Raw genomic sequence first — 144179 nt, forward strand, 5'->3', positions numbered from 1 at the left:
ATCTCAGGAACTACCGGTTCAAACTGAAAAATTATTTTTGTGTTGGATAGCCCTTTGGTCGTGGAGTGCTATAGGCTATATATCATCACGCTATACCAAATGGGAGCGGAGCAGTAATAGCTAATCTCAGGAACTACCGGTTCAAATTGAAAAATTCTTTTTGTGTTAAATAGCCCTTTGGTCATGGAGTGCTATAGGCTATATATCATCACGCTATACCCAATGGGAGCGGAGCAGTGGTAGCTAATCTCAGGAACTACCGGTTCGAACTGAAAAATTATTTTTGTGTTGAATAGCCCTTTATTTGTGGAGTGCTATAGGCTATATATCATCACGCTATGACTAATAGGAGCGGAGCAGTAATGGCTAATCTCAGGAACAACCGGTTTGAACTGAAAAATATTTTTGTGTTGGATAGACCTTTGTTCCTGGAGTGCTATAGGCTATATATCATCACGCTATGACCGATAGGAGCGTAGCAGTAATGAAACATGTTGCAAAAACGGGGAAAATGTATTAATTAGTTTTTAGAGCATCCGCTGCGTGCGCTGCGTAAAGGGTTAAAGTAATTCAACAATAATGTATGACGGGATTGTTCTTCTTAAAGAGTTCTACAAAAATATATTATAAACCAAAGTCCCCCGCTGCATCTGTCTGCCTGAACGTGTTAAACTCAAAAACTATCCAACGTATTAAGATGACATTTGGTATGGAGACAGTTTGAGACCCTGGGAAGAACATAGGCTCCCAGGAAATTATACAGCGTGACTTTTATAATGGAAAACTTTAGCCCGAAAAACTTTATAACGCGGGCGGAGTCGCGGGCAAAAGCTAATATATTATAAATGCAAAAGTTTGTGAGGTTGGATGTATGTACATGTGTTTGAAGAACAAACAAAAAACCACTGAAAGGATTTGGATGAAACTTTACAGTAATATTGGTTATACATCAGAACAACTCATAGGCTACAATTTATAATGATTTTGTGTAATTTGGTCATAATATAAGTAATAGTAGTCATAATATACATATCAAGTAAGTCAGAAAATCTTATCTATCTTGGCATAAGCTGCCCAAATCATTGGAGTTAGACAAAGATGTTGTACCATAGGATTGTTTGTCTTAAATAGTTCTAAATGGAAGTCTGCGACAGCATATATATACCTTTTATGTGGATGCAATTATGACCAAAATAGTGAGCCATAAATATAATTAAATTGAATATGTTTTTTAGTGGGACTTTTATTCCGGAAAATCCTTCATGCGGTTAAAGCCGCGAGCAAAAGCTAGTTCTTTATTAAATATTCATATATATTTAACACTACCCACATATATCAGGATCATAGTTGTTGAGTAAACCCTAGCCTTGACCGACACAATTGCGCAGTAGGTACACCAGAACATGAAATATATAAATAACTTTGAGGTACTGGCCTGTCTATTTCATTCTAATATATAATTTTACATTTGTTACACTGGCTGTAATATAATGCTAATTGAAACATGGTGTCTGTAACACACCACAGCTGAGTACCAGATAAATATTGTATGAGAAACAAACTCTTGCTTATGATATGAGAAATCTAACATGTAACAAATTTTGAACACCATAAACCCACATATTATGTGCTGAATGCAAGTTATATCTTTGCTTTCACAGAGGCAAATGGAAATGGAGTATATTGTGCTGTCTCCCTAGTGTCCTGTGATTTACCTTGTTACAAATACATTCTCTGATATTATGTGTATAACAAAATCCATGGGTTTCTTGTTACCTTGTCATATGTGAGTCGTCTAAACATGGACATCCTGCCAGCTGCCACCGAGCGCTCTTTAATTTTATCTGACACCTTGGAACCGACCCACAGAGAGTCAGCACTTGCTTGCAGCATAGTCAATGGGGTCACTCCACGCAGGTTGGGTACATCCAGACTTGCATCACCCTGAGTACAACAGTGACATTACTAATGTGTATAATGTACAGGACACAGGTGGATACAGTAAGTGAGTTAGTATGTGAGACAGAGGTGTAGACTCACATAGAGTATGAGCGTGGAGATGGCGGTGGTGTTGCGCGCGAGGATGGCCCAGTGCAGCGCGGTGTTGCCATGCGCTCGGTCTGTCGGGTGCGGCGCCGCGCCCAACGTCAGCAGCAGTCTTGTGGGGTCCACAGCCGACACCTTCCAGCAGGACCACATGAGCGCCGTCATGCCGCCCGCGTCCGGCGCGTCCACAGGCACACCGCGCGCCACCAGGTACGCCACCACAGCCGTGTGCCCGAACTGTGCAGCCAAATGGAGACAAGCACAGCCCTCCGCATCACGCAGCGACGGGTCGGCGCCGGCGCGCACCAGCAGCACAGTGGCGTCCAGGTGGCCTTGCCGCGTGGCCCAATGCAGCGGCGTCGACTGTAGCTCGCCTCCGATAGCATCCACGTGCGCGCCCTTCGCCAACAAATACTGGATGATCTCGCGGCGGTTGTTGATAGCCGCCCAGTGCAACAGTGTGACCGTTTCGCCATCAGGACGATTCACGTCCCAACCGGCTTCGACCAGTTCCTTGACACGCGTAAACGCGCCATACTGCGTTGCCTTAACAATATCAAAGCCACTATAGTCGCGCTCGAGGGGCGGCGGCGGCGGATCCCGAGGCGCCGGTGGATCGCGCTCCGTTTGGGCAGTGCCGCATTGGCCAGTAGCGGCAGCGCCGCATGTGCTGTCATACATCGCTCAAACTGTGGGCTCGTCTTTCTTCATTGTAAAATCCACGATCATGAAAAATATTTGTCCTAGATCTTTTAACTTCGTCTTTGAAAATATCATCCGACCATGCACTGACAGATTGAGTCGCAGATCCAAACACGATTTATTGACATTCTTATTCGACCACAGATATTTATTTTTTATTTCATTCCATGGGCCACAGATAATAATAGCCATAGACATCTTTTGTAATTAGTCCTCAAGAAATGGGCGAAGAACAATAAACATGCTGCCAAATCGTAACTAACATTTGTGGGCGAAGCGTCGAATAAAAAAAAAACATTAGAAATATGTATACATTTATGATTACGATTATACGCAGATTTTCAGAGACAAAATAAAAAATAGAGTTTTGACAATAGGGTACTTGACTTATTTTTTTATATCTTTTAAAAAATATGTAGGTACGTAGTATATAAATTCTAAAACAAAAAATCTAAAATCCACAAGTTATAAGAAATTCTGTAGTAGGGGTAAGTGTCAAAAACAGAAAACAGATGAAATACTTGTATTGACGTCAGCGGGCATTACGATTCATGCGAAGGAAAGAGATGGAGCGATATCTCCACTCCAGCACGTCACCATATTTGAAATTTGAATTACCGCCTCATTTCTGATCGAATTTTAATGCTGTTTTCATGCATTTGGTGTGAAGACCAAGCACACGAGAATTGCCTCGGGGGGGAATAATGTCCTTTAAGGCGCCATCAAATAAGTCGCGCGGCTGCTGCCCAGTATTTCACTACATATATTCGTTTCTATACGTAATGACAAGTTTTTAGAATTAGATCTGCTAGCGTAGATCGCCAGCAATTCAAGTACTCAATATTGTTAGACTTCGATCGATCTACACTGAAAAGCTAAAGTATAAGTATATGATGCAGATTTGTTGTCAAGGTGGGCAGGGTGTATCGTAGCGCACGTATAATATACAGGGAAATTTTGACATTGCGTTACTAAATAAAACCACATACTATCTTCACCTTTGCTGACATTGTGTCAAAAATCATCCACTAATAACGAATATTTATAGCAAAACTTCTGGTTTAAGTTTTATGATTTTCTGATCATTTTGTAGTTTAGTATAAATATGTTGTATATGCGAGTGTATTTCTGACTGAGTCATGGAGTTAATAGACTGTGCCTAGTGTAGAATGTTTTGCTAAATCTGACTGTGTCATTTGAAACCTACACTATTTTTATTTTAGTTTTACATGTACGGCTTAAGTATGTAACTTATTGTAAAGTGTTATTTCTAAGTAGATAAGTATGTGGTTAAATTTAGTTACTCCAATTTACTGAAATCACAAAAACGTCTCTTGAATTGGCATTTTTTAAAATACTCCCTCAAAAATAAAAATAAATTAACTACGGAATCCTTGCTTTCGAAGACAAAAATGTTTTTTCAGTAGATTTTTCATCAATTGTAATATACTTACTTTTGAGTTTATATCGCCAGTGATCTCAATAATCGTTTTTCTTTTACCTTGAAGCTCCAAGTTAACGGTGTTTAATGAGGTGTTTAAATGCGTTATGACGTATGCCAAAAATGATAAATGAATCAACCATATCCATTTTTAACCGACTTCAAAAAAAGGAGGAGGTCCTCAATTCCACTTTTTTATAATTGTTAAATCAGAACGTTTGACTGGGTGAACCGATTTTAACGATTCTTTTTTTATTCGAAAGCTGATACTTCCTGTGTGGTCACATATAAATGTCATTGTTGTTGGACCCTTGACATCGGAGATACATCAGAAAACTCTTAAAATTATGGCGTCAACGTATACTTACTGATTTTTTCTAACACAAAAAATGTATACAGCCTTTAAAAACCACTAAAAAAAAATTTAACGTTAGGTACGTAAGTATATAATGATTACCAATTTTGGAGTCTGTGCCTAATAAAAAATAAACATTAGTCATATAAATTGCTAGTAAAGCTAGATAAATACATACAAATGTACGAAAACAATGTTTAATTTTTACTAGGCACCAACTCCAAAATTGGAAACAAGTATATAGGTAATAAAAAAATATTTTTTGGTTTTTAATGGTTTTTAAAGCGGTATAATTTTTTATTTTTCACCATCCGAGTGTTACCACCTCTTTCGTTCAGAAAAACTATTATTTCGAGCAATAATTCTTGAATCTTTCTAGGAATTTTCCGCGACTAAAGCACCTAACGTCCGTGTGAAGAACTAATTCAGTGTGTTGCAGATTCATTATCTTCTAACTGCAATTTAAGGAGCTGTCGTAGCAAGCCACGGGCTCGGCTGGAATTCATATTTGTTTTGCAATGCCCATCATCATCTCCATATCTACAACTTTGGTGTCAGTTTTGGCTAGAGCTTATGTATATACGTGCACGGCTCCGCGACCGCACTGCACCTGCTAGGGGAGTAGAGTAGTCGGGCCTGATAGAATGTCGACTGACAAAAGATGATTACTCTGTAATTATGTGTATGTAATGATTAAATGGACATTAATTTATTTGTTGATTATTTATAACGCTGCAGAATACTACATATTACGTAATCTTTTATTAATACGAAACGGCCCTTCCTTTTTATTTATTATCATCAACCTGGACGAATAATGTCGAGAAACATGACAACGTAATATATTTAATTTTTAATACGAACAATTTAGCCTGCTCAACGCTCGTCATTACTACCTCAAGTGGTAATTAAAACAAAATGCCCGCAGCTACTATTTGTCCACTTCGTAGCATCAATAATTTCAGTGTACGTATTTACGTACGTAAATTTCCTCAATATAGGTGCTCCATCTCTTTCTCATTATAATAGCTAAGATTGTAATTTAAACGGTTAAGCTTTGCTCTAAGAAAATATTATTGCTTTTAATTTAGGAGCAGTTCTAATATTGGAATTTTCTAAAATTATAAAAGTTACTGCCATTGCAATAGGGGAAGTAGTTTTTTTTATTGACCTATTTACAAAACTTAATAATTTGAATCGCTTTTTGTAAAGATACCAAAATGCTAATTAAAACATATTATAGCCTTTCACCATTCCATATGATAACATTTTACAGGACATCACAGAGTAGCTTGTACAAGTAGTACTGCATTTCACTAGATTCTTTTCGTAAAATTTATTTTATCGACGTATAGTCCAGCTCCAGCGCAGTTGACGTGCGATGGTGCGCTGCGCGTGCGGCTCGCGTGCGGCTCGCGTGCGGTCGCTCTAGGCAGCCGTCAGCCGGAACTCTACCACACCCTGAGGAAAATTTTATTAAGCAAAGCATTTGGGAATCAGGTTTGCCACCAGTAAAAGGAAAGTGACAAGAAATAGTCTCTTAAAGCTTTCAGTTTATTAGTTAAACAAATATCACTTTTATTTACAACCAAAGCAATCACAAATTATAATTAAAACTAATCGTAATCACCTAAAACTACTTAACAGATCGAGGTTAGTACGGGGCGCGGGGCGCGGGGCGGCGGGGGCGCGCGTCACGCCGTGCCCAGCGGCTGCGTCACCACCGGCGAGCGCCGCCGCGGCGACGCCTCCTCCGCCTCGCCGCCCGCCGGCTCCGACAGCCGCAGCGCCACCTCCAGGTCGCGCAGCACCTGCAGCACCAAACACACCGGTCACCGGACGCCGCACACGACTGCACACATCACAGTTATGGTGACCGGCGACGGCCGGCGAGTGTCACCTCGGTCTCCTTGTGGTCGAGCAGCGAGAACCGGCGGTCGAGCGCAGTTAGGTGCGCGAACGTGAGGTGCAGATGGGCGTGCAGTCGCAGCAGCGCTAGCTCGCGGAAGTGCGCCGCGTACATGTGCGCCACCACGTGGAACAGCAGCCGCACCACGCGCCGCACCACGCTCTCGAACTGCGGCGGGAACTCGTTCGCTGAAACACGGTACGGTAACCATATTAAGGACATCATTTTTCATTGTTCTAACATATTATTAATTTTAAAAATTGTACAACCAAGTTGTAAGTACCTATATATTTGCCTCCGGCACACGACTACAGATTCCTGTTGTGTTTTGCTTCATCGGTCGATTTCTATGTATAAGCCCAAACTACCCATGTCCCTAATACTTCCTTTGAGGCCGGCAGTATATCCATGATTCTGTTGTGTATTAACTATGCACAGTGGAATCGCTCAATGTTTAGTGATTCACTAGTTGCTGGGTTGTATTGTTTCCCAGGACACTATTTGACGAACGATTTAATTCCACTCATGTGGTATTGACGCATATTTTTTATTTCACCTTCAAAGGTCCGTAATACACCTATAGAATAACGGAAGAGTAAATAAGCAAATCAGAACATTAACTGCGCGCACTCACCGTACTTAGTGGGGAAAACTGTCTCGTCATTGACGGTCTTCTGCGTGTAGGTCATAACATAGTCAACGTACTGCGGCGCGGCCACGCGGGACTTCTTGCCACGCTCGTCGTACCACGCATACGTGCGCCCGCCGGGGCCCGTCATGTCGGGACAGGACGCCGCCGTGCAGAACTCCGACACGGTGCCGTACAGCAGGTTCACGTGGTCGAACAGCGCCAGAGCTGTGCCGGACACACATTGCGTTACATCTCGATCAAGAGTTCAATACCCCCCACTCACAAAATTAGAGTATACTGTAACCAAATGAATACTAACTAACTTATAACTATCACTCAGGTCTGCGTTTAATTAGTAGTCTATAGCACTCGTGAATAACCTAAGTTCCTATTAGTAATACACTTTAGAATCGGGAAGTACCGAGCAGTGGTTCCAGACTACCTTGTGTAAATGTTGAGTATGGCCCATGATGCACACATCTGTTCCTTTGGCGCGCCACGCGACTGCAGTGGCACATGCCAGGCACGCTTATAAAATATACTATCTCTACAAGGATAATCGACACACACAGTACGTGTGTTTTGTGTAGCAGTAAACTTTGAAGGAAGGGAAGAATTAATAAAGCACATTTTATCGATTCCCACATCTAATAATTACAATTTATTAACGAAATGCGGTGGAATCTATATCTTTATACATATATTAATACGTGAAAAAAAAATTTACCCCTTTTTGAGCACTTTGCGCGCACAAGGATTGTGACATTTGGTATAATTAAAATTCACATAGAGAAGGAGAGTGCAACTGATAACATTTCTGTATAACATATGTTACAAATATATTACACAGATTTTCCGTAACTGTACTCTGTACTCTGAACATTATCTATTTTTGCGATACAATTTGGGTCACGCGAGGAATAAGTAATAAATCGTATCGTAAAAAAATACTTTTAACATTTTTGTCTTTTTCCTCAGATGTTCGTTGGCGTATCATGGATTCAAAATATAATAATATAAAGTTACTTCACAATATAAAGCTCTATTTTGTGTGATACAGTGTTTAATTCATTTCTTATTACATATCTTTTGTGACCTATATTATAATTGCAAATGTTTGAAAGAAGGGTAATGGTAATGATTTTATTGGTCACGGACACAACATACAGAAGTATTAAATAAAACAAAGCACACTTTAAAATTATAAACCATAATGCAACTAGATAAGTTTATATACGTAGGTAGTTTACGTAATATGGATGTTCGTTAGGAGTAAATGCAGAAGCAGCTGAATGGATTTGGATGAAATTCGGAACACGGACTGTCCATGTCCAACATGAACACGAAGGCTACTTATTATCCTGATAATTTGCTCTTATGAAGAATGATGGATATATAATAATAGTGTTTTAGGAACTTTTGTAGCTAAAAGGCTTTTCACGCAGGCAGAGCCGCCAGCAACACCTAGTTTAATATAAGATCAAAAACCCATATTAGAAACATTTTCAAAAGCAAATGCTCTCTACTTTTGGTGAATCTGGGTGAGGGTTGAGTGATTCCTGTGTGGATTTTTGAGATGAGAAAGAAACGGTAGCTACTTTAGCGCTGTAACTACATAAGTTTTTTTTAGATTACTTTTTTTTTAAATGTTAGGGACTTAGGACCACTATTTTTTTAAATATTAAGGTTCTGTATTCACAGAACCTGAAAAAGACATGGGCGATTTATATAAAAACCTTTTTATTGCTTTAAATAAGAATAATAAAAGTCTATGGGAACATTAGAGGTTTGGTTTCTTTTAAGTCCAGAAATCACTAAAAACTTTCTCCATGTATGTTGTAAAAATACATCCCCAAATTCGTAATATAAGATACTTAACACAACTTTGTATTCATGATCGATTAATCTACGAAAATAAGGCGTATATTTCGAACTAAAGAACAAAAATGTCCGAGCTGGATTCGCGCAACACGGATTCCGTAGTTTCTTTTCGTTTTAAATATATATATATATATATATATATATATATATATATATATATATATATATATTTATGGTTTTCAGTATTTTTCCTTTACATGTGCTGTAGGAGATGTTGTACTTTGTATTTTATGAAAAAAAAGTACGTTAAAATCGTTTATTAAGCATGATTTGGTTCCTCCGGGATTGTTCGTATGATTTTTTGCCAGTTTGAAAACGGTAGCCAGTAATGGTATGTATGGAAATGGCAGTAAGTAGTCAATAAGCCTAATGCTTAATTCTATGCATTTATTTCATTTTTATTAACCAGTCCATGCACGTCAGCATTGACGGAGAGTTTAAATTTTGTGATGAAGAATACCGACGAGCGAGACGAAAGGAAATTAATAGTCTCTGAATTCGATAATTCTATTTGTCAAGTGTAATGAAAAATAAGTTTATAAGTAAAATAATAAATAGAATTAATTTGTATCTATTTTATTCCGATACCATGTAATTTTTTTCTACTTTTAATTTGCCAATGTACTTTATTTGCCCAAAATAACGTAGCAACCCTTAACATTTCGTAATGTATTTTACTACTTAGTATAAGAAAACTAAAATAATGCATGTTTCATATATAAGAAAATTAAATAATGCATCAAACCATTTTGTTGAAACATTGTTTCGTGTTGGTCGAAACTAGATGGAAATCGTCTACGCATATCTTCACTGCGAAACGAGTTTTTGTGTAGTGTTGACGACGAACCACGAACAGTAAGACCCAGCTTGAGCTAACGAAACAATAGTGCACATGGGACCCGTGAGGCCTGAACACAAGAAAACACAAGCGCGATCCTGTCAAGGATCGGAAAATCATTATTATCGCTGGAATATTTGTAATATCGCGTCGATGGGAGGTTGACGACTCGAGTTTGTTCTATTTGTTTTTAAATACAGGCGGAGCGGGCCGCGCGCGCCACCGACTGCGAAACCGGTTCCCCAACAACTGCTAATCATAACGAAATAGAAAGTATTACGAGACTTAAGGTCGCACTATCTCATTTCGCTCGCTTACGTACTCCATGTCGTATATATTATACAGTAAAACAGTTTCGGTGTTGCTGCAGTGTGACCAACCTTAAATCAGAGATCCTGCCTCGCTTAGGCAAGAAAAGTGACAAATCCTGCCAAACTCTTAATAGACATCATTGTAAAGAAATTTCTTTAGTTGGCTGCAATGAAACTCAGTCGCCATATTCACTAACTCCTTGTTTTATATGTAAAAATAGAGACTACATGTTGAACTCAGTGTCCGTTATTGACATTTTAAATTTCCTGATTTTTCTTTCCTCGATAGTGCACCCTGTTTCATTTATAGACTATACTACCAAATCTGGCATCTTGTATTGCTATACTGCCAGATTTCTAAAACTTCAACCAATCCTGCCAGGGAGTACAATAAAGGGCTGAATTTGTGAAAAAGGCAGGATCTTGCCACATATGGTCACACTGAGTTGCTCGCACTCCGTCCGCGTGTAAAGCCTTTCCCGTTACAGAAATCCCTAAAACACTGTACGTCTCCAGCGCCATCCTTTTCAAAATTCATACAAGGCGTAACTGAGCTAGTACACATAACGCCTTTATCCCCAAAGCGGTAGGCAGAGGTGAAACCATTTTGCCTTTGTGTTCCGTCTCATGACTTGATAGGAGGCGAACCTATCGCCATATAGTGCACAAATCGCAAATTCCAGTCTAATATTGATCAGAAAAATCACTTTACCAATATCACTCTGCCCGACCTCGGATTGGACCCGGGACCTTAAAGCTGTTCTGAACCGCGCACGCAATAAAACTGCACTATCGAGGTAGTATAAAAATTATGATTAAATTATTCCCTTATTTCTCATACGAGGAAATTAGCGAGATAAAAAGTAGCGCATGTATTAATCCAAGACATGTTTACCCGTGCATCAATTTCATCCAATTACGTATTTTTTTCAGCGTTTACTTTTAACAAACATAGATTGTTACAACCTTTCCTTTATTTCTAACATTAGTTAAAGATAAGATATTAACCGGGGATGTTTTAGTTATATTATTTGGAATATAGAACAATATATTTCGAGCCTACCACTGCAAGTACTTTGATGTATGTTTAAATATACTTACTATGAGAGGCGAGCCACTCGTTGTAGTCTAACCCGTGCGGCAGCTCGACCAGCTGGCGCATGTCGAGCTCGGGCAGCTTGCGTTCCAGCAGCGCTTCCTGCAGGTACAGCTTGGGGTCGCCGGCCGGCTCGCCTTCGCGCTCCTTGCGACGCGCCTTCCTGTAACAACACATCACACCACTCTCACAAACTGTCTTCACATTGCAAACTAATAACAACCGACTCGATATATAGCCACTCACGTAAGTAGCAGAACAAATTAAAACTTTAAATCGCCTGTACGCTCCTGCGTTCTAAACAACATGTATAAAATCTTCACAAAAAGAATATAAGAGATTCACTTTACTTCAAACAAAGAATAAAATATATGTCTAAATGTATGTCTAAAATACATTGTTCTTTAAGCCGAAATGCAACACTACTATGTGATGTGAAATGCCTGTAGTACAGTCAAGCACAAATAAATTAACAAATTAAATATTTAAAATATTACCCCACATCTTATCTTAATCTATACTAATATTATAAAGAGAAAAACTCTGTGAATTTATTTGTTTGAAGGTTTATAGGGGCTAATGTTTGAAACTCCCCCCCGAGGCAATTCTAGTGCGCTGGGTCTTACATCGAATACACGCCCATGCACGGTGGGAAATATGTCGCGGCCCTAGATACACAGTTAAGTGTGTATAGTACATGGTTGCCACTTCACATTGAGGCCTATAAGGACTCGCAAACAGTTCCTAGCCTTTTCCCCTCCTCCCATCCTAAGAGGTTTCCTTATTCTTCCGCCACACTCCCTTTCCAGCTATCCTAATCCTAGCTAAAGTCGCTAAGCCGAAGGAATACAGTATCCCATTCACGGGTTTCCTCCGGTATTGAATGTAGTCCGATATCAAAAAAATCTTTGAAACTACTGAACCGATTTTGAAAATTCTCCCGTGGGTAATACATGCAAGTTTTTTTTATTAGATGGCGCTATGGATCGCTACAGCGATTTAGGGAGCTTGAAGCTACGAGCAATACCTCTGTACACGCAAGTTTAACATTTTTTATTTTTTCGAAAATATTTTAGCGAAGAAAACGAATTTGCTTCGCAGTCACCATAACATGTAATTAGTTTAAAGTATGAATTTCTTTGAATGCACTTTTATGACACAATGTACACAAGCAAAACATAGGATTCATGGAAGGAGTTCGACTTAATCGATAACAAAAGAGTTAATAAACGGAACAAACGGTTATTACCCGTTCTTACATTACGATATTATTTGGTAGTACAAACGGACAGTGTGCTAAACACGCAAGTTATTATAAATTATTAAAATACGACCAATGTTATTAATTACGTGTCCCATTGTGTCATTATTTTTATATTATAAATAAACAGCAAATTATTTTTGCGGAGACGGTAAAACGTTTCGTTTGTCACTATGCGAGCGTAAAATAGACCTAACATCTGCATTCGCAACATCCCTGGCGCAGAGTACGCGGGTGCGCGGGGCGCAGCGCTCCTGGAAGGCTGGTTGGTTCAGGGCACTTATGATCACGGTTTCTAAAGAGAATGTTTTTATACTTCTTTTACTTTTTATTGTAAAACGCGGAATATACTGATACATTCAGAACAAAACTTAATCGATATTTTAAGTATCTAATTCGTTTGTTTCGCGTCCAACTCTTCAGCTACTCTATACGCCGATATAGGTACGGATCTGAGGTATGGATATACATTCGTTTTTGTCTTGCATATTTACATATCTTGGTAAGCGGCGATAGTTTAGTTGGGTGTGGAACGGACTGCCGAGACGAATGTCCGCAAGTTCAAATCCCAAGGGCCACACACCTCTGACTTTTCTAAAAAAAAAAATCATGTGTGTATTCTTTGTGAATTTATCGTTCGCTTTAACGGTGAAGGAAAACTTCGTGAGGAAACCTGCACATCTGAGAAGTTCTCTATAGAAATTTCGAAGGTGTGTGAAGTCTACCAATCCGCACTAGGCCAGCGTGGTGGACTAAGGCTTAAACCCTCTGCTGAGCACGGGCCTCCTCTACTAGAGGAGGCCCGTGCTCGTGCCCGTGCCCGTGCAGTGGGCAAGTATATAATACAGGGCTGATATTATTATTATTATTTATTTACATATCTTGACTGCATTTACAAAATACGTCACCTCTTTGTCCTACTCGCTGTCCACAAAAATATCATCCATTTACATTACGGATCTGTTGTTAACGGTTAAGTTCGTTTATAGGAATCGGACAAGACATAACACCGATATCAGACCACCTATGTTAAATAAACCAGCATCTGCCTTCACAGTGGAGTCGCTCCCAATGTAGGAAACAGTATGATTAGCTTAATAGAACATTATACGTGTTGAGATTAAATAATGAGATAAGGAGAGGGCGCGGCGCGTGGAAGTGCAAGTAAGTAGGTGATATTTATGAGTGTAATGCTGGGGTCTTGAGCAAAGTTAGTGAATGCGACCATTAACGCCAGTAAAGAAGGGTTATCCGTGACGAGTCGCGACACGGTTCACACGCTGCGCTGCCGCTGCGACCGCTTATTGGGACACTGGTGGCGTTTGCGACCACCGCACTGCACACGAGCTGTATTCACTACTCTTTCCCTACATGTTAAATGTATTCAACGTATTTAGAGCGCGAAGGTTACGTATCGTCGGTTATGTGGAATGTGCGCGCTCGTGTTAACGTTAACGATACTAACTTCCCGAGGATGGTGTCCACGAGTATCGAGAGCCACAGCACGAGCACCTCCAAGCACCGGTCCATGCCGGAGCGTCACCGCGTTCGCGCCGACTCACGGTCGCGCCGCGCGTCCATGGCTCGTGACCGCAATGATCAATACCACAATCTGTATGCGCAGTACGCACCGTGCGAGCTTACTCATCGGGAAATCATCGACCTATTGCACTGCCAAAATGGGCAATCACCGCCAACGACCACAATAGGCGAATGAGTGCCGTTATCGTACATATAAGCGGGCCCTTAATAACTGCAAGGTGGAGATTGGAGATATCAAGCGCAACTGTAACAAGTAACAGCACAGGAGCGCCAGACCGGAGCAATGCAAACCGCAGCGCACAACACTGGATCGGACACAAACGTTACAGACGTCACACACGCGCACACACGTATATGAGGGCACGAGCAACACTAACAATCACGAAACGTACAAATGCGGCCACATATCAACGACAACCGATAGTCAGGGGCGCCCGCGCGGGGCGCGAGACGGGCGAACCTCACCTGAACGGGACGGCCGAGTACAGGTACGACGGCAAAGAGAACAGCACACCAAGGACTACCGCGTGACACATCACAGCGACGACTGAGCGGCGCGGGCGCGTGCGCCGCGCACTGCGCACTTCCCCTCCCCACACCCGCACTCCTCTCGTATGGTCCCTTTCGCACTCGTCCGCTGCGAGGCGACAATAAAGCAGTTTGTTGCCCACGCAAAGTACGATGTTCCGAAAGTCGAACAAATCAATAAGGTCGCAGATTTGATACCTACCCGAGGTATTCGCGAAGCGGCTGCTGCCATCGTGCACGCATCTGTCACGCGGTCGCGTTTATAAACATGAACGGTGTTGCGGTTCGGGCTGCCTCTAGCTGCGCTGCGTTGTGCAACCGCAAGACTGGTCGAGGCTCGCTGCCGCGCCGATGAGTTCAAGGTGACAGCTCGCGCATTCATCAATGTCATCTTGTTCGCAACAATTGCTAACGAGTAGGGGGACACCCAGATCCAACATGCTGACCGATCACGCACAATGCGCAATAGTAAACTAACCCACGTCAATCCTATTTTTAATACTTTTAACTGTCAGAAGTAACACGGAAAACTGGGTGAAGTTAATGTGGGATCATTAACCGGTGCGGCGGCTAGCGGCGGCGGCGGCGGGCGCGATGCCAGCAGTTAGTACAAACACGCACACGGTTATTTGCGCATCCCACCGTGCTGACAGCAACCGGGACACCATGAGTGCCACACCGCGCTCGCTGCACACGTCGCAATCCACTCAGCGCACCTTAACAATAATCCTTAACGTGTGTCCAAATTGGACGTAGGTAAAGTGGAAACGTGCATAATATCAATACACAAAACGACAAAATGCCCCACTGCAAAAAAGAGGTATTTAAAATAGAAATAATTACAACAAGCAGCTACCATCTGTACAGTTTTGAAGCCATCAAAAAAAGAATTCGACGTGTATTTTCTTACGCAACTGAAAAAAAGGCAAAGGTTCGCAAATCGACCTGTATTTTTTTATTATTTGTTTCCTTAAACTCAGTCATTTAAGAAGGTAGATAAAATTTCACAAGATAAAAACCCGTCAACGTGCTTCATATTATGTACTTCTTTTTATAACAATTTGGGTAATATACTGATTACTGTGTAAAAAAATGGTTAGTCTAGACTGCGTCCTGATGAAGGCAACACATTTTAAGGTTACAATTAATTAATTATACCACGAACATTTTATCTAAGAATTATTTTAAATGTGCTCACCTTCAAATAAATCGTATTGCAGTCATTTTTTTTTATTGCATTTTATTTTTATTGTTTTGAATGACGAGACAAGCTTGCCGTTCCCCTATTGGTAAGAGATAAAGAGTAGAAACACCATCCAACACCTTGAATTACAAAGTATTGTTTACTGCGCTCGCCATCCTGACACGTGACATGTTCTCATTATGTTCACTAGTTACACTGGCTACAGTGTCCTTGGAACCGGAACACAATAGTGACTACACACGGGTGCTTGGCGGTAGAAATAGACATTGCGATGGTACCTACCCAGGCGGTCTCTCACATACAAGAGACCTGCCACCAGTAAAATATAAAATCCGCTGATTCCATTTCAGTCGACTTCTCTGACCATAGTATGTTTAGCAGCAGCTGCGACGGGTCGCTGGGATTTCCAACTCGTTGGTTGAGATGCATATTATATATAAATGACTGATCCTTCAGAGAATTAATGTCGGACAAAGGCCCCACAACTGAGGCAAATCGTTCCGCAAAATGTTAATGAAATAACTGTGTTACTTTGGACAGAGATATTCGCGGGTGGAAGAAGTCAGTGGTGAGAGAAGAATCTACACAAAACTCCAACAAAACGATAGGCATAACAACCTAGCGTATATGATATCCAGTGAGTTTGTAAGAGCTAAAATAGATATAAATTAGTACAAGCGTGCACGCTGCACAGCAGCGGTGGCGTGTTCGTGTAGCGCTTATCAATTTGGTTTGCGGACGCGCTGCCACGTGAACTTGTTGACAATTTATCCAGAGAACGTTAACAATCAGTCGCTGCAACTTTTACGTGACGCAGTCAATGTGGAGTGCAGGTGCAGTACGGCGGCTCCCCCTGATGACTGGTCCCAAAATCCCACGCAATAGTTCACTAGTGCTAATGTAGGCGAGTGACGGCGCCGCGGCCGGCGGAGGGGTCTTTCGCCCACACTCGCCGCCCGTATTTATCGACCGTTTCACCTTGGCTCGCTGCTAGTTTAAACGATGACAACGACGAGACCTTTACTAATCAGGTCAAAAGCTTCACCGACATACGGACACGGCGATCATCGGCGACCAATATTTATTGTGGTACACAGATGAAATTATTGACACACATGATGATAGGATATACTTGATGTATATATTATATAATATATATTATATACTTATAGTTACAGTCTAGCTATGCCCCGCCATAATAGTATACAAACATTTTACGATGGCTTAGTTGGGAGTGGAACGGACTGCAGAGATGAATGTCCGCAGGTTCAAGCTAGGACAGACATCTCTAATGTTTTTTTACATTATGCGTGTAGTTTATGTGGATGATCGCTTGATGCTGAAGAAAATCAACATAACCAATGAAGGAAACCTGAATAACTGAGAAATTCTCTATAAGACTTTTGAGGATATGTGAAGTCTACCAAACCGCACTAGACCATCGTGATGGACTAAAGCATAATCCCTCTCTATAATTGACGAGACCCATGCACAGTGGGCAGTATATGTATGTATAATACAGAGCTGATATTATTACATACATTGTACATTTGAACATTAAGATAATCATTTAAAGTAAAATAACATTTATTATACAAAAATGGAAACTATTTTTATAAACATTAACTGTAATTTACTTCTCTTATATGTTTTGTCAGTTTTATACGACATTTATATAGCACCTAATACAGTTGCCTAATTTAAAGAAGAGGGTTTTTATTTTTGCAAAAATGACTGTAACGTTACCAATTATACTTACATATATACTCTGTTAACGTGACTAATGTCTTTCTATTAGTCTGTGGTTATAATGTGAATGATTTACGCCCTCGCAATTAGATCTACCAATCAGCATCATCATTGCATTGAATTGTCATTGCTCTGACGTACGTCCGAATGGCGCCTGCATAAATAAGCGTGCAGCGCGACTCCCCACCTTTTTTAACCATTATCTTTGCCCTGGCACTACATATTGTCACACACGTCGTTGTTTCCGCTAGGGTGAGTGTGCCAATTTACTAACCGCTAACTATGTATTCTGGGCATCAGGGCTAGTGAGCTGTCCCGAGTCGCTGGCGCGGCATGTAAGCCTAGCTTGCATTCTGACCTGGTGGATTCTGATTCTAGGTTCTTCTTCTTCTTCTTCTACGGCGTGCTTTCTTCTACGGCGTGTTTTAACGGTGCACTTCTACAGTGTGCTTGCACAGTGCACTATCACGGTGCCGTAGCAGACGGAAGGGAGAGCTGCCTCCCGACCACGTCCAGCTGCGCACCACCATCATCGGGTGTGCTGACCCCGGCCGACTGCCGGCGAGCTGCTGTCGGAGCCGACCACGTGCACACCACCAACGTCACGGGAGCTGACCCCAACCACGTGCACACCCTGCTCATCCACGTGGCCTTCCAACTGCCCGGCGAGCTGCCGCCGGAGCCAGCCACGTGTAGCATCTACGTGCCGTTCGCCTGAATCGGAGTTCCCCAGGCCAGTGACTCTTGTTGCATAACACCAGCAACCAGTACCGAGTGTAACGCGGAGGTGTAAAAAATATAGCTCGTACCACGTAATTACCCTGGGTTTTCAATTTTTCGTCAACCTCAACCGCCGCATGACACATTCATAAATAAATGTAGGTAAGTGGTAGTATTTTAGCTCCTTAAAATAATATAATATGCAAGAAACAGTTGATTGAATGTTGATAAATTGAATGAATGTAATAAATCGGAACCCAAAAGACCGGCGGCCAGACTTTAAGACGCTGTGAACTCATTTTGCGTAGATCGAACCACCAACAGCTATATGTAAAAAAAATCAAAGTTGTACAATTGTAAAATGTAGGTAGATATTGTAACTTTGACTGCGGATGACCAACACCTCAGTCTGCCCCGAGACCATGAAGGCTGCAAAGTTTTCGAAACTTCAAAAGAAATTAACCAAATGAATGAACTTAATAAACAATACTATTTTAAAGATTTTTTTTATTCTGCATTAAAATTACATTATATGTGATCAATATTCAATACTCGTAAATGCTGCGTTCTACATCGAAAAGCAAGCACCGGTCAACTATACTCTACCTACCGTAAGTGTCTCTCCCTTTTAGTAGAGTTGATATATTTTATGTTTATATTCGTGTACACAAGGACAATGTATTTTTTAATTTACCGATTGGATGTTCAAGGACGGGTTTATCAATAATCATTTAATTCTTTATGATAATATTAATTGTTTTTAAAACACAGCTCAATTTAAAAAAGTAGGGTTTTTATACCACAGGTTCCATTTGTAGTGGTTTATTATTACTAGAAATAAAAGCAACAAACATAATAAAATCAAAATGACGTTTTTATTTAACGTTTTTGAATGCCGGAAAAATTAAGAATATAATACAAGAAGTTAAAATAAATCGTCTCATAATGTCAATGAATCCATTAAATTAGCGCAATGCGTAGGTAATAGGTATTAACTCTGGTCACATTTAGTGTACCTAACTCGTGACCGAGGACGGTGGAGATGAGTAGTTGCACGCATGACACAGCGAGGGGTACGAGTACCATCATGGGTTCGCACTCACGGCACGGCACAGCACGGCACGCTGTACGCGGCATGCGGCGCCGCCCTCATTGTTTGGCCTCGTTCTGATTTGGCCGGGGTCACTCGCACGCTTCACAATGGTCAATAGTTGTGCGGTACGCTGCCCTGTTCCTCAGGCACAATGATGAGTGAACATGGCCATACACCCATCGACGACATTCAATTTTGGAATGACTGGTATAATTTTTAACTCAAATAAAAATACAGTAGACTACTCAGTTATTCCGTCGGTATTAGACCGAGCTCTATGGTTCTGAAGGTAGCTGCCACCCCCCCTAATTTCATCGATTTCTTACATATTATATTCGATGCAAAAATCAAGCCGAATGTCGCCACCGCCACTGCGGCATTTATTAGCTCGAATTATTCAATATATTTCAAGAAACACTTCATAATATTATTACGCTACACTAGTCCGATTAGTTTAAGTCTCCATATTTTTAAACATAGCCCCCAAACGAACAATTGTTTTACGTGATGTTAAGTGATCTTCTCCGACAAAAATTAACATTAATAATTCCCGAAGCAACATGGATGCACCTGTTTCGCTCAAATAAAACAAAACAGATTGTTTGAGTTTCTGCAAATCTTATTCCCGTTCGATACGCAACAAGCAGCTGCTATTTAAGGCCGGTTTGCTATAAGCCTGAGGAACATCTCGGTCAAGCCACGCTATAGACAAAAATCGTTTTTTTTGTTCTTTTATAAATGCTTATTTTATCATTGCGTTAATAAATAAAAACACATACTCGCTTTTACCTCTGCTAACATTGTGCCAAAAATCTTTCATGAATAACAAATATTTTCACCAAAAATCCCATTTTAACTTTTCTCAATATTTTGAAGTTAAGTGCGATTATGTGGTGTGAGTAGGAGTGAATTTGTAACTAAAAATGTGATTTTGCAGCTGCGATAAATTCTCTTAAAGTAGTGGCATTAGGGAAAGTAAAATTAAGGATTTTTTATTGATATTTATTTTGTTCCTTAATATAAATAAAATGTAGTTTTTTGCCTACCGCATGACTCGTAAGTACCTACATTTGTTGTAAATTAAGTTGTTTACCACTCTACTAGTTGCTAATAAATGTTTTCTTTCCAGTAAACTTTTTAGGAGAATTTTTATCACTTTTAAAGACATTAAAAATTTTCATGCACTGATTCATAATAATAATTACTAGAATACGAGCGCCCGATAATATTGTTGCGATTGCTTTTATACCGTCAAATTGCAGCGACTAAAAATAAAAGTTATAAAAAATATGTTTGTAAATGTGGGCGAGTGCACGCTCTAAACGGTTTATAAATTAAGTCATACGCTCTTTTACTTTAATATTTTCTTATTTAGTAAGTATTTGTTTCATTAAATTCCAGATTTCTCTTCAAATTTATTCTATATCAACGATGATGTGCGTGCACAAGCTTACACAACTAACGTGACTTTGTATACAAATGACTTTTAAAAAATATATGTTATAGCCAGTTGATGACAAAAAAAATCCCGAAGTTTCTTTCTGTCTTTCTTCTTCGAGTAATCGTCACTTAGGTGGCTAGTAAAAAGCTGGTAGGTTAGCCAAGCTACGGCTCATAATATCTTTTTATCACCCGTCACCTGTCAGATCGAGCATGCAACGTGACCAATGACCTGACCTGACTTGAGTAGTGACACTAATGTAGTCAAATATAAAAACAAGTGGGCCGACACTAATCTAGTAACAACAACGATGAAATAGATAAATATAAACAAAGATAGCACTTCGCAACGATCCCGTGAAACGATGACGAAAGCCCTGACGAAAATTTAACGTAAAGCAATTACAGTGAGGCGGCACGACGCGGCTCTTGCTCAACACGCGCGTAATGACGATTGCGGTCGGCGCAGGAGCGCTAGTACCAGCGGGGGCGCGGAAGACAAGAGCCCAGCCGCGCTGCAGATGTGCTGCTTGCTACACTCACTGGTTACGAAATTAAACCACATACTTATCTTCTAGAAAATATCACTTTACAATAAGTTACTCGAACCGGAGATGTAAAATTAAATAGTGTTAGTTTCGAACAAAACAAATATCGATAAATAGTGATGTTAATTTTATTATACTTCTACTACTACATATAAAAGATTCGTCGCAATGGTATCATTATACTTTCAGTCAGAAACGAAGATGTTTTTATTACATAGATACGTTGTCCGAGCTCAATACTGGCAAGACGAAAGCAAGGCAATTGCCCGACATTCACTTAGTCAACCTCCAACCACTGTCGCGGCTAGTAGGCTTACAAACTTTTTGTAGTTTTATTAATGAAATGCCTTCCTGTGTTTTAGACGATGTACAAATTATACTCCAACTGTGAATGAAAAAACGTTTCATTTCGTACGTTAATAATAAGTATACACTATGTAACTTATTTTTTAACTAATAGATGCATTTTATTCGACTGTCATGGCGAGGGGGCGGTCGACGCTCGGGCCCATTCGGGCACACTCGGGCCCACTCGGGCCGTATCAACGCGAGCCGCTAGGGCTGTGACTACAATAAATATTGCGCTGCTTTTATGTGCAATTATGTTAGTGTATGTCGCGTCTATTAGTAAAACGTCATTGGTCAGAAACGCGTTTGCGTACATGCCATATTCGTACTAAACTACAAAATGATAAAATAATCAGAAAAGTAAAACTGGGATGTCAGGGGCAAATATTCGCTATTTATGTGTGGATGATTTTTGGCAGTGTTAGCACACGTAAAAGCGAGTATGTGCTTTTATTTCTTAGCGCAATATCAAAATAACTATAATATATATAGGCGGTTAAATGTGACGCAACAGATCATACCTATACACATTTCACATCCACTGCTTTAGATTGCAGCTCTACGCCTTTCGGTGAAGAGGCACTTACTAAATAAATGAGTTGATCGCGTGGGGAGGATATCGAAGGATCCACGAGATACTTACCTGGAAAGAACAGCTGCAACATAAAGCTAAATGTTTGGAATGAGCTCGAGCTAGGACAGGCGGACGTTGTGGTTCTGCCCCTTCTTAGGTGGGCTAGAACAATAACAATAATAATAAATGCAATTATTTCCTTCAGAGCGAAGTGGGTATGCACCAGGTTGTGTTATTGTGGATAAGGGATTTACCCCGCTCTCCTTGACGAACGAGAACTGGCGGAGGTCTCTGGTGATGGGTATTAAGAAACGCAGAGAAATATGTATAATGGATATCGGGCCATTCATGGTCCTGATGTGGACCAGTGTGCATCGGTATCTTGGCTACATTTTGGTAACCTTTTTATGTAAATTGAGGGTTCTGTGTTTGTAATTTCGGACATAGTTATCCAAACAAACAATTATAGGAAAAATATCCTGAATGGCGGTGTGGTCGAGCTCTGTCGAGCATGCCATCGTCCTAGCGAATCAATAAGACATGTGATTTCCGATTGTTCGTATCTTATTAACGTCGAGTACTTGCATAGAGACAACCTAGTAGCTAACATCATACACCAGCAAATTTCTTTACGATACGATGTCTTGTGACTCCTGCATAGGGCTGCCATCACCTAAATTCCCGACGCCGGATAAACACGGCAAAAATCCCGAAGATTTGAGCGAAATATGGATTTCTCCCCGGACACCTCTGAAAAATATTTTTGCATCGTTATAATTTTTTATTTCTATCCATTTATACATGCCGGTTATTATGAATGAATTTTTAACTAAGTTCTATTTCAATTTATCGCTTATATATAAAAAAAAATAGATTTCGCCTGACAACAAGTGCCCGAGTTTCACCCGGACACTTTTCAAAAACCTCTGCCGGACGGCCCCCAGACGCCCTCAAACTAGGACAAATCCGGACGGATGGCAGCCCTACTCCTGTATTGCCATTTTATCAATAAATACCACAACCAGTTCCCGAAAACGATCAAGCAACGTTGTATTGGAATCGATCTATTATCACAGACGAGACTATTGTCGCCAATAAGCCTGACATTGTGATAGTAGATCGATTGTCGCGCCGGGCAATACTTGTTGACGTCACTAGTCCGCATGACGATAATCTTGTTCAGGCTAATAAAAACAATATATTTAAATATTTCTATTTTGGACAGGAAGTTACTAACATATGGGATGTGGACTCTAAAATTATTGTCCCGATTGTCGTTTTTATCCATGGGTAAATACCCAAGAGCTTCGATTGACATCTCTAGAAGCTATTTTTTAACTGTTGGGTTAGAGACCACATGCAGAAGGCAGTATTGCTGCACAAGCACGCATAATGAGATTCCTCACTTTAATCCCTAACCTCTGGAGGATTGAGTCTTGAACTTCGACATCGCACAGTGATTCAATTTTATATGCTTTGATATTTTTAAAATATACATATATGTATAATATAACATTTAGTAATTTTCAAAATAAAGATTATACACTATACTTCTTCTTAACAATACATATATATTATAGTACAGAAAAGCCGAAAAAACAGATTTGTAATGTGATGTCGTAACAAACATAATATTTTTGTGCGCATAAATAGCTAAACTTTACGAGATAGGTCAAAATTATATATTACGGATCAAATTAGTGTTTGCTCTGCGGTCCTTCGTCGTGGCAGTTCATTTTAGTATGTCAGTCGGCTATCGTCTCTCATCAGCTTGAGTACGTATGTAGTTATAAAGCATGGAAACACGAACAAAATACCCTAGTGTCTTCCTGGTGAGGCCCGTGTGTCTCCGTCCCTCAACAGCATTAGTTCACATACGAGGCGCACGGCGCGACACGAGACGCGGCGCGGGGAGGCGACGACGGCGACCTACGTCACATCGCGCGATCGGTCGCGAAGGTCGCCGATACCGAGAGCGATAACGAAAACTCATAAACATTATTATTATTTCCGCCATGCGCAAGCTCACGCACACTGGCTCTCAATACCCATTACCGAGTGGGCCTATTCGCGGCGCATTGTAAGATGTTCCCCATAAGCGTTACACGCTCACACAACGGGCATTCAATTCAATCGCTCAAGAGACACGAAAAGTAAAGGGTAAAAGATTCGATGTAAAAAAGAGAATTCTATAGCCATACCAGCTTTTCCTTGCGGCATCGCGCGCGTGAGTTTCCCTGGGATAAAATTCCTGTTATATATTTTCTCGGGGTAAAATTGTAAAAATATGTCTCTGTGCTAGTCTAGACTATAATCTATTTCTGTGCCAGATTTCACCCAGATCCGTTTAGCCGCTCTGGCATGTTTGAGTAATAAACATCCAAACTTTCGCATTTATAATATTAGTATACATGTCTCGATTAACATAATCTTTCAAATACAAGACACAAAAGGGGGTAAGGACTATGACAACTATTTTTCTATTGCATAACTATCCATGGAGGATTCGTAATATACCACAATTGATTCGTTTTCAAAAGATTCTCTCCTATTATCCTCCGATTACTTTTTAAATAAAAGTTTAAAAAGTAATCGGAGCATATTTTGATAAAATCGAATCAAAAACATTAAATATCGCTATATTTACGAGTATGGGTTCCACCGTGGCACCACTGCTGCAGAAACAGCTCCAAGGATTAATGGTGTGTGGTATGGCGCTGGTGGCGCAATACAAAACACGGTATATCTTTGTCTCCGATGTTACATGGCCGCTAAACTAGAGGAGCTGCAATTCGTCTGCAATAACTGCGACATTCACCATACTCTCCGGACAACAGGTTACCACTTTTTCCGTAATTTGGATAACTGTTTATTATTATACTTCAGGAAAAGAGGGACGATTCTGTTGTGGCAGTTCTAATCGCCTTCAGAGAGGTTATTGATTCTCAACCCCATGTTTTATTTAGTAAAGGGATCAATGAATTCTCTATGAGTCGGCAAAAGTGCACAGATAACAATGGGGCATACTTTGGTTACTTAAAAAAAGAATTGACTGTATTCCTCCATACAAAACGCCAATTTCATATGTAAGGAACTAATATAAGTAATTAGAACATTTGGCTAGCACATTACATACAAACAAAACAAATTAATCGCCTGCCAAATATGTCAGAGCATGTACAAGCTGGGTACGTTTTTAGACTATCAATTTTTATCAGGTATTGATTTTACAAGGAAACATTATGAGTAGTAAATGGGTTTAAATATGTTTTATTATTTTGTTTTAAATTTTTGTGTTATTTTAATCCATCCTTATAATAGGAATGCGTAGTCTATACTAGTGATATAACGAATATTCGCATTCGCATTCGCATTCGCGAATATTCGCATATTTTTGGATATTCGCATTCTGCGAATGTTTTGCGAATGTCAATATCAGAAAAAAATATTTGAAGATAATAGTAGACTGCCTCGGTGGCATAGTTCTACTGCATGTGGGGTACGGCAGCGCTCTGAGGTCCTGGGTTCGAATCCCGGGTCGGGCAAAGTGATATTTGGGTTTTTCTGCTCACTATCAGCCCGGAATGTGAAATTTGTGCCCGACATGGCGATAGGCTCGCCCCTGTCACACTATTAGACGGAACACACTTGGCGAAAAGTGGGTGCCCTGGTTGCGCCTCTGCATACCCCTTCCGAGATAATATTCGTAATACTGTGTGTATAATAGTAGGTTAATAAAATCAAAGTCTAAACTAAAACAATATTCTTCTACAATAAACTATAAATATAGTCTAAACAAACAAAAAAAAATTATAGACTCTCAAAGAAAAATACCTCTCTTTCTTAAAAAATTAATTAACTATTTTTACCATGTTTTTAAGTTAGTAATTAAACTTGAGTAGAGGAATATTAAACTTTAAAAATAAACAAAATTATTTTGTTTACTTTAATAAAGCTTAAAAATGTAATTCTCATTAGAACTTGTAACACAATAGCAACTAAAAAATTAAAAGCAATTGAAAGAAACAAAAACAAATTCTTCTATAATTTTTTTATCAGTCTTTACATAACTTTTTAATGTTTAGATAATTATCATCTTAGATAATAATAAAATTTAGATAATCATCATAGAAAATTGGCGCCAAATTTGAACAAAAACTAAACATTCGCATTCGCATTCGCGAATGTCGGTAGCAGATATTCGCATTCGCATTCGCGAATGTTCAAAAAATGACATTCGTTACATCACTAATCTATACTATTATATAAAACTGAAGTGTTTGGTTCGAGTTGAAAATTCTTTGTGTTGGATAGTCTATTTATTGAGAAAGGTTATGCGCTATATATATAACATCACGCTACCACCAATAGGAGCGAAACATCAATGAAAAATGTTACAAAGACGGGGAAAATGTATTCTTTTCGAGACCTTCCGTTGCGTTCGATGCGTAAACGGTTAAAGTTATGCAACAATAATGTATAACGGAATTGTTTCTGTTAAAAAGTTTTAAAAGCACATTATAAAACAAAGTCCCCCGCCGCATCAGTCTGCCTGTCTGATCGCGATAAACTCAAAAAGTGACCAACGGATTTCGAAGAAATTTGCAACGGAGATAGGTTAAGACCCTGAAAAGGGTATAGGCATGGCATAGGGCATGGAGAATATATACCAGAACTTTTATTTTATCCAGGAATACTCTTTTACGCTGACAAAGCCGCAAGCAATCTTTACATATATTAAAATTGTAACAAGCTAATCTGTATACATTATAAATATAAAAGAAAAACTCATGTGGAGGGTCTTTATTAGAGCCAAAACAACAGATTCTAGGGTTTTAGTCTGTCTGTATGTTTGTACATGCATCACGCAAAAGCTACTGAATGAAATTAAATGCAGTTAACACGGATGTATTGCTAGAGGTCTAAGTTATAATATAGGCCCTTTATCCCGGATAAACATAAAGCAGGGCCGTCGCGGCAGTGCGTCCTGTCTTTGCACAGTGGCTGGACAGGCGCCACGGCGTGGCGACATTTCGCCTGACGCAGGTGCTCACCGGGCATGGTTGCTTCGGTGAGTACCTGTGTGAAATAGTACGAAAGGAAGTAAGCGCCGTGTGTCACCATTGTGACAACTGCCCGCAGGATACGGCCCAACACACGTTGGAGTCCTGCCCAGCCTGGGACGAGGAGCGCAGCGCTCTCGTTTCAGTCGTCGGAGGAGATCTCTCGCTGCCCGCCGTGGTCACTTCCATGGTCGGCAGTCGGGAGGCCTGGCGTGCGGTGGCCCACTTCTGCGAGGTGGTCCTCTCGCAGAAGGAGAGTGCCGAGAGGGATCGGGAACGGGCCGATCCCTCCCGCCGTCAGAGGAGACGAAGGAGGCGCCGGGTGGACGACTGACCGGCGTCTCCCGCCCTGTGGAATGGGGGCATTTGGAGAATTCCACCACGGTATCCCCCTGCCTGTCGTAAGAGGCGACTAATAGGGGCCACGAAGGGGGGTCGTCGGCGGGCAGCAGGGGCTGTCCGCCCTAGTGCATTTTTGTGCATTTTTGCACATCTTTCGGTTGACCCCGGGATGGACGGCAGTGTGCTGTTGGCCTCACACTGCCGTAGACGCCGAGGGCGTCCTTCGGTGCGCGGGGCTTCTGAGCCCCCCCCATAGGAGACGGGCCGCAAGGCGGCACCGCGCAGGGGCGGCTGCGGTCGCAGACTAGACACTTCAACGTCAGAGGAAGCCCGCGGCCGTCCCTAATGCGCCGAAGAGGGCCACCGCGGAGTTTTAGCTGGTAGGCCGTGCATAGGTTAAGTTGTATATAGGGTTAGGGACTCGGCCCGGCGGTCGCCCGAAGGTCACCATCAAATCCGGGCGGCTCAACGCCGGGCCGTAAGGCACGGCTACCCCAGCATAACCGCTCAGTCGCCCCCCACGAAGGCTGGGCGGTAGTAATAAGGGACTTTCTCAGCGAAAAAAAAAAAAAAAAAAAAAAAAAAAGGATTGTTGTCCTGTACAAACATTTTCAAGTTATTGTTATACGCTCGGTTCCACACTGAATGCACGCGCATGCACTGGGAACATTTGCCGCGGCCTTAGGCACACAGACCTATGAGAGCTCGCGAACATTTTCCCTCCTTCTCACCTCCGCCCGTCCTAAAAGATGGTTCCTATCCTTCCCCCGCACTTTTCTCCCCCAAATTTCCCCAAAAACATCAAGGTATGTTGATGTACCATGGGCAACATACATTTTCGATGGTAAAATTGAAACTTGTTGGTGATACATATTTGACTTGCATTACAAAATACACTAAAGAGATAGCTGTATTCAGATTCAGTGACCTGACGTCACACATCTGTAAACACTAAACATATTAGCAGCGCTGACAACAGATGTTTACAAACATATCATGTCATCCCAAATTTTGCCAAACGAAACTATATACGATGACCTGGTTCTACCAAAAAAAATAGAGGTAAAAATGTTTTTGGTAAAAATATCTAATATTTTTTTTATATGTTATTGCAAATTGCTTTAACAAGCAATGATGTTGACGTGTGGCCTTATAAAGTTATTCGTCACGGAAGCCATCAAAAGTATAGAAGAAGAATCCTCCCTTTTGAAAAAATCTCCTTTCGCCACTGTTGTAAAGGAGGATTTGGACACGACACTTGACGCTGTTAGTCAATGCAGCGCATCATAATATTATAAAAACACCTTCCCCCGTTCATAAAAAAATGTTGCACATAATAAATTATGTTGTTAGTTTTTTAGTATAGTATAACATTTAAGCGACCCCGAAATGGTTGACAATGTGGATGGCAGTAGCGAAGGGTCCCAATAACCCGATTCCTGCAGGTTTCCTTTTGTATAGAATTTCAATAGAATCTAATTATGATCACGATTTACAAACCGCAATTTTGCATATTAGTACCTATATGTTGTGTCGGGTTACCTTTCGGAAAATTTCAGCTTTTGCCGCTGGCGGACGGTTCGTCTAGTGCTAACGCAGATGCAAGCCTACACGGACGATCCGGTCATTTTTTTTTAATAAATTTCGTTTCATCTCTACTGTGTACGCTCTACATAGTCAAAGTGATTAGTTTCAACAATTTACTTTCGCTATTCACCAAGTTACCATGAATCATAATAAATAATATTGGTTAAGTCTTTCCTCGAAAGAATATTGTTTATAATAAACATAGTGATAACTAAATGTAAAGTTCTTCCTTTAATATTGTTCAATCGTTTCTCGCACTTGTATCAACATCAGTCAGTCTTGTGAAGTCAGGGCAGAATAGAGTTGCGTACTCAGACATTACACGAGTTCAAGCCTTTCAATATCAAATAAATAATTATTGTATTGTAAGTCGTTGCCTGCGTGCTCTACAGCACTGTGAAAATTGCAGAGAACATAATATGTGGGCGCGGGGAGCAGTTGTGAAATGCGTGCGGGCTGCGGCTTGCGAAATCGTTCCGCTCGGCGTGTGTGCGAGTAGAGGTACCCGAGTGTGCACTGCGCAACTACTAACTACACACCATAAAGTGAATTAATACATTTGTCTCGGTTGCACTAGCAGTAGTACGCCACGCTGGAGTAGTGGAGCGAGCCGTATACCAGTCAACCATTTTACGTAACACAGTTGTCGATTACAAACATACAGCGCCCGAGGAACGAGTACGGGTGAGACGCGACACGACGCGGCTTGGAGTGCTCTCATTCCTGACTAACGGACCTGCACGGCGCGGCATCCGCGACATACTCACGTACCAGTGGCGTCGGTTCACTATGTTGAGCTTAGCTGTCCGAGTGTTCACAGCTGGTCGTTTGATAATACGGCCGGCACCGCGGACCTCATTTTTACTGCTTGATACTAGTTTGCTATAATAAGGATCACGAACTACAACCAACATCGTGCGACTAATAATGTCATGTTAATATGAGTCCTAAACTAAGAAATAGAACATATTGGTTACAAATTTTGGAGTCGCTGACTGATTACCGTAATATAACCGATCTGCACGAACACAAATTCCAGTGTTACGTCAATTGCTTTTTAATAAAATTATTTTACTGTTTTTATCGCAGTTTTCCATATTATAATATTTATTTTTCTTTTACCTAACTTACGTTTGTTAGCCCGACAAGGGTCGACTTATACCAACAAGTATCATCTTATACTAACATTAGGCGCTCGCAACCCTTGAAAATTAAGTGACTATGCTGAAGGCAACCAAAACGTTAACGTTTCATACGAGTCACGAAACTCGGCACAGGATGGTCATCGGGAAAGGACGAGGCATCGACGATTAAGAACGTTAGACGTTACGTTAAGCGTAAGTTAATGTCTAAAGGGTATTTAATGCGCTGGACTGACAGAAAAGACGTAAGACGCGGCCGGGGCGCGGACATATGTCTTGTCCGCGACCCTTTCATACAAAATGTATAGAAACGTCGCGATGCAAAACATACAGAAAAGTCAGGGCGCAGACATGACACGGATATGACGCGCGCCCTATTGTAAGACATACAGAAAGGACGGGGCACCGTCGCGAGCGCCGATGGACGGGGGTGCGGGCGGGGTGGGGCGCGAGTGCCGCCACTCGCGCGTCGCTGTCGCACAAAACTACCCACCCGCGTCCTCGAGTAGTTGCAAGGTGTTTAGAGAAGATCATTGTACATTAAGTGAAAATGCGGGACGATTATGTATTCAACGTTCAATTTTGAAGTTTAATTGAAAATCATCCAGTTCTCAATAATGATAATAAACTGGAGTAATGCTTTAACCCTCCGTATATTACCGAGATACACCAGTGCTAACACATCTTCATCTTCGGAAAAAGATATGTTATCGTGTCAAAATCGGATAGCTGAAAACCGTATCTCTCGTGGCGCCCAGCGTCTCGTCCGTGCCTCGTCTTTGCTATATGTTTTAAAAAATTACGACGGCGCCCCGTCCGTACCATGTCTGCGCCCCACGTCTTTTTAGTGTGGCGCGCGCCTAAGGATTGACTCTGTACATAATGGCTAACCATCTTAATTCATAATATAAGAAATAAATGTCATAAAATGTTTTATATGTAACTTTATAATTATTGTATTAAGTGTAATATAATAATAATATCAGCCCTATATTATATACTGTCGTACTGCTGGGCACGGGCCTCCTCTTCTACTGAGAGGGATTAGGCCTTAGTCCACCACGCTGGACAAGTTCGGATTGGTAGACTTCACACACCCTCAAAATTCCCAGAGAACTTCTCAGGTATGCAGGTTTCCTCACGATGTTTTCCTTCATCGTTAAAAGAAAGCGATAAATCACAAAAAATACATCACTTTAAAAAAGTCAGTGGTGTCTACTCTTAGGATTTGAACCTGCGGACATTCGTCTCGGCAGTCTGTTTCACACCAAACTAGGCTATTGGCGCTAATTAATTATAGTATGAACATTGTAACAATAGTTTTTAAATATTCAAATTTCATAATTAAAAATCATTTAGTAGGATGCTACCGACCGATCATTCTGTGGCGTCTGACTCTATAATATTAAATTGTATTGACATAAGATAAAACCAATACAAAGGGTTATGAAAATTGTGTTTGGGAATTCTCTTACCCACGATGTACACGGTTTACTTAATCGTGACATTCGACATTCTTTTACGAATGTCAGCAGCGCTGCTGCATTTCATTTGCAGGACTCAGAACTGTCGCATTCATGGAACTGTTACGTATATACAAATAAATATACGCACCGTTTGTGTATGGTTGTGACGAAGTGCCAGCCACTCACGGATAGTCTTATAAAAGGTTGCGAGACACTGATGGACGGTGGTCTAACGCACCGCTAGTATAGGAACGGAGGAGTTTGAGAGGGCCGCGCCGCATCGCGCCGCGCGCCTCGGTCCCGTTACGAGTTTGCAGGCGCAGGCCGCGGTGGAATGGCTTTCACTCGCCGGTGGCACAGTTCACTGGCACTGGCTCACTCTTCACGCCTTAATAAAAGATGCAAAGTAATCTTAATCTAATCGAGTGAAGCACTAATGATATAGCTCGTAAATGTACCCTCACTTTAGACATATCATACATGACTTAAGACCCGGGAGATATTTTACACGTTGGCAGTACACATTTATATTTATTTGTCTGCCGACTAAACGCAATATCCATTTCAAGCCTGGTTAGTGGCCATAATTAAACCATTAAAATGAATAGTTTATAATTTTAGTTCGAAAAGAGAATGCCCAAATCTGGTCTCACTGTTAAAAGGGAGTACTTGGCGCACACACACATGCATACACGAACGTACGCACACACACAGAGAGAGACATATACACTCACACCTTTTATTCCCAAAAGGTGGGCAGAGCGCAACTGGTGTACCCAATTTCCACCGCGTGTATTCCATCCCATGATGCGATGGCCTATCGCCATTTATGTGATAGAAGGCAACCCTATCGCCCTATCGCCCTATCGCGCATAAATTACAGTTTTAGGACTGACACTGAGTAGAATAACCCAACATCGTTGAGCCCGACCCGGGGATCGAGCCCGAGACTTCAAGCTCTGCACCCATACCGTAATGAAACTACACCACCATCAAGCAGTCATTGATAAACTGTTCTTAATTTACGAAATATTTTGGAGATTACTCCCAATACATTTGATTAAAATCCGTTTGAGGTTTATTTTATTTGACACTTTGAATATCACGTTATTAACATTACATAATGCCCTTGGCATTACCGTCAAAAGTGTTATTCAAAATATAATTCATGAAATATTTATAGAAATTACTTATGTCCTTTATTTTGCGTTCATCACATAAAAAAAATACTGAAAAAAAAGAGCAATATTTTATGGCCTTTCCGTATAATATTGTATTGTGTATAAACAATAAGTATATTTTCTACCACTACCTATTTAATGATACCGTGATTATATCCGATATTTGGCATACTATTATCATAATTATCGATATACGTGTACAACGTACTAGATTTGGCGTTCCGAACATTCACTGTGTTCAACTGAATTGAGCTGCAATCTATTCAAAGTGTCTTTAGTATTGTCAATATTGACAGCTTGTGGTTGAGTACGGAGTAGAGCTCATGATATAAGAACTCGAGTCTAAGTGAATTTGAATAAAAAATATTAATCAAATAAGTAAAATTATCTTCATACAAACGGTCGGAACGCGAGGCACACCTACGCGCACACAACAGCCGCGAAAGCGCCGCAGTGACGTATGTACGAACGGTGCGATGGTTTTGTAAGCAGTAAGCATGCAATTTGTGATTTATTTTTCTTTATTTAAATAATTATCTAATATAATATATTTATATAATTATTACTTTAATCGGAATGCGAATTTCTTAAACTATTTAATTTAACAATAACGCTTTCCGTACGTATCAGCGGAGGCACAATTAGTTTTCCGTCTCGAATTTAAAAAGGTGTATTTTTTATTAAATCTACTCATAAAAAAATTACATGTATTTTTATTAAACACTTCATATTTCATTCACAACGAATTTAATAAAAACAAATATGAAATATTTACAATCACAAAACCAGACAGAAACTCAAATTGGTAGAAGAGATTAAAATACTGTAGGCGGGCGGCGCTGTTGCGTACTTACGTATCACGCGGCTGTAGGCAATTATTTCAAGGACAGTGTCCAATCACAATACAGGATAGATAACATCACCGAGCTCACATCCACGTAATTCGTTTGGCCGTAGGTGAACCAGTTTCGAGTGTCAGGGACAACAGTAAATAGTATCTGACCAGGTTCTCAACATCCGTGACATCCATGAAGTTGGTCACCGGGTTGACGTGACAAACCCTGGCCCCCAAGATCACCAGGTTTATCCCTTTGTAGCTTTTTGTTATGTTTTTTCTATTCCATGTGCCCCCGCGCGCTATAGAAACGAGACTGAACGAGAACATGGTGTAGGATTTATAGTGTTCATGACAGCAAGGATAGCAAGTGGATGAAGTATTTTCAATACGTAAGATTTGAAATCAGTGATGCATGAATACACTATTATAATATTACATATACAGAATATTTTTAACTAGCTTATTGCCCGCAGTTCCCCTCACGTAGAATAGGATACTTTCCTATGTTGAAAAATAAAGCCTTTATCTATATTTGTAATATTTTAATGAGCAAAATTTGGGCCGTGGTAGGGTTATAACACTCTCCTTAATCTCTTTCTCAAGCGCGCATTGTTATGGCCGGTGACAATCGGTGACGTCACAGTTTGTCATTTATGTTATTCGACAGCTACCTCTACCACTAAATTTCAACGGTTCATAACTTATTTATTATTGCGTGAATTTTGCAAATCTTTTTCAGCTACATTTAAGATGAAAATCTTTTTTGATAAACGTTTTAAAAAAAAAGTAGTCAACTACCCAATTCTGATCCAAGTTTGGTATCCCAAATTATATTACTTATATGTAGTAAAAAATTATACAGCCCCAAATACTCAAAAAGTATGCAGCCGACTTGTCTCTCACGTTCATATGTATATACTGGTCATCCCTTCTATCCGGTACTGTGCCATAATGTTTCCGAGAAGCTAATGTGCAACCAATTCCTTATTAAGGGGATCGGTCAGACGAGTCAGGCCCTAACAATTACCGCCCAAACATCTCGGCTCGAACCAAAAGGTTCACTATCACTAACTCACACTATTCCTACACCATTAAGCTCGTGGAATAGTTAATAAAAACTGGTCAGTGGCTGTCTCTCAGATACAGGTGGCACCGCGCGGTATCAACATCGCTACTTGTGCAATGACAAGGAGCATCGTCTCGCCGCGTGCGCCGCCAGTCCAACGCGTCTGTGGCGAGAATGATGAGCGAGCTGGGGAGGTTCCGTGCCAGTTGTCGGACTAACTGTCGAGCCGCTACGTGCCCGGCGCACTGCGCCGTGTCCACGTTGCACATACGGTCTGCGTTTAAAATACATATACAATTATGTCGTACGTTATTAACCCGTGAATCATCGGAATGTTTGCCGGCAAACATTCCGATGCTTTAAGTATGATTGTTGGTCACGGGCTCCTAAATGTCGAGTCGCATCTCTTTACTTCACTTTCACTAGTGTTTACTTTACTATTTTTACGCTCTGTTATTTATAAACTATATTTATTATTCTATATTTCATAGGTGATAGTGAAATAGGATGTGTAAGAAAATATTTCAAATATTTTTTTGTGATACGGGTTTTGTGGAGCGTGGACGCGCCAAACTTAGACCATTCGGGTAGGACCATATAGACGACGAGATAGACGAACATAAAATGATGTCGCTTACAATGTAACTACGACATAAAAAGTGCAATGCACATCTAATACTGTTTCATATCATTATGGGCGCACATAATATAATAAATCTTAAACACTTGTGTGTTTGACGCACACTAATCTGCCGAATACTGTTTTTATAAATGTGTGCATGACCATTTAATTTCATATTTAGGCAGAAAGGAAAGATCATAGATGCCGCATTCCGCATCCTGTATGTATTTTTAGCCGAGGGACCTATTGAAACACACTGTAGTTCAGTTTGCATTTAACTATAAAAAAAATACGCAAAAAAGATAAATGACAGAATTAATCTCAAAAACAAACAGTTTATGACGTGTGTGTGCCCGTGTATCCGCTTCTTGTTTGACCTAATTTATCGGTCATTACGTGTGAACAAGACCTTACGAACGATCCGTTTTCCGTTCATACTTCAGACCTGATTTAGGACAGGCAAAACTACCTAGGTACCAAAATTATTGGAAAAAATGGTTAAATATTTTATATACTTCAGAAAGTATTGGCAAGGACGGCGTCGGCAAATAAAGAATTTCCATGACAATACAATTATTGATAATATGCGTGTGTCTTTAGTTATGGGGTCCTTTGAATGGTTTCTCGAGACACTTGCATATTTTGACCCGTACTAATTTAAGTCAGATTTCTAGTCTCGAGAATTCTTGAGCAGAAACCTTAGCGGAGAGATTCATATCTCTGTGTATACTCGATAAACATATACTACTACTATAAACGATGCTTAAAAGGAATGCTCACCTCCCGTTAGGCTACAGCGTTGCCTGTCATTTCTTAAGCCCGTCGTGAGTGGCAGATTCTACTTACCATCAGATGGACCGCTTGCTCGTTTGCCTACTTAGGCAATAAAAAGAAGACTATTGCAATACCTTCACTTTTACGACAGCAAAAATGTACGCCGAGAATTTTGATAACGATACACTACTTATTCACAGTATCGTTAACTATTGTAGATTTATACATATAAAAAATTATAATAATTTGACATTAATTTCTAAAAAAAATCGGTAGGTATCAGTGGCGAAGTGTCCATATAACGCGATTCCTACCGGCTTCCCTTATATATACCCTTTATGTATGTAAAATAGATTATCATCATATTAGTATCAATATTCGAGGCGGGTTCCCTTTCGGATAACTCGAGTCTTCGACACCAGCAGGTCTGTGCGCACTTCAAGAGTGGGTTTGTTTTTAATTAAGACAAAAACCCAACTGGTAAAAGCTTTTTTAGGCCGTAAAAGCTGGTTACATGATTTTGAATCGTAACGTATTGTTATGAATTTTGATCTCGAACGTGTCTGCGTCCTCACTAGGACAATATAAAGTGGGCACGTTCATAGCATATTTGAAACTTCTGCACGGAAATTTTAGGACAATACTCGGAAGGTATTACGGGTTTAGAAGACGCGAACGATCCCTACAGAATTGTATAGATATGTCTTGAGTATGAAAATTAATAGCATAATATTTTGTTCCAGATGGCAATTATGGTAGGTGATATTTAGTTATTTTGGACGTAGTCTAAATTCAATTATTATTCTTTACATCGCGGGAACTTTAAAAAAATCCAGGAATTCATAGCCTTCAATCCCTATAGTGGATAACATTAATGTACGCATGGCGTGTACTGTGAACACAGTGGTCGCTGCAGTGGTAGTAGTCGAATATTGAGCACACACGCGCGGCCGTAGACTACCTCACTACTCCACCACTCACCGAACTCTACCAACCGCACGCACTGCGCCACCGCTCGGCACCATCACACCGCATTACTACCAGACACGTCCACACAGAATTGACTGCGAACACTGTTCACCTGTCACCAACGTCTGCACTGCGCCGTGCACAACATCGTCGGGAACTTACGCGACAAGCCCTCCCAGAAAAGCGACAGGTCCGCCGCCGATCAGTCTAATCTTGCGGTGGCAGGAGTCGAAGAGTGACAGCCTCGCGTGTGGCGGCGGTGGTAGACCCACCATGCCGCCCGGGGTGGACGAGCGCAGCATCACTCACATGCCCCGTGGCGGCGCCTCGCACACGGCACTAACCGGGCGCGAGTGTTAGCGCGCGATGGATAACACTCACGAACGCGCCTGCTCCTCCGAGCATCGCAACACGTATAACTTGACTCGCGGTCAGCGCGGGACTGACGCCGCGGCAGTCGGTGCTCGGCACCGACCGCTCGTATTCCCTCCGCCACCCGCGTGCCGCCCCTCGCACCGCACACACATACAAACAGTGACGTGACTTTGAAACCGTGTCCTATTGATTGATATTATTTTGAAGAATAACAGGTTAAATATTAAAATATTATATACTATGGTATAATCCTTGAATGTACATATTTGTAACGACTTTGACTAATGGAAACATGAATAATAAATTAACCAGGTAAGTAAGTATATCTATAATAATTCATCTGTAAGCTTGTCATTCAAACTATTTTGGATGGTCAATTGTTAGCGTTTAAAATCGTTTATAGAAATCGGCCATAATGTTATACTCAAATATACTTACATAGAACGACTGTAATGTTCCTACTCGCTTTGATTTCGAGTTGTGATAAGCTTAAGTAGGCTAAACAAGAGACTATCGTAATAATTTATTATTATTATGCAAAAAAAGTTAATTATATTAATATAAAACTAGCTGATGCTCGCGGCTTCATCCACGTGAAAAGCCTTTCCCGTTAAAAAATTGCCTAAATCACTAATGATCTATTGCGCCATCTATACGACACCAGCGCCATCTAGTTAAAGAAATCAGAGTTTAAAAAATATGTATATTCCATGAGATTACCGGATTAAAAAGTATTTTATGCGTTAAACTAAGACATGGTCTACCCGTGTGCCAAATTTCATACAAATGCGTTTATGTTAACAAACATAAAAACACTTTCATAAACTTTGGCAACTTTGGCATTTATAATATTAGTAATAAGTAAGATAAAACATGACTAAGATTTGTTCTGCAGTGACAGTAGCGAAACGGAACCAAATAAGTAGGTACATTAAAACGATTGCGAGTGAAGCGGTGCCTCGACTCGCGACTCTTTGTGAACCACGATCAGCTGTTTCATGGTGCGTGAGCTATACGTGTGCGAGTTGGCATAGACGTCTATGCGGAAACTATCCTGCTCTGCGCTGGCCGCCGACTGCGGTATGCCGCGCGCCGCCTGGTGTGCAGTAATTAGACATGTGCCGGATTTTTAAAATCTGTAACCGCGGATAGCGATCCGAGTCTGAGGTTTTTTATTCACACGGCGTGGGAGCGCATGACCCCGAAGCGAAAGTTGATGCTTTAAACTAAAAAAACTGCATGTATCGTTTCGAACTATAAACGTGAATACGTTTTATATTATAAACGCGAATGTTTGTCTGTCAAAATGTTTGAATGTTGTTACATTTTTTTTCATTTATTAGGGATTAACAAACAATAGTACTTACATTATATTTTATACAGAGATTTTTACACGCAATTATTGTGAGTAGTGACAGTTAAATGTACTACCCACAATGCTATCCACGGATTACACAGTGTTTACAGCAGTAACGTGGTAGATGATCATATAAATAGCATTGGTTTTAAGCTAAAAACTATTTTTAATTTTTTATTACAATATTTTATACACATACACATCCACATCACAACACTTTATATGCTATGGCAATGACAATAATTTCTATGCAATTAATATAACTTAAAAAAAACTTAATTTAGTCTCAAGTCCCTATTGTAATTAATGTCAATATTCCTGTCACTCATTATTTAGAGCCTGCTGTCTTAATATCAGCCCTGTATTATATACTATCCCACGGCTTGGCGCGGGTCTCTTCTAATACTGAGAGGGATTAGGCCTTTGTCCACCACGTTGGCCTAGTGAGGATTGGTAGACTTCACACACCCTCAAAATTCCTAAAGAGAACTTCTCGGGTTTGCAGGTTTCCTAACAATGTTTTCCTTCACCGTTAATGCAAGCGATAATTTACGAAGAATACGCACATTATTTTAGAAAAGTCAGAAATGTGTGCCCTTGTGTTTTGAACCTGCGGACATTCGTCTCGGCAGTCCGAACAAACCCAACTAGGCTATCGCCGCACCAATCCGCCCCTGCTGTCTTAATAACAGCAATTTAATGGCTTGCGCTTTCAAACTCGTCGCCCGTGTAGAAATAATATCAATGGAAGAGAAATAGGTGTTTGTTAAAATTTAAGTCAGAAACCGCTGAGCGGAGTCATAAAGGTATATCATGTTCTGCTTTAGCATTTTCGCTACTCTTTATTTATCCCTGTAATTTCTTCCCGTGGAAAATCTTAAATTTTTGTTTATTTTTTTATAGATAACGTTGACTTCGTACTGTGTGCGCTAGGAATACCCATAGTAATGTGGGGATTCTGTAGTAGGTTAAAACTTTTTACGCAAGCGAAGCTGTGAGTAACATCTATTATTTTTTAATATAGGTAACTACTTAAAAAACTACAAACCAAAAAATTATTGAACTTTATACATATGCGATTGAATAATTAATTTTTAAAACATAAGTAAAGTAATATTTCCTATTCGTATGGAGATTTTTTGTATATTTCTTTGGACTCAGTGCTTATACTAAAGAAATTTAAATGGGACTATTCCGAAGCTAAACGAAATCCAACGCAAAAAGAATCATTTAAATCGGACAGCGGGTAAAAATTGTACGCTGAATATTAAAAAATATGCGTAGAATAGAATTGCGGTTAAAAATAGTAGATATTCTGATCGTACATTACTTACAATTATTTTTGCAATAAATACTTGGGGACGCGAGGATCACTTAGTAGTGTGTGATTTATTTTTCTGTTATTGGCTTGATTTTTTATTTCTTTACTGCTGTTAAATGAAGAGACGAGGAATCCGCTCAACAATACGAAGGTAAGCAATACGACCGTCCATAAAAAGTGTGAATAAAGTGCCAAACAGAACTTTGAATTACAAAATACTGCGTGACACTCCACTGCGCTCACGCTGAGACATTAAACATGTAAAATCTCATAATTCCTGGTGTTAACATTGGCTACAATGTCCTTCGTATAATATAAATATCGCGGTAGTACGTACTTAGATATCCATCTCGCGTACGTGACACCTACCACCGGTAGCGCTGAACGTTTGTGTACATATCATGCAAAAACATTCATTGCTTTTAAAACGTTATTACTGAAAAACATAAACTTTAATGTCAGTAACAAAATATGGAAAGGATAAGTCCTGAAAAGGCTGAGATAGATCTGAGTCCATGCAGACAAAGTTGTGTGGACAGGTAGTCTTTTAAATGGTGAAATATTCCTGTTGCGGTTATAAAGTTCGTTTTACTTTGACTCTGCCCAGGTAATGATTTAGAATAAAGTGACGCCGGTGCTTAATACGAGATCTGTATTGCAACCAACAAACAAAAAAATACATTAAACAACTCCAATTTCCCACCTACAATCTACATATTATATGGAGTCTTAATGGAGAATTTCATATACATTATAAAATGTACTAATGTAAAAGATTCATTCAAGACTCGCCCAAAAATAACGGATAAGTGCAGATGTTCGTTTGTTTCGGTGCTCCGCGGATACCGTTACGGATATCCGACACATCCTAGCCGTACACCGCAAGGCGCAGCGCGGTGCTATGTAGCAAATGTAGCGCGTGACTCCGGAGGTCCAGTTTACAGACTCTGCTCCTATAAGCAAATGTAGCCGATTTTTTTGACATAATTATAATATTGTGCTCACAGAGTGACTCTCGACATTTGCAGTTTCATGAAGTGCAATTTGCAAACTGTGCGTTTCAAATACTCATGTCCTCAACCCAAATTCCTAGAGAGGATTTTGTATTCCTACGACGCACGTATAAAAGCATATTGATTACTAATTTCAAAATAAATAAGTATGTCGAGATTGCGAATATAAAATCACTGCGCTAGATCGAAAGTCGAAGGACTCAGGTAAGATCTACCTACTATATAAAGATCTTATAAAAGGAAGTTACATTTGACAGAATAAAATGTACCATTCGCGCCATAATCACATGCAGACGATGTAACGTCGCATAACATATATATACATATAATAGCGCACTGCGCCTCAACCTCACTAAAAATGTTTGCAACGGGTCCACTCACTTTATTTGTGAATGTGTTTACAACAACCCTAGGTGGGTCGGGCGACCTTGGCATTTCCCAGTGGCCGCGAGGGCTAGCGGCCCAGCGTGCAGCGGTGACGAGACACGGAACTACGCTCGAGAGACTTACCACAAGCAGTCGAGCATGCTAGAGCTAGCACGCGACGCGCGCGAGCCCTCACTCACCTGCAACAAACAATAAGCGCGTCAACCGACAAATGTTACCGGACAGAGGCACGCTAACGCACTACTGCGCTACTGCATTCAACCTTCGCACCGTAGCCGGAGGTCGCTCACTAATAGCCTACGCAATTACCAATCAGTAAAGATCATTAGCAAGGCTACGAAAATAATCGAGTATATTAGCGCACGACGCGCCGCGCCGTTTGGTATCCGCTGAGAACGGCCGGTGTGAAAAATACGAGCTTTAAATTAACAAAATCAAAAAAAACCTATAATTTAGCCCAATCTCAGTTCAACACAATACACGATAGCCCAATGATCGCTACTCCTTAGAAATGGTTTAACTTTGAACATTGAGAGCAAATATTACATAATCATTGTTGTAGCATCATTTACGGACTCCAACTAGATGCAAATTGGTATTGAGAACAAATGTAATCGTAGAGATTGCGAGATGTAGCGGGCGAACATACGGCGCGGCGGGAATATGAAATGGGCTCGGGAGGCGAGCGAAGCAGGCTTTGTTCAAGAGTCAAAACGAAAAGAACAAATTATAAGAGTAACAAGAACAAATATCAAAAAAGTCTCAAATTTATATGAAAACATCTACTCTAAAGATCGGAAGTCCACTGACTGGTCGTGAGCTGCCTTGCTCACCCTATTTATATTTCAAATTCTTTTTCATAAATATGATAAATACACAGGGTGGTAGCAGCAATCTTAACCTCTATAGCTCCAAGAAAACTTTCTTAGGAAGCTGACCCAAATTTTTGAAGATATCAAGATCAGCATTCACAAATTTTGAATAGTCAGCAACAAAATGGGTAGTTGCAATGCAATGCAAAATCTTTTTTTATGCCTATAGATCCTGTTCTCAATAAGGATAAACCATTAGACGTTTGGGTTCTTTTAAAGTCAAAAATTGCATACAAATTTCCCCATACATTTTGTGAGAGAAGCCATTATAATTCGAATTTAAACTTCAAGAAAATCAGTATTCACGGTTGATTAATAGAGAGAAAATAATATAAATTAATTCAGGATATTCCCTCTCAGTAGTAGAGGAGGCCTATGCCCAGCAGTGGGACAGTATATAATATATAGGGCTGATATTATTATTATTATTAATTCAGGAAATGAAAAATGCACCATACATTTTTTTAAACCTTTGCGATTGTTCGCTACTAATGCAGATTCGTAGTAGATTCTTAAATTAATTTAAATTCTAAAACCAAGGGCTCTGGACTTTTCTAAAGTTATGTATAGAGTATTCTTTGCGAATATTGTTTGCTTTAACGGCGAAGGAAAACGTCGTGAGGAAACCTGCATACCTGGGTTTTCTATAGGAATTTTGAGGGTATAGGATGTCTGCCAATCCGCACCAAGATAGCGTGGTGGATTAAGGCCTAATCCCTCTCACTAGCAAAAGAGACCCGTGCCGAGCAGTGGGCACAGCAGTGGGCACAGTATTGGACACAGGGCTGACATTATTATATAATAATTGAATTTGATTCAACTCGATTGGCTAACCTCGTGGACGCTAGCCTTCGCAAAGCAGATTTCTTTCGTGGAAGTATTCCTGTGGGTAAGTACCATCGTATTTAAAGCATTTCTGCCGTTAAGCTGTGTGTGTTCTTTATTACTAGGCATTGTGAAACGTAACAAACTCTGCACGTGAAGCACAGTATAGTGGCTAAAGTGCTGTTGTAATGAAATGTTTTTACTAGTATTGTCTCTGTTTGCTAGCAACTGCTTGAGACCAGACGTGATTCCGTCTGGTCGCATTCTATGGCCCACAGACTGTGTACAGTGTTGTCACCCTGACATATGAGACGCAGCCTCCTCAGAACCATCATGCCGTGAAGAAGCGACTACAGTTTCTAATTATAACCCGCGAGTGACCCCCCCCCCCCCCTGAGGCAATTCTTGTGCGCTCGGCCTCCTCACTGAATGCACGCCCATGCACGGGGGAAATATGTCGCGGCCCCAGGCACACAGTTAACTGTGTATAGTTCATGGTTGCCAATTCACATTGAGGCCTATAAGGACTCGCGAATATTTCCCTTCCTTCTCCCTTCCGCCTATCCTAAGCGGGTTCCTTCTCCTACCTCTACCCTTCCTTTTATACTATCCCCTTCCTTCTACCCTCCTAGGCCCTGCAGTCGCTTAGCCAAGGGGATGCCTGTATCCCGTTCGCGGGTTCCCCCCCGAGGGTTACTATGGGGTCTGATCTAATTCTTCCTAGGGACCACCGTGGTTTCTAAGTCAGGGGATCGCCTGTACACTGTTCGCAGGGTACCCCCGGTGCTAACAGTGCCTCCCCAAAAAAGAACCGGGAGTGCTTCGATATCTGAACTAGTGCGAACCACACCGATACGTACAGCAGCAACGGCTCCCACAACTACTCGCGGTACCAGTAGCCAGAACAAATCTACTACCGAAGATAACCGTGACATGGATAATAAAAACAGTTAACGTATCTCATGACGAGGTAGATATACTCTCAGGTATATTGAGTGAAATCGCTTATGTACTCTAACTATAATTTGTTATACAACATAAATATTATGTATTATGTTAAATATTTCACAGTTTACAAACGTTAATCGTATAAAAAAAATAATTTTATGTTAAAAATATTGTAGTGTTAAGTAGTGTGTTCTTCAAGTTACTTTAGTTAATAGCGATAATATTGTATCAGGTTTAAGGTACCTGTAGGAATATTGTACAAGAGATAAATGAATAAATATCTGTTGTCTAGTGTGTCTGTCTACACTATAGTAGATATGTCCAACGTCGACGTCGCGGCTGTAGGCGCGCGCGCTCGCGACCGCTCCCGTGACTCGTAAGTCATTGGTGTCGAGTGCTCGACACACCGCACATTCATTTAGTCTCGGTGTTCCTACAAAAAAATTGCCTTCCTGCTTGTAATTGTTGCTACTTGCCGTTCACGTCAGCGCCCGCCTACATGCAAGAGATGTTCGCGCGTAGATATCAATACATAATTTACAGGATGCATACAAGTTTACGATAGAATGACATCACCTAACGCGGAAAATTTAGTTTACTTTGTTTATGTAGCAGTTTTCCTTCGCCGGCGTCCAAGGTTAAAACGCCACAGAGAGACTAGATGGGCGAGCGGAGAGTGTGCGCCGAGCTCCACTCAAATGGCGCAATTAACAACGCGTCGAGTCAAGTGAAGGCAATCAGTGCTTGTGGCGCCTCCACGCAGCCGTGTCCACCGCGACACTACGACTACCCGACACGGCGACACCGTGACTTGTATCCTTGCCACCATCATGTGCTGGACACTCACGAACCATGGTTTCGTCTCGCCTTCCGTTTGTATTGTGGTTTCGTTATATTGTACAACATTCTATATTAAATTATGGAATAGCTTGTCCTACAGCGGAAACAAATCTTCATTTGTGTGTCGCGTGATGCAGAGTAAGCGGGCCTGTGGTTGGTACTCAAAGCGGCAACACCTACGTCATACAGGTGTTGTGATAACAAGTCTCACGATAAGCGAGCGCGCCGGTGTATGTAGGTCGGTGCTGCGTCAACACACCGGTCTGCGGGGCGGCGGCGGCAGGGGCGCGACGGCACAGCGGCGCTCCCCCGCTGCGCACTCGTCACTTGCACAAGAAACATGGCCGCGCGCGCATTTGGACACGCTTCGCTGCATGTCGGAGAGTCAAGCGAAGCGCCGCCACCGTCGTAACATACCCATCAGTTAACATCGGGCATTTCCTTTTCCTCTCTGATCGTATGACGCTACACATTGGCACTGACCACCGAGAGTAAACTGAATAAACAAACGTACACATCACCCAGTAAACACACACCTGCAGAAACACGAGACGGTGTCGTCTAGGTCGAGCGGCAGCACCGGCGGGACGGGGCTGGGCGCCGGCTCCGGCGGCACGCTGCGATACTTGACGTGCAGCACGCGGCGAGCCGCGCGAGCTCCGCTACGCCGGAGGATGCCTACAGGCCAGCGCGCGGGCGCTCGGCCCCCGGGCTCGGCGCCGGCGCCGGCGGGCGACTCGCTCATGATGTGCGCGCGCGCCCACCTCACCGCGCTCGGGGCCGCGCCGGCTCCGGCGGCACTGAGATTTCCGCGACGAGGACGCGCCACGTTCAATATGCTCGCAAAAAAACGCGGCGTTCACGTTTACGTGCGGCGGGCGACTGACGATGGCGGCGACGGTGGCGGTTGCGGCGGCGAGAGGCGCCGCGGCGGTGTTCGCGCTGACATCACGCGTTATCAGCGCGGCTCGCGGCGGCGGCGCGGCTCGCAGGCGCGGCTGCGCGCGCCGGCTCTCCCGCGCCGAGTGCGCCGAGTGCGCCGCCGCCGGCTCGGCCCACTCTCACCGGACCCGCACCAGCGGCGGGAACGCATAACGATACACTCTTGTATAAGTAACATCTCGAATTTATTTATTCATCCCTCGGACGTCGACTGTTTGTAAAAGTTTACACATTCTTATCCATCATTACCCTGTTGCTCCTATGATTCCATTTTTCAAAACGATCGGTGGTACTTTTTATTTAATATGTTTTAAAATTTACTATTGCTCTAATATTTTGCCTTCGTAGTGCCTATAATATAAACTACGAGTCTATCTGCCAACACTCACCATTGTAGGGATATCAATCCTGGATATTTTTATAGCATATTGACAACTATTCTTTAAAATGAATTATATATGTATTTTCACTAGTGATTAAGGGTAAAAGAGGATCCTTCCGGCAAAAGATAGTGTACAGTGCCAGATTATTTAATCATTACGGCTCTTAACATACTGGCGAATCGCGAGCGAATTTACAGCGGTGAAGACGTTGTGTGCTCGCTGCGAATTCATCCAGTGTAAAATAGCCTTAACTTTACTTGACAACAAATGATACAACCGGGTCTAAGACAGATTTTGGTGATCGTCAAAAGACAACCGTTTTCCGTTAATAGTACAGATGGATTTAACCTGAACTTTAACCACTGTAGCTAGGTATGAGAAAAATTTATAAGGAGACGTCCAACATTTGTTGTTTGTCCAAAATTAAGTATTGCATTCAAAAACTTAAAAAATATATATATGCATAGTAACATGAACTATGGGAAATATAAGCAAAAAAATGTTTGATGCCAATCGATCCTGCTATCAGGAACAAAAATCTTTAAAATGGGACCACTAAAAATTTGGGTATATACTTTTAAGGTTAAATATTGCTAAAAACATTTTATATATATTTTGTAGGATATAAAATTTAATTCACAAGAAAACATAAAACTTTGTATTGGGTATTGTATTGTATTCTATTAATCCAGAAATGTATACAGGGTGTCCCATAAATACTGGATGATATGCTATTCACCTAAAACTAATTTGTTATAATTCTTGAACACCTCATGGCGTACAGCCACACACTTGCCGAGAACGTCTCGCCGATAGTTTCAGCCGATAAGACTCTCGACGAGAGCATAGCTGTACACAATATTTTTTTCATTTGTACTGAAGATAACCGCAGCAATGAACGTAGAAATTGCTGCTGCTGTTTGTCTTTGTGCTGTTATTTTTTAACACATTTACCACTATAGTAATAGATCCTTTGACTAGGTCGCAAAAAACCGACAAGCGACTGAGGCTGACCGAGTCGCGAGAGAGCGAGGTATGACGAGAGCAGCATGTACTACATACTCGCTCTCGGCCTGTTTCAGGGTGTCGTGGCGATTGTGTACAGCCGCCATCAGGGTTATTAAAACATAGGGTTAACAGCTTTTCTTTTTATCACGTCCAGTCACGGTTTTTTTAATGTTGCTTCCTAAAAATATTGATGTGTATTAAATCCGATTTTTTTTAATTTTGCCCAATAGGCAAAATACTGAAAACATATTTTTTTGTTTAAATTAGTTCAAAGGAGAATGCCCATTTTTTTTTCATATAACGGAAAAGCGTAGCCTTGTGAAAATACTCATTATTTATATAATGTTCATTTAAAAGAAGAGATTTTCGAGTTTAGATTTCAATTTTACAAAACGATCTTGATTAAATTTTTATTGACAGCGGCATTGCCGTTACGCGATATTTGCTTGGCTAAAGTTGGATAAATTTAAAAAAATTGATGTGATACCATTCGTGGTACACTTTCTAAGATATTCATAATAATCCATAAATTATTTTTAGAAATTACTTATGTGCGTTTGATAGAAATCCTTTTCGTGGTTTCTTTATTCAATTAAATAAGATGATATATGAATTATGATTGTCTTTTCGACATTTTGAATTTTGTTATTGACAGCGGCATTCCTGGCAAAGATCTAACAAAAGGATTAGGGAAACTGATCGATATTGTCAAGATAGTGTGGCGCGCTTCAATGACACTAAAACAAAATGGCCAACTATTACAAGCTAGTGTGCGTCAGCTGCGTCATACGATTACGCTGTCTTAGTGATGTGCCAACTCGGGATAAACACAACTCGAGCGAACTCCAGTTGAAATTCACGTAACTCGAGTTAACTGGGTAAAATCAAACTGAGTAATGATTTGTTTTGGGTTATTTTTACAAATGTAATGACTCACCAATAAAAAAGGAATTTATTTATTCATCATGTATTTACGTTTTATGTATTTAAGATTAAATCTTCGTAACAAAAATAAAGTAAGTATTTAAACTCGAGTTAAAGAGAATTCAACTCGAGTGGACTCGATCTAAACCCGGCTCGAGTTAACTTGAGTTAGTAACTCGAGTTGACACATCTATACGCTGTCTCTGCATAATTCTACTTTGCCCTGAGTGCGTTCATAATACCAGTTGTTGCACGGTTCCCACTAAAATGCGAACATAATTATGTTCATATACTGAATAGAACTGACTCAAAACAAAATATTTGTAATTACCGTAATAATAACGAAGATTCTGTTAAATGTATATACACAAGTAATCCTCTTGTTAAAATTAAAATTGCTAGTTATACTCGATAAATACATAAACAAATGTACGAAAACAATGTTTAATTCTTATTATGCACTAATTCCAAAATTGGTAACCAGTATATGATAATCGTCCATAATGTTAAATAATCTTTAGGTTTTTTGTTATAATAGTGAGGTGTAGAATCAGCTCCTCGCGTATCATTCACTATTTATGAGGACACCATTATATTACTGTAAAAGCAAATGTAAATGTAACCTGTAAATCAGCAAATTTTAGGATTTTACTGATGTGAGTTGGTAAATGTAGGGATTTCATAAACACTAAGTAAGTATATAATTTTTATGACTATTGCCATTGTAATACACTTAATAATAGGCTAAGTGAGGTTTTTTTTTTTTTAAATACAGACCCCACAGTCCACACCGGGGGGACAAGCGAATGGGATACTACGAACCCCCCGGCTTAACGACTGCGAGGCCCTGGAGGAAGAGAGGAAGAGGGGAAATAGAGGGGAAAGAAGGGGGAAGGAAGAGGAAGTAATAGGATGGGCGGAGAGTAAAGGGAGGTGAATTGTTCTACGAGTCCCTGTCAGACCCCCCATGTGAACTTGCAACCATGGTGGTGTAGGCATCACCTATAGTGTGCCTAGGTCCGCGACATAATGTCCCCCGTGCATGGGCGTGCATTCGGTGTGGAGACCGAGCGCACAAGAATTGCCTTGGGGGGGGGGGGGGGGGCTAAGTGAGGTGAGGTTGTCTAAACATGACTGTGTATAATGTAATTACAGATTAAACACACTCACATTTATATCCCTAACGGGGTAGGCACTGCCACAACTGGTGCACCCACTTTTTACCATGTATATTCCATTCCATGATGAGACAGGAGGCAAGCTTTTGGGTGGAGTATGTACATAATGTGAGTACATGACCACATTTATGATTGAAGTAAAATAAAAGAACTATATATACTGTTAAATTTCACTTCAATAATTTGCAAAGCTGTTTTTAAATTTATTTGAAAATTCTTTTGTTAGGAATTTTGACCTTATTCACATTCATGTTTTTATTGAATTTAAGTATCACTTTACCTCATCTGAAGATCGCACCTTACACCTCAGCATGTCAATAGTACTACAATATACTAATGTGGCAGTTAAGTTATTAATAATGGAGATATACACATCAAAACTGTGGGTATTATACCACACATACTACCACTGGATGAATTCCAAAATAAACCTAAATTCTCAGTGCTCATCCACATTGTGTAAGGATCTTATTGGGTAAAATTCTTGCTTCCAAACTCAGGTTGATGTCTCTGGTGAGAAATAGTATCAATAATTTTATTAACTTAGGTATTATAACCGCCAGTAATAGCATTATTGCATTTTATATGATTATGATAATCGTAGGAACTCTATTTATATATAATATATTATACATTCCATTGATTAGTGTCCATAGCAAATTCTTTTTATTAAATCAAATTCTCAATAACTGGCAAATGTAATACACTTTGTGCTTAGGACATAAGCTAAATTTTGCTGTTGCATGTGCAAAACTCACAATGTGTTTTTGAGTAAATAATGTTTTGTTTTTATTTAGTGTAGTGTAATGTTTTATTTATTTTACACATAAGTGTATAGCTGCTGAAGCGGATTGATTACCAGAGAGTGCGGAGACTTAGTGATTTAATAAAGTCTATGTTTTGTAAACAAATTAAGGTACTTTAATGCAAATGATTAATACCTCATTATGTTATTGTAACACCAACATGAATAATACTGCATATCAAGGTAGCTGCCAACGCAAAGTAAAAGATCGTGTCGTTGTACTACGGACAGAGAATAGAAACATTATGAGGTATATAAACACCTCGGACAGGAGACTGTGGAGCTCAGTGGTGAGCTGTCGAGAGCCGTCGAGAACTGTAGTTACTCACCCCATAAACCAGTCGACGGTGTCGCGCAGATACTCTGGTAGCCGCTCCAGCTTGACGGATTGTCCTCGCCACGCTTCTCGACAACAAGACACAACGCTGCAGGCCGATCGGATCGACAAACCCGCGCCTTGGCAGCACACAGGCACAGACTGTCTCTTCACATTACTCGATAATAATCGACAGATTAAACTTAACAGTATTCTTTTGATCTCAAAATTCGATGCTAAGTAGAGCGTATCGCGGTCACAAAAGTATCATTTAAATGTTCACTAGATCCAGAGCAGCTGAGCGATATTCGCCATGTTGCGCAACTTCGACGTTTATTTTTAGAGAGCACTGACTAACCTAAACATTTCGCACTTGCAAATACTGCTAACCAAACACCCTAACTTATTGTAAGCATAAAATATTTACAACAAATATGTAATGTTTTCATGTACTGACACCATTTTCTAGTGAAATGAATGAAGTAGGTACAACGAACATAACTATTTCCGTTCATAAATGTATTTTGTATATTGCAACATTCACGTCCGCTGTCATTTTGTGCAAACTCATGGATTTAAATGAAACAATAAATAATTATATTTGCATTGAAAGAACAGTGATTCATAAAAAATTACATTAAATAATGATATTAATTAAAGTATTATGAATACTGTAGTCAATATGTGAGTCTACGTGTTGACCTACGTTAATTCAAATGCAACCAAGAACAGCAACACCTCTTTAAAAAGAAAAGCAGTTGGCCACACTGTACAAAAATCACAGAGAAATTACAAAATAAAAAAATGCACTAAATATATACATATGTAGAAGGATCCTGCTTTTTTGGCAGATTTAGCCCTTTATTTTACTCCCTGGTAGGATTGGTTGAAGTTTTAGAAATCTGCCAGCATTTGGCAGTATCGCAATACAAGCTGGCAGGTTTGGCAGTATAGTGTATAAATGAAAAAGGGTGCTGTATCGAGGAAAAAAATCAGTAGGAATTTTAAAATGTCAATAGCAACATTCAATGTTCAACACTATAAGTGGAACATGTCGCCTCTATTTTACATATAAAACCTCAGACAAGGTATTAGTGAATATGGCGACTGTATTTCCTTGCAGCCAACTAAAGCATAGCGATAGATCTAAGAACTAAAAACACTTCTTTACACGGACGTTTGCTAAGAGTTTGGCAGGATTTGTCACTTTTCTTGCCTAAGCGGGGCAGGATCTCTGATTTAAGGTTGGTCACACTGGCACTAAAATGATATCGTTAATCGTCGCAGTTTGAGGTCTTTGCTGAGGTCGCAGTATTTCCAGTATTATATATTGGTCTATGGCAGTATTATTATTCTCTTTGGTAGATGGGCACGTGTATTTCTTTCTATCACTTAGCACATCTCGTACCTACATTAATTAAATAAAAGTGTGTTAAAGGTCCAAGTAACTTCACAATGTTTCGTTTGCCATTTGGTGAAAGAGTAGACCCTATGGAGGAGAAACGGCAAGCCCGAGAAAACACCATAAACAGTGTGATTACTTTCTGTGTTCTTTGTGCTGCTATAAGAATAGGTAATCCGACTCATATTCCTACATTAATTTGCGTTAACCCTTAACTTTAGGAATAGATCCGGGCGAGTAGCATGTCAGTTGTTAGATAGGTCTAATTTTTATTCTTAAATTTCTTATACTGGCCAGATACTATTTGGTTGAGCTGATTTCGCTTCCCGTGAGTCCTTTTTGTCAGAGTAGTGTAAAGCCTACAACTGCACTAATGTATGCGAATTTTGTATAAGTAGTTGTTATATTAAATAAAATAAATTTAAAATTATGTTCATGATTATATGAGGTTATCCAAACTACAGATCTAGCCTAAGGGACCAAAGCACTCAGTGCAGCGTGTATACCTATTGAGTACAACACATTGGGACCCGCTCCTCCCGCCCGAGGATATTCTTGGACGATTGGTCTCCACACCAAATGTATTCATGCACGCAGGGACACGCCGTGGCCCTAGGCATACAGTTCAGATTGTATACCTCTTTGTCGTCTCTAAGGCCTATGAGGGCTTGCAAACATTTCCTGACCTAGTCCTCTCCACGCATCTTAAGAGGTTTTATCCAACCACAACTCCAACTCACCTCCAGGTCCCTATGGTCTCTGAGCTGGAGAATTCCAGTATCCCATCCACAAGTTCCTTGTTCCTGTCTCTTCTTTATTTCCCATAAAAACTCATAAGAAACATCAGCAAGTCTTTTAAGGGTTACTGTATACATTTTTATAACAAAGTTCCTACTGAGATCAAGTCCTTAAATATTGCAAAATTCCAAGCCACTTAATTAAGCGCAAGTTTTGTAATAAAGCTTATTACTAGATCTCCGAATATCTAGAGGATATAAATGCCTGGGACTAAGCACTTTAGTGTGTTTTTCTTTTCAAATCATGTCACTTGATTGATTATATGTTTTGTTTCTTTCTCTTTATTTGTAATATAACTGTAAGTGGCTTGGGTATGAAATATTCTGTAACTGTTGGTACCTGCAGTGGCGTCGTGTGATGGGTCCGCCACTTCCCTACAATATGGTTGAGGAGGCCGATGGCTGGCACATGTGTCATACTCGTGAATGGGAGTTGCTTGTGTGGACTGTTCTGCCCATTTTGCTTAATATTTCTAATTGCCAGGGGTGCTAAGAGGAAATAATTATAAGCATAATAAAAAAAAAACATTCCTGAGAGGGTTGTGCACTCATATGAAAATTTTATTTGAATTTATTCCTTATTTTATGAGCATATAAATGATCTGCTCTAAACAACAATAAATAACCAATTGTATTTTTTTTTCTCCTCTCTTTATCATGTACTGTAGCCTTAACCTTAAACTGATTTTCGAAAAGAGCAACACCAGAGTTTCTTTCCCGTTCTTCTCTGGTGAGAACTGCTTTCCAAACTGGTGGTAGAGGTAATATTGATGGAATCTAAATAATGTATAACATTTTACAGACTTAAATAAATAATTTCATTTCATTTCATTACAAACAAAAGGATCACAGGGTAATCCCATTGTTTCAGTATTACTCCTATAACTACTGTTACTAAAACTAATACAGTGATAAACAATTATGGTACATTAACACAGGGTGTGGTACTTTTGTTATGTGCTAGCTATATTCACCCTTAAAACAACTTTAGTGAGCGGCAGTCAACATATGTTTCAATATTTTGTAATGTTAGGTTGAGTAACATCTTGAAAAGAAGGGCTCACTCAATAATCTATTTAATTCTATTGAAAAGGGTGCATTGGGATTTATACCATATAGTTTTGTTGTCGATTTCTGATTGAGAATTTTATTTTTTTCAGCTCCCTTAATTCTGGAACACAGTGGGTTTGACTAATGCATGTCAGTATGTACATGGCATGTGCATCTGTGGTGGACGCTTAGAGCTTGCAGCACTCACATGTCATCATGGTTACCGACATTATTGTTTAATTTTATAATTATTGTTTATTGTAGTTGATAAAGTGTATAATTTTGTATTCCCACAAACAAGTGGTTAATGTAATATCTGATAGTATGGGAGTTATTGAAATAAAGAAAAAAATATTGTAATAAATTACACTGAAGTTTATTTTCCATCCTGAATACATATTGACCAATGTTACTTATTTAACCTTGCATTGCATTATTTCACAACATTATTATAACTCACTCCACATACATTCCTTATGCCCGAGGGAACTGTTTGATTTTTTTATTTTGTATTTTATCTAGTTACAAAATTCTACAATTTGATAATACAATGAAATTTAAGCATTCTTACAGTAATTCACTAAGTCCATTTAGCATTCAAATAAATCATGATAATTATAAAAATTGATTTAAGTTCTTCACATATATATGTATACATATGTATATATATTTATACAATTTTAACTAAAACACGCTCTCTGTGTGTGTGTGGTGTAAGGGCCGGAGGGAGAGTGGTAGGGTTTGGGTTGAGGGGCAGACAGTGGTGCAACCATACGTCCAAACGAACACTATACATTGTATACATTTGTAAAAAGTATCAAAATTGAGTAAAAGGCCTACAAAAAAATTATCTCGAGATACTAATATTCGTTCACATAGTAACCTAAAAATTGTCCTATTTAACACTGGAGTCGCCGGCCGCGGCGGGCGAGCGTTTAGGGTAACAAACGTAGGTATTTTAACTATTTGGCTTAATTATATTTATAATGAGATGAGCGCGAAATAAAAGCGGTGCGGCTTGCGGGCAGCCAGTGTCGCGGAGACGCGGGGGGCGAACATGGCGAGCGGCGTCTAGTCCTCCGCCTCCTCGTCCTCCGACTCCTGCTGCTGCAGCCACGTCAGCCACGTGTTCACCTGCAACCACGATACTGTCATTCTCACCATTCGATACTGATGACTCATGTGTACAGGCATGCCTACAACCTAATACACGAAATTCGATTACAAGGTTTATAATATGACAGCATTGTCATCGCCGTAGCTACAGATAGTCTTTAGGGAGACAACTGGCGGAATCACAAAAAGCCTTATCGAAATCAACGAAACACCCGCGAGGCTGTTTCTAGGGATGGCACCGCCGAATAAGTAAATATAATAAGTTATGACCAGAGCGACTGAGAATTGTTCGAATGATTTAATATTCCCTATTCCAACCCCCATATAAAACCCTTAAATAATAAAAAGATAATCCACCTTAATTCATTAATAAAAAAAAAAAAACAAATATTATAAAATCCATACAATTTGTTCCGCAATTTAAAGGCTCTCTCCACTCCCTTTCACCCGGCTATGTTAGGTTTTAATCATTGCGCGCAACATAAGCTTTCAGGAGTAAATTTTCCCCGTTTTTACAACATTTTTCATTTATGCTCCACTGCTATTTTTCCTAGCATGGTATTAGTCTATAGCAGGGGTTCCCTAAGTGTGCGCCGTATAAAGTAAAGAGGGGCGCCGTGAGTCGATCCTCTAATTATTGGACACCACAAATATTAGCGTCAATTTTATATTGTGGTGTTTTAATTGTCGTGTCGATCAACCTAACCTAACTATTATTATTGTAGGTACCTATTTCTTTCGACTATTTTCTACAAATAGCTAGGACAGGGCGCCGTGAAAAAAACTAAACTTATAACTGCGCCGCGGCTTAGAAAACATTGGGAACCCCTGGTCTATAGCATTCCTTGATAAATGTGCTATCCAAGACTAAAATTTGTTTTTATTCGAACCAGCTTTTTCTGAGACAAATGCGTTCTAACAAACAAACAAAGTCTTCAGCTTTATATAATAGTATAGATATAGAAAAAAATTTAACATCATATTTCTGCATCTTTACTTTGATTGTTTATTTTTTTTTTAAATGTGGATATTGTTTCGTTAATTTTATAATAAAAATGCTATAAAGTTGTTGACTCGGTGCTTGCTCTCTTACTGTACACATTATTTTAATTTGAAAAAAAAGGAAAGAAAGAAAAACGATTTATTAGTCACAAACATAATTACAAAAAATAATAAAAAATGTCTGGTCGCGGCTGTGACCGGCAGCTGACCACTCAGCATAATGTGATGTGGTTAAAACCACAACACAACGCTGTTTTTTAGTAGTCACCTTAAGTGACATATCTACGGGCGTTAAACCAGCTAACTAACAAGCATAACAAAACAAAAAAAGGTTATTTAGGGGTTCGAAATGAGCCTCATCAACGGAGCTGTCGATTACACGCACCTAACGACACCGATAACACATATATAAGTTGCGTCGTGCAAGAAGTCGCAGGCGCACATCACGCGTACGTGTCATGTACATAATAATACTTATTAAATAAATATTAAAAGAAAATATCCACTTATAGTTGATATATCGATAAACTATCAAATTAAATTTGCAATCAATACTCATAGACAATGTAATAAGGAATATTTGGAATTATGTTATTCTTTTTGTTTTATGTGTAATATTCGCGACGGATTCACATACACTCATGGGCAATCTCTTTACAATCGACGTCGTCAATATTGGCCGATTGCAATTCGCGAAAATAAGACCCCAATGGAAATATAATGGATTCGAAGCAACGAGTATGCCAAATGGTTATACCTGAAAGAGTGCCTCTCCCTTGCCGGGGTACGCGTCGGTGACGTCCTCGCGCCAACGCAGGAAGGCGTCCTCCTCGCACACCTCCAGGTTGTAGAGGTACATGAACCAGCGCAGCAGCAGCCCCTTGGGGTAGCGGTGTCGGTGCGCGTGCACCTGCACGGCGTACACGGCGGCCAGCTGCAGGTCGGCGCGCGTCTCCAGCAGCGCCGTGAGCAGCGGCGCGTACGTCTCCACCAGCGCCTTCTCGCGCTCCAGCGCCGCCTTGTCGGGCGCCGGCGCCGCCGAGCCGGCCGCGGCCGTCACGTGCGCCGCCACCAGCGCCACGAGCGTGGACACGAAGGCGGCGGTCTGGCGCACGGCCGGCTCCACGTTTGCCTTGATCCAGCGGTAGAGCGGCTGCGGCGCGGGCTCGGCGGCCAGCTGGCGCGCGAGCTGCGCCTGCACGCGGAGCTGCGGCACGAGCGCGCCCAGCCCGCGCGCCTCCAGCGCCTCCAGCGCCGCGCCCTCCGCCTCCGCGCCCGCCTCGCCGCCCGCCTCCACCACCGCGCCCGACACCGCGCCCGACACGTACGCGCACAGGTTGATCTGCACCGATTCACAACTACTGTATCACACTATCTATACATATAACATCACTTATTTATACTCATTGTTGACATAAAAACTTTGGTTTTGCTTTTTGTTCAGTAAATAAACGATATATTAAGTTTATTTTTGTATCATTATAAAGTATAATTATAACATGATATTTAAAATCTGTGTTTATTTACATATCACTTGGATTTCTAATATTTTTTATAAAACTGGATTTCGTATATGTCAGCAATAATTGTATCAAAAAGAATACTTTATTTTTACATAATATATATAAAAATACTGCATGCTACATACCCCATTTTCATTTGTTTTTTACTTTAACTCTGAAAATATTGTAAACCAATAGAAGTATTCTAGCAATATCAGTCAGCAGTGGTGAGTGTGTCAGTGTACCTTGCTCTCGTCGTAGAGCTCGCGCAGGCGGTCGAGGCCGAGCAGCGCGCGCAGCTGCTGCAGCACCTCGAGCAGCAGCGGGTGGTGCGCGCCGCCCTCGCACCACGCGCCCAGCTCCGCCAGCGCCACGAGCCGCTGCGCCGCCGCGTGCGCCAGCAGCGCCGGCAGCCGCGCGTGCGGGTGCGCCGCCAGCACGAGCGAGCGCAGCGCCTCCGCCTGTGGCGTGCGCTTCACGCACCGCACCACGCAGCACGCCGCCCACTCCGAGCCGCCCGCCAGCGCGTGCTCCAGCACCGCGGCGATGGCGCGCCGCAGCACCTTGTCGGGCAGGTGCAGCTCCTGCAGTCGCTTCAGCGGCGCCGCCGTCGGCACGTGCTCCGGCCCGCCGCCCTCCGCGCCGCACTCTGCCGCCACCGCCTCCACTGCTTCGATGGCCAGCTTGCACGCCTCCTCCTTGTTCACGCCCTGCAGTACCGACAGATGTTAAGACACCGAACTACAAAACGCATCATCACAGTTACCTATCATAGTCACCTGTGAGGTGCGCTCACCTTATCCTTTCTCGGTTTGTCTTTTTTGTCCGGAGCCGATTTGATAGTTATCGCCGGTTCTTTCATCAGCGGTGGCGTACTCGCAAACGAGGGTGATAGCACGTCTGTAATGAATAATTCAACGTTTAACCAGTGGAAATACCACAGTACTTAGAGCAGTAATTTTGTGGGCCGCTTGCTGCTACCTTTCTACAAACAAATAAGGATGCGCTCTGGCGCGACAGTCAGCTGGCGCCACACGCTCGACTGCAGCAGTAGTAAAGTGAGTATGGGTGAAAGATATGCTGTACCAACAGTTTGTGTAACTTCATTTTATAGTACTATAGGTCATATAATATAACAAGGAAATTATCTTTTTGTATTACAAAGAGATAGTGATAAACAATTTGTATGTAAAGGGGGGATCATATGAAGCATTGTGATCATAACAGCGAAACTGAAACATGAGCGACGACGACTTTTATTGGTGGCAGGTGTCTTGCATGCGAGAGGCCGTGCGGGTAGGGGGCGTACTCACTCTGCTGGACGGGCGCCAGCGGCAGCTGAGGCTGCGGTTTGGAGATGCGGTTGGTGAACATGAGCGAGTTGGCGGCGGGGCGCATCTGCACGTCGGCGAGCGCGGTGGTGGGCGGCACGCGGGCCTTGGGCGCGCGCGGCTCCTTGCCGGCGGGCGGCGGCGGCTTGGAGTAGTGCAGCGGCGGCTGGCGCGCGTACGTGCCCGGCGCCGAGCGGCCGCGGAACAGCCCGTTCCCGAACAGCTTGTCGGGCGGCGGCACCAGCGCATCCGCCGCCACCGGCGCCAGGTGCAGCCCGGCGAGCATCTCGTCGAGCGGCCGCGCGCGGCGGAACAGCGGCTCGCGGCGGGCGGGCGGCGCGTCGTCCTCGCGCAGCTGCGCCATGGGCACGGGGCCCTCGCCGGTGACGGCGGCGCGCGGCACCCACCCGCCGCGCCGCAGCTCCACCACGTCGCGCAGCATGAACCGGATGCGCGGCGCCAGCTCGCGCGAGTGCGACAACGTGTCGATGCGTGCGAAGTATTGGTCCATGAGGCCGCGGCCGCGCTCCGAGTCGAGCACGCGGCCGCAGGTGCGCACGAGCTGCGCGAGACACTCCAGGTCCTCGTGGTGCTCGGCGGCCGCGCGCCGCGCCAGCAGGTTCTGGATGCAGCGGTGCAGGATAGACTCCGCCAGGATCTCGAGCTTGCCCAGCTCGCCGATGAACTTGATGTTTCCCAGCATTTTGCACTTGGCGAGGTGCCGCTTCTCTTCTTCATCTGGAGTGAGAACTTTGTCTTCGAACGCGGCGAAAGCCTGCAAACAGTGGTAATTATCAGTTATATTAAGAAAATAAAAATATAATATAAATAGGTAGATTCAGACCATCACATCACTTTTTCAAAGAGCATGTTATAGGTAGCTTAAAACTTCCACACGTGTTTCTCTATGTGTGGGTATGACTGCTATGGTAAAAAAGAAAACAACATTATGATCGTTATTGAAGTCCATAAGTCTTAACAATTTGAAAGACGGTAACGAAGTCGATCTTTTAGGAGAGATAAAAGCAGCTTGTGTTGACTGCAATAAATTGGACACAGATTGACACAAGTAAAAAAAAAAAACAAATTGACGCACAAGTTTTCTTCATAACATAACATTAAAATGTAAGAACTGGAATAGCACTGACATTTAGACCAAAAGACAAGTAGTTAATTTTCTGGAGGGTAGAAGAAAGTCAATGTAAAAGTCTATAGAGTGCGACAGGAAGAAATAAGTGGTGGATGACGAGATTACGTTGATGTGTGACAGGGATGCATTGAAGAATAAAACATATTGCATCAATTGGAGGTAGTTTTTCTCTAAGCATGAAAATTAGTAATTTTGCTGTTAAGAGATCTTTATGCATGTGGCTTCGTAATACGACGTTTAATTATTAAAACCGCGACTTGGCAACATTATATTTAACGATTAAACCTTTAAGTTTGAATAGTCATCATTTCGGCAATACGTTTGTAGCCGGTAAACAATTCTCTGTTTTATGTTTTTGTTATCAACCAATTTAAACAAAAAACGTGCCTGGTCGCAATATTGAATAGCAAATAACACAAAATATTTTCTAAATATATTGATGACCGTTGTAGAACGATAAGATCCATGATTCAAGACGACACGCGTCCAGTTCATTTAAAAACGTTGAGCGCATAGAGGCTCACTACGAAACCACAGCGTATAATGTTAGGGTACAATTAGTGTAGTGTGCAAGGTATTGATGAGTTGGTCACCTGAGCGCGGTTTTCGAATTCGGTGCGGCATTTGTTGAGTAGTAAGAGCTTGAATGTGCAGGGTTGTCCGGGCGGCTCGAAGTTGGGCGCTTCTTCGCTGAGCCGCTTGCACAGCTGTGCGTACATCGACGAGTACTTGGGCTCATCGAGTGCTTTCTCGAATATGAGGAGTATCACGCCCTTGAGCACCTTGTCCGAGTCGAGCTCCAGCCCGAGAAGGTCATCGCTCAGCTTCTGGAACTTCTCCGGCGTGAGTTTGTTGAGGATGCCGCGGACCTTACGGAATATGATGTCGTGTTTGGCATCTCCGTCGGGCACTTCATGGTGTCGCAGCGAGGAGGGCGGGACCCAGCGTCGCCTCGGCGGGGGGACGGGCGTCCGCCCCGAGGCGCTGCGCGCGGGCCCCGATTGCCGCGCGCTGTCCGTCTTGCCGCCGGTGGTGCCTCCCAAGAGCGTCCCGCGCTCTGCCGCTGTCGCTGCCGCCGTGTGCGCGCCGCGACCGCCTCTCTCCGCTGCAACGACAACGTGTTCGTGCCTTACGTATAAAAATAAACAATACCAACATATTACACACAGGAGGCCTTCCTCTCGTACTTGTCGTATGTGGGTTGGCAGTCTTCACATACATTCGAATTTCTATATATAACCATTATAATCTCTATTGTCTCACTCCTCGTCTACTCAGGTACACTCGTGGTCATATTTAGACTTTTATTTGTTTTTTCGGTTAGGTCCTAATTTATTAAAGTTGTTTTGAAAACAGTTTGCTGTCATTTTCTCTTTTTTGCAAATTTCGTTCCATTTCCAATATTACTATCAAAAATGAATTACACTCATGTTACTTCAACTTCTTAATAAAACTGAAATAACAATTGCGTATCCCGGGTTATCTCAAACATTTTACCTAAGCTATCAGTGACTTACCTGCTTATGGTTTATAGTACGATTCAAGATATTGCGCTTGATTGTCCGACACCAGTGTCAGTGGTGAGTGAGCGAATTTTCAGTGGTGCTAGTCTGATATGTATTCACGATAAAGTTGTAACTTTTGTTTATAAAGTATAAATTGTACTGTGAAAGTTCCTTAGATAAATATATTTTAAATTATGTACGTATAATATATTGTATTTCTCAATTTTATGTCTACGCGTGCTTTGACAATTAAATTTGAATTACTGGTTACGTGTGATTTCTCCCGCGTGAGAGATGTTTTCCAGTATAAAAGTTTACTTTGTATTTTCCGGGATAACCTGTAGCTTGTATGATAATCAGAGATATAGTCTATGTGGGTGTCGAATTTCATCCAAAGCCATTTATCTGTTGTTACGTTTACTACTATCTCAAATACCGTCAGAAACTTTCTTACACACAACATCACGCATTTTATACCCGAAGGGGTATGCAGAGGCGCAACCATGGCACCCACTTTTCGCCAAGTGTGTTCCGTCCCATGATGTGATAGGGGGCGAGCCTATCGCCATATCGGGCACAAATTCCAGACTCCGGGCTGATACTGAGTAGAAAAACCCAAATATCACTTTGCCCGACCCGGGATTCGAACCCAGGACCTCAGAGCGCTATTGTACCGGACGTGCAATACAACTACGCCACCGAGGCAGTCTAAAAGTCAGAAAAGTAACATCAATGACTCTAATTTGTTTCAGTGGCTTCATCAGGCCTGTCTATTTAATGTTAACCGCCACCACATCTGTACAGCCTCCTACTTCATCTCCGACTAGTTGCAGATTCTTATTCCGATAACTCAAATTTATTACTTGCTGCCCGGATTCCGATTTCGGTATACCTATCTCCGTGACATTTCTAATTAAAAATGCATGTCGTTTTCATAAAAACATGTGTAATGTTAATGATACAATTCCGTCTACTATAGGACGACGTTTGTAACTATATAACCGCGTTTAGAATTTTCAGAATTACCACTCTGTTTAATGCTTACCCCCTTATTCATAGACGTTTTTTATCTAACGACCGAGTAAGGCTGTGATAACAAGTCTGTTTCTCAGTGCTGACGGCATGGCAGTCTTCGCAGTGCGTAGACGTAGGGCCGTTGTGATTGGCTAATATTGAAATACAACAATAATAACCAATCACAACGGCCCTATGTCTATTTCTCAGTGCCGTTGGGCACTGAACAACAGGCTTGTTATCACAGCTTTACTTCGTCCTTAGATAAAAAACGTTTATGAATAAGGGGGATAGAGTATAACGCGGGCATAGCTGCAGGCAAAAACTAGTAAAATAAATATTTTCTTTTATTATTTCATTAGGCCTGAAGCCAGTTGTTAGCAATGCGTCGCGCTCGCTCGCAGATCTCTTAGTATTCACGCTGTTTTTTTTACATTTAGTTGAAAACGTAGAGAATACGTAGTGTGATGCGCGACTGTTATCCGGCAGGTGATCGGTGCGCAGGCGCCGCGTTGCGCCGGTCGTCGCCCGCGCCCGCGTCTGCCGTGCGTCCTCGCTCGCTCCTTCAGCCGTCCCCAGCGACCGGTCGCCACTCGCGACCTGCGTCGCACCGTTATCGACGAAATGTACAGAGCCGTTCTGCAAACTGGCCGGTCGGACGGCGAGCGACGTGCGGCGGAGTGACGTGACGTGACGCCGCCGGTCGATATCGTCGCGGCGCGAGGTCGACGCCCGTCGAAACCTTGACGTTGTCACTGCAAGGTCGCCGGTTTCGCAACACGTACTTTTCACCTATGTTCTCAGACTCAGGTTATTCAAGCTCCCACTTACCTGGCGTGTTACGATTTTCGACTGCCCGAAGCGCGGACACGCCATCTGATGTGCATCTTGTCAGTTAAAAGACATTTTACCCAAGAACAGCAGACATAAAATGCAATTATAATAAAATATTGCACCAGAAGGATACAAATAGGGCGCGAGCGTGCGTCGGGCGCGGACGCGGGCGAGGGGCGGACCGGTCGAGTGGGCCGATCATCAATGATGTCGATATATTGTTTGGAACGGTAGCGAATGCACGCGAGGCGAGGTGAGAACACGCGTGTCGGTGACCCCGGCGCTCCGCGGCGGCGGCAGGCGGCAGGCGGCAGGCGAGGGGCGCCCACCGTACCCTAGGCGATGTTCCGCGCGACGAGCCCGCGAGCGCGCCTCTCGCCGCATCCCGCCGCGGTCGACGACCCCGCTGCACCCCCGCACCACATCCCCGCAACACCCGACCGCCTCGCCCCGCCGCGTGCCCTCGCCGCCCTTAACTGTGTTCATCTAACTATCTAATAATAATTATAATCGTTAATATTTTGAATGAAACGTCTCGAACATTGAGACAATACTAAATTCGAACGATACGTATACGTATCTCACCACGTAAGTATTGAAAAAAAAAAAAAAAAAAAACCACGAGTCCGTTTCGTGTGTAGTTTGGAGAAGCACTTTTTATGTTTCGGTAATGAATACATTCACAAAGTTAAACTTTGCTAATGGCATACGGGATACGAATGTGTAACAGTAGTTATGGTTGGAGCTGCACTTGTCAGATATAAAATATAAATAACCGTGTCTTATAACATAAAATCGAATACCTGATTTAGACTTCAATTTAACTGCGATAAGACCGGTCAATGGAGTACAAAACAGCGCATGGTGATGCTAAAACTCTGATTTACGAAAGTGGAACAAACAGTATTGGGGCTAACACCATTTCGATGAGATATACGTTCAAAAAGTCTATCTACATGATATTACGCCAAAGTTTATCCAGGCACCTGACACAGTACTTTGTACCGCAAAGGCATATTCACGCACCCAAATTAAATAAAGAACATTGATAACACCGCTTGATAATAGCAAATTATTTTCTGTTGTTGCCCTGGATATCTCCGCAGATTTCTGTTTTCAAGTTCTCAGTTTTCGAATCTATTTATGCTAACTATTAAATCTTCTATCCTTTATTATTATTATATCTTACCCGTTTATCGAGGAAGACTTTAGAATATATAACATTACGCTATGAGCAAAAGGAGCGGTACATCAATGGAAAATGTTGCAGAAACGGAGAAAAAATATTTCTTTTGAGAGCTTTCTTGACGTGCGCTGCCGTAAACGGTTAAAGTTACGCAATAAATATGTGTGAAGGAAATGTACCTTTTAAAAAGTTGTAAAAATATGTTATTTAAACAAAATCACCGTTTGTATGGACGCAATAAACACAAAAAAAAAACAAAGTTTTTGATGAAATTTGTAATGGAGATGTTTCGAGACCCTGGGATAGACATAGGGCCACTGTGTAACCCTAGAAACTATACAGCGGAACGTTTTTTTTTAAATAATTGTCACTGAAAGTAGGGTCGGTCCGCATACCACGAATTATTGATGTGTTAGTAATCGTTAAAATTCTCTGCCTGTGCATTAATTTTCTGAATAGGCACATATGACCCGAGAATCCTTCATTGTTGGCAAAGCCAATATAATAAATGAGTCATAGTTAGGTAGAGAAAAACATACTTCTGCCAATTCATATCAAGTAGGTATCCGGAAATTATAATGAGGGAGAGGACCGGGGGGGCGCTTTCACCAGGACTTAAGAGTGATGCAAGAGAGGTATCAGGGTTACGGGACCGCCACGTGATGGCAGATTACTGCTAGCATTGAAAAGAGATTGTCCTTAGAAAAAAATAAAAGAGCAGCTTATAAAAATCGTTTGGCATTAAAAGCAAAGGTTCGACTGCTGTTGCTTAACAAACTGACGGAATCATTTCAATTATAATCGCCTTCTATTATTTTTGTTTTTACTTTTTAGTTACACTTTTATTTTTATGGTATATTATTTTTAAAATATTTTCATCCGTATTATTTTCTACACCTACCTTAAAGAATGCCTTCGGCTAAGTCCGACTTTTTACATTTATGTATAGAACGTGTAAAATAAATAAAACGTGTTTCTCTAAAATGTCAAAATTATGTTATTAATGTTTCTCTCTTTCAACTTCTATGTACACTATTTAACTATTAAAACAAAACAATTAGAAATAACTACGAATAAAAAAATATATTTATTAATAAAGGTGTTATTTATGTCTCATACACACTGTTTTTTTACATAACATGAAAGTGAAGATAAAAAAATCCAGAACCAATATTCCAAACCATCTACAGTTTCGAAGATTGTTGACATTCATAAGTATTCGATACCACTCTCACTCACAACAACGGTAACAAAAACATTGTTGACCAGTGTAACAGAATTCTTAGACGACACCTGATTTCCCGTGCTTGTGACATGCTCCGACACCTGTACCCGCCGTCCCGACAGGTGCATCAGAACTCAAGAGTGTGGAGTACATCCACACGCAAACTTTTCATATTCTACTGATATTTTTTCTGTTTGCTGTTTAGACGTCGCGTCCAACAAAAATATTTAACGTGAACGGTTGGCTCAACGAACCCGTGAATCATTCGTGTATTGCATCTTCCCGCTGAAATAAGTGCGGCTGACGCACGACGCGCGATGTGCCTCGCGGCGTTACCATCTACTTTCCTTGAAGTTCAATATCAGCTGATAATTGTTATTAAAGGACCACATTCATCGCCCACTATTGTTAAATGTTATGGTCGTGGCATATGTTAATTAAGAGATTTGCTCCTGGATCCATCCGCCTGTATATCGTATCTTATAGTGAAAGCACAAAATCAAAAAGAGCCAGCCTAGACGGTCTCGACGTCGTAATTGTGTGACGAATTGCGATATGATGGCCGTGCTACTGCCGTGGATTCCCGGGTCAGGTAAAGTGATATAAGGTATTTCTGCTTATTAATATATGGCTTATTAGATATTAATACCTGTTGCAAAGTTATTACAACCTAGTGTCATAAAATAAAATATTATTTATGTGTGTAAAAATAACCTATTTTCTATTCCAGGCCTCGTAAACATTTGTTATTCGGAAGCGTCCATTTTAAGAGTAATATTGAAGATAAATAAAATTACAGTAATCAAAAACAAACGATGAACTACAGGGATCCACAATAATAAAGTTTGCGCTAATTTACGAGTGTTTGAGCTTTTGGGGACAGGTAAAACCAGACAAACGATAATCATTAATAACGTCGCACTTGCACGTTCAGAATGACGTCATCTGAAGACCTACGTGGACTACAAAATGGCGTTCATTGTTTGCAATTCTATTGGTGAAAAAATTTATACGTCCGCTCGGCTACTTCGCTCCGCCTTGGACAAGCACCAAAAAGACGAGAGAAATTAATTCGGCACCTCAGTAGAACCAATAATAGTGAGCGCATAAAAAGCTCTATTATTGTTGTTTATTTGTTTTTGTTATTATAATTTAACGCACACTGTTACATAAAATAATAATTAGTTATATGACGTATCCTAAACGGCCAAAAGGAGCGTATGGTAACTTCACAGTGCAGTTAGGAATGCATTCATCATCATTACTATAGGAATATAACACTCCTTTAATTTAACTTATTGCTTCAATAATCTATTTAAGGATTTTAAACAAGTGGTTCGTAAGTAAAATCAACTTATGTCCTCAGTGGATGTCGCCTCTGTAATCGTTATAAAAATCTTGAGTTGAAGAAGAACATCAGGTGATTATATCCCAGCAGGAATTATACAATATACTTACGTTCTACTCTGTACAACGCATCTAGTCACTAGTTACAACAGGAGACACGTATATTTTAAACGACTCCAAAGGAGAGAGGTTATCTAACTGTCGTAATTTTTTTATATTTGTTCAGTGATAATTCATACCCCGTGGTCGGATTTAAATGATTATTTTTGCGTTGGATTTCGTGTAGCTCCGGAATGGTCCTATTTTAATTTCATTGGACTTTTGGGCTTCGAGATGCAGAGAGAATTCCTTAAAATCAGATTTGATTCTTATGGTGTTAAGTTTAATGTGTGTTCAAAATACAACCTTATTAAAAACTTTGTACTTCGAAATGCAACAGTGAACTAATCAAAGGAAAATAGTACGAAAATTATTCTTTTTGTTGAGTCGATGGTTAATTTATATTTATTACAATAATAAATATTTGAATCGATAACATGTTCTTGGTTCTATGTAACAACCATGGTTGGTGTTTATTATTTGCAAAGAACAACTTATGTTAAACTAATACAATATTTTCTTCGATTACAGACCGCGTTACTATCGACCGGTACTACGTGTTGAATGCGTTTACCTTCTGCACAGTTATTACAATACAATATAATATAAGCAGTTAAACACTATATTTTGCATTTTAAATTCGAGTCGGATTTATGCATTATTGTAGGAATCCAGTTGTACAAGATCCTATTATCGTCCGAATATATTTTTATATTAAACTATGAACTTTAATAGTGTTCGAACTTTCAGATATAAATTTGCAACCAGTATTCTAGTGTTATACGCTTTTCATCTATAATGGAAAGTAATACTCATTATACGGAGTCGAGTTTTGCAAATTAAAATAGAATATAACAGGTGTGTTATACTATATCGATATTTCTTGTGTTAAATTATAGCAATAGGATGCGAGCACGGGCATATCCATAGCTTTCTGCGGCTGGAGTCAAATCGTGGAGCCGTGCGGCGCGGCGACGGCTGCAGCAGCACCGACGGCCTTTACCCAAGAGTCGATAATGTCACAACAAAATGGCGATAAACAAAAGGGCGCGAAAGGAGGGGCGGTGGCCGTAGCGGTGGCGAGGGCGAGGGCGACCCAGTTGCAGCGGCCCCGAGGCGGCACGGCGTGCGCGGTGCGGCTCGATGGAGCGGCCCCGCTCCGCTACCATTGACCCAGATAGGCGGCCCCGCGCCCGCGCACCGCCCCTGTGCACAAAAACCGCCACGCTAAGGCCCCGGTCTGACCCGCCGCTGTCAGCCTGACCTACTGAACCACCCCGCCCGACTGATATCGATAATACACCTTTAAATTGACAAAAAGGTAAATCACTGCGATGAATATTCGATGCCGCGCCGCTGAAAAATAACGCGTCTGTGATTCGCACATGAGCAATGTCATGCTGCGCTCATTCTATCTGACGCAGCATCAAGTGCAACTGTTGTACTTTATTATTGTAAGGTTTATATTGTTCTATTATATTATGTCCCTTTTGATTGTATTTATGTTTATTTCGTTTTCATAAGACGCGACGAATAATTTGCTGAACTCAAGCACAGAGTGCGCGCGACCCGCCTTATAATATAATCATAAATGGATATAATATTAGCATATCTGTATGCCTATATTGATATATTTTCAAGTTTGGGCAAATATTTGTAAATAAAGCGTAAGTCGAGCAGTACGCTCCGCACATTGTTATAACCTTACAATACCTATTTTCCTAAGATGAAAATTTAAAGAAGAATAATAATATGGTAAAAAATACTTTACAATAGCATTATACCGACATAAATATGAAAATAAACTAAATAATATTTTAATATTGTTCATGTATATGTAATATTTAACCTTTATTTTCAAGTGTGTACATTAAATATTTGTGCAAAAAATGTGAAACCCAAGTAGTAAGTGACAGAAGATGAAATAACAATTTCCCAAAGTTTGAATGCTAAAGCAACTCATGTTAGAAGGAGCATCAGGGAAGAGGGGGGATAACAGGATGAGATACATCTCGGTCCACACAGACTAAGGTGTTAATGTAGCTAGTACATAATATGTTGGCAAAACTCAAAAGCAGGTTTACATTATAGCATTATAAAAAAATCTTTATGGGCTTTGAAGCAAAAATTGGAAAGTTTTATTGAAAAAAGAATACTAATGCTAATTTTCATCATCCAGGACTTAGTTGTAAGCAAAGCAATATGCTAGTAAATTAAAGCGTGGTTATACAAAGTTATATTGTTTATAACTTGATATTGACAGAATTTTGTTGTATGTAATATTATCATATATGTTAAACAATAAAATGTTACGATTGTATGTGTATAATTTGGTTTATGATCAATAATAATTTTAACAAAAAAGTAAACACTAAATCTTTTGTCAATCTTTTTGTGCTATACTTAATATTTCAGGAAAATAAATTAACAAATGTAGATTTTCCAAGTTTAATGTTTTGCACTGTATCAACTGGGAGCATTAACAACATATGACAGAATCATAAGTGTGTGTGCCTAGTGAACACAGTGCAGTGTGCCACCTGAGGGCTGCACTCATTGCACCAACCAGTGTGACCTTTTTTACACACCAGTTGATAGTTGAAGGTTATACTGACCCACACTAGAGTCAAAATGAACAGTGGAATACAATTAATTACAAATTGGAACAATTTTAGGGTGAAATTGAATTTGGTTCATGTGTTAATAAATCCCTTTCGCGTTTATGTGCCTGGCTTAGCGACGTTCATTACAGCTGAGGCCAGGTAACGCGGGAGATAAACGCATTGTGCACCACAAAAGGACGCAGCACCCAACGCACGCGATTCCAATAAAAGATCATAACAAACGATAAGAAACCGATATTTGTTTACCAGACGTTGTTATCTACCGTACTTTTGTAACAAAGAATACAATACGATACAAAAAAATTAACACATGAAAATTTCGATAATAATGGAACTCTCAGTACAAGAAGTTAAAAATGATTCGATGTCATATTCGAGACAGAGGTGAGGCGGGCAGCGTGCAGTAAGTGGCGAGCGACGAGCGGCTGGCGACCTAGCGGGCGCCGCTACTGTTCGCAACAAGCGACTACGACGGCCTCTACTACTAGGTTATGAGCCAGCGTAAATCACATCACTAAACTATTTTATATATTGTGATGACTTCAAACACGATAATAACAACCGATGTCTGAGACCTAATCACATTATTTCTATATGCAAAATTATAACAAAGTGGAACTAGTATAAAATGGTTCACAAAGGTGACGCATCGACACGATCCAATCGAATGATCTTAACCGATCTTGGGAGATATTTCAGGCCCGATCGTTACGGCTGCCACACCCACAACTGTTTATTTGGTCATCAAGAGCACTTTATGCACCTTAATAAATAAAATTCACAAACTTACGAGGCGATGAAAGTCAATTTGTAGAAAGCACACGCACCGCAACACGACAAGCGAGTTCTTTTGCACGCACACAACTGATCGGTGTTGCCAGTTTTGACAACTGAGGCTACACAAAATATTTTCTAATATGAATATGAATCTTTTGAGCCACTTACCGGCATAATGTTTGACATTGTTTTGAACATAAAATCTAATACCTGTTTACGTCAATGCCTCATTAGATTTATTTACAAATGTTTTTAGATTCTAAATGATGAAATTATGTACTTTAGTAAGGTTTTTTTTCCTACGAAGTTTTTTTCAGGCGAACTGACTTATGCTAAATGCTGATTCACAGCAGAAGTATTCTAAAGGTAGGCAGTATGTACAAATTTGATTTTGATATCAAGATTCATGTCATAGAAAGTGTTATAGTCCAAATATAGGTTATACAATCATTGTATATCACATAAATATAACATTAACACTAAGAATGTTGTTAGAGCTAGATCTAAAGTCAAAGAGATATAAGATATTGATATAGAGCGGACATTGAAAAGATTGTCATCAAAAATTTTGCGCACATGTGGCGTTTACTCAATGTACCGTGAAATAGCAAAACATCCATGTAAAATTAATCAGAAAAAAGCTTTATTTATTTCTCGGTAGATAGCATCAGATTGTATAAGGATTTAAGATTGAAATTTCTGAAGATATCGATAATTTGATTTCAGTGACTCGTACATAATACATATATGTATTATGTATTTATGCGAGTAGGTATTTATAAGATTTTCGTAAGTAAACAAATATAATGAACGTGGATGTTTTAATAAAAAAAAAAAATCAAAATTAAACATAACTTATGAAACTCATAAGCTGCAAATAAATTTAAAAAGTTTATGTCGGATGTATCATTCAAATGCTTGTTCTTGTTCTGAGATTCAATAGCTATGCGAAAGCTAACTTTATAATACATTTTTTTTTATTTATTTATTATGGCTCTGAAAACAAGTCCATTGAGCTCTTTATAATACATCTGATCTGAGGTTAGCTACCTAATACTTTATACTCTGGCATCCCTGACATATATTATACTTGTTATGGCGGCGATTTGAAATTTTTAAAGTTCGATCGGATACCAAAACTACTTTTTTTGTTTAATTTGTCATGAATAACTTTTAATTTATGCATCGAAAAAACTTTATAATACGGAGAATAATCGAACAAACGTATGTATGTACTTACCGTAAACTAGGGTTACTTTGTACCTTAGGCCAAACTTTGTGACACGTCAACTTATCATTGGATAATTTGAAATAACTTTTGTATACTTGTTTTAAACGCTATGAAATATTTTTAACAATATTTAAAGAACATTTTCGAAATACAGCATGGTTTTGTAAGATAAGGTTTACTTTATCTTTGATGAATTTAACGTAATACAAGTTTTGTGGAAATCCGTGAACTTTGTAAGCTTTGTTCCGTCTATAAAAACTATTTGCAGTTTAGGATTACGGGAACAAAATACAGAATAATAATTTGAATAATAAATTGTGCTTCCTTGTTTTGAAGAATGTTTTTGTTTTTAATATTATAAAACTAGAGCGTACAAATAGCTGAAGAGTTTATTTGTTTGAACGTGCAACCGCGCTAATCTCAGGAACTACTGGTTCGAAATGAACATGCCCATTTATCGAGGAAGGCTATAGGATATGTAAAATCACCCTATGAACAGTAGGAGCAAAGCATTAATGAAAAATGTTAGAAAAATGTAGAAAATTTATTCATTTTTAGAGCTTCCGTTGCGTGCGCTATGTAAACTATTAAAGTTACGCAACTTTAATTATTTATCTTTGCTTATAAAATGAAATATCATTACAAAAACTTAAGGAAGAAAGTATTGGGTTTGGGAATCTTACATTAATATTTAAATTAGATAGTAAGGAAGAAGAACCAATTCTTGAATGCATTTTTAAACACAATTGCATACGCAAAACGCACGTTACACTCAAATATAAGACTAGATATTGTGTCCTTACACAGCACGTTGTAAAGTATGTGGTTGGTAAATGACGTTTGAGATCTTATACTCACTATTAGGCCGGAGTCTGGAATTTATTTATATATATTCGGGAAACAAATAGAACAATATTAGCCAAAATATAAACAAAGACCTAAGAATTTATGCCCGATTTGGGGATGCGCGACCTTATCAATCAAGGTACTATTGGCGCAGCACTGGATTTTCTCCAGCAGGCGGATGAAGGCAAACATACTTGCTGAAAATAAAACGATAGGCCAACACCACGCGAGGCCCAATAAACACCAGGGTTTTTATAGAGTTAGCAAAGACGTTTCTAAGGTGGATATCGCACACTTTTGACCCCCTATAGCTGTATGCACATTTTCCCGTTTTCCGTCCCATGAAGTTTGTTTTTGGTGCTTGTACAATATACATACATCATATCGGCTTATGAAACGAAACTACGAGTCAAAATAAATAAAACGAATGTTAAAAAAATAAAATGTATATATTTTGTTAGTTATGAACATAATATGTTTATAATTGTCCTGCATTAGTTGCAAACAGTTGACACTGAATAGAGCTTGATGCATTCATAATGCGAGATCTATCCGAATGGATTATGTAGTTATTCTTAAAGGAATGTTGACTGTTGTTTATTGTGCGAACTTAAACGTAATCAAAAGGTCAGGTAACATAATATTGATGGTATAAAATAATATTTCCAGTTTATCTCTGTCACCATATTGCTCGTCTTACATTTGTTCTGTTTAATGGCTATAATATTTTTCAGCATGTGTAGACTCAATGCAAGAAGTCATGGGTCAGTTAATAAACGGGTCGGGGGTAGGTAAACTAAATTCAATAAAAAAATAAACCCTACCTTAATCACATGTGTCTTTTTCTCATATAGTAAAAAAATATTTAATTTTAAAATAAAATTCACCGATAGAATTGTTGTTCAATGTTTAGATCGAGTTTTTGTTTTTAATTTAACTTTCGCCGCGCCTTTTCTGTTCCTGGCTGTATGTGGTACCGACGCCCTCCTCAGTGCTAGTGTCGCAGCCCGGCCGAGGCGCGGATCCACAAGAGTTGGAGACGAAGGTCTCGATGGTAGCGTTAGAGTACGCGGGGCATCGGGAAGATTTAGTGTGTTCGCTGAACACGGTACGAGTGATGAATTAGCACATTGTCGAGAGCATAGCTATGGCAGAGTCAATTTTTATAAGTGCTTGAAAATGCGAAGTCGACTTTCATCGTAGATCCCGCCACGTTCCGAAGCCGGTACCAAAATGTATTGTTAAAATTTAGGCTAAAACAGTTGAATGGCAAACAGTATGACAGTACGCACTTTTTTATGTTATACAAGGTAATGGCAGTGTCGTGGCGGTGGTCCGGGTGGTGAGAAAGTGTGTCGCCGCGTCAGTGCAGCACTATGAGGCCGTAGTCATGCTAATTAGCATATTTTATGTGGCTCAACTTAGTGAGCCTCCTTGTCACTCGGCGGGTGTCATGCCGGTCAACAGGCTACATTAATATATTATACTACATTATGTATATTTCATCAATTAAGCTTGACGTCAATTCAACAATAATTAAATTCGTAGTTTGAGCAGTGAACATTAAGAAGTCATCTTATAACAAATTAAGTACAATTTCGAGATTCAAAAATTGGTCAACACTTATCATTAGAACAGAGTAAAATTTAAAATACCACAACATGAATATCAAAATACGTTATATAAATACAGTCGCGCACAGAACGAGCGGCGAGGGTTGGGGAGCGGTCGCCGCCGCGCCGCCGTCCGCAGTACACTATATACAATAGACGGCCGGGCCGGGTTTATTCATTACAATATAATATTCTTATAAAAATACGTTAATCAAATACTAACACAAATGTACAAAGGTGAGCTTGGTAAAACATTAAACATCGTAATTAAGTATCATTATTTGCGGTGTCGTCGGCTTGCGCTTGGACGTGTGGCCGTGACTCGTGGCGTGTCACTACAAAAAGGAAGCCCTGGTTTAGTGACGTGCGAGACGAGATTTCGTCAGAAACACACGAGCACTCGGGAGAGTCTGGTGGCGCGATATCGAGCTTACAAGCATCGTGCGCCACACGTCGAAAGGATCGTGCTGTTGAGTCGGTACGACAACAACGAATTTTGTAAACTAATGTAATCCTCGAATATATGATATGATTTTTTAACATTAAAAACGGAGGTGTTCGTACAGCACTCAATCAGCGAACATAATGGGAGGTGTAAAGCGCTTAAGGTATAAATTAGCTATGAGACCACCTCTTGTAGCGTCAGATCGATGGCAGCCGACGACACGGCATGTTACAGGTACGGAATGGACGGAAAGTCGCGTCGTCGCCGGAAACGCCGGACTAGTCGGATTCACCGGACATGCATGCGCCTCACATGCCGGATTCCGCGATTCCCTCGTCGTCTGAAATATAAAGAGTTATATAAGTGACACGGAGGCAAACACCACAGCGACAGATTAACTCGGCATATTATAAAGAACACTCTTGTAATAGATGTTATGAGTTAAAATGAGGCAAAATGAATAGATTACTAAAACAGAATACGCTTAAAAAACCCTCATGAAGTTACGACAGGATAAGGCTGATCGACCAACATAAGATCGATGACATAATTATTGTTATTTTGTGGAGTACGCTGCCCAGCATACACACACAGCGATATTTTGATATTATCGCCTCCGTACCCATTCAAGTCAATCAATTCAGATCGAACTTTGTAGAAAGATGTTGGAAAACTAACTTTAGCTTATTTTTGATTGAACAACCGTATCCTCCTAACCGATCACAGGTAAAACATGCGTTTGAGATAATCGCTGGTATTAATTTGCAGAGGCCAAAGACTGGCCACCTGGCGGGTAGGTTAAGTGACTTAAGTCAAGCTAGCAGTGAACATTGGAGTCAGTTGAAAGCTGTTACTAAATCATTCAAATCGACAGATTAGTGGGGGTGAAAAATCATCATCACATTCTAGACACGCAACAATAAAGTCATCATGCAGTCAGCAGGCGCAGAGTCGCGCATTCTAGCGACACAAACGAATCAGTTTGTAATGAATGACGATAACATTCTGCATACACACAAGTGCAGTTTTTTTACAGCTAAAAAATTTCATTATTTTGTGTTAATTTATAGGGGGAGACCAGTGCATGCTCATTCGCCAATAGCTACTTATTGTAACTGGCAGACGTCAATGGAATTTAAGTGCAAAGTGTCGGCTCGGGAGCCGGGCGACGCGTACCGGTCGCTTCAGAATCACATCAGGCGGAGAGAGTGAGATGCGGGCCATGCGGGACACAGCACAGTACAGAGGACAGACAAACACAAACACCGGCTCACGGAGCGACGCGCCGCCGCCGCGCAGCTACCCTCCACCTGGCGCGGTACCGTCCGTCAACAACGCGTCACTCTCGCGCTGCGGCCACCCGGAGGAGGCCTCGACTATAAAACTATAACTCGTGGGTGTTCCGACGCGGAACTGATCACTTACGAACGGGACGATGTCATAAATGAGTGCAACGTTTACCTTCGAAGGCGGGGTTGAGGTGGTGTTGGTGGTGCATGGGCGGGGGCGCGGCCAGGTCCTGGCCCTCGAGCACGGCGACGAGGCACTGGTGGATGCAGATGTACTGCTGCTCCGTCTGCACCATCCATACGCGCTCGCGCCGCATGGCGTGCACCATGCCGAAGATGTCGAGGTGCTCGGCGTGGGCGGCCAGCTGCTGCAGCGCCGTGTCGAGCGTGATGAAGGTGCCGGAGCGGCCCACGCCGGCGCTGCAGTGCACCACCACGGGCCGCGCGTCGGGCGGGCAGCGCTCGCGGAAGGCGCGCACGAACCGCGTGAGCGTGGTGGGCGGCTCCGGCACGCCGAAGTCGGGCCACGTCGTGAAGTGGAAGTGCTTCAGCACGCGCTGCTCCGCGCCGCGACACACCATCAGCTCGGTCACGGTCCAGTCGGGGTAGCGGCTCTCGTTGAGCGCCGTCACCGATATGTCGCCGTAGTACACGGGGCGCGTGTCGTACGGCCAGTACCGGTCGCACTTCTCGCGGCCCTTCTCCACGCAGCGCGTGAGCATCACGATGGCGCGGCTGCCGGACTCCCAGCACATGCGCCAGAAGTCGTCGCGCGTGCAGTGCAGCGGGCCCTGCGTGACGATGAACTCGCGCGGGGAGTTGTGTCCGGGCACGTAGTTGGCGTTGATGTAGTCGGAGCCCTCCTCGTCGTCGACGGGCTGCAGCTTGTAGCGCGAGTGGTCGTACGGCAGGATGTTGGTGAAGCGGTTCTTGGGCCGGTTGACGGGCAAGTCGGCCGCCGTGCACGGCTGCTCGCGCCCCACGTGCTTTAACTCTTCGAATTCTTCACTAAATCTGGTTCGTACAGAAGAATAATAATTATAATATGATAAAATCTGTTACATCTCCGGCGTCAGTCAGGGCATGATCAATGTTTTTATGTTAGTATATATCTAAGAAGCATTAAAGGACGAAACCTTTCCGCGACTGAAAAGTGACAATTTATATTTAATTTTAACCATATTTTGAACTATCATCAATTTAGTATGGTCACTATATTGCGTGTGTGTAAAACATTATTCAGGGCCAGTGGCACTAGTATTTGATAAAGCGTAGGTGACAGCGAGTGGTGGCGTGGTGGCGGAGTGGCGGAGTGGCGGAGTGGCGGAGTGGCTGACCTGAAGTCGGAGTCGGCGGACATGAGGCGGTAGTGGTCCACGAAGTCGGCGACGCGCACGGGGCGCTCGGCGGGCGCGGGCAGCGCGGCGGGCGCGCCGGCCGAGCGCGTGGCGCGCCGCCGCCGCACCGCCCACGCCGCGCCCGCCGCCGCCAGCGCCGCGCCCGCGCCCACGCACGCGCCGATGATCCACGCCGTGTTGTCCACCTCTGCACGCACACCGCACGGTTAACGAGACACGCACTCCAAGCGCATCATTATTCAACGAACACCAAATATAGACAATAGTAATTATAAATACGCCAATCTGTCGTCAGTTTTATCGCGACTCAGAACACCATCGATACGCGAATGACGCGCTGCGCCGTGCGCCGTGCCGAGTACAGTGCGATATCGCTCGCTATCTCTTATCGCACACCGGTTCCACGTCGACGTGACTCATGCATACTAATTATATAAAGCTGAACAATTTGTCTATTTGTTTATTTGTTTAAATGCGTTAATGTCAGAAACTAGTGGTTCGAATTGAACATTTTAATGTTGGATAGCCCATTTATCGAGGAAGGTTATTGGTTATATAATATCACGCTACAAGCAATAGGAGGGAGCCATAGTTATACAACGAATATGAATGACGCTCTTATATATAAATATTGTTAACGGACTTCAATAACATTTAGTATGAAGATAGTTTGATACTCTGGGAAAGAAATAGGCTACTTTCTATCCCGGGAAATATAATATTTTTTGCTCGTGACATCGCCCGATTGAAAAAGTTTTCCGGAATAAAAGTCCCGCTTTATATTTTCCGGGACAAAAAGCCTAGGGCCTCAAATTATCTTCACGCCAAATTTCATCGAAATCCGTTTTTGAGTTTATCGCGTTCAGACAGGCAGACGGATGCAGGGGACTTTGTTTAATAATATGTTCACGCAGCGCACGCAACGGAATAAAAAAGGAATAAATTTTCCGTTTTTCATTTTTTTTTCACTGATGCTCCGTTCCCATTGGCCATTGCGTGATGTTATATAGTCTTTCTCGATAAATAGATTATCCAACACTAAAGTATTTTTTCAATACGATCCAGTAGTTCCTGATATTAATCAGTTTAAACATTCAAACAAACTGTTCCGCTTTGTATAATAGTATAGATAATATTACATAGCAACTATACCATTATATGGCTCTCAGTTGATTAGATTGTAATATCTTGATTATAGCTTTTCGAATTCTAATTATTATATGGTGGCCAGCGACATGTCACAATTGCGACTGCCTATAATTTTATACCTATAAAACATTATCCAGAAGTTTAAATTACAAGGCCTAGAGTGGCACATCACAGTGACACATCACATAGTACAGGGAGGCAAACGTTTAATTGGTTAACGTGCCATTATTTATAAAAAAGATATGGCCTATAATGTGTCCTCCAGGACCGGATCCAACTATGTTTTTGTTTTTTTTTATGGGTGTTCAGCAAATTGTCTTAACTGCACCAGATGTTAAGCTACGTGAAACCCAAAGAAAGATGCATATACAATGTTTGGCATACTCCTCGCGTGACCGAAATATTTTGTCACGTGCCACTACTGGCACGCGTGTCATTGGTTCGTCAACCCTGCTCTGCGCGCGGCCACGTCAATAAATTACTTGATGAAGTACCTGTGGTGACGAGCGTGTAGGCGGTGTCGGTGAACTTGTCGGCGGCGGTGAAGGCGCGCAGCTTGACGTAGTAGCGTGTGCCCGGCTTCAGCGGCCCGTTGCAGTACTCGCGCCCGCCGCCGTCGCACCGCTCCGAGCCGATCGTGAACTCCTCCACCGGCGACGAGCGGAACGGGTAGTACGGCTCCGTCACCTGCGCACGCACACGCCTTGTACCGACCCCGCATCATACACGAAAATGGGCTGACGTGAAAATTTGTTCTTTTCGTACAAAATATGGTCATGTTATACGTTATACACCTGTTCAATTTTTGTATACGTATAAGGCAAAGAAGAACCTGGTATGGCGGCCACACGGGCAGGCGATGCACATCGCGCCAGGAGGGCAGGCGCGCGGGCGTGTCGTTGCGCGGCTCCTCGCACAGCACCAGCGTGTACGCAGTCACGTTGCCGTTGGCCGCAGAGAAGTAGTCAGACTTAAACCTGCAAGAGTTATCAAACCATATCAGCAGTAGTGGCGATTGAGGCGGGAGTAGCTAAGAGCAGGTGTTGGTACCTGACGACGACGGTGGTGGCGGTGCGGCGCACGGGCGAGGGCAGCGCGGCGGGCGGCGGGCGCGGCGGCGCGGCGATGTCCATGTGCTGCGTCCAGTGCGCCGCCTCGCCCGCGCCCGCGCCGGTCTCGGCGCGCAGCCAGAACTCGTACGTGCCGCCCGGCGACAGCCCCGCCACCGCGCCCGCGCGCGCCGACGCGCCGAACTCCAGCCGGCTGCGCCGCTCGGGCTGCGACGCCGCCGCGTACTCCAGCACGAACCGCGTCAGGTTCCCGTTCGCCTCGCCCGCCGGCAGCTCCCACACGAACGACAGCCGCGAGGGCGTCGCGTCCGCCGGGTGGAACCCGCGCGGCGCCGGCGGGGGCGCCTCGCGCGTGCTCACGTCGGCGCTGTGGGCGCGCGACACCGTCGGCAGCGTGGCCACCGTGCCCGACCGCACCTGCGACACGCGCCGAGTTCAGCACGGACCGCGAACGTAACGCGCGGCGCACGCGCGAGCCGTACTCACCACCACGGTGAACGTGTAGCGCCTGTTGGGTCGCAGCTCGGAGAGCGTGATGGAGAGCCGGTCGGTGGTGTGCGTCTGCAGCTGGTCGGGCGCGGCGAGGTACTGCACCTCGAACTCGGTGTAGTCGCCGGCGGGGCGGTCCCAGGCGAGCGTGATCTCGCGCGCGCCCACGTGCGTCGCGTTCAGCCGCGTGATGGGCCGCGGGTCTGCGGGCGGAAGCGGACCAGTGCATCACGAACCTTGAATACGAGTAGGCATAGATTCAGTCAAACGAGCCGAGATACACTTACAGAGTCGCACCTGCCGTTGCACTGGGTGCGAGGTGACATTGCGCGACACTGTCCACATGGTGAGGTTGTAGAGGCGGCCGGGCGTGAGGGCCACGAAGCGGACGCGCTGCAGGTCGGAGGGCTTGCGGGTGGCCTCGCGCGGCTCGTCGCCCGCGCCCTCTAGCCGGAAGCGGTACTCGTCGAACAGCGACGCAGTGGCCGGCGTGCGCGTGTACACCACCTGCACGCAGTACCATAGTGTCAGCTCATCCGTTTGTTACGTGTGGCGTAGAATCACCCATAACACATTAAAACCCATTTGGCCTAAGAAAATGGTGATTAATTGTTCATCAATCGTTGTGTTGTTCGTAAATCTAGCAACGCCCTCAGCAACAAGGTCGCGTAAAATTGTGATATAAAGTCGACGGTGGTACATAAAAAATTAAGGCAGACGTACGATGTACAAAATACATATTTAACTTTTTCGCATGAATATGAGTGGGTTATAATTCATAGCAATGAAAACGTGGATTGTACAATATTTTTATGCTTTTTTTTTCTGTGAGTTTTAAACACGACTATGGAGACAAGTATAATATAAACAGCGAGAGCATTTAGTGTGTCTGAAAATACAGTACTTTTTTTTTCATTTACATTATTATCCTTACAACAATTACAACCAATGGAATGAAACCAATTCATTCATACACTCGTATGAATTCCGCCAGTGTACAATTAAACATATCTATTCTCTCTCCACATCCTCCTCCATGAGTCACAGGGACTTCAAAGAGCATTTCGTCGGCTAAGAGTGCTGAGCTGCTAACTCCATTTTTACCGAAAATGAGGTTTTGATACCATCAGATAGAGCGAGCAAAACTCTACAGAATCGTAAAACATACCAAGTGCCTCTAACACACGACAATGTCACTTTTGAGCCTCAATAATATCTGACAACTCCTTGGATGTGAAATTAACCCGCGTAAAACTTGCTAACTCCCTCATTTGGCGCCATTTTGTGGGCAAATGTGCAGCTCAAATTCCCGCGGCATGGCATCATAACTACTATATGAAGAAGAACTACAACTTTACTTCGTGTGTGATATTATTGAACAATGGTGATTCTTGTTTTTTAATTTTTCTATGTTTATTTTGTCTTTTGAATTGTGTTAATATTATTTTAACACAATTCAAAAGACATTGAATTGTGTTAATTTTATTTCTTAGAAATAAGTCATGTTAAAGGAGTTAGACATAATTATTTTTTGCAATTCAATACCCTTCTATGCTTTAATAACACTTTTGTACATGTTTTAACTCAAAAAACATAGGTAATACTTATGATATTTATATCATGAATTATATATAGTTGGTATCCACGGTTAAGAGAGAAAAATTGCGTGGCCAAGTAATACAGTAAAGGGTAGCCGAGTCATACTGCGATGTAAATATATAAATATTAAATTTACAAATAAATCAGCAAATTTTGGGTATTTTATATCGCTATATCCAGCGATAAACATTGCACATTGATTGATTGTTGGTGAAATCTTTGGGAAAGTATTTCTGTAGCCAGTGATAGTTCTGTTTATTTTAATCAAAATATAAGACCCCAACTTTCAAAAGTACGATGGCATCCATAAAAAACGAGGGAATCCTTTACGAAATCAGTCACTCGAAATTTTCTATAATGTTTATACATATTTTGTAACCTAAGCCGACAGATTAAAAAAAATAAGGATTAAAATGTAAATAATTATCGTAGAAAGGAACAAGAACGAGTGGCAAATGCCACTGGAAATTTAAGGAGAACTTTGAGAATATTTTAAACGAATTCGGTACTGAAACACAGAGGTTAACAGAATTTTTAGTGGACAAGTTACTTGCTGAACACTGGTACACTATGTTGTAACTGCCACCTTATCAACCGGATTTTAATCCAAATTAAAATATATGGTCTCGACTGAAAGGCTATGTAGCCGCTAGAAACGAGGATATGAATTAGATTACAGTAAAAACAATATTCATTGAAAAGTAAATATTACCGGGGCTGAAGAATGGAAATAGGTTTGCGATCATGCAATCAAATACGAGAATAAATATCTAAGAATTTAACACGACGTAGACGATTACACTGATAAACTAGTAAATAATATGGCCGATAGTGACAGTGATATTGAACTCTTTGAGAGCAAAGATATTTAATTCGCGAGACAGGGGGATGGCATATCCCCAAAACTGTTCAAAAGCGTACTTTAGGATTTGTTCATAACTCTGGACTGAACAGGTATGGCCATTAACATAAATGGTGATTACATCTCGCACTTGCAATTCGCAGACGACATAGTGATAATGTCAGAAACACTGGAAGAGCTGCAACAGATGCTGTGTTCAGCCTAGCGTCAGCCTCACAGCGAATAAGTCTAACAATGAATCTTCATAAGAAAAAAGTTATGATCAAGGACCGTTATATCGTTGTCAATAGCCACATTCTCAAAGTTGTTTCCGAATAATCTTACCATGGGCAGATTCTGCAATTAGGAACAAACAGTTTTGAGAAGGAGGTTAAAAGGAGATTCCAGCTGGGCTGGGCCGCATTTGGTAAACTACGTCGGGTTTTCTCGTGGTTTCTACCGCAATGTCTGAAAATTTAAGTTTTCACCCAATGCGTCTACCTGTCATAACCTACGGTGCCGAAACGTGAACGCTCAAAGTGACTGATCCACCAGTCCAGGGTCGCTCAGCGAGCTATGGAACGTGCTATGCTTGGAGTTTCTCTGAAGGATAAACTTCATAACGAAGTCATCCGTCAGTGAACCAATGTCACCGACATAGCAGACAGGATTAGCAAACTAAAGTAGCAGTGGGCAGGACATATCTGTCGAAGAACCGATAACTGATGGTGTAAACGTGTTCTTGAGTGGAGACCACGACTCGGCAAACGTATTTGTAGGAAGCCTTCAAGCAAGGTAGAGTGACGATCTACAAAAGGTCGCTGACAAGAACTGGATGCGACAGCCCGAAGACAGGGTAAAATAGCGCATATTTGGGGAGGCCTATGTATATCAGTGGACAAAGATATAGGCTGATGATGATGAGAATTTAGATGATTAAAAGTTTTCATTTAAATGTTATTTTATCAATTATATGTATAATGATTAGTGTTTAATATGTACGCTACATGACGAGTTACTTACCAAATTATGTAATCGTGTTAAAAACATTTTCTTTTTTTTTTATTTTCCCTAATCAAAAAACAACACCTAAATATTTTAACAGCACGTAATAAACACGGGATTCTTAGTGTTTTGTGTATCCAAATGTCTATGCGCAATATTTATCGTCGAATACTTATAACGACTTGCAGGTGATAAAGCAGACGTTACCAACAAATTTTTGACTTTTATGAAAGTTTTATTTCACTGCTAATCATAATTATTGAATAGGTACTAATGGTAATATGTATGTGTTTAATATATTTTTTTTTATAAACGCATTCTACCTAAAATTTAAGATTATTTATTTAATGTGATAAAATGCTAACTCCAATTTAATAGCAATATAAATCTAATTTTCTAAAACGAAAAATGGCTAACTCCATTTTTCTGTAATAATTCTAAATCATTTGATAGTTAATAGTTGTTTTGTGCAAATATATAAAACTTAAAGAAATATCTACCAACGGGATCTTCATTCTTTAGATGTTGTAAGAAATAAAATAATAATTCAGTTTTTTTTATCCTGTTGCTAATTGTCTATTGTGGAGTTAGCAGCTCAGCACTCTTAGCCGACGATTTGTATCATATTTATTCGCAATCTTTTTTGCGAGGATACGATTGCGACGATAAAGCCCAAAACCAATGGTTTATTAAGTTTTCTACGGAAATCTTAAGGTAAGTTATTAGAAAAAAAAAAAAAAATATATATATAGAGTAGATGTTTGACTCACTATAATGCTGGGGAGCGTGTCGTCGTCCTCCGCTTCGTTAACGATTGTCATCTCGGACTGGATGAGGGGCCCTGCGGGACACAAGAGCGAGGTGAGTCAGTGCGCACGTGCAGGGAGGCGGCGCGGCGGCGCGGCGGCGCGGCAGGGACAGTACTGACGCGTGCGGATGTCCATGGTGAAGAGGTCGCTGGTGAGGTTGTAGGAGTGCGCGGCGATGGCGATGGAGTACCCGCGGCCCGGCTCCAGCGCGTCCAGCAGCGCCCGCACCGTGCGCGCGCCCGCCGGCGCCGTGAGGTTGCGGGCACCACCCTCGCCGCTCTCCGCCTCCGTCGCCGACCAGCGCAGCGAGTACCACTCCACGCGCCCCTTCGGCCGCGGCCACTCCAGCGTCATGTTGCGCGTGTCCACCAGCGGCGCCACGTTCGATACCGGGTTCGGACCTGGACACGAGTATCTACGTTCATTATATCAATACAATTAGTGCGATTGTCAGTAGAGTGTTGGAACGGATACTGACGGACGGTGTGTTCGGTGGAGAGCGGCGAGCCGCTGTCGACGGTCTCGCCGGCGGCGGCCTCGCTGCCGGTGTCGAGCTGGATGATGTAGCGCTCGCCGTGCGTCATGTTCGCGATCTGTAGTGAGCAGTGACAGTGAGTGCGGGGCGCGGCACACGAGCGGGGAGTCGGCGCGAGAGTGAGGACGCACCTCGGCGTGGTCGGTGTGCGGCGGCAGCGGGTCGAGGTCGGTCCAGGCGTCGTCGGCGAGCGTGCGGTAGCGCAGCAGGAAGGCGCCCACGGCGCTGCGCGCGGGGTCGGGGCCGCGCCAGCGCGCCGCGGCGCTGTTGGACGAGGCGCGCTGCACGGACAGCGCCTGCGCCGGCAGCGGACCTGCACGCACGCACGCACGCACACACGCTCACTCACTTGTCTACTCCGCACGGACGCCGACGCGTCGACTTACCGCAACCTCATTTATTTCATGCGACCGAAATTGCAACGTACATTAAACCCTCACATTTTAATAAACTTAGTGTTAATATTTCGCGGACCACCTTCCCAGTATTAATGTTTTAAAATGTAATAAAATCAATATAAACCACACCAATGTAAACCTAAGGTCATTAAAATAGATATCTGAAGTAAACGAGCTAATTCATAAATACCTAATATCACTCACTCACTTCTCACGAAATCTCAGAAACAATAAATGTTACCAATGTAAAGTTTGGCCATTAGTTCCCTGTAAGGTGCTCCGCTAACTAAGTCTTATGAGAAAACCTCCACTAAAGGCGGTCACTGGGACTATAGCACGGACGAAGCCGCGAGCAAAAGCTAGTCAAGTTTGTTATTATTTATTTATTGTATTTAAATACAACAATACATCTACATACACCACTTATACTAATCGAATTAATTCACAGTTATGATATTATACTTAAACGCGTACATGTTTATATCTGTTATTAAGAGTTCCATTCATGCCCCTGTCGTAACACATTCCAAAATAAATAACTAACAAAACATCGTTTAGCAAAAGTCAAATAATAACAGTATAAAAAGTTTAAATGCCAGGGGACGCATCCGACAAGATGCCTTCGTAACATCGTTAACGCTTCGTTAATCGTTCAATTTAATTAGATTTACGTTACGTAGTAGTAAGGCATCTCGTCTAGGGGTCCCGGCGCGGGGCGGGGCGCGGCGGTGCGCGGCGGTGCGGGGCGGGGCGCGGCGGAGTGCGGCGGTGCGGGGCGGTGCGGGGCGGACTGTGGTCGAGACTCACGGACTGGTTTGAAGAGCGTGTGGCGCTCGCTGAGCAGGCCGTGGCTCACCGCCGCCACCTGCACCTCGTACACCGCGCCCGGGAACAGGTCGGACAGCGTCGCGTTCGTGTCCTGCGTCTCCAGCTGCACACAGACAATCCTCGGTTACACTCGTGCACGAGCGCACCACACGCTGTCCCTCGCTAGTGGTCTTCACGAATTTAATTTATTTTAATATAAATAGTCCTCAGCAAGCGGACAGTAAAAAGTCAAAAAAATTACAAGAAATTATAAATTAATTATGGCAAATTTTTTGGATGGAGTCATTTTTGTGTGATGGAAATCCAACTCACAGATATGTCTACAACACAACAGTGCCGAAGGAGTAGCGGCGAGAGAATGCATTAAGACGTGGAGGAGACATGCCGGGTGTCGTACCGTGCGGTATTCGGCGTCGCCGCGGCGGCGGTAGCGCAGCTGGTAGCCGTCCTGGCGCGAGGTGACGTCGGAGCGCCAGGCCAGGTGCAGCGCGGGCGGCGCGGGGTCGGCGGGCGCGGGGGGCGCGGGCGGCTCGGCGAGCACCACGGGCGCCAGCGGCCGCGTCGCCGCCCACGTCGCGCTCTCGTTCGACTCCACGCCGCGCGACACCGCCGACACCTGCGCACACGCGCACGTTTCTACAAACACTACTACTTACTCCAAACATACATATTTACTAAAAACGCAACAATATACAATACAAATATGACTACAATGTAACACTTATTTACTATACACTTGTAACTATTTCATTCTTTAAAATAAAAACCCATTAAATTGCTGCGAGATCAGTGAGCTTCGATATATGATGTAATCTAAACATTTTTTCTAGATTCGCCGCGGCGGTGTCAGGCGGTGAGTGGCGGTGAGTGGCAGTCAGTGGCGTACGTACCGTGATGGTGTAGTTGCGTCCGGGCAGCAGCGTGTCGAGCGTGACGTTGGTGGTGGCCGTCATTAGCGTGTTGCTGTCGTCGCGCGACGGGCCCACCTCATGGTACGACACCTGCAACACCACGAGCTTTACACAACTATACCACGATAAATCATCACAGATCGATTGGCTTCTCTACAGAGGGCATGGCAACCAGATCTGACTTTATCGTCTTTTAAATAAAGTTAATATGGCAAAAATTAAAAAATAATTCCAAAAATTATCGTATACTTTAAATAGCTAAATATGTAATAAACCAAAGTGAAACGTTTCCAAATCCTTTTCTCGGTATTAATTCCGTCCGTGTGCGCGGTTCGGGCGAGGAGTGGCAGTGCGTACCTTGTACTGGTCCTGCGTGCTGCCGTCGGCGGGCGCCCACCACAGCGCCACGCCGCTGTCTGCGCCGGCCGCGTGGCGCCACTGCAGCGCGCGCACCGGCAGCGGCTCTGCGGGCGACACTCACACGTTCAAGTGCATTCGAATATAATAAAACGTGTAACAGAGCAGATTACATACGGTTTTATTTTTTAAGGACGTTTGATGGCCTCGCCACACCTTACAAGACTGTAAGGTTAATCCTATATTTAATTTTTTCACAATACGTGGTATTGCACTTTCCCTGACGCTATTCATCGTAGTGTTCGTGTCACTCTTTCTATGAGCGATAATTGAAAGCGGTGGTGCGCGTCTTTGCAAATAATAATGAAATGTAAGGTGTACTGACTGAGCGTGAGGTCCGTGGCGGCGGGCCAGGAGGTGACCTTGCCGGACATGGTCTTGACGGTGACGGTGTAGTGCGCGCCCGGCTCCAGCCCGTCGAACCAGCACGCCGGCGCCTCGTCGCGCGCGCGCACCACCGGCGCCAGCCGCCGCGCCGCGCCGCCCGCGCCGCCGCCCGCGCTGCTCACCGACACCTGGTACTTCTCGAACTCGCTGCAACAGACACGCGCGTCACGCCACGCCGCCGGCACTGCGTCCACGCTCACGGCTCACGGCGACGCACCTCTCGTCGAGCGGCGGCAGCCACGTGACGCGGAAGGCGGTCTCGCGCAGGTCGCGCGCCGGCGCGGTGACGTTGCGCGGCCGCAGCGGCACGGTGCGGTACTGCGCCGTGGTGGGCGCGGAGATCTCGGGCTCGGACACGGTCTGCACGGAGATGTTGTAGGCGCGGCCCGGCACGAGGCCCTTGAAGGCGGCCTGCGCGGGCCCCGGCGGCTCGCCCTCCTTCTCCACGTACAGCTCCGAGTCGCGCGCGTCCGGCGGAACGATCGATACCTGCACACACATCTCGAGACACTGGATTAACACCGACAGACCGAGTATAAATACTTTCAGTCTTAAGCGACGATCTGAACCGAAACCTTTAACCTTGACTGAGCGTGATCGACACTAGAAACTGTACGCACCACATATATTTTCACCCACAAACAAATGCTTATAAACGATAATACTTATATACTAAACGAGCCCATGAATGGTCGATATATTGGTGTATGTATGGAATGAGCTATATAAATATTCGGTATGGACACTGGCTCCCTCACCTTGTAGTGAGTGTAGGCGCCGGGCGGGTAGGGCGGCTGCCACAGCACCAGCAGCGTGGTCTCGTTGCGGAACCACACGATGAACTTGCCCGGCGTGTTGGGCTCTGCGGACACGGCACGGGCGAGTCACACCACACACATGGACGGACAGACATGAGCGTACACAAACTAAGCGTATCACACTACATGCAACTACTTATGTGAATATTTGAAAAGTTTAGGCTTCCTAGGCAGCAGTATCGCCAGTGTCGGCTGACTTTGGCAGTGTTGACTACAATTCGGTGTAATTTTTACAGCTTTTTTAAATGTTAAATAGGCATTGCGGCTGTGGGCAGCACCACTATTCCAGGAAGCCTCAAATTTTATGAGAAATGGGGACGAGAGACTAGACCTCCGACGCGACATAACAGGACACAAACTGAAACCTGGTGTGATGGAGTGCTCGAGGAATCTAAAAATTAGTACGAAAATTTCGTCAAATGTATATTTTCAGAAAATATTTTGTGACACCAATGTAACATTTTTAGGAAGTACATTTTATGTTATATTTGGGTAAATTTATTCTTAATTTGGAAATCTATATGTAAATTACTTGATATAACACTTCGATGTATAACTTCAATACGCGGTTAGCTGCAGACTAAGTATAGACAAAGTCTACATATAGTACATACACATGCATTAAAAAAAAACATTTTTGAACTTGAGTATTCTGATTTCATATTCAAACCACGATACTTGTTTAAAGTCATTAAATTCTTATTTTTAGTTTTTAATTTAACAACGAACTGATTATAATAATTATTAGTGCTATAGTTTAATTGTATTTTATAATCATTAACAAGTTTTTAAAATAATTAAACATCGTTCTTTTTGATATCAAGAGCGATGGTGCAAAACATGAGGACAATAGTGAAAGTTACCAATAACTGGCAGTAAATGTATAATGAGGAGCAGACTGCAGGCGCGCAGGCACTAACATAGGTATAACGAAAAGAAAACTAAACATTACCAACGTCGCTCATATCAGACGAATGTACAATGTAGTATACGAGTATTTATAATATTGTGTCGAAGAGTGTTCGCCGCAAAGTTTGCAGCTTTTTATGGTCTTGGTTTCGTGCATGCATGAAATAGACGTGCTAATCCACATATTATGATACTATACGTGTCTAAATATAAACAACAGGCTTGATGCACCATGACTGGGCAGAACAAAATAGCATAAAACAAAATAGTTTCTCTATAATGAGAAAATATATCCTAAAACGATAAGTAAGCGTTAATAATTTATATTGCATTTTGACAGCGAGGTGGCGTGCTAACAAAACTTATAAGTATAGCAATTCTGAACAAACTATTGAGTAGAGCAGTCTTGGCATGCCCCATACGTGTCGGCCGCAAGCATGCAGCATGCGACGAGCCCAGCGCCTTGCCCACGTTGACGAGCCTCCGTATTTATTGATCCGTCTAAATAAGACCTTATCGATCTGTATGTAATAACATGTGATATGTCTCTCCAGGTCGGCGTCTTAATAGTAGTTTTGTGAACAAACGGTGGTGAAGCTCGTCAGCGTGGATACAGCGGTGTAACGACTCCGTGGCGCTATTTTGTTATTCTACACTTACTTAACTCCTGGGCGGCGGTCAAACAGTACATACGTTAATAAATATACGGAACATCTAAACAGTGTAGACACAGTGTTTTGTCCTATGTACAAGCAAAATAATCCAGGATAGTTAATATGTTAACAATTTACAGGTAAAATCTAAAGCGGAGATTAGCGAAAGTAACTGAACGGATGAAGGTACGGAATGGTCTGCAAAGGGAACCCGAGCCTGTTCGGTTTCACGTCAACCGATTATGTATGGTCAGTTTTTACATCAATCAAAGGGTATCATTTATAATAGTATTAATATGCGGCGTTTATTTATTAACTGTTCTGTGACAATTTGTTTTAATTTGCAGTGTTAGTGAATAATCATAATCGTCGGTCGATGTGTGTTTTATCGATATTAATTTTTTTACATTTTTCCTTACTTGGGAATCCCCATAAGTGTTTGACCATCGAGATATATCTACTTGACCGTGTGTTGCGTCATTCTTTTTTGTTCGATTGACATCATGAGTTGAACAAAAAGTTAGGAATATGCGAAGCAGCGCTAATGATAATCAGACGTTGATAAATCCCTACCAAGAAAGAAGAATTTAGTGAGATACAAGCAAAAATGTATTGACTCGCAATAACTACAAAAAGGTGACCCGTGTCTTTACTGCCCTGCATACGACTATGATCGGATATGCGTAGTTCAAAAACTGACGCGACACAGGTTTATCTAAACACAAAGCAAACTGTAGAAAAATACAAAAGCAACCTAACATTTTTGTTCGCATCGACATCAAAATCACAGAAACTGCACTCTATGACTTGCTATCTCAGTGTTCATCGGAATCGTGCGGAAACATATGAGCGAAGGGAACACGAGCCTGTTCGGCTTCACCTCAACCGATTATTTATTGTCACTTTTTACGTCTATCAAAGGTTATTTATTTATTTATTTATTTATCATTTATTATAGTATTAATATTAATATGCGATGTTTATTTATTAACTGTTGTGTGACATTTCGTTGACCTGCGCCTTGTTTAATTATAAATTACAAATGAATGTGTATCGTAGTAGAAAATTCTGTCTGTGAATAGTCTAATGCCTATCTTTACGCATGATCGTATATTATTAGTTTGTGATTTCACATATTAGAATTTAGACAGTTAAGTCTAAGAAGCCAAAAGTGAGTAATTTATACTCCGTAATATAAGAAGTAGATCCGATTAATTTTTAATTTCAGACAAAATTATATTTCACTGAATTTAAAATGGCAAGACGATACAAGTATAACTTAACGAATAACATTTATTGTTGGTTATTTAAATTGATGATATTACAAGCAATTTATGTAGGCAAGTACACGTAAGCTGTTCGCCTGTTTGACGAATTATATATTATACGTATTTGTTTGGGGATATTATCTTTACAAAGTTATGTTTTGAGAATAAACTTATAGATTGTGATTATAATTTTGATAGATTTGTTGCTGTTACAGCAAATAAATATTTAAATTTGCGATAAATAAAAGGAGAATTATTATGTACAAACGTGTTATTCATTGGTTATATGAATTCGTGAATTATCTACGCATTATCGGTACTTTAGTAGGTGTGTTAACGGCTGTTCAGAATTAAGACAAATCCGCTGGATAAGTTTTTATTTTCCGTTAAATTGACCGCGATATGTTAACTGGGGCAAAAATTTATTGCGTCGTGTTTCTTTTTGAAAAATTTCACCCTCCGCCACTGACGTCTACATCCTATTTGGTTTACGTTTTGAATTCACAATAACTAAAACTACGCATTTGTGCACAATGATTTGTTGTGTATTGTCGACGTGGTATTGGGTGCGTTAAATTGACCTTCAAATACTTTTTATCATAAACTAGTTTTTGTTCGCTGCTTCACCCATGTTTATAAAAGGAACAGACCAGCAAACAAATATGCGATGATGTCAGTTCACACCAGTGTAACCACTAGCCTACCCTACAGCTTTAACTGTAAATCTTTTTTTTGGAAATTCTCTCAGTTTTTAGTTTAGGCCTTGAAATCTACAGTTTATTTAATCGAGATGCTGATCTATTTTATTTACTACGTAGTTCGTACATCAAGTCGGCTTCAGTAAAACCTACTAATATTGGACCGGAGGAGGTAATTGTAATCGACATCTTAGAACATCCTTCGGTTGATGTTTGTCTAGCCGACATTCTATTGTTTGCTTTTGTTGGGGAATTGGAAATCCCCATGAGTACTTTTACCATCGAGATATATCTACTTGACCGTGTGTTCTGTTATTATTTTTTGTTCGACTGACGTCATCAGTTGAACAAAATGTTAGGAATATGCGAAGCAGCGGTAGTGATAGTTAAACTTTGATAAATCCCCAGCAAGAAAGAAGAAAGTAGTGAGATACGACCAAAAATGTATTGACTCGCCATCTTGACCCAACGACGAAAAGTTTAGTGTATGGCTCGCAAAAAGTAAAAAAGGTGACTCGAGTCTTTACTGCTCTGCATGCGACTGTGATCGGATATGCCGGAGGTCAAGAACTGACGCGACACATAGGTTCATCTAAACACCGAGCAAACTGGAGAAAAATACAAAGATCTCATGTTTGTTCGCATCGACATCAAAATCACAGGAACCGCAGTAAATGGCAAAAACCGGCCAAATGAAACTAGCATGTTTTATTGCGGACACAACCTTGCATTGAATGTTGCCTTACAGCTGAATAATTAAATAAAATCGGTATGTCCACTGTCCAGATTCCAAAACTGTTGAAAATTTGTCAATGAGCCAACCAGAAGCTCGAGCTATTAGTAGTAAATGAGACAGGAAAAACGGCTGAAGAAAGCTTGATAAAAAAATAAAAGCAAAACTATTTTTAATTGTTGGTAGATGAGAGCACTGATAAGTCGACAATCAAGCATTTAGCTTTAATAATGAGGCTAGTCAACACAAATTATGAAGTAGAAGACAAATTTCTAACTCTGATTCCTATCACCGACGGTTCACCTAAAGTTGTATACGAAAAAACTGTCGATGTTAATAAGAAACTCCATACAAAAAACCCTGTTAGGATGTGCGGCTGATGACGCCAATGTGTTGGCGAGGGGAATAACTCGATAGTCATTCATTTGAAGGATGACATACCAAATCTTTTCACCTTGAAATGTATTTGCCATTTATTTGCGCTATGTGCATCTCACGCGTGTGTTTACCTGGAGGTCTTAAAAATGTTTGCCGCGGAGTTTTCAATCACATTCAAATATCACGTGACGGCATCGGTGATTATAAAACTTTTCAGGGGATTATAAATATAAAACCTCATAAAATATTGCACCCTGAACCTGATGACTATCGTTGAATAATGTCTTGAATAGATTGTTGCAACCAACAATACAAACCAAGATAAATATAAAGATGCAGATTTACTGTTTTTCAAGCATATCTATAGATTCCTAATTTGTTGGCACACACTTCACCCCAAACTCCCACCAAGGAATCAAGATTGCTTTGTTAACCTTTATCGAAGACTGAAGATCATTTACAGGAATTATATTTGTTCGGTATTTTTAAGATTCACAAAGTGGTGTATTGTAAATGAATACGTCGTGTTCACAGATAAAGTAATTACCATCATAATACGTGACCGACGAGTGTTTTATACCGACCATAACGAGGTCCGCGCGAGCGACCACTCGCGCCGCATCTCCAATCTTCACAATAACATTGTGTGCTCACTATTATTCGTTTTCATTACTTCGCTTAGCTACAAAAACCTCAACCGCCAATTGTTTCCTATATTTTGGTATAGGACTTACGAAGCCAACGTGGTGTAGCGAGCGGAGAGAATATTGTAAAATAAGAAATCGCGGAATCATTTTGATTGTATCTATGAGATCTATGACCTGCAGAGCATAAGGAAAACGAATAGATAAGGTGACGGGTGAAGGGGCCCGGATGCTGCGGGTAGGTGGTGCCGCTGACTTCTCGCGAACAACAATGTCGTCAGACTCGCATATGCAAATGTATAAAACATAATACGTATGCAATACATAAACACATACAAGTGCTGATTGCAACATTGACACGAAACTAGTCTCAAGGTCATTATGTTTTTATTGAAATTAAGCGTTAAGACGAAAACGTAACGCTAGAACTCCGCGTTACTAATAAAATTGAAATTGGAGTTTAGTACTAAACGTGTCGCCTGTTTGCAAATTGCAATAAATGTCAATGGTGTCAGAGCGAACTCGGCGGCTCCGGTGCTCGTGTCCAGCGGTCGCGAGCGCTTCAGCACTAACCTCTAGCGCGAGAGTGATGGTGAACTAATTCCAAAAGACTAATATTTATAATTGTTAAGTACGGAATTTTAGTATGTCGGTCGCTAGTCGCAATCTGCAACGCCTTCCGTTTACGCTGACCCTAAAAAGTGGCCGTGACCAGAGCGCGAGGGCCTGCCCAATCAGTTCCATGATTGTGTTTGGAGCACCTTTCGTACGGAGCGACCGCCCCCCCCCCCCGCCCCGCGCCCACCGGCCGCGACTTCGCCGAACTGCGCAAATTTTTTGCCGTGACGTAAACATCGCCATTCTATACCGACCGCCTTTGAAGAGGATCCGATTAATGGAAATACCCACAACTACATAACGTTATAATATGTCAGCTCACTCACACACACACCCGAAGTTATAGGCAAAGGTGTTACCGTTATTGCCGATTATATAATATAGGCACATAAGTACACGCTTGCCTCGGCGCGGCAAGCAACAGGGGCACCGAGCAGCACTTGGTAGACCCACATCACGCAGAGAATATTTTCATGTGTTCAGTGGTGAAGTATGTATATATCGGCCATCGATTTATTTCGAGTCCAATAGTTAAGTATTCTCGAGACATGCGAATAAAAACCTGAATCTCAGCGATTACATACGTATTTTTCGATAAAAAATAAAGTTACTTTCATTAAAGGTTTTTTGTTTATGCTATTTCGGTTGAAAGTGGGTACGATTCTGACACAACATAATTTCACAAACAACGCTAGTAAAAAAAAACATCGCACGAGCCGCTTACATGACGAGGAGACTTTACCGCACACGACGAATAAATATGTGCGTAATAGACTGCCATAATTATAATTCGTATAGCGTATAGCCCGAAATAACGTATACTACTTTATTATAAAGTTAGGATAGCAACCCCATGCACCTTGTTCAGATCAGCTCGGAGCACCTACTCTACCACGCGAGGGAACGCTGCCAGCCTTAACACCACGTGGCCCGAAACAGATCATGAAATAACGAGTTAGGGACTTCCTCCATTCGCTTTATCAACTTTGATATTTTCGAGGAACAACTGCAACTGTTCCCAATTTTAAGCCTGGCTATTAAGTAGTGTATATTGGGTACGGTGGACAGTCGGTGGGGTCGCGCCACCGTTAGACGGCGCGGCGGCCGGCACGAGAGCAACATTTCCTTAAACAACTCGTGAGAGCTGCTGCCCGGGAAAGACGTTACATAGATGCCAAATTATTTATTTCGTAATATTAATTGGTTTCTATCGTCAAGGTAATATACCGTTTTAACAGTTAAGTAATATTATATTGAGTATATAAACGCGATTTCCCTGTTATTACCACAAACGATTTTAATATTTTTTTGGGATTTCTTGTTTACCATAACCAAATCAATGTTGTGTCAATGTTAGTGACCCATGCGGGAATGTCCCGCCGCACCGCGTCGAGTACGTCAAGGCTCGTGCCAGTTCCGTGTGTTGATGACTCACTGCGCCGCCGTTATCATTGTTCCGTCACATAAATGATAAACGACACCATACTGACGATGGCTGACATTCATAACATCAAAAGCTCCCCCTCCATGTGACGGTCTCGGTATACAGTACACACCACGACACGCACCTAACATGGTCGATATTCCGGTCACATAAATTAATACAAACAGCTCCATTCAATACCATTCACAACTAACAGAAGATACCTCGTGTACATACAATATTGTAAATGGAAAATTGATCACATTCCTTAAGCTACGTGTTCACTTAGGGAAAATGTATATTGTTGCAACTTGCAATCAGCGTCTATCGAAGAAAGAAGGTAATGTCAATGAGCACAATAACACGAGGGAGACACGAGTGATGTAGGAGTGAAGTGTGGGTACTGACTGGTGGTGAAGTTGCGCGAGGCGTAGGCGGCGCTCTCCTTGTCGTGCAGCAGCGTGAAGGCGTGCAGCTGGTAGGTGGCGCCGGGCGACAGGTCCCGCAGCGGGTAGGTCCAGTTGCTGGTGCCCTCCACCGTGATGTTGCGCGCGCCGCCCTCCGCGCGCTCCGTCAGCGGGATCACCTGCACCACACCTCACTTGCACAACTTCTAAACCGCGCCGCCGTGTGTTGGGGGACATTACGTTTGGGCTGCTCTGTATTTACTGTTTACCATCAGCTGAGAATGTGACTACACGTGGTGCATATAGGTATGCTGCATAGACTTGTACTAATATTAAAAGTGTGAAGGTTTATGTGACATTGTTTGGATGTTTATTAGTAATAAACGCCGTAGCCGATGAGTGGATAGAATTTAGTACACAGAAAGATCATGTGCTGAATTAACATACATAATATGGGCTTATATTGATGGTTGAGTCAACAACTCGAGTGGAAGTAGTCACAGTAGAAGGGCATGAGTTCGCGTGGCCACGCCGCAGGTGTCGCCTAATAACGATGACGTAACATCGTGACGTGGCACTTTGTATTACTTTGTTTAAGGCTGATGCCACACGAGACTCCAGCGGCGGCGACGCACCGCATGTTGAAATACGAACTGCGCTCTGGCTTTGGTCACTCATTAGAAACCGTGAGTAAAATCAGAATAAGAACCGGAAAAGTTAACGAGTGGAATGAGTGTCGGAATATGTGACTGCGCCCAAATGAATTGTAAACATAAAGGTTTTTCTCTGTTAGCGCTCAATTATGTGTAGCAGGTACCTATACCGCCCTGTAAAATGAAAATAAACGCGCTTCACCTCTTTGCTTCACAGCTGACTAAAACGTCCATAGGCCCAGAGAAAGGGAGACCTTGGATTTTAGCAGATTTAATCAATAGCTGTAGTATACTGCGCGATATTGATCTACGTTAAATTACATTGATACGCCAAGAATTCGTTATAAAGGATGAGTTCCTCCTCGATAAAGTGCCAGCATATAATAAATCGGCTATAGCCTGGAAGGTCTGAAGCCGTATTGCGATACCAATTCCCAAGATGTGGCAAACTTTGTGAAGAATTTTTAACACTGGCAAATGTTGAAAAGGTTGTGTTGACTGTTGAACCAACCTCTTATTGAAGTGGGAATACAACCAAGTGGGGGAAAACATTACCCATGATATCTGAAAAAGTATTCTATGTCCACGGCACAGTGACTACTGCACAGTACTGATTGACGGGAGATAATTACTCCTCGCCTGCCATGCTGTTCTGTTCGTAACCGGTTATACCTACACAGGCTAATCCCGGAATCCCACAGTTACGTGGAGCACTATAGATGGTATTCATACATCTTGTGTGCGGCGCTCGCTATCCGAGCGGACACAACATACACCCTACACTAGAATTATGTTATGATAACACCAAAGCGTAGGATTTCAATTGAGGGAGAACTCAGGGCCTGGTTAATACAATGATCGCTGATCTCAAGCCGAATATTTGAAGTTGCGTAAATGACTCAATCAACGCAATTTGGTGTTTAGATTTAAAAGTGAAAGTGGTACAGAATGCTGCATAACGTCCAGCGCGCCGCACGGCACAGATCCGTCCGCAATGCTGTACGAGGAGTTACCTTAAACCGGAACCCGGTGTAGTCGCCGAGCGCCGGCGGCGACCAGGATATGGTGGCTTGCTTGTTGCGGCCCAGCGTCACCGTCAGGTTCGTCGGCGGCTCCGGGGCTGCACACAACATACACAATCGTCATCCTGGGTGTGTGTAGCACGCAACACATGCCTTGACACGTGTTATAGAAAGGATATAACATAATTGTACATTTGCGTTTTACGTGGAGACTGTTAAGTATTGTGAAGGATAAAGTGTTAAACAAAGTAAACAAAGACAATGTTTGGCAGGCAGCATAATTCTAACGGCCATTGAAGGAAACATACCTGTCAATCTGGAGATTTTACATAAAATGAATCCCAAGAAGATTTTACAAAAAAAGCATACTTATAACTGAAAAATTTGATGGTGGACCATCGCCAATATTTATAAACTAATATTGCGTTCCTTGTCTAGGAAGTGTTTCTTTTTCCATTTATTAGTCATAACAAACAATAGAAATTATACTTAGTTAGTTTTGATCATGAATTTAAGGATATCAATTGCATATAGCAAAGCATAGCGAATATTTCCACGCGCGCCATTCATGAGCAGCTATTGAATTTTTTTGCCTTAACACCTTTATTCGATGGCTTGCGGAAGGCCTGCAGTTGTATTCTCATACGTAGTTCGTTCCATGAGCACTTTGTCGTAAGGTTACTTTTAATGATGGTTCACGAATCATGATAACATTAGTAGCGCGCGAACAAATCTAGTCGCGCGCAGCTTGTGAGTTATTCATGAGCATTGTCAGCGCATTCATCACATTTGGACGAACCCTAAGTTCTAACAGGATACTTACTGTAACGCGAACTAGCGTAAAATATGTTTATATCTTAAATTTATGCGGAACGGGTATTTGCTACATTGGTAGCAACTATTTGATAACACAATCTCTGAGGAAAAACTGAAAAGCATTGATACCCAATTTGTGCATAAACCATACCTCATAGTTTTGCAGTAAATTGGTATGATCTTGTGAAAAATTGACTAACTTTTAGAACAATGGCGCCAATTCGATTATTTAAGTATATATAGAATTCGAGTGAAAAATAATTCGAGAATACTGTTAACACCTTATAAAAGCGTCCGATTTTACCTCAAATTAATGTTTACGCGTCTTGAATACCTGATTGTATTGTATTGTATTTATTGTTAAATTCATTATTTATAATGATTACTAATGTTTACGCGAATGTTCGATATCGAAATAAAACTAGTGTTCGGATTTTATCGCGGTTATATTATATACGGTTCATATTTTAATTTTCTGCCGATGTTTTGATGTCATTGCAGGATTCGTGGTTTGACGGAGGTATTGGTCGGCCGAAGTCAAAGTTAAAAGATTTACATACATTTTACAGTTAAGGTGCATTCGGATAGTATCGGATAAGGGGTAAGATCGTATAAAGCAAAAATATCAGGAAAATATGGCTATTTTTTCATCATACTAGCCTTAGAAGCGTTATTAGCACGGAGTCCGAAGTTTCCTAAGGGTATTAAATTCGAGACTCCTCTCAACTTATCGAAAAGCCGTCCGAAATTAGCCGAAGGCATCTTATACAATTTTTGTTTATATTTTAGCTGTTGACGGGCCGATCTTTAAAACCGCGATTAAATTCGAAAACTAGTTTTATTGCGATGTTCATTATGTATTTCAAAATGATGTTTCAAGATGATGTTGAAGATATTATTAACATATATTTTTTTCCTCAATATCATATATTAGCTTTTGATCGCAGCTTTGCCCGTTTGAAGTTTCCTGGGATTGTAAATAATCTGTCTTTCGTAGGGTCTCACACTATATTCACACCAAATTTCATCAAAATCCGTTGGGTAGTATTTGAGTTTATCGCGTTCAGACAGACACATGCGGCAGGGGACTTTGTTTTATAATAAATATATATTTTTTGATTTTCTTAAGAGAGACGTCATACACTCCGTTATACATGATTGTTGCGTAATTTTAACGGTTTACGCAGCGCAAACAACGGAAGCTCTCAAAAGGAATAAAATAAGTTCCCCGTTTTTGCACATGTTTCACTGATACTCTGCTCCTATTGGTCATAACGTGATGTTATATAGCCGATAATCTTCTTCGATAAATGGGCTATCCCACATTAAAAGATTTTTTCAATTTGAACCAGTATTTCCCGAGATTAGCGCGTTCAAACAAACAAACTCATCTGCTTATATGTATAATAGTATAGATTAGAAATATTCACACAAACATCATCACTTGGTTTAAAATTAATGCAACTGTTTCAACACTTCAAATACCAGATGTCCTCCGCATGGAGCCGGGCGCCATCGGCGCGACCGGCGCGAATCTAACGCATGCCTTCCGATCATTCGAGGGTTGTCGCGTAACATGGAATTGGAAATGAAGTAAGTACTTAATCAATAATCAACGTAAACATTTCCTTGATCTGTTATCGATATATTGTTTCTAGCTAGATTTCAGAATTCTGCTGAGGTCCAGTTGCGTGAATCACAATAAAAATCCTAGCAAGTGATTTCACGGCGCGTTTCGTAACTTGAAGATTGTAATGCGCAATACGTGCGGCCATTAACGTGACGCAGGCTCAAATCCTACGCCTCTGTTCTGATAGCCGGCCAACTGCTTTCAAAATATGAAAATAAAGGATCCAGAATATTAATAACTAGCTTTTGCCCGCGGCTCCGCCCGCGTTATAAAGTTTTTCAGGCTAAAGTTTTCCGTTATAAAAGTCACGCTATATATTTTCCCTATGTTCTTCCCAGGGTCTCAAACTGTCTCCATACCAAATTTCATCTTAATATGTTGAGTAGTTTTTGAGTTTAACACGTTCAGGCAGACAGATGCAGCGGGAGACTTTGTTTTATAATATATTTTTGTAGAACTTTTTAAGAGGAACAATCCCGTCATACATCATTGTTGCATAACTTTAACCGTTTACGCAGCGCACGCAAGGGAAGCTCTCAAAACTAATACATTTTACCCGTTTTTGCAACATGTTTCATTACTGCTCGGCTCCTATTGGTCATAGCGTGATGATATATAGCCTATAGCACTCCACGAACAAAGGGTACTGGCGCCTTTTTAGTACATGCTATGTATCAGAGGTGGCACTGTATGTGAAAAATGATTTTCCCTGTTTCCTGCTATTCTCTTGAAAATTTTCCTGAATTTTCTTTGCTATAAACCTCACAGAGTCCGAGACCTTTCCAACGAATGCAAAACCGTGGAAATCGGTTCGTGCCTTCTTGAGTTATATCGTCAGGAAAGAAAACCCGACTTATTTTTATATTATAGATTAAGATATTATACGAATGATGAACCATTTATATCAGACGCATGTAATTGTCAGTTTCGGCAAGGTAGCAGCACCATGCGCGCGATAAAAAATTCGGCCATGGATTTTCAGCAGTCACGTGTAACTCGTAGATTACAATAAAAATGTCAAAGACAATTGTGTGATGACTATACGATCGCACGACTGACCTGTGATGATGGTTTGGTTCCAGGTGAGCAGGTCAGCGAACGTGGCGTTGGAATAGTAGAGCATGAAGTGGTACTTGGTGCCCGGCAGCCCCTGGAAGTTGATGGTGAAGGCGCGCGCGGGCACGGTGTAGTTGGGTGCGGGGTATCCGTCGCGCGGCCAGTAGTCGAGCCGGTAGTGGCCGCCGTCCGCGTTCTCCCCCGCGCCCGACCCCGGGATCTCGATCACCAGGTCTGCGCCCTGCACGCCGCCGCAGAAACACTGCACATACCACACATTCATGTAACGCACATCGTTAGACCATCGTTCAGTCAGGACTAGGAAACCAGCTGTTACATTAAATCAAACATGGATGCCGGCCGATGATACAAATAGTGAAATCTGTACCACAATTGTAACAGAAATTGCATATGAGTTTATCATTATTGGTGCACACAGTACACCACCACCGTTGGGTATGTTGCCCCGACTCTCAAGTCCCAACCTCGTACAATATTTCTAACGTAAGAAGAACTGTCAGACATAGGTACAAGTTGTCTTGCGACTTTTTAATTCACAATTAAGGTAAGCTAAAAAAATTTTTTTAATTTATATATCATTTCGGAATAAGAAGTAGCGTGTGCCGGGAGAACCGGAAGAATCCAACCTAAACCTCCAATCAACTGAACTTTGTATTATCTACAATATTTTCGATTATATTTCTTGATCACCAATTATCAATCATAATCAACATCTCAACTCCAATTCATGGAGCATCGTGTTATTTGGTTTCGTTAAGTAAATAAAACTTGCTAATATTTAAATTAACTTTAACCGAGTTTCTTTTTTTTTCTGCTTCGGTGGTGTAGTGGCGTTGCATGCGTGGCGCGACACTGCGATGTGGTCCCGGGTCTGGCATTAATATTGGGTTTATTTACTCAGTATCAGACCCGAGTTTGAAATTAGTGTCGGTATGGCGATAGGCCCCACATCACACCATGGGATGGGACACACATGCTGAAAATTGGGTAGGTTTTGTTATGTTTATATTTTTCTTAGTTTGAAAACATCAAATTAAATCGGACTGAAGCCAAAAAAAAAATATCAAATCCTATTTGATTTTGAGGAGTTCTCCTTTGCATCTTCTAATTCTAAGGTCCACCACTGAAATCAAAATGTTATCAAACGGAAGTTATTCGAAGTCCAACGCAAAGGAATTTCAAAATCGGTCCATAATGACGGAGAAAATCCACACAAAATTACCAATTAAGATTGTTTTTCTGTTCTGGATTTTCTCAATATTTTTTCTTAAACCACTGCTGAACTATAGGAATTTAAGACAAAATCAGCGGTAAGCAAACAAACAAAATCAGTTCAGCCGTTTTTGAGTTTGGGTGAGTATAACGAACATCAATTCACTTTTATTTATAAAGAAGATAGAAGATAGCTTAAAATATATTGTACGCATACGTACTTCCATGTGTTAATAGAATGCAGAATAAACCGCGGGGTACATATTATACACGTGTGAGGACAATATGTAGTTAATGATGGTATTGTCACCGGCGCGGCGCGGCGCGGCGACGCGGCGCGTCGTGGAGGTGCGCACGCGCAGCCAACAGCTAAACGCGTATTGAATGCCATCGGCGCATAATCGAGCGCCGGAGTGAATGGACGACCAATATGTGGTCAATATGTGTCGATTAGCAGGGGTGTGCCGAAGGAAAATAAGACTTGCATCCGTATTAATTACTTTTTGACGGATCTTGAACGGCTCTTCTACATTTGTAAATTTAATGTGTATTAAATTCTCAATAAACGTGGCAATGAAATAATGCTAACAGAAATTTTAATTACTATTTATTACCTTATAAATTACATAATTGACACATTTATTTTGCAAGAATGTAATATTTAAAACTAAATTACTGTAGTGAGTTAGCTATATAGCTAGTTACAACTTATAACGTATTTAAGTATGTATATAAATTTTAATGACATTACATCTATTTAAAATATCTTTTGAAGCAGAAAATAAGTTTTCTTATATTTTGCGGCTGAACGTGTTTAATAATTTTTTACGAAAATATTACCCCGGCGCAATGTGAGAATGACGAATTTATAATCAACAAACATGATTTTACTAATTCCAACCACCTTTAACCTCAAACTCCTTTTACACGATTTTAATTTTTATCTATAGATATTAAATATACGCTCCCGGCACCAAATGCATCAATGAAATTTCACGTTTATAATAATTATGTACTTATATTAGCTATGATGCGGCGATAGCCTAGTTGGTTGTGGAACGGACTGCCGAGACAAATGATCGCAGGTTCAAATCCCAAGGGCACACACCTCTGACTTTTCTAAAAAAAATATGTGTGTATTCTTTGTAAATTATCGCTTGCTTTAACGGTGCAGGAAACATCGTGAGGAAACATGCATACCTGAGAATTTTCTTATAGGAATTTCGTTGGTGTGTGAAGTCTACCAATCCGCACTAGGCCAGCGTGGTGGACCAAGTCCTAATCGCTCTCAGTAGTAGAGGAGACCTGTGCTCAACAGTGGGACAATATACAGGGTGGTGACGACATAGCGACATTAAATGAAACCACATACCGAATATCACGTTAGTAGTACGTATACCAAAAATTATCAAATTACAATCAATGGTTTAGCCGCAGGAATTATTTTTTACTTTAACGATTTTATAACATGATGTACATACATCACGATTTTGCCACGCAAGTTCATTAGGTCATTCACCTCAAAACAATTTCTTTTACCTACATGCGTAATACAACTAAATACAATGTGCTACTCGCTACTCAGAAATAATATTAGCACTGTTTTGCATTCCAACAAAACAGATATTATGTGTAGAATAAAACACACAGCGTTGATGTGAAGAAGCTGTCTATGGTTATGCTTTGTCTATAGTTATATACCTGTATAATCTGTGGATTCTGTTTACTTACACCTTCTTCTCACCAGAGGCGCCACTGTCGTGACGCTTGTGGCGAGTTGACAGTTATTTGAATCATACGTGTCTTCACTCACCTGCAAGAGCCTTGCTGCAACGCTGTGTGTTTTATTCTACACATAATATCTGTTTTGTTGGAATGCAAAACAGTGCTATTATGTGCCTTCATAAAACACACAGCGTTGATGTGAAGACCTGTTTGTTATCTGCTGGTGAGAAGGGAGAAATTAAATACCCAAACGCTATGTGATTATTATATTTACCACAATTATATATATATATATATATTTTATTTAAGTAGAAAATATAAAAATGAAAATCGTATAATTCTATCATTTTGATCACAGTTATAAATTCTATTCTCATTATAAAGTAAAATAATCAAACAAAACAAAAGGATAATAATAAAATAACAATTCCTTATTATAAGGTAAAATAATCAAACAAAACAAAACAAAAATAACAATAATAATAAAATAATAACTATTGTTTATATAACTGAGAATGTTCTCTGCAACAAATCTTCAGAATGATCATTCCGTCTTTGTACTCTGCGGCAATAATGATTGGTGAATGTTGACATACTCCTCCAATTACCTCTGTCTAATATTTCTTGTACAGGTCTATCTTCTACCCAACTCTTTGATGCTACTGCTGATCGAATGCTGCCAGGGGGTGCATCTATTTTAACTTCCCTGAAAATGGACCTGATCCATCCAGCTATAATTGTCCTAGAAGCTGGTTTAATGACTCCCATAATGGAAATAAAAAGGCTTATTATATTACCACCACTGGCTCGACGGTTCTTGGAAATTTTTAAGAGTTTCATGACATGTCAGACTGGGCAAATATTAACATTCTGGTTCTTTAACAAAAGCCAACCTGATTGTTGATGTGTTCCTGTGTCAGTTTTTGAACCAAATTTAGGCCACAAAATAATCTTGTCATTTTCAATAACAAGACTTTCCTCAGTCACCTCTAGCAAGGTTAGGTCATGTATTCTGCGACCAGATGCCAGAAGCAATATTAAAGCTGTACGCCTTGATATGTCAAAAAGTGTCTCACAATGCGGAGTAGCTAACAGCCAGTCAAATAATATTTTAGTATCCCAGATAGGCGTCTTTTTAGTTGGTATCCTAGCCAGCGATATGGCTTTTAATATTTGCTGAATAAAAAATTTTTTTATTATAATTTTATTTCCACGGTCTACAATGAGTAAATATGGCTGACTTGTGTAGAAGAATTGTATTAAATGCTAGGTTTTCTTTAAGAAAAAGGTTTGCTAAAAATCGAGCAATATCTTCACCCTTTGGAGATTTATCATTAGTGTCATTTGATTTACACCAGGATTGCCAGCGCTTAATCGGAGCCCTATATGTTTCCAGAGTTGAAGAACGCCAGCTGCTATTTAATAATTTTTGTTCATCTACACTCCAATGCGAGATGTGTTCCGACCACCCCCAACCTTCCAAGCCTGGAGATGTATCTTGTCCACCTGGGTAGGTGGTTGCCTGGTGGTCTGATCTATGAGTACCCTCTGCAGGTGCAATATGGTTATTGGATCCTCTATTGCTCGAGTTTGTAGGTCTGGTAACCAGTAACATTGGGTCCACTGGGGTGCTATCACTATGTAAAGACCCTTCGCGGTATTGAGGTGCGATAGAACTCTGGGAATTAGATTGGGTGGTGGAAACACCCAAGCAAGATTGTAGTCCCACTCGCGACTGAATGCATCGCAGTATACTGCTGATCCATCTTGTGAATCCAGCGTGACGTAACTGGTAACGACGGCGGTGCTTTCGGATGCGAACAGGTCTATATCCGGAATTCCCCATTGTCTGAATATGGCCTCCGTGGCCTGGGGTAACAAGTGCCACTCGGGTACTGGCCGACCCCTCGACAGGCGGTCTGCAATGCCGTTTAGCCTCCCCGGGAGGTAACATGCCGACAGCGTTATGTTGAGCTGCTCGGTTAGCTCCAGAAGCCTGCTGGTGAGATTTAGCAGTGCTATTGAGCGAGTGCCACCTTGATTTTTTATATACGCCACTAGTGTACGATTGTCTGACTGCACTAGGATATGCGCATTTGACAAATTTACCTGCCGACTCTCTATGGCCGCAAAAACTGCGTACAATTCCTTTACGTTGGAATGCCAGTTCGGCTGGCGTGATGTCCACCTCTTGGCCAAGAACACCCCATTTAGTTGGGCACCCCAGCCTGCATCCGATGCATCTGTGGTGAGGAAATGAGTAATTTCCTTTCTTTGAAGAGAGACCGTACTGTGCTCTATCTCTTTCAGCCACCAATTTAGGTCTTGTATCACACAGGGGGGTTAGTAGCCTTCTCTCCCGAGGTCTGGTCTGTTTGAACTGTCTGAGAAAAACCTGGAATTGGCGGCAATGTAAACGGCCCTTGGGTACTGTATGGTTGGCAAAATTTAGTTGCCCTAGCAAGCTCTGAGTCTGTCTTAAGGTACAACTCTCTACCTCTAAAATGCCCCGAATGCTCGTTTGTATTGACTGAACTTTTTTGAAGGGTAAGTTTACTGTCTGGACTTGAGTATCCCACCTGAGACCCAGATACTCTAACTGCTGGGTAGGGATTAGTGTTGATTTTTGGTAATTTATATGCCATCCTAGAGACTCTAAGAGAGTCACGGTTTCCGTAACCTGTTTGGTAAGGCTGAGACAATTCTGGTGGGCCAAAAGGTAATCGTCTAAATATACTATAATCCTGATTCCTCGAGCCCGAAGGATTTCCGCAATCCAATTTGATAGGGCTGCAAAAATTTGAGGAGCAGAGGATAGACCGAAAGGTAAGGCTGTTAATTGCAAGATTTCTTGCTTGTATATGACGCGCAGAAAACGCCTGTGTGTTTCCGCTATGGGTAGATGAAAATAAGCCTGCTGAAGGTCTATCTTCGTTAACCAATCCTGACTTTGAAGGAAATCCATAACGTCCACCTGAGAAATTAATTGGAATCTTTTGTAGCAACATAACTGTTGAGGTTCCGGAGGTCGAAAATAGGACGCACCCCCCCATCTGGCTTCTGAATCAAAAACATTTTTGAAAAGAAACCAGAATTTATTACCAATGGTTTCTCTAGAATATTCTGGGATTTTAATTTGATTATGACCTCTGACATTTGGGCCGTTGTCTTGGTTGTTAAAGCTCTTTGTATATGGCTGTATGGATACTGCAAGGGGGGTTTTCGTTTGAAAGGTATACGGCCATAGGTTATAATCTTTTGAATAAATGGGCCTGCGCCCAATTCCTTCCAAACTTTTAAATGATTTCTTAAACAACCCCCTTCGAAGTGATAGTCACTTTTGTGATGTCTTTGGATTGTGCTTGTATTCTGAGCCTTTTTTACTGTGACGAAAGGGCTGATTCTTCTTAAAATCTGGCTTATTCTTTGGAGTGCGGTGGAACTTATTATCATGATATTTGTTCTTCCTAACATCCTTATTATGTGTAACACGGTTAGAATAAGAAGATGTTGATGGTTTGTCCTCTTTTATGTAGCTTGGAGTATTTAACCAAACCTGTGTACCACCCAAAGACTGTATGACTGGCAACAATTTCTCACGTCCAAATAAATACTCAGAGCTTGGCGGGATTCTCTGTAATGTGGCTTTTAAATTGGGATTGGCTATCTCTTTTAAAATTCTATCACGCCTAGTCTGTATACATTCTCCCCGCTTACCACAAATAACCTGCATTATAGTCTCCCACTTCTTATTACTCTCTGAGTTAGGTCCAAAAGACCCGTTAGTTTTTCTACCAAGGTATTAGAATTTATATTTTCAGGGTTAGCGGCAGCCCAATTTACCAGACTCTGAAGACCTGTTTGTAATAGCTGCCGTTGCTCCAAGACAGAATTTGACAAGCCTGCTAACACCTGTTCTGTGGACTGCAAATAATCTTTCTGATTGTTGAAATGACAGAGTTCCTCATTAACTTTTAATGCTGTAAACCCTGGGCTAGCAACACACGTTTGTAATGCCTTTTTATAACGGATCGATTTCCACGCCGGTGAATCAAACATTTGCAACTGTTCTAGATTCCTGAGACGATCTTTATCGGCTACAGGAATAACCATCTTACTATCAAAATCAACGTGAATTTCACCCAAACTAACGTCCGTCTGAGTAGGATTATTTAAAAAGGTGTTTGTGATGTTGATGGAGTTCCTATTAAATTATCCGAAGGTTGGTTTGCAGTATGTAAATGGTACGGTAAATTCGTAAGATAATCTGATATACAAGCTACCTGAGTCATTAATGCGTCTATTCGTGGATCATTGACGGTAGATGAGCTATGTCGGTGATCGTGTTTTGATCGCTTATTCGGCGGTGGGCTAGCGAAACCCTCCTCATCTTCCGAAGATGAGGAAGAAGATGAACTGTGTAAATCTTCACGCGAGCCCGTAGCCCTGTTTTGTTCTCCCTCCGGAGCAACAAAATCAGGCTTATCTTGGTCATAAACACGATTATCACTCATCTTAAAATATGCTAAAGACTTACCGAAGTAAATGATGAATAATTTGGACTTGATGCACTAATTTTGCACATAAAGTTGTTTGCAATTACTTTATCACTGAAACTTCGCGGCAAAACACAGCAAAACCACAAACGCTATGATTCAAATAACTGTCAACTCGCCACAAGCGTCACGACAGTGGCGCCTCTGGTGAGAAGAAGGTGTAAGTAAACAGAATCCACAGATTATACAGGTATATAACTATAGACAAAGCATAACCATAGACAGCTTCTTCACATCAACGCTGTGTGTTTTATGAAGGCACATAATACAATATTTTATTGTATTGCTGGTTGTATTTAGACCTAATCACCATAACGATAATATTATTATTATTAGCAAAGAAAGATTGCCGAGGCGCACCACTCGTTTTGTAAGCTGGTAAGATAGGTACGTTGTCAATTCGACATTTTTGTCTAAACATGTAGGTAGGCAAAAATACAAGATGTAAGGGAAGCGCTACCGAAAACGAATACAGCGCGATCGAATGATTACTATTTTACTGAAATTTTCTTAAATTTCTATACAGCGTTACGTATGGATAGATAAACTAAACTATTCATTAGAAACAAAATTTAATATTATTAAAAAAATATCATAATGTTAGTTGTAAGACGCACAACAGCTGATGCTGTACGGGCGCAGCGCGGTGCGGCGCGGTGGCCGACTCCTTGTCGGCATTTCTTTTGTAGTTCGTACGCGTGTGTATAAGTTTTGATTAAATGTTCAAGTGTTTACATGAAATGTGAACCTAGTGACCATGACCACCATTTTTTAGATTACGTTCATGAATGAAACTTTACGCCCAAAAGGGACCGCCAAATAAGTACGCACGTACGCCTCTTACGTGCAGTGCCTACAGGTCAGATGAGGTTAGTAAACAATATTATAAAGGCTGGTGTGTTTAATTTAGATTATTTTCGCATTTAGTTTGTTTGAAAAATTAGATTCTTGTAGTTTTGCATAATAACTTTTTTGATAATTTTAGAGTGTTTTGATCAACTAGTGGGGTACGTGTTTTCATTTAATGTCGTTATGTCGGCACCACTCTGTATAATACAGAGCTAATGATGAACAGCTATTACACGTAAATAGCGAAATATTTTGTTTTCGAACGTTTTTTGGCTCAGTCTACCAATGTTTATACCAATAGTTACCTACCTACCTACCTACAATACGTATTATTATGTATTTCCAAACGTAGCATTGAAAAACCTAATATTCTGACAACCAATGATTGAAACGTACAATACTGTATACCGCCTACCTCCATCTAGTGAGCGTTATAATACAACGCTCTCAACGCTCAAGGGTATTGCCGCCACTTAAAGTCTTAAGCATTGCAGTTATTTTATACATATCCTTTGCGCTGTTTTGCGAGCTAAAAGCAGTTTTACTCGATATAAATAGAAGAAAATATTCAGCCGCATCTCTCAGATGATATATAATATAATTTTACAAGGTCATATGTTTTGCGTATATTCATCTTAAATTATTAAGAACAATACAATAACTCACGGTTGTGACGATAATTGACCTTACTTTTTATATTGAGTTTTATCAATACAATAGTAATCATATTTGGAATCAACAATTTTTCAGCGACATTATATTATAGTTATATTTAAAAAAATATAGCTTTATCCAATTAAGCTAATTAAGTAGAGATTTTTTAACCAACCGTCAAATTATTATAAATTATTAAAATTTTGGGAGTAGTAAAACTAGTGCCTAGGACCAGAATGCATTATTTATATTCTAATATATTGAAATGTATTCGGTTGTTTCATAGCTTTTGTAAATCGTAAGAAGCACGGATTCGTGAAATCTAAATTTTCTTTTTCTGTCTGTGTTGACGACAGTGATATACTACGAATTAAAAGTCTTCGTCTAAACGCTAGTCCGACTCAAACTCCTGGGAAAACGAATCGGGGAAAAGTGAAAATTTGAACAAAGCGTTACCGGAAATAAAAATCGCATACAGAACATGCTCAGATCAAAATCCCTACATGCTAGCTACTAATAGATTTGCGCACAGCAATACAGTATGTGGAGTATTGACAACGCGGTGCCGATAACTTGTTGCACAAATTGAGAGTCGAAAGGATGTCGTGACCTTGAAGCAACGATTTAAGGAAACAAAAATCTTTATATTGTAACTCAGATCGCATTGTAAATCTAAAGTTTTGAATGAAATAAACATCTATAAGCTAACTTGAATTATTTTAATTTGCTAGATATAAACATTGTTCCACAGTGGCATAGTTGCCGTCTGTTCCAATCACTTACAACTTTATATACAGATTAATAAGAAATTATTGCAACACCAGCCATGTTATCATATTTTCAATTTGTGTTTTTATGTTTGCTTAAAATTGCTAAGATTCAATGTATGTATGTAAGTATCTATTTAAGTATAGTTCCACTCTACGTCACACGCAAGGGGACCAATTTTGACAATAAATATGTCTATCGATTTGTCTTCTCGGTGCGATAATTATCGGCTACCTGCCTGTCTACTATAAAATATAAATGTACCTTCTTTTATTTTTGTGTTGTTATATTGAGTGACATTTAAGTACAATCAGAGAAAGTGGGAAAAACATTGTATAACTATGATAGGCACAATACAATTTTTATTAATAACTAGCTTCCGCCCGCAGCTTCGCCCGCGTGGATTTCGGGTTTCAAAAATGGAGAAGGTGCTCAATTTGTCGGGATGTTTTTTTAATTTATGGTGGTATGCAGGTGGTCCGATTGTCCGGTCAGGGTCTGATGATGGGATCCTGGTGAAATCGAAGGAACTTTTAACCATTAAGGTTGCACACGAAATGACGGAAGCTTAAAAAATGGAGTAACTTCTCCCGTTTTCCCAACATTTTTCATCACTGCTATGCTCCTATTAATTGTAGCGTGATGAAAAGTATACTATAACCAGCTCAGGAGTATGAAAAATAATTGTACCAAGTTAAGTTAAAATCCGTCGAGTAGTTTTTGTTTCTATAACGGTTATACAGACAGACAGACAAAAATTTTACTAATTGCATTTTTGGCATCAGTATCGATCCCTAATCACCCCCAGTTATTTTGGAAATATATTTCATGTACAGAATTGACCTCTCTACAGATTTATTATAAGTATAGATATGCAAAAGTAGCTCAAAAATTGTCCATAACGAAAACATGCATTTTAAAGTAAAACAAAAGAAATAATATCGTGAAGCCAACCAAATAACTAATGATATATTAAATTTTGTGACTGTTCAATTTAGTCGGGTCCGCGATATCACTTTTGTTGAGTTTCAGAACGCGACATTACATTATTATATTCTGTGCTCCAACGCACACTGCTTTGATGTTAGGAACACACCTACATTGCTTAGACAACAGTGAACTTTATACAATAGCAATAAAGCTCAAATTGACTCTACGTATTAGTTAGAAAACGTTTGTATGGGAAATAGAAAAATGCTGTTTTGAGGATTTTCCCGGCAATTATTCGAATTTTTCTCACCTTTTAAACCGTCCCTAGACCTCCACGAATAATTCAAGACCAAGATAAGATAAATCCATTCAGCCGTTCTCGAGTTTTAGCGAGACTAACGAACAGCAATTCATTTTTATATATATAGATTATTAGTACGGCCCTAAATATACAAGATAGAGTACGACAAATTATCGATCATGTCAGTGAATTGTGTAAAGAGGTACGTTAGAAGAACCCACAAAAACCACATGGCTAAAATTTGGTATACATATAGACCATACCCTCGCATAACATAGAAGCTAAGTACTTATGTTACAAAGGTACCTAAATAGTAGGGCTTTTATTTCGGAAAAAGATATTCTGGCGCAGACGAGGTCGCACGCAACACCTAGCCCTTACAAATTTTAAAAATTAACTACCGCGCTGCATCTGTCTTCCTGAACGCAGTACATTCAACAACTGCCTGAAGGATTTCGATGAAGTTTCGTAAACAGATTTATTTAGTGTTTATAATAATAATAATAATAATAATATCAGCCCTGTATTATATACTCGCCCACTGCTGAGCACGGGCCTCCTCTACTACTGAGAGGGATTAGGCCTTAGTCCACCACGCTGGCCTAGTGCGGATTGGTAGACTTCACACACCTTCGAAATTCCTATAGAGAACTTCTCAGATGTGCAGGTTTCCTCACGATATTTTTCCTTCACCGTTAAAGCGAACGATAAAGTCACAAAGAATACACACATGATTTTAGAAAAGTCAGAGGTGTGTGCCCTTGGGATTTGAACCTGCGGACATTCGTCTTCGCAGTCCGTTCCACACCCAACTAGGCTATCGCCGCTTATTTAGTGTTTATCATGGGAAAATATAAAGCGGGAATAAAATCACTTCTACGTGGGTGAATTCGCGAGCAAAAACCAGTCATATACTTAGTCACTTTATTTATGTCTGTGTTTCTTTTATTTCTGTTTTTATTTGATTTTTGTTAGCTATTTTTTATACCGAATGGACATCCGTGCGACACTTGGGCTTCTCATTCAAAAACTAGCGCTGCAGTAGTATTGCAGCAGCATTAAGCTGAATGAGTAGCCCATTGTTGGCACATTAGTCTAATTGTCTAAAAAGAAAAAAACACTTTATGTGTTATAACTGTATTTTGGGCCAATAATAAAACTCTTTCTTTCTTTCATATAGAAAACTATGTTACAGATGGGAATAATTATTCACAAAGTATGGACAATGTGGAATTAACATTAACTTTTATTTTTAGGTTTCCAATACCTAAACAGACAGTTGGACAACAAAGTGTTCCTTTGAGCTATGGAACCCTTTCACAAGAAAGTATAGAGGTATGAAGGTAAAGTTATATAATATATGTAAAATATACTTATATATAAATATTCAGGTATAGTCTCTTTCAGCTGTAAAAAAATCAAACTGGGAAGTTTACATGATCAAATAATATGACTGTTTGTGTCAGAATTTCCATATTATGTGATTTCACAAAGCCCTCAAAACCTATAGGATACTACTTCCTGTTGACCTAAAACTATGAATTTGGCAGCAATTTCATTCACACAGATTCTTTGCTTTACATGTGTAATGTCTTGAAAATGTAAGGCAAAGACCTCTAGAAATCATAAATACTTTAATACCAAGAACAAAAGCGAAAATATTATAACAAACTTATTATTTGTAATTGGTACAATAACCGTGACTAGACAACGACCGGCAATGTTAAGTTTGTCAATTGTAACTTTATACTTAATACCTTACCATTGTGGTTGTACAGAATCCTTGGTGCGCAAGTATAACACATATTTATTTGACTGATTCTTATTTATAATAAGAATGTAACTTACAACCAAACACCATTATACAAAAATGTTTAATATTATGTTAGCATTGTACTACTACAACAATGTCTAACTGAACCCTGTATGCTGATTTTTAAGAATTGAGATTTTTACCTGCCATAATTTACACCATGGGATAGGAATGAGATGTAGATGTAGTGATAATGAGCCCGTTGTAAAAACCTGGTTCACTTTGTCAGTATCAATATATCATGTAGTATCTAACCCAACCAAAATGCATGGAGGCTTGGAACCACAAGTACATTTTGATTTTGGTTACAGTTTCAGTAAGGTTTCTGCTAATAACAAAGCTAAAGTTTGATAACATCATGCAAAACTGGTCCATGTGACGGAATTGTTGGCATAGCTATGGATTTTCTTTTGATGTACAGCTGCCAGAAGCAATATAAAAGGATGCAGAATTTTCTAGGATGGGCAAAGACATTTCTAGGGCAGGCACCACTTACTATTTTAGCTAGTAACACAAATCAAAGATGAATGTGTTTACTTCTATCACAAGTTATACATTGTCTCAAGCATGTAAGGATTTCAGCAGTACTTAGATTGGCAACCTTCTGAGATCACTAATGTTTTGTGAGTATGGACATACACTGGACAAGTGGTTAATGTTTGTTGCGAAAGGCCACAATAATCAGTGTTGATGCTTTTCTACTAATTGCGAAACAATCATAACATTGCCCGCGTTAATCATACAAGTGACCATCGTTTACGTTTCGGACACCAGATGCCCATACGGGTAGGCGAACGGGCGCTACCAACACAGCTGAGGTCGTGGCCTCTGGCTATGTGCACCTCATTCATCAGCCATCACCATCGAACACTTACCGCGAACAGCAGCAGAATTGGCGCTGTGGCTATGGCGGCGCGTGCGCACCCAATAGCTTGCACAATTGACCTCTTCCACATCATCACTGAAGGCAACTCTCTCATTTCGCAAAACTTTCTCTTCCAACCACTCAGAGAATTAGCGCGCTCGCAACAAACACATGATTCACTCGGCTCTGTGGGAACAGCGCTCATGTCATCGCATTAAATAAATTTTAGCGATCCAGGGTTACTAACTCGAAAAACGAATTTAACCACTAATTCTACGGCCAAAAGCCTCTCAAAATGCCAAATTTCCTCGGAAGATCCCAAATTTCTTTGGAAAACCCCAAAACATAATTTACAAGCATACATTTGTGTATTAAATCTATTTAGGCCAGATAAGTTAAAATCCCTGAAATTATAGTTGATGGTATGAATGTTATGGGCGTTCCATCATTTTAAAAGGAACAAACAAGAAGCAACGATTTTCCAATCAATAATCTTACCATAGGCAAAGTTAATACTTAGTCATTACAAATTGTAATTCAGAATTCTCAATTTAAAAAAAATTATAATGGTCTATTTCTATAGTAAAACTGGTATCATTTACTTTTATATTGCTTAAAGTATTTTAATCTCTTTCTAAAATAACCTCTAACAACGTTTTTCTCCTAAAAAATCGCACCTGACTAATATTCTTCCTAAATTTAGGAGGGAAATCCCTAAGTTGGGAACCCTTAGGTGAGCGTATGCGCTTGTTATTGTTCTGAGAGTGTATGTTACATTCTCAGATTATAATATTAGGTATTACTTTGCAACTCTTGTTTATTTGTCTCTGATTGTAATATCAGTTTCTCATCAGTTTACAAAATTGTTACCATTTCTTACCTAAACTCAAAAGTAAAAATTGATAAGTACTTTATTTACCTCAGCATAGTTTGATTGTGTTGCCATGATTATACAAATATTTCTCATGGAATTTTTATGTACGGTTTTTATTTTTTTGTAAATTATTCAACCAAAGTACAAATTTTTGTCTTTCCATTCTTACTAATGTTTCCATGATATACTTAAATTGGCACGGGTGGGTACCCGGAATTCCGGAAAGTTTTTGAATTTACAAATAAAATTCTAAATCGGAAAAATATATTATTCAAAAATGTTGTCGTTTTCCAAGTCGAAGTTTTAAAAATCATCTTTAAAAAGATAAATTTACAAAGAATATAATTAACAGCGAGTCAATATGTTACTAACATATTTCTATAAATTAAAATAGATACGTATAGCTTATATAAGTATATCTTATACCTGAAGTTTATTTATCTATCGGAGGGTCGACTATAAATAAATCTTCACAATTAATGGTATCCCAATGTACAGGCATAGCCCAACGGGAATGTAAAACTACGTTAGAGCATAGCATAGTATCAGTACCCCTAGTAAATACTTTGTTTACACATTTATTTTGTCAAATTACTGATTGTAACTGTAAACATTACGTAATTATTCAATAAAAAAACGTTATTATTTTCTTCAAACTTAATGAAGTTAGTTATCAAACTTTATTTTATAAAATTGGTTTGAGCAGCCTTTTATAACTTGTGACCTGAGAATGATTTATTGATTAAGTCGGTTCCCTTTGGAACGGAAGTAAAAGAAAATGCAATAATAATATTTTATTACGAGGATTGTAGATTCAACAAAATAAAGTTGGCATCATTAAACGACTGTCAAGAATAAACTGTCAATGTCAGTTTTACGAACAATGCGGGCCGCAGACATGTTGTAAATATTGGCGGTTTATTGAAGCGGTGTTTGTGTTTTATACAATCGGTAGTTAATACGACGTCAAAAAAAGTGCAACAGAATGGTTGAAAGCGACCCGAACGCCTGGTCCCTAGAGGACACACTCAGAGTGTTGATAGCGTCCGACATTCACCTGGGCCACTTGGAAAATGACGCGATTCGCGGCGAAGATAGCTTCATTGCGTTTGAAGAAGTTTTATCATTGGCAGTGCAGTATGACGTCGACCTGGTGTTACTGGGCGGCGACTTGTTCGATCAGGCCAAGCCCACGCCCAGTTGTATGTTCAAATGCACGGAAATCATCCGAAAATATTGCTTCGGTGATAAACCAGTCGGCGTCGAATTGCTATCAGACCAACTGGAAAACTTTGCGAGAGTCGTTAACTACGAGGATCCAAATCTAAATGTATCGTATCCCATACTTTCCATACATGGAAATCACGATGATCCGGTAGGACAAGGAAGCATCAGTTCTCTAGACATCCTGTCCATCACAGGGCTGGTGAACTACTTCGGTAAGTGGACTGACTACACCCACGTGCGCATATCTCCGGTGCTCTTGCAGAAAGGAAGCACAAGACTCGCACTCTATGGGCTCAGCCACCTGAAAGATCAGAGACTGTCACGTTTGTTTGCTGAAAAAAAAGTTGAAATGGAACGACCGGATGAAACACTTGATTGGTTCAATTTGTTGGTACTGCATCAGAACAGAGCAGATCGTGGTCCAGGCAATTACATCAGTGAGGAGGTGCTGCCCAAGTTCCTAGACCTTGTTGTGTGGGGTCATGAGCATGATTGCCACTTGTATGGTATGAAAGGAAACAAAAGAGAAAATGATAGTTTCTCAGTGATTCAGCCAGGCAGCACTGTTGCCACATCCTTGGCTGCCGGAGAGGCGCTGCCCAAACATTGTGGACTATTGCAGATACACAAGGGTGACTACTCAGTGAAGCCACTGCCTTTGCAGACTGTTCGGCCGTTTATATTTAAAACTATAGTTATCTCAGAAGAAAATTTGGGTGATGAAGGAGTGAATGAGAATGAGAAAATACAGGAATTTCTTAAAGAACGTGTCAATCAAGCCATCGAAGAAGCATCCAAAATGCGAAGTGGTCATGAAAAGCAACCTGAGTTGCCACTCATCAGGCTTAGTGTTTTTTATGAAAGAGAGAGTCAAGACTTTAATAGGATGCGCTTCGGACAAAACTTTAACGGTCTCGTGGCTAACCCCAATGACTTGTTGGTTATGAAACGAGAAAAAAAAGTTCGCGAGAAGAAAGAGCGCGCACCCGACGAGGAGGCAGACATGACAGGGGTCGCTGCAGCTGCCGCTGATGTGGAGTCGCTGCTCCGCTCGTACTACGAGGCGCAGCCGCGCGACAAGCGGCTCAGCGTGCTGTCCGTGCGCATTGTCACTGAAGCCGTGCGCGAGTTCACGCTTAAACACAACGACGAGGCGCTGCGGCGCGCCTTCGATGCACACAAGCGCCGCTGCATCGCCGCGCTCATGGACTCTACTGCTGAGACCGAGGAAGAAATCGTCGAACGGCTGCGCACCTGCAAGCAGGAGCTCGACGCCGCCGACGACGATCAGCTGCACACACTGGTTGACACGAGCGTTCGGCCCGCCGCGCCTGCCGCGCAACTCATCGTGCCCGTGGTGAAGCTCAGCGCTCCGCTTGCTAAGCGCACCATCGTGGTCGTCTCTAGCGACGAAGAGGAGCCGCCGACGCGCGGCCGCGGAAGGGGCTCACGCGGCCGAGGGGCCCGAGCGGCGCGTTCCCCGCGAGGGGCTCGCGGCGCCGCGACGGGGGCGGGGGCGCGCACGCGCGGCCGCCGCTCGGATCCGGACCCGGCGCCGGCGCCGTCGCCGCCAGAACGACGCACGCCTCGCCGCTCAGCCGCACAGAAGTCTGCCTCATGGCTGCAAAGTTTTGCCAACTCGAGTCGTCGACGCGGCTCATCTGACATCGAGGATGACTCAGAGTGATGGCCGGCTCCGCAGCTACCATCGTTTTGGAGTTGCAGTCGCCATGTTTCTCGAATACAAATTGTTCTAAGCTATTCTGTTACTGTATTTTGTAATGTCAGATAATAAATGAAAGATTTATCATTAATATTCTTCTCATTTAAATCTTTATAAACAATATAACATTAAATATTGCTCGAGTATAATTTTCTTGCATCTATGGACGTAGCTAGTGATTTACAGCAGTGTAATGCAGAGCTGAAGCACATAGAGCAGTTGTGTGAGCCGCATACCGTACTGGCGTAGCGCTAACTATTATTGCGCCGAGTGGAAAGCGCACACTATGTGAGTGGTGTGTCACAAAAACGATAATTCATTGTTTTGGAACTGCAGTCCACCTAAATGTCAAATGGGACCTCAAGATTACTTGAAGTGTGTACGCATCAGCCGCAGCGGCCACATGCTCAAAATCATATTCAAACATTACATTAGTTCTGTCATTGAAAATATACATTAAGTGTCGTTAAGTAATTTTTATCTGAATATAACCTTATAGAGAATAAAAAAAACAAGTAGTAACAGTAATAGCTTTATTGAACAAAATAAAAAAAACAGTTATCTGTAATGATATTTTCATTAACATTTGTTCTTTTGTATAAATGTTACACAAACACATCGCCTGTCCCTATTAACAATGTCGGATATGACATTTTACGGATTTTGGTTTTATTGCACTAATTACCCTAAAAAAGTATTTTCTTTTAGTAGATTTAAGAAAAAGTTAAATTTTCTTCATAGTTTCTGATATAGCCACGTTAACAAAGTCGTATAAGGCACGGCTGTCGATTAACAATGCTTGATGTGTAACTACTGACATTTTTAGCGGGGTGCGAGGGAAGGAGGCGCGCACGGTTGTGCCAGTACGCACTATGTTTCAGGGGCGTATACACATCACGTGTTAGTTTTGTGTTAATTCGTATTATTTAGAGTTTTTGAATTTAATGTCAACCAAAATGATAAGCAGCTCAGCACGTTGGATAAACCTTGCGACTAAACAATTTGAAGAGCATTTTAGAGCCACTCAGAAGGATGTTGAAGAAAATATTATCATCTAAATTAGATGAACAAGAAAAAAACCGGTAAATTATTTATTAGAGATATTTATAAACTTGCCTTAGCCAATAAATAGATAAAAATATTGTGATTTCGCAATAATATTATAGCATATTAATTAGTAAATGAAATATATTTAACTTTCCAATCAAAATTGTATGTTGTACCATATATGACATTTTTCACTGGCATTTGTAATACAAATTATGTCAGTAGTACCACATCCGACTTTTTTGTTAGTTTAAATATTTTTCCAATTTGTGGGATGTTGCACTTCTCACATTGTTAACCGCCATTTATAATATAAATAATGACAATTCGTCAACAGCAATGGCAATTCGTCACTCAATACTCAGAAAAAATACGAAACGCCGACAAACACCTGAGGTCACTAAACATGATGAGCAAAATACATTCCGCTATTTACTTCCCAAAGATAACGAAAAGCTTCACATGGTGGAATAAAGTAATTATATTTCGGTCTGATAACCACTGGGCAGAACAGAAATTGTATAGTTCCTTACCTTCTAGCTGCGAAAGAATTTGGGGTGACAATTATCCATAGATTTTTGGAGAAGGGTCATACTCAGAACAAGAGAGACAGTGTTCATTCTTCTATGGAGAATGCTAACACTCGAAAGCTCATTTATGTACCAGAAGAATGGTATTATATCGTTCGTTGGGCTAAAGTTGAAGGTGAACCTTAAACAGTAAAAAAGATGACAACTTCCGGTATATTTAATTTTAAGTCTTTGTTAGCTAATAAAAGTTATGATTTTGAAAACGTTGTGTTTATTTTCTGACAGTTTATTTTGCAAGCTATTTGTTTAGAGAGTAAGATAGTTTTTATTTCTATTACACAAGAATGAATATAAATAATTTAGAAAAACCATATGTTTTTAGAATAAATATAATAATGTACCACTATCAAGAGCGATTCTTCAATGTGAGACATGAAATGTGACTATTAAGTGCCATTGATAATATACTTCGATTGTAAAATTATAAGATATATAAATATATTATTGATCTAGTTTTCTGACCAAATTGTGATTATACAATATTTGTGATTTTAATAAGGTTAATTCAGTTTAACATTCATGACTTTTATTATGTATATTTTAAGCTTATAGAAGTAAGGCAGTTCTTATTTGTGTTCTTTTAAAATATTTTTTAATAGTAGTCATATTTGGAACAAGTATAAACAAAATCATAATAAAATTTTCTTGTAATAAAAAATGAAATTTAAATACGACATATATTTTGTCTGGGTTATACAATTAACACTGATGTATGTGGCAGTTACAACAGATAATTAATAAGTTTGTCCGAGTAACTTTGTAGGTTATGACAGATCCGACAAATTACAATGAGTCCTGACCCGTTATGAAAGTCATTTGTGAATTTTCACATATTTAGAAAAGAGAAAATAATATTAAATTGCCATGTACATAAGCTCTTAAACGTATATTAATGTATTATAAAATTTTATAAACCTAGTACGTATACTTAAAAAAATATAAGCAATTTAAAGTTTGACGCGCTCTCCTGTAAAGTTGCTAAAATGCAGATCCGACTCTGTTAATAGGGACAGGCGACATTACATACAATGTGTAACTTAATCGGCCCACTAGTGGAAACAGACCGTTAGAGGAAACCTGAAGTGAAATGATGACAGACACTCACAATAATATTTTCGACTTAAAAATATAAATCACGACCAAATGCTTTCAGAATTCAAGTACAGTGGTGATTTTGAAGCACTGGTACGCACGGCACACATCATATTGCTGACAAGAAAGTTTTAATACATGCTTGTCGTGTTGTCTGCATGGTCGTACCTGTGCGACGCAGGTGCTTGGGGCCACGCGCGGCTCTCACAACTCGCCTGGCGTGTGGCGAACGACACCGGTGAATAATTTGTTGTTTGGCGCCAAAGACAACGCGTTTATTTTCTTTATAAAAAATACTTGTTTCCACTGACTAGGCCAGACATTGGGTTACACCTACAGTTTTTGTATCACACTGACGAATTGCGAGCAAATTAACAGGAGGCGCAGCAAACCGCGAATTCGCTGCGGACGCACAGAGAACATGCCGTGTTAACGCAACGTCTTCGCTTCATCATCGTTATTTTGTAAACTTTTGTACACCAGCCTTTTTTCAATTGAATATTGATTTACATAAATGGGTGTCTTAACGTTGTAACGAGTTTTGGTATAAGATGCAACAACTCTTAAAATGCAGGTCTTGATATTCCCATGTACTATGTAGGAACATTTCATTTGTTCACTGACTCCAGTAGATTCGTTAAAAATGGATTCGTTGCTGTACCTGCTTTGCGTTCGGTTCTTGCGTTTTTAAATTTACAAAGTTAAGAATAATGTTTCCTCGTCGGAATCCTTTTTGTTGCTGTTGGCCAATACGCGTTTTTCGAGCCGGCAGCGTGGTTGATCGTGGTGTATCCGCGGCACGTTCGCTCTACAATAAAATCGCTTGCATTCTGCCAGTGTGATAGTTCTTATATATTGTAACTTTAAAAACAGTCGACGCCTGCAAAATTTGTACTGGTGGAAGGTCCGGGTGCGAATGCAAGTGCGGGGGTGTGCGCGGTGGAGTGCGCGGGCGAGTGCGCGGCGGAGTGCGCGGGCGAGTGCGGGGGCGAGTGCGGCGGCGCGCGCGCAAACGCCAGCGCGGCGCGCACGTACCGGAGCGCGGCGCGCGCCGCCTCGTCGCGCGAGTCGCCCGCGAAGGCCAGCGCCGGCGAGGTGGGCGTGAGCTGCACGACGCTCAGCGGCTCCAGCGCGCCGTACTCCAGCCGCAGCCCCAGCGCCTGCACGGCGGCCGCCAGCGCGCGCTCCGGCGACGAGTCGCGCGCCTCGCGCAGCACCGTCGCGGCGGCGGCCAGAGCGTTGTCCTCTGCGATCAGGCATACTCATTATTGTTGGTGAGGTTAGTGCGACCGACACGCGTGCGATCAACATAAAACGTTTGCCGAACCTATCTGTGAGGTGAGGCCGAGATGGTACTCGGAGATTTTCTGGCTGAGGTCGGGCCGCCACGGTGCGTCGCTGTCGAGGTCCACGTACCGCTCCTTCGCCTTGTCCACGACGCGCACCAACGCGTCCTCCTGGAAGCGCACCCCGACCGCGGCCGTGAGAGACGACATCTGGACGCGGCGCCGACGTCGAACGGCCCGGTTAAGTTTGAAACGTTATCAATACTGCTTAAGCCGTATGCGGCAGTTCGGCGACGGTGCCGCGCTAACAGGAATGACGTTCTGTGAGTAAGCCGAGACGCGCCACCTCAACGAAGTCGGCTGTGAGACTGGCGAGGTTCTCGCGCAGATAGCAGTAGAGCTGCTGCGCGGCGATCTGTCGCGCGGTCTTCTTGGCGGTGGCGGTGGCGCAACGGTCCAGCTGGCCCACGCGTGCGCGCATGGTGAAGTGGCGCAGGTGTGGCGGGCCAGTGTCGCCCACCAGCTCGAACTCGGCCGCTGGCAGCTTGTATTCCTCGCAGAGCTCTTTCAGCAGCGCCACGTAGCTGCGCGGGTCGCATGCAGCCTCACCCGTCTCCATCGGACTGCACTATAAACAATCATAATAAATATATTCGTTAATTAGTGCTGTAATGCGGATTTTGATCCAGATTCTGTAATTCATTTACCTCGGCCGTCGCTTCGAATATTTAACATCAGTTTAGGCAAATTTTTCTCTCGGCAATTCGCTCCCATAGGGATAAGGTTGCATTTGAATTTCAAAATATTTTTTTTTTACTCGATGACGCTATGAATGGTTCGGGGATTTCGGGACATTTGTAGCGGGACAGACTTGGGCGACGCGAAGTAACGCATTTTTTTGGTTTCGCCGCAGAAACCCTCGCTCACCGAAAAACGCTCTTAGCATAGACGGCAGCATGAGGCCTATCTTTCACGCTGTCGTCCATTCCGGGGGTCGCTACATATTAACGACGGACGGCCCGACCCCCCGATGACATATTTTAGTCGCCTTACGACAGGCGGATATACCGTGGTGGAATTGACCTAAAGCCCACAATACACAAAGCGGAAGCGGAGCCACGCCTACTAGATTATTTACAACAACAATGATTATACTTAGTCTGGCCATAAATACTGTTACACTTAATTATAAAAAAATATTACATTTGAATTTCGAATCTGTCATTTTTATACGATTGTTCATTGTGTTTTCTCATTTTGGCGCCAATACATTGTAAAATATTTTGCGATATTAAAATGGTGTGGGGTGATAAAGAGAACCGAATCGCTGTGATAGCATTACACAAAGTAGGTATGGAGCCAAATGCAATTTTTAAAACTCTCCATACACTTGGTATTAGTAAAATGTTTGTGTACCGGGCTATTAATAGGTACAATGAGACCTCCTCTGTTTGTGACAGAAAAAGATCTGGCCGTCCACGTAGTGTTCGTACGAAAAAGGTGGTCAAAGCAGTAAGGGAAAGAATTCGAAGAAATCCTGTCCGAAAGCAAAAGATTTTATCTCGGGAAATGAAGATAGCACCTAGAACCATGTCGCGTATTTTAAAAGATGACTTAGGACTTGCAGCCTATAAGAGACGCACTGGCCATTTCTTAACTGATAATTTAAAGAAGAATAGGGTGGTAAAATCGAAACAACTACTGAAGCGGTACGCAAAGGGAGGTCACAGAAAAATTTTGTTTACGGATGAGAAAATTTTTACAATTGAGCAACATTTTAACAAACAAAATGACCGTATTTATGCTCAAAGCTCTAAGGAAGCTTCCCAATTAGTCGACAGAGTGCAACGTGGACATTATCCGACTTCAGTGATGGTTTGGTGGGGTGTTAGCTATGAAGGAGTGACTGAGCCATATTTTTGTGAAAAAGGTATCAAAACATCGGCACAAGTGTATCAAGATACCATTCTTGAGAAGGTAGTTAAGCCCCTTAACATCACCATGTTCAATAACCAAGTATGGTCCTTCCAGCAAGACTCGGCGCCGGGTCATAAAGCTCGGTCCACGCAGTCTTGGTTGGAATCGAACGTTTCGGACTTCATCAGAGCTGAAGACTGGCCGTCGTCTAGTCCCGATCTTAATCCGCTGGATTATGATTTGTGGTCAGTTTTAGAGAGTACAGCTTGCTCTAAACGCCATGATAATTTGGAGTCCCTAAAACAATCTATACGATTGGCAGTGAAGAATTTTCCCATGGAAAGAGTGCGTGCTTCTATTGATAACTGGCCTCATCGTTTAAAGGACTGTATTGCAGCCAATGGAGACCACTTCGAATAAGCTTTTTATATTTTTAATTGTTTTATATTTATGTATTAAACTGACACACTGTAAAAGTAATAAATGTTATTTGCAGTTAACAATTTTCTTTTTTCTTTATTACAATATTTATGGCAAGACTAGGTATATACATAGTATAATTATTGTTGGATGGACACAATGCTATAATGAAAAAATAGAAATTAATGTGGGATACTAGATCCATGGGCAAACATTCATTAGTGATGTTAAACTTGGGCTATAGTATAGTCTAACGAAGATAATATAAAACCTGCTTAAGGGGCGCTATTTTTGCTTCAACGTTTTAAAGTGAATGTTTCAGTACAAGAAGCACAAGATGGCGAGGCATAGCTTGTGTGCGTACCCTGGGCGCGGCGGGCGCGGGCGCGGCGAGCCCGTAGGGCGGCGGCACGGCGTGTCCGAGCCGCGCCAGCTGCAGCAGCATCATGCGCGCCGCCTCCTGCTTGGCCTCTTTCTTGGAGCGCGCCGTGGCTACCACCGTCACATCGCAGCACGAACACCGGTAGTCGAACGTCGCCTGGTGCTTTGGTCCTGACTGACATTATTACTTTCTTTATTACAAAACGCAACCATAAGACTACTCAAAATAACAAATAAATAAATGCATTAAGCAGTATAGTTAACAAAAACATTTTCTTTATAATTCTATGAAGTATGTAATCTATAATGCAAAATGTAAGCTTGTCAAATTAGTCCCGTGAAGGTGATGGAGGACAGGTGGGTAACATTGGTTTTATCTCCAACAAACAATATTCAAAAGTAAAGATTTGCAAAACTAATTTAAATGACTCTTCACAAAGATGTGACCCTGCTCTGAGCTCCTAGGTTCGAACTCCACATAGAGCAAGTTATATTGGTTTTACTACTTAATATGAATCAAAAGTCTGGATAATTGTACCCCATATAGCAATAAGTTTGCCCCATATTATATTATGGGACAGAACACACAGAGGAAAAGTGGGTGCCCCGCTGGCACCTCTGCCTATCACTTTCCGGAGAATGGAGTGATGTGTGTTTAATTAAATAATAAATAATAAATTATTTCAGCAGTATTCTATGTCGATCAGGAAAATCGAGAAATTATTAAACTTGCATAAATGACTCCTTGTAAACTACTAATTAATAGATAGGCATCTATATTTTATTAATGTATACAGATTACAGCAGAGTGAACAACTGAAGCAGGTCCATAGAGGACCTCAATGTGCAATAATTGAAACCCCATAAATGTTGCCTGAAATTGTATAGTTTAAAAATTATTTAGCACTACACTTCATAATTAAAGTTAAACTATCGAGTTTACAGTCATCATTTTTTAAACTTAAATAAGAGTAATAGTTGGCCTTTCTAATGAATCTAATAGTTACTATTTATTCATTTTACATAAATTTAAAGATGAATAATAATCTTTGTGAAAATTTCAGACCTGCATAATTTTCTCCGAATATTAAATAGCTATATATTAAAAAAATTACTGATTAAATAAGTTACTAAAACCTATTAAAAACTGCCTACATGCATGGAGAACTAATCTTCTAAGTCCCTGACGGGTTCTTCACACCTCAAAACAGACCGCAGTGTGGAAATGAATATAAGTAAGTAATAGGACGTTGTTTACTTGTGCTGTGCATTCATACTCAGGAGTCTTGCCCAGTTTCACCATCAGCTCTTGCAGCACTGTCACTGCTGTTTTCATTGTGGCCTCCATGGTCCCAGAAACTCCTCTGGAAATAACATAATGGAATGTTGTAATACTTCATGTTATCATTTTATAAAAACTATTATGTACACCGTCAATTAAGAAAATAGTTATGGGTTCTGAAATTCTACCATGTCTCACCCATGGTTCTCAAACTAGGACATTTGACCTAAAAACTAGAAACAAAATCCAAACCACACAAATAATAGAAAGAAGCTTATTAGGTGTAAAATTATAAGACAAAATTAAAAATTAGCATATTCACAAAAAAAAAAACTAATTGATGCATTAACTTTCTCATTTCAAATGAAATGGAGATGGGCAGAGCGTGTGATCTGACATGACGATGATGGACTATCAGAGCGGTGAAATTGGGACCTCAAGACCGTAGAATGAGAGTCCGCTCATGTGCTAGATGGCCAGATGAACTGGTAAAGGTAGCAGGAGAAAATTGGATATCCTTTGCTAGACATAAAGAACAATTGAAGTCCTTGGAGGAAGCTTTTACACAAAGGGGTCCATACATGTCACAACAAAATAATAAAATGAAAATTAGTATAATCTTACCATCAATGCTAAAAATTTAAAATTAATGTTATAATAATCAGAATTTATTGTATGTTGTATGGAATTAAATAAAGATTTATTATTATTATGTACAAATATGTAATGAGATTATGTCTGCCAATTACTTTTTATTTTATATTTATAAAGGTCTTCTTTTAAAACTCATCACTGATTTACCCAATATGTTGCGACCACTGTATTTCAATTATTATTACTTATGTTTTGTCATGATATTCTCATGTAAGTGACAGTTTTGTCCTTTGTTGAGAATTAAATTTCTTTAACCTCAATATCAAAGTGGGTAGATATTAAAGTATGTAGCCTTATAAAAATTTATAATTTTGAAACCTGTTTCTGTACTATGAACAAGGGCATACAATAAGTTTATTTTGATATATGTGTTAAGATACCATTTAAATACATAATTAATGAATAATAATTCTTTTAAATATATGCTTATGTATTGTATTATTTAAAAAAAAATATATATATTGTGTCTTATAATGAGCTAAATAGGGTTATGTTTAGAAACCACTGAATTAAAATTAATTAAAGTTAATATCGTAATATTTCTACATACGGAATTCTATATTTATTTTTAATCAATATTGATGTAGGTATTTAAATTCCGTAACCCTTGTAACATTATTTATCTTCTATTCTGATAATACGAACTCTTGAATATACTATTTTATAGAAGGTCTTAATCACAAAAATTATGCGTCAATAACAAAGAAAATTACGTTACGAGTTAATAACTTTAATCAAGCCTAAAGTTTAGAATGCTGTATGCTAAATATTGATATCAGCATAATATAAGAGATACTTTAAGAGAAAGTAAATTAGGTCGGTTCCTACTTCAAAGTACTCAGCCTCTTTACTATTTAGTAGAGAAGTATATGCCACACACCTTTACGTAACCACTTATTATTGTAATTATTAAGTGTCTTATTCCAATACAAATAACAATGTCATCAAATTGAGATAAGATATGGCAGTTACTCAAATGCTCAAATCTGACTCAAATTGCCAAAAATATACTATTGTCCATTGTTTATGGCTACAAACATAGAGTTTTTTTTTTATTTGATTTTCCCTTTATTATTGGGAAGGCAAAGGGTTCTAGCCCATACAGCCTCGTCATTAATAGTGCTTTCAATGAGAAAACAAACATAGAGTAAGTAATAGCTACAAACGCAGACTGGGTTGCCGTACCGTGCTATGCCAACGACATTTTTTTGTTTGGGTTTGATTTATTCCTCAAGGAGAAGGCAAAGGCTCTCAGCCATACAGCCTTACAGCCTTATGCCAACGACAATCACTCGAAGATTTATAGTTTATCCTATTTTTAGAACATGTAACAAATGGGAGCCTTTATAATTATTGACAAAATTATTAAAAATATTCAAATTAAATATAATGTTTATAAAAGTTTAAATATTTTTACAAGTTTTGATTTCACTTGAAATGTTTAATTAGGGTTGCCACTTTTTTTGTAAGCACATAAAGTACATTGGTACATTGAAGGTAAAAAAAAAGTATATGGTGTCAAATTAATTCTACTTTATTATTTTGCCTATAAACATTAAATTTGGGAACTTTTAACAAATAAAATTATCAGATTTAAACACAAATTATTTATTTCGTCTCGCCATTTGGTATTTTGCATCACTCTGAATGCTGAAGTAGAAAGAATCGACAATAAAAATGGAATGAATGCATAAGTACAGTTTAAAAAATGTATCATCAGGCTTATTAAATATTTGCTGCCATTTTTGTACCATTACTTATAATGCTGTTTTTCACAAAAATCCTTACAAAAAATCCAAGAGGAATCAAATCATGACAAATGAAGTATTTTCGCGTACTTTATATGATTTTTAAAGTCATAACTTAGAAGTGTAATACACTCACAAATTTCTCCAGGGTCGAACCTATTGCCGTTTACCAGGGTCAACTTCAGGCTGCGGACTGCTACTGAGCAAAAAACCCAATATCACTTTGCCAGACTCGGAGGTCGAACCCAGGATCTCAGCGCCGCGGTCGTGCGTAGTCGTTACACGTACGCAATACATACACACAGTCACCAGCACAATCTAAGTAAACTGTGAAAATTATGAAAAAAAAAACATTGGTCATATAATTCGCATATTTTGTTATAACATAAAAGTATTATAATCAAGGTATGGTAAAAATTGTAAGCTGATTTTAAATTTATAATATTAGCGGATTAGGTATATACCTAATGACGTCATCAATCTATATCTATACTATAATCTATCTATCTATCTATATACTATTATATAAAGCTGAAGAGTTTGTTTGTTTGTTTGAACGCGCTAATCTCAGGAACTACCGGTCCAAACCGAAAAATTCTTTTTGCGTTGGATAGCCCTTTGTTCGTGGAGTGCTATAGGCTATATATCATCACGCTATACCCAATAGGAGCGGAGCAGTAATGGCTAATCTCAGGAAATACCGGTCCAAACTGAAAAATTCTTTTTGCGTTGGATAGCCCTTTGTTCGTGGTGTGCTATAGGCTATATATCATCACGCTATACCCAATAGGAGCGGAGCAGTAATGGCTAATCTCAGGAACTACCGGTCCAAAGACAAAAATTCTTTTTGCGTTGGATAGCCCTTTGTTCGTGGAGTGCTATAGGCTATATATCATCACGCTATACCCAATAGGAGCGGAGCAGTAATGGCTAATCTCAGGAACTACCGGTTCGAACTGAAAAATTCTTTTTGTGTTGGATAGCCCTCTGTTCGTGGAGTGCTATAGGCTGTATATCATCACGCTATGACCAATAGGAACGCAGCAGTAATGGCTTATCTCAGGAACTACCGGTTCGACCTGAAAAAAAAAATTTGTGTTTAAAAGCCCTATATTTGTGGAGTGCTATAGGTTATATATCATCACGCTATAACCAAAAGGAGCGGAACAGTAATGAAACATGTTGCAAAAACGGGGACAATTTATTAGTTTTGAGAGCTTCCGTTGCGTGCGCTGCGTAAACGGTTAGAGTTATGCAACAATGATGTATGACGGGATTGTTCCTTTTAAAAAGTTCTAAAAAATATATTATAAAACAAAGTCCTCCACTGCATCTGTCTGCCTGAACGTGTTAAACTCAAAAACTACCTAACGTATTAAGATGAAATTTGTTATGGAGACAGTTTGAGACCCTGAAAAGAACATAGGCTCACGGGAAACTACTACTTTTATACCGAAAAACTTTATAACGCGGGCGGAGCCGCGGGCAAAAGCTAGTATAATGTAAAGCTGAAGAATTTGTTTGTTTGATTGAACGCGCTAATCTCAGGAACTACTCGTTCGAACTGAAAAATTATTTTAGTATTGTATAGCCGTTTCTTTGTGGAAGGCTATAGGCTATATATCATCACGCTATGACCATAGGAGCGGAGCAGAAACGAAAAATGTTGCAAAAACGAGGAAAATTTATTACTTTTGAGAGCTTCTGTTGCGCACGCTGCGTTAACGGTTAAAGTTATGCAACAATTACGTACGGCAGGATTGTTCTTCTTAAAAAAAGTCAAATAAATATATTATGAAACAAAAATTAGCCACATGTGTCTGTTTGAACACGGTAAATTCGAAAATTATTCAACGGATTTCGATAAAATTTGGTGTGATGATAGTTTGAGACCCTGAAAAGAAAGAAAAAAAGTAAACACATAGGTTACTTTCTATCCCGGGAAAAAATATAGCGGATTTTTTTCCCCCAGAATCGATACTATTATATAAAGCTGAAATATTTGTTTGTTTTTTGTTTATCTGAACGCGCTAATCTCAGGAATTATAGGTTCGAATAGAAAAAATATTTTAGTGTTGGAAAGCTCATTTATCGGGGAAGGCTATAGGGTATGTATCATCACGCTATGACCATTAGGAGCAAAGCATTAATAACAACTGTTACAAGAATGGGGAGAATTTATTCATCTCAGGGCTTCCGTTGCGTGCGCTGAGAACGGTTAGAGTTATAAAATAAATATATATAACGGAATTGTTCCTCTAAAAAGTTCTAAAACATATATTATAAAACAAAGTCTGCCTGTCTGAATGCGTGAAACTTAAAAACTACCCAACAGAATTAAATGAAATTGGGTATGGATTAGTTTGAGACTTTGGGAAGAACATGCTTTCTATCCCAGGAAAATGTAAAGCGTGACTTTTATAACAAAAAACTATATCACGCGGGCGGAGCCGCGGGCAAATATGCATAAACTCGTAAGTCATGAGTAACCGTCTAAGACATTGGTGGGAGCAAAAAAAACGATCGCCGATTTCAATAAAACTCCTGCAAGTCCCTGTAAGCGCGTGGCTTTTTCTAGAGTGGGCGCAGACCGTCCTTCCCCCCGTCCACGTTAACGAGAACCTATTTGCAGGTGTGATTCCAGCGCAGCGTCACACCGGGAGTCGGGCTAAGCAACTTGTTTTTTGCTTTGATTGTTTCGGGATCTGAGTAGTTTATTTTATTTATGGTGGCATACAAGCGAGGCAGCGGTGTTAGCGTGCCACTTGCTTAACAACGGTTCCGACGCGGCCATGTGTTCGCGCTGATTCACGATTCAGATCTCCGCATTCCACGCATAACTAGGTAGCATGTTGTATTGATCCAAGGCCCGGAACAATAATGCTTGAAATCGATCATTTATTGCGTACCTACGTGATAAACGTAGGTACGCAATAAATGATCGTGCAGCACGCCGGAACACGGGATCTGGGTCAGCTTGACAGCAATCCATCTCACATGTGGCGCGGCGCGGTGGCCAGACGTCTTCGAGGAATATTATTTTGCTGCTAATCAGCAATGTTAGAAGAACGATGAAGTCAGTGAAACTTGTGGGTATTACAAGATAACAGCTCAGTATTTGATGTCCATGGCGATGACTAAAGAGTGCCGTGCAGTGCCCGGCGGTACTTGTATCATGCCAAGTTTTGGGTGATATTGTTCCTGTTAACGGCCAGGTGTTAACGTTAATTTTGAGACGATCCATTTAATAGTCACCATTTTGTCATAAATTTTAATGACAAAATCATGGGAACTAAAATTTCTACCCACTATAATGACGTCCCTATGTAAATTATGATTAAGTACTTTTTTATTTTATGTAACAAGCCAACAGTATAAACTATGTTCATAAGAAGTTATTTACTATGTCACATGCAAATAAAAACGTAGAATATAATATACAATGTAATATATGTCATATATCATACGCATGCATATCGCCTAACAGATTTAATATTAAATATAATACAATTAGTACACACTACACGTTACATTCAACAAAAGTCGGATATAGCTTAAAACGCATGTCACATAACTAGTTCATGTTAATTTAGTTTACAATCAGATTGTTTAAAAGCTCTTAAAAACAACTCTATTTCATTCATACTTAACTTAAATTAGAAGTGTATCTCAAGGTGGATGTATTTTGTTGATTGACACGGGTCACGGGCCGACTGCGGCTGCTGCGGCTGGCTCTTGACTCATCGTGGCTGCAGGCCGCCGCAAATACTCGTTGCTGTTGGCAGGAACAAGTGGGGCTATAAATCATCCCAGTTATTGCCAATTCGGTATTGTTTATTGGGGTGACGTCACATGTTTAGCTACCAAACCCGCCGCACGCAACATCTCCGATTTTTAAATACGCATCTATACGCTTAATCGTCGGCTGAAATTTTACTTTAACTCTCGCCTGTATCTCGGAGTAGGCCTGATGTATATATTGCACTCATTCATAGAGATTAGTCGGCGCTATTTACCTTCTTAGATACGGATGTGGAGGAGAAGATCCAGCCGTGGTACCTACGTCGTTTATTTTATTATTTAACGCTGTCTGTCTACAGTTTTAATGTTACTGACGCGGCTCCACGTGGCGACGCTTCTGCCTAGATACATACTTTGATCATATACGAAGTAAACAGTAGCTTTGACTTACATATTATTATGTTATTTAAAATGTTGAACACACTGCAAGATTCCGCTCGTTTAGCATTGAAAACAGATCTTCGATATGGCGTCATGCGACGATTATAGATTGTTACACAAAGAAAGGATTACGTTGGAAAATGTACCCACAGCCGTGTATACTGTAGGTTTACTTAAGTATTGTAAGTAGCACTGGCGGCGCGTGGCGCGATGTTCATGGAGTATGGAGCAGCTTTTAGGAATAAGGACCTATATGCCTACGTTACCTACTCTGTCCACTTCATTAAGCGGTACCAGGGTGACACGGAAAACTGACTGGCACGGTGTTTACACGGCGCTTACATGGCGAGGCAGTGAGGCGGTGAGGCACAGGAGGCAGCACGGCGGTTCCGGGGCAACGACCGCCTCACGCGAGCTTTTTCACGTGATGCGATTAATGGCGTCAAACTGGGTCAATAGAACACTGCACCGCACCCCCGCCGCCCCGCGTCCGCCTTCCTCGCAACCGCCCCCGCCCACACCCTTCATAGTGGCTTAGATGAATTGCATGCACCCACCGGCCGCCAGCTGCCTACACATGCTTCCGAACCGTTGATAGTCCGAGTGCCGTCGGATGAACGATTTGGTTCCATCCGGAGCGGCGAGCACCGGTTGCGAGGGATCCGTATGCCGCGGTGTCGGTTCAACGGCATCGATCCGACACTGTGGAAAAGCTATTGATTTTATGTGCTGCCCGTGGAATTTGCCGAATAGGCACACGGTAGCGTTGCACAGAAGCGTAAGAAAAATAAACGTTCGTTGTTTGTAATAAAAACCTGTTTATGTCAAAAGTAGGTATCTGCCGTCGAAGTTATCAGCGCAATGAGAAGAAGCAATTTGGCGATTTACGACGTCGGAGCCGGTAGAATTTTTATTTTCTTACGACAAGACAGTTAGTGCTGCGCTGGATACTGAAAGTGTGATGTAGTGTCGTGAGTCACGCTGCAACGGCGCCGGCGCGGCGCGGCGTAGCGCACGCGGGGCACACGCTTGCAACTCGCTCGGCGCTCGCGCTCTCTCCTGACACGAAGCGGACCGCGCCAATCGCTGCATGGTTTTGATATTATATTCTTGTGTACCTATTGAATAATGTGGCTTAGGAGGCGGTAGCTACCGGGTAGCACGTGTCGGTATGCAATGCTTTCCGCGCCCGTTTACACGTGTGCTAGCCGCAGTTGGTATATTAGAAACCTGCTGTTTACCTAAACAGTAGAACAATGCTTCTAATATGAGCACCTGCTGATATTAGAACCATTGCTCTATGCTCAATGGAACCGGTGCATGAGTCAAGAGGGTGCGGGCGCAGCGGCGCGGCTCGGCGTGAGAGTGTAGGCGCTGTATGGAGCCGTGCGAGTGATTTGTGGAGCTCGCTACACCAAATAAAATCACAATAACTTCTAAAATATACTTTGTTATATGTTTACAATCTGAATTTCACGAATTTGCTGCTCGCTGACTTTTACGAGATTAAAGTATTAAATCCAGTGAGATTTATGTCTTTGTTTTGGATAGAGTCGGGCCGGCGTGGCACTGATCACCACCTCATTGTTATAGCACGCGTTGCGCGGCTGTGGCGCTGCCTCGGTAGTTAAGCGCTATCGGCACAACGAAGACACCGACATTTAAAAAAAAAGTCATATTCCCAAATTCTGGATTATCCTTAAAGACGGACCGCCCTTGTGTGAAATTTTATCCAAATCTGTTCAATGGTTTCTGCATAAATACTTACCTATAAAATATCTGAGAATTCGTCTATGTACAAACAGTATGAATGAACCAAATTATTTTATCTTACTTAAGAAACTTAAATAAGAAACTTTCAAAATTACATTATGGCCAACATGATGGTCAGCGGCGATCACCTAATTGGGAGTGGAATGGACTGCCCAGGCGAATGTCCGCAGGTTCAAAACCTAAAGCCACGCACCTCAATTCTCTCTTTAGGTTCGAATTCAGGTTTTAGGTCGGGCGTAAAATTATATTGACTCGGTTTTTCCATTTTCATAACTACTCGGTCGCAGCTCGGAGTCAAGAAGTTGATGGTGTAATACTTCCGTGCTTCGGAAAGCACGTAAAGCCGTTGCTTCAGTGTCTTATCTCTCTCCGATCATGTCGGATTGTCGTATCACCCTAATATCGCGATGATGGAACAGAGAATGCACGTGTGTATTGCGCACATACTAGAGTACTACAATATATCCTGCGTACCTGATCGAACTCCGTTAAGATTGGACGCCGTGGCCGAAATTCGGCAGAGATTCATTCAATATTATATAACTAAAAACATATTAGGTGATAACTTATTCAAATAACCTATATAGGCAGAGCCGACAAACGAACAAGTTAGTGAGCCGATGGTTAGGTTTCACCGCTGCCTGGTTCTTGACAATGCTGTAAGAAACGAGTACATTGCCTTGCCGACTAAGCGAGCTGGAAATTTCGTATCATTAAGTCGACGGTCCCTACGTAAAGTATCGAATCTGCAAAATTGCATTTTACGGATTCAATACTTTACGTAGGGACCGTCGAATATACTTACATAGCTTGTTTAGTGTTATATTACCATGACGATAAGCACTTCGATCCTTATTGTCTTAAATAAATGCAGTTCATTTTAATAAGGTCCGTTTAAATATCGACGGTCCCTACGCAAAGTATCGAATCCGTAAAATGCAATTTTGCAGATTCGATACTTTAAGTAGGGAGCGTCGAAGTATATAAATATTATATACACTGAAATACTGCACTGCATGATAATAGGTAGGAGGGTTGCTATTCGGTAAATTAGTTGTTTGTTTTTACACGACCGTGTGTCAAAGATCACGACACATTATGTTGAGTATTATTCGATATGCTCATTGCAGCTTCCTTGTTATAAATATTTTTCAATAACCGCGTTATAGTAGTCCACGATAACAAACTTTTCGGCATCACTGCATATGTAAGATACGACAATTATGATTAATATTCTTGTAAAACTATAGGCATAGTCCAAAAACAGGCCTGCAAAGGGAGGTAACGTACATTTAACAATGAATTAAGAGGGTCAAAAGTAAGGCTTTTTTTTCCGAAAAGTCAATAAGTGATAAATCAGAGACGGGTGTGACGCGCCCCCTTCCCCTCGTCGGGGGCGGCGAGGGCGGAGGCGCGTGGACAGTGGAGGCGACAGCCGATAATGAACCTGCGGCATGTGTACTGTCTTGTGTCAGCTGCGACCCGTCGACACACCACAACCTCTATAATATTAAGTTCTACTAAGTACACCCTATAGCCTATACTTACTTATATAGTATACAGTGTACTTAGTGTGTGTATTAGTATGTCAACTCGACCGAGTGCTCGCACCCGTGACTTTGTTTTTGTAGCACAAATGACAAGCCGGCGAGACCATCATCTAATGGCAAGTATCTAAAATATGTATATAGGAATCGTGAATCCAACAATGTTTGCTAATAATATTAAGTATATCACTTGTTTAGATCGAGCACAGTGGGCAGATGAAACGCAAGTCAATATTTTATTCAATTGAAATAAAACTATTTATGGATTTTATCGCGGTCATTTACATAATTTCTCCCAAAGTCTCGAAGACTGCAGCCTTCGTGGTCACGAGTCGCAATCATTACTTCTTTCATCTTTTGCTTTCTGTGAGCCGATCTTCATACATATTCGTCAGATATTACAAGTTATATTTATACTCTAATTAGTACTTATGAATCAAAGTATTAATTAAAAATCAAATCATCTTTGATTAAAGTATTAATCAAAGATGTAACTTTATAAAAGTTAAAAAAAATATATGTTTGAATGCACTAAGCTATCGAAGTACTTCGAATATAATTTTTTTACCAAAAAGTCGTGATTAGCCCACTATACTAAAATATTTTTTTTAGTTTGGATCAACCTTCGTACCCGAATGGTCTAGTTCTAAATCACGATTATAAAAGACATATAAATTATTGAAACATCGGTTATTGAAAATGAGCAAGTAATGTAAATGCCACGCTAATGAGAACACGCGATGTGTTTGTTGTTTGAGTCGCGAGCGTGGCCCGTGCGCTGATTGGTTTCGGTGCAATGCGTGCGGCTGATTCTGAAACAGCGGAACATTCAATGTAATGTAGATACGCTAGTCGCTACTAATACCGCATGACTACATAGTTTGGTAGCTTTTATAGACTCTGTAAAAGCCACCGTAATTTTTTTTTTCAATTAAGTCACTAATTTTGTATTATTAAATATTTTTTGACAATTATAATGAGGTTTTAGGTAAATGGTAAGTAGTTCTATTATAATAAAGACACTCGATCATCAACAATAGGAATTATTATGAAGTAATTTAGTTAAGAGTGTTAATATGTATTTGACCATTTGTTTTACATTTTCCTATCATTTATACAAGAATGCTACAAATTTCAAAGCTTTTTCACATGTTCTGTTGGATGCTTTCGGGGTATTGCAAACTGTTAATAAGGCATTTTACAAAATGTACTCAGTAGGTATTTGTATATTTAATCAGAATAGATACAACGTAGTTATCAATTTCGATAGAAATTCATATAAACTATTAAAAAATAAGTTGACGCTACAGAAAATCATTTTGTGACAAACTAGTTACGCAGGAGGGAAACTTGAAATTTTATAGCGCTGAAACGTATTTTAGCTCTATCGCTAGTCCGAAGAGCTAGCGAATACTGGTGGCCAAAATATGTATGTTGATAATTAAAGGAGCACTCTTAACCTAAGCAAGGTAAAAAAATCACAGAAACCACGATCAAGAATGGTAAGTAGGCTGTAAGGCTGCGACATATGTCAACGCACCTATGTTGATTTTATAAGAATATTATGTTGTTTTCAAATTATTTTTTATATCCATATATAACTAAACTATGCTATTTCCCTTATGGAGCGGCATGGTCATGAATTTACAACCAAGTTCGCGAATAGCATAAAAAAACCCCTTATCAAAATTTCATTCTTCAGACGTATTTTTAATCATTTGAATATATATGGCGAAATCGTGGAAATAGAAAAAATGGTAATGAGATTTTGCATGTTTATTATTCATAATATTCATTATTATTAATAATTATTTTAATTTAGTAAATATCGTAAGTAGTCTAGTTAATGTAATAGATATATTCTTAATAAACTAGCTAGCGTTCCAATGTACTCTGGATGCTAATTGAATGTATTATAATATGATCTCATTTCATGTTACAATAGAAACGAAGTCTATTGTGGTAAAAAGCTCTTCTGAGTGATCTCACGGGACTCCACGATACAGGCTTGATTAGTGTGGGGACTTTTGTCAATACATACATTGTTTAATTTCGTACATTACTGTAAAATTCATACTTTGTATATTCGTTACGCATTCATCTTTTGTGTTAAGTAAATAAAAATATTTTCATTTTTTTTTTAAATTTTTATCAATAATACACATTTTGCGATGAATAGAAGATATTTAGAACATTCTATAAATCGCCATAAAGTCGTAGATAAATATTAAGAAAGTTATTTCCACCGAGCCGTGCGGTCTGCACATTTTCAAATAATTGCCCTTCTCACACCTGTTATCGGCTAATCCATCAATTAGGGGTCCTGATTGATGACTTACTATATTACCAACGTTTTAAGGACGTCTCAAAAATATTTATATTAATATTAATGACCAGGGGTAAATTAAAAAGGTATACAATATAACAATATAATTACAGGCTGTATGCTTGCTGAGCTCTGCTAGAACACAATACACTAACATAAATATACGTATTCATAGGTTAGCAGTAATATCCGAAAGGTAGAGATGCAAGTAGAGCTCCGTCAGTTCCCCGCGTATATTTCCGTCGCGCGATTAATGCCGCTCGGGCCCATCATGGAGTCCAGCGTATTCTAATACCAGACTAATTGTTTCTTTGACGTCCCGGGTTTAATCGGGGGTTGGGAGGAGTAATATTAGATTTTTCTGACTTACTCACGCAATTTGTGGCTTAGGAACAGGTGGCTCATTAAACTCAATGGTTATAGAAAACTATAAAAGGTATAAAATCAGTATTGTTGGGAACATAGCTCGCGTGAGACGTCATCACTCGCGCTGTACCCGAGTCGCAAGGAACGAGTGTTGTGTTTATGGGGCGTACTGCGTTATTATGTATTATTGACGGGTTGATCGGTTCGAAAATGTTGACAGATGTTTCGCGACGGGTGGAGTTCAGTCGCCTACAAAACTACAATATTATCATATCTGTCTGGGCGACTTCAAGTAATTTGTGGGCACATATACACATCAGCACCCACATGCTCTCTTTGTTATTAGTGATCTAACGTAGCTATGCCAGAACAAAATTGAAAATATACAACACAGACACATGAGTATCAGTCATAATTTCACCGTTTTTAAAACGTCAAACTTTTTTAGCGTAGGTATTATCGCTGTTCTTTATTATGAAATATCTTTTTTTTTTTAAATATTAATTCTCAAATTAACAATCGTTTTCGTAGGTAGGTACTTAATAAAAGAAATATTTTACTCGCGCTTCTAATAGGAGAACTATAGAATTTGTTGAAATGTAACGGCACCAGGCGCGGCCCACACGCACTGTGACTTGGAATTTAGGAATTGTTTTAATGAAATTGTATTATACGGTTAAGGTAGGTAGTTGATAAAAATATTTTAATAACGTAAACGTAAACAGGTAGTACATTTGGTTTCCGCGCAGTTCGCAATATGTTTAAGTTGGTGGTGGGTGCCTCTCGCCGCAGCCACGTAATAGGCAAACTTGTCTGCTGTCGCACAAGTCGTTAGGGACGCGGCGAGCTCGGGGCACGCGTCGCTCTTAATGGATGACCCCAGATAACTTCACCGCTTTGCTTGTTTTCCATTTCATGTCGTCATTTGTGCTTGCGGATGGGCCGCGGCTCTTCCTGCTCAATGGCAATATACTTAATTATATTAATTAAAAGCCATTAAATTTAAGCTATCAAGTAAGTTTGGATGGTCTGGTGCCGTGTGCCGCCACGGCGCGGTACACCAAGGGACGGATTCAACGTGACTTTCAGGCAAATATCAGGTCAAATCGATAACAAATCATGTGCGCCCGTGCCGGCGACCTTAATTCCCTGAGCGGCGGCCTCTCGAGGAACCTCCGCCTCCTGTGTCGTGTGATCGACTAATCGCCAGTGAATAGTGATCCAGTTACGGTGGGAGGCCGGTGAGGCCGCGGCGAAGTGACCGCCGGCGAAGAGGTCGCCGTATCCGGAGCAAGTCGATGGCCCTGCGTGCCGATCGTCGATGCCGTTTAGTTGCACCTCAACTATATGAAAGCCTATCAACGTTTCCTTATACCTGATCAATTTAGATTGTCGCATTTCTACTCTGTATAGCAGTATTCGATATGTAGTTATGCTATGTCATTTTACTGTTGGTACATTTTTCGTATTTATACGGCATTCCGTCTGTGTAGGCGGCAATATGTATTTCTGCAGTTCAACACACTGGTGAAAGCATTGTTCTGTTCCGGTTTGAAGAACATAGTACCCAGTATATTTCCGGGACTTAACACCTTGTCTGTAAATGTGATGGAAGCAGTTTAATGTCAGGTAGAGCTCTGTATTTGAAAGACCGGGTGGTTGCTGCTATTAATGGGCAATCGAGTTGCTATCACTAGCCAAATAGCATGCTCGTCTCGTCATTCATTTTAATAAAAAAACAAAGTGTCGAATGTGAGCGTACATATTGACGGTTTATAACTCTCTCTCTCTCTATATATATATATATATACTAGCTTTTGCCCGCGGCTCCGCCCGCGTTATAAAAGCTTTTTAAGCTTTATTAAATGGTCATCTAACACCGAATATTCTTACACTATACCAAGCAATTATAACAACTCTTTAGGATATCCATTTATTGATTTCATGTCGTTGAATAATCTGTATCAGTTTAATAATGTAATGAATGTAAATAGTAAAACATTAGACTTAGTCCTCAGCAACCTACCAAATATAGTAGTAGAAGAATCAACTGACCCCCCTTTGCAATGTTGATATTCATCACCCTTGTATAAATGTGTGCATAAATTTATTGAAATTAAATCAATCCCTAAATCATAGAAGCAATAATTTAAACTACTTCAAAGCCGATTACACAAATATTAAGGCCGATTTGAAACTTGTAGACTGGATTGCAGCATTTTCTGCTTGTAATGACGTCGATGCAATTGTATCAGTGTTTTACCAATATATTAATGACATTATAAATAAATATGTACCGAAACACAAAAATAATAAACAAAAGTATCCACCCTGGTTTAGTTACGCACTAATTAAACGACTTTCTGAGAAAGATAAACTAATGAAACAATATCGCAAATACAAAAACCCTCGTGACTTAATTTCTTTGGAGATTGTTCGGAGTTACTGTAAAAAACTATACAAGTTCTGTCACTCTCGGCATATCGCGACAACTGAAGATACTTTGCCAAAAAATCCAAGATATTTCTGGAGCTATCTCAAAGCCAAAAACAAAAATTTGTCTATCTTTCCTACGAGTATCCGTAATGAAAATAATGTCGCGACTACCGGCCCTGAAATCGCAAATATTTTGGCTCAACAATTTACATCATCTCACAGTCATACTGATCACGCTATACCAAATACTATTAATAATATTATTCGAAACAATAATAGTTTATATGATATACAAATAACGGAACGCGAAACACTTAAAGTAATAAAACAACTAGACTCTTTCAAAGGTGCTGGTCCGGACAAAATACCCACTGTATTTGTTAAGCGATGTGGATCTGTGTTGACTCTGCCATTAACTCATATTTTTAATAGGTCTCTCAAGGATGGTATTTTCCCGGGTGAATGGAAGAAGGCGAGAGTTGTTCCGCTACATAAAAAGGGCAGTCAAAACGAAGCTAAGAACTATCGTCCTATAGCAATTCTGTCCTGCTTCTCAAAACTTTTTGAATCACTTGTCTGTTCTGTATTGTCACGCCATATTGATCCACTCTTAGCGCCTAACCAACATGGCTTTAGAACTGGCCACTCCACTATGACCAATCTAACTTCATATGTCTCTGACATATCACGGGAACTCGACAGAGGTCGTGAAGTAGACGCGATCTATACAGATTTTACCAGCGCCTTTGATAAAGTGAATCACGCATTATTACTGAAAAAATTGGAACATTATGGTATACAAGGATCCCTACTCCATTGGTTTCGATCTTATTTAGCGAAAAGACTCAATTATGTTGTGGCTAATGGTTTCACTTCTCATGAATATTACGCAGTTTCTGGAGTACCACAGGGATCCCATCTTGGCCCAATTTTATTTTCTGTATTCATCAACGACATTGTTTCCGTTATACACCACTGTAAATGTTTGTTATTCGCTGATGATCTAAAAATTTACAAAAACAATTTACACACCAAATGATACAAAGGAAATTCAAGATGATTTGCTTCGAATCCAAGATTGGTGCACTAACAATTCTATGGAACTAAACCCATCTAAATGTTTTCACATAAAATTTACTAAGAAGAAAAGCTCCATACATTCAAATTACATGATAAAGGATACAGGGTTAGTCACAGTCAACGAAATAAAAGACCTCGGCGTGATAATTGATAAGGAACTTCGATTTGCAGCACATGTTGATTCAATTGTTAAAAAGTCTGCACAAATGTTTGGGTTTCTAAAGCGTAATACAAGGGACTTTAAACATGTAAGAACAAAGATCGTTATATACAATGCTATTGTGCGCAGTCATTTAGAATATGGTAGTTTAATTTGGAATCCGTTCTATTGTATACATTCTCAACGAGTAGAAAACATTCAACGAGCTTTCACCAGATATTTAGCATTTAGTTCTTCCGGTATAAGTCACCGCAGTACCTACAAGTCACGTTTGGAATTTTTCAAAATGAACTCATTAGTTGATCGACGTAAAATAAGTGACATAATATTTCTGTACAAATTGCTTAATGGCATGATTAAGAACAGTGATATCCTTAATCAAATTCACCTTACTGTCCCAACTAGATTGCCGAGACAACCCATTAATTTTAGTTTGTAGATTTATATTGTATGTCTTTTTTTCTCTCTTAATTTAAATTTTTTTTTTTTTTTGTTTCTCTTAATTTACTCTAGTGTCTACTTTTTTAAAATTGTATAATAATTGTTATTCGTATTGTGTGAATGTTGTACATACCTTCAATGGCATGTGCATCAGAATCGGTTTTGTATAACAGTGTTATTTGTAATTTATAAATGCATATGCTGCTGGTGTGTCATAAATAAAATAAAATAAATAAAAAATAAAAAATAAAGTTTTTCAGGCTAA

At 40.8% G+C, this 144179-nt stretch overlaps 6 protein-coding genes and 2 long non-coding RNA genes across 18 annotated transcripts; 3 read left to right on the plus strand and 5 right to left on the minus strand.

The window, feature by feature from the left end:
• Nucleotides 1-1671: 1671 nt before the first annotated feature.
• LOC119190221 (palmitoyltransferase Hip14-like) lies at nucleotides 1672-2896 on the minus strand. Its single transcript, XM_037441560.1, has 2 exons — nucleotides 2041-2896; nucleotides 1672-1944 (listed from the first exon to the last, which is right to left on the minus strand). The coding sequence occupies exons 1-2, from the start codon at nucleotides 2725-2727 to the stop codon at nucleotides 1741-1743; spliced, it is 891 nt and encodes a 296-aa protein (XP_037297457.1). The 5' UTR covers nucleotides 2728-2896; the 3' UTR covers nucleotides 1672-1740.
• A 3300-nt stretch (nucleotides 2897-6196) lies between these two features.
• LOC115451715 (MOB kinase activator-like 2) lies at nucleotides 6197-51268 on the minus strand. Of its 6 annotated transcripts, XM_037441424.1 has the most exons (6): nucleotides 50775-50936; nucleotides 41844-41899; nucleotides 11216-11373; nucleotides 7088-7309; nucleotides 6445-6641; nucleotides 6197-6355 (listed from the first exon to the last, which is right to left on the minus strand). In XM_037441424.1, the coding sequence occupies exons 2-6, from the start codon at nucleotides 41858-41860 to the stop codon at nucleotides 6239-6241; spliced, it is 711 nt and encodes a 236-aa protein (XP_037297321.1). In that variant the 5' UTR covers nucleotides 41861-41899; nucleotides 50775-50936; the 3' UTR covers nucleotides 6197-6238. The 6 variants fall into 6 exon arrangements, with proteins under 6 accessions (XP_037297321.1, XP_037297319.1, XP_030035952.2 ...); XM_037441422.1 differs by lacking the exon at nucleotides 41844-41899 and having other exon boundaries at nucleotides 50775-51268; XM_030180092.2 differs by lacking the exons at nucleotides 41844-41899; nucleotides 50775-50936 and adding an exon at nucleotides 45742-46161.
• Nucleotides 17289-18311, plus strand: LOC119190160. The gene is made up of 2 exons (XR_005112791.1): nucleotides 17289-17746; nucleotides 17873-18311. It is a non-coding gene; the product is annotated as an uncharacterized LOC119190160 (long non-coding RNA).
• A 794-nt stretch (nucleotides 51269-52062) lies between the features above and the next one.
• Nucleotides 52063-54377, plus strand: LOC115451717. The gene is made up of 2 exons (XR_003939402.2): nucleotides 52063-52334; nucleotides 54121-54377. It is a non-coding gene; the product is annotated as an uncharacterized LOC115451717 (long non-coding RNA).
• On the minus strand, nucleotides 54371-70825 carry LOC115451716 (eukaryotic translation initiation factor 4 gamma 2). The gene is made up of 7 exons (XM_030180093.2): nucleotides 70736-70825; nucleotides 60705-61216; nucleotides 58944-59736; nucleotides 58427-58530; nucleotides 57876-58340; nucleotides 56886-57470; nucleotides 54371-55144 (listed from the first exon to the last, which is right to left on the minus strand). The coding sequence occupies exons 2-7, from the start codon at nucleotides 60828-60830 to the stop codon at nucleotides 55082-55084; spliced, it is 2136 nt and encodes a 711-aa protein (XP_030035953.1). The 5' UTR covers nucleotides 60831-61216; nucleotides 70736-70825; the 3' UTR covers nucleotides 54371-55081.
• Nucleotides 70826-73229: 2404 nt separating this feature from the next.
• LOC115451719 (tyrosine-protein phosphatase 10D) lies at nucleotides 73230-115611 on the minus strand. The gene is made up of 23 exons (XM_037441641.1): nucleotides 115373-115611; nucleotides 101672-101930; nucleotides 98158-98264; nucleotides 96493-96670; nucleotides 88701-88804; nucleotides 88160-88431; nucleotides 87881-88089; nucleotides 87496-87602; nucleotides 87118-87228; nucleotides 86625-86843; nucleotides 86207-86330; nucleotides 85133-85314; nucleotides 84945-85059; nucleotides 84586-84867; nucleotides 84428-84498; nucleotides 80500-80719; nucleotides 80210-80415; nucleotides 79704-80140; nucleotides 79486-79630; nucleotides 79148-79340; nucleotides 77484-77691; nucleotides 76319-77160; nucleotides 73230-75197 (listed from the first exon to the last, which is right to left on the minus strand). Exons 1-23 carry the CDS (start codon nucleotides 115565-115567, stop codon nucleotides 75166-75168), a joined length of 4818 nt encoding a protein of 1605 aa, XP_037297538.1. The 5' UTR covers nucleotides 115568-115611; the 3' UTR covers nucleotides 73230-75165.
• Nucleotides 115612-117091: 1480 nt separating this feature from the next.
• Nucleotides 117092-119277, plus strand: LOC115451720 (double-strand break repair protein MRE11). Its single transcript, XM_030180095.2, has one exon. The coding sequence runs from the start codon at nucleotides 117222-117224 to the stop codon at nucleotides 119148-119150; it is 1929 nt and encodes a 642-aa protein (XP_030035955.1). The 5' UTR covers nucleotides 117092-117221; the 3' UTR covers nucleotides 119151-119277.
• A 428-nt stretch (nucleotides 119278-119705) lies between these two features.
• On the minus strand, nucleotides 119706-129817 carry LOC115451721 (double-stranded RNA-binding protein Staufen homolog). Of its 6 annotated transcripts, none has more exons than XM_037441314.1 (6): nucleotides 129740-129817; nucleotides 127178-127283; nucleotides 125903-126094; nucleotides 123548-123829; nucleotides 123243-123372; nucleotides 119706-123161 (listed from the first exon to the last, which is right to left on the minus strand). In XM_037441314.1, the coding sequence occupies exons 2-6, from the start codon at nucleotides 127265-127267 to the stop codon at nucleotides 122779-122781; spliced, it is 1077 nt and encodes a 358-aa protein (XP_037297211.1). In that variant the 5' UTR covers nucleotides 127268-127283; nucleotides 129740-129817; the 3' UTR covers nucleotides 119706-122778. The 6 variants fall into 6 exon arrangements, with proteins under 6 accessions (XP_037297211.1, XP_037297209.1, XP_037297210.1 ...); XM_037441312.1 differs by lacking the exon at nucleotides 129740-129817 and adding an exon at nucleotides 128736-128903; XM_037441313.1 differs by lacking the exon at nucleotides 129740-129817 and adding an exon at nucleotides 128684-128887.
• Between the last annotated feature and the right edge of the window lie 14362 nt (nucleotides 129818-144179).

The sequence above is a fragment of the Manduca sexta genome, chromosome 22 (genome assembly GCF_014839805.1).
Source record: "Manduca sexta isolate Smith_Timp_Sample1 chromosome 22, JHU_Msex_v1.0, whole genome shotgun sequence".
Classification (NCBI taxonomy): Eukaryota; Metazoa; Arthropoda; class Insecta; order Lepidoptera; family Sphingidae; genus Manduca; species Manduca sexta.

Coding starts and splice junctions, on each gene's coding strand:
- LOC119190221 (XM_037441560.1), bottom strand. CDS start 2,727: ATGTATGACAGCACATGCGGCGCTGCCGCTACTGGCCAATGCGGCACT. Junction 1,945..2,040: donor TCTCCACGCTCATACTCTAT/GTGAGTCTACAC, acceptor TGTTGTACTCAG/GGTGATGCAAGTCTGGATGT.
- LOC115451715 (XM_030180092.2), bottom strand. CDS start 45,950: ATGAGCGAGTCGCCCGCCGGCGCCGGCGCCGAGCCCGGGGGCCGAGCG. Junction 11,374..45,741: donor ACCGTCTCGTGTTTCTGCAG/GTGTGTGTTTAC, acceptor GTGTTGTTACAG/GAAGGCGCGTCGCAAGGAGC. Junction 7,310..11,215: donor CGAGTGGCTCGCCTCTCATA/GTAAGTATATTT, acceptor TGTCCGGCACAG/CTCTGGCGCTGTTCGACCAC.
- LOC115451716 (XM_030180093.2), bottom strand. CDS start 60,830: ATGTACGCACAGCTGTGCAAGCGGCTCAGCGAAGAAGCGCCCAACTTC. Junction 58,341..58,426: donor ACAAACCGAGAAAGGATAAG/GTGAGCGCACCT, acceptor TCGGTACTGCAG/GGCGTGAACAAGGAGGAGGC. Junction 55,145..56,885: donor AGGGAGAGGCACTCTTTCAG/GTATAACCATTT, acceptor TCGTGGTTGCAG/GTGAACACGTGGCTGACGTG.
- LOC115451719 (XM_037441641.1), bottom strand. CDS start 115,567: ATGAGCGCTGTTCCCACAGAGCCGAGTGAATCATGTGTTTGTTGCGAG. Junction 79,341..79,485: donor CCGTGTGGCCGCCATACCAG/GTTCTTCTTTGC, acceptor GTGCGTGCGCAG/GTGACGGAGCCGTACTACCC. Junction 75,198..76,318: donor CCTCAACCCCGCCTTCGAAG/GTAAACGTTGCA, acceptor TTTATATTTCAG/ACGACGAGGGAATCGCGGAA.
- LOC115451720 (XM_030180095.2), top strand. CDS start 117,222: ATGGTTGAAAGCGACCCGAACGCCTGGTCCCTAGAGGACACACTCAGA.
- LOC115451721 (XM_037441314.1), bottom strand. CDS start 127,267: ATGGAGGCCACAATGAAAACAGCAGTGACAGTGCTGCAAGAGCTGATG. Junction 126,095..127,177: donor AGTATGAATGCACAGCACAA/GTAAACAACGTC, acceptor TAATAATGTCAG/TCAGGACCAAAGCACCAGGC. Junction 123,830..125,902: donor CCGCGCCCGCCGCGCCCAGG/GTACGCACACAA, acceptor GATTGTTTATAG/TGCAGTCCGATGGAGACGGG.